We start from the raw sequence: 131273 nt of genomic DNA, 5'->3' as shown, positions 1-131273 counted from the left end.
GCAAAACTCGTTTCAAGACCTGGAGAGTCTGAAGAGGGAAAGTAAAGCAAGTAAAATACTTTTCTAGGGGCTACATCAGCCTTTTAACTACCACACACCCCAGCTTGTAGACTTGGAGGAAGGTGATACTGGCAGACAAACACTTTATCCTGGGCTGGGGCATGGAAAAAATTGAAGTGACCGTGCATTTATGCATATACAGTTGCCCTTCCTAACTTGTAGATCAGGGATCCACGACCTTGAAAATCTGCAGAGGGGCTACCTCTGCTAGCGCACACAGGCACACACCCCATTCTTGGGGCATTAACATGCACAAACCTCTGTTTTGGGGGGGGGGCAGAACAGATCTCAGTGAAAACCGATGGCCAACTGTATTTCTAATGATACATGGCCTTAGAAGGGGTTCAGTGCTCCTATTACCGATATCTCCACATACATCCCATGAATTTTGTGAAGAAAATAAAGATTGTCCTAAGGAGAAAAGCTGGATAGGCCTCTTCAAGAAGTAATTGTCCCCTCTATTAGACTGTTCTATTTCAGGGATTCTATTGTTCCCATAGCTTTTGGGTTTCTTGGGAAGACTACTTTGTAACAGTCCACATGTGTCTTCATTGCTTGAGAATAGATTTTCCTAGGGGCAGAGTTTACCTGTCTCATTACAAAGACATCTGGCTGCATTCCTGATGGAACTGAGAGGGAGTATAGTTGGGTTGTTGTTGCAGCCAGGTTCAAATCCATGATATTTAAGGAATGAAAATACTAGAGGCTGAGGCACCAGAGCTAAATTAAGAGTGGCTAGGATTCCCATCCCCCTTGCTAATAAGGAAAGTTCTGCAATGTTCTAGTATTAAATAAATAATATTCAGTATTATGAAGAGGAGATTGTGAAGGAAGTGGAACAGCTGCTTGTCATCGCTGAGGTAGGATCTAGGAAGATGTGAGAAGCCTGATTCTCAGCTACTCCAGCAGGTTAAAGTGGAGCACCAGATCCTACTGAAGAAAGGCACAAATTGCAAGTTTTCTTCAGACCACCATATGAGCACACAGCACATCTCCAAATTTGGTATGTTAGTATTACTAAATAAGATATTTTGGCTTTTACTTGAAATGAAAAAATAAACTTCAGCTGTATTTCTGAGGTCTGCTTGCACTTCACCAGAACCTGAACATAAAAGCCATGCTGGGTGAAGCTGAAAGCCATATAACTGAATACTCTGTTCATAAAATGGGCCATTGGTTGCCTATGGGAAGCCCACAAACAGGACACATGCAATGGCACCCTCCATCTCATATTTCCCAGCAACTCATAGATGCATGCTACTTCTGGTCTAGAGACTATATACATACAAAATGTTTCCTAAAATCATCCAGCCCTCTTAGATCCATTAAAGTTAGCAACTATTACCACTGCAGTAGGACACAGTTTAATTTTTCTTTAATCCTCCACGTGTGGTGTCTGGCTTGGCAAGTTAGCTGAAGCTTCTGTCCAGATTCAACATAGGTCTCATACATCTTTTTGCCTACGTTATCCAGTACATACTGTATGATTATCAGGAAAAGAACTGCCATTTCCTTCCATGGTCTACACCTATTTGTCATTTGAAAGTTAGTTAATTATGTCTGACATTATTCCTCCCCCAACCCTTTCTTGGGTTCATAAATGGCTTGCTTCCATCTTCAAATATAAATAAACTGCATTAACATTTCTCTATATTTTTGCCTTAGAGGCTGATGGCCTGTAAAATACTGCAAACTTGGATACTGTCTGTAGGACGAAACCTTGCAGCTTCTTTTAGTGACTTGTAGGATTTTTCAACCTGGCATGTGTAAATTGTTTCAATTATAACATAAAAGCATTGTCGTAGCTTTAACAGGTTTAATTTTCATATTATTTGCTTTACAGAATACTGATGCTAAACTATGTGGTTAGTCCCAGCTATAGCAGATCTAGTAAATCATATTTTCAAGTCTTAATCCACCATTAACAATTGGTCTACTATAATTAGGGCCACCAACGGGGGAACCAAAGTGGTGTACTGGTTTGAATATGGGACAAGGACTCCAGAAGAACAGAGTTCAAATTCCCACTCTGCCATGGAACACACTGGATGGCCTTGGGCCACTCACACAGACTTGTTCTATGCCCGTGATAGGTGAACCTATGGGATACTATTTCACTACACCATTGTATTTAATGGAACTCCAACAGTCACAGATTATGGTATTCATGGGGGAGTCCTGGAAACAAGCTCCAGTGGATAACAAATCCCTACTATACTGCACTGAGCCTGCTGATATTCCATTTGCAGACATGTATAGTGGGCCCTTGGTATCCATTGGGATTGGGTTCCAAGACCCCCTATGGATACCAAAATCCATGGATCCTCAAGTCCCATATACAATGGCACAGTAAAATGGTTTTACTCAAACCCAATTAAGATGTGGTGCTGGAGAAGAGTGCTGAGAAATCCTGGAAACCAGAATAACTAAACATGTTGCACTTTGGCCACATCGTGAGAAGGCATAAATTGCTAGAAAAGACAATGAAGCTAGGACAGGTAGAAAGAGAGGAAGACGACATGACAAATGGTTGGATTCAGTCAGGCCAAGGGCCTGAACCTACAGGACCTGAGCAGCACACTGGTGGGCAAGGGATCTGTGAGATGTCTCATCCATGGGTTTGCTATGAATTGAGGTCAGCTTGAGAGCAGTTAACAACAACAAAATGGTTCCCTTTCATAAAATGGCAAAATCAACTTCTGCTTTTTGAATTTTTATTTACTTGTTTATTTTTAATATTTTCAAGCCATGGATAAGGCTGTGGATAAGGAAGACTGCTGTAATAACAAGAATGTAGGACAGCATGCACACTACAGAAATAATCCAGACTGACACTGTTTTAACTGCCATGGCTCAGTGTGCTATGGGATCCTGGGATATGTAGTTTGTTATGGCACCAGAGTTCCCTGACAGCAAAGGCTGTATGTCTCACAAAACTACAGTTCCCAGAATTTTACAGCATTGAGTCATGGCAGTTAATCAGTGTCAAACTGGATTCTTTCTGCTGTGTGGATGCAGCCTAAGTACATGCTCACTGATTGGAATTAGGTGGCCTGCAGAAATATGCACGATATGAAATAACACTTGTTTTGATGTTTGAGATCCAATGGGCATACTGGCAGGGTGCAAATTCCCGCCATCACAAATGCCACCATTGTTGGGAGTGACATAAAGGTTGCTCTCTCCTGCCTACCTTCTCTCATAGGCACACAACTGTAGGTAAGGGTGGCTGATAGGAGCAGCTTGCCTACCAGTCAACTGTGAGAATGTGCCTGATCACAGTCAGGTATAAAGAGGGCAGAAGGAGCAGCCTTCCAAGGGTAACTTTAATCTCCACAAATGCATATCTGGTCTGGAGCCAAGGGGGGGGGGGACAGAGCTGCACATGCAAGGCCCCCTGACACTACCGTTACATGCCTTGGGAGAGCATTTCACAAAGAGGTATATGGAATAACTCTTTCCAAAAATACCTATGCAGTTATAATCATGGGTGACCAAGATGATAGCACCAAAGCCTGTCTGTCCTGAATCTCCCATTGGAGAGCTTCAGTTTTAGATTCAGAGTTCTAATATCAGAAAAAGAAAGGGAGAAATGTCCCAGTCTACTTTCTCTTCACCATGTGTGGAGAAAATACCTCATATTATTTCCCCTGTTTTCTTTTCCCCAAAACATTTCCAGACTATTACCTTTCCCCAGGGTGATGTTAATACTGTACCTCTTTTCAGGTGCAGTGATGTAGACCAGAACTGAGTGGTATACAGTCTGCCATGTTGGTCGGATTATAGATTAGTATAAGGCAGTATGATGTTTATATTTTATTTTCAGTTCCCTTTCAGATTATGTCTGATAGGGAATTTACTTTTTGTTGCAGTAACCACGCACTTGGCTGATATTTAAATTCACCACCAGCTCAGATTCCATCAATGTGTATGTCAAGTCATTCTCCATTCCCAATATGTTACATGTTACAGTTGCTTATTAAAGATATAGCTGTGTTAGTCTATAAAATCAGTATATAAAGAGATCTTGTAGCACCTTTGAGACTACAAGGTCTCCTTACATACAGTTGCTTACAATGATTACTTTCTCTTGCTCCCCCCCCGAAATCTAGAACCAGTCACTACTGAGTATTTTCTCCATATGTTCTATATTTTCTGTACATATGCGCCTTTTCTCCCTACAAGTGCAGGCTCAGTACAATTGCACACTTGCATCTATGTATTTTTATAGCCCAATAAATTTGCTGACAGAGACAGGAAGATGGATGTTATTGTATTTGCTTCAAATAAAGCCTGATCTGTTGTCTCTGGTAGTTGTGATGATTATTCAGTAGATGGCACTCTTCATTAGAGTTAGGTTTAGAAGAATAACTAGGTCATTTAGGCCAATGCCACCACAGTTTCTTCAACTCTGCAAGGAAACATTCAATCAGTACATTGTGTATGAAGGCAAAGGCTCACTAGAGATCTTGTGATAGATGTTTTTTTACATTCTCTGGGCAGGTAGAACTCAGCTAAGCTGTTCTGAAATTCTTTTCTCCCAAGAACATTGTTTTCCTTGTTCCTTCAAAACACAAATGGATTTCGTAGTTGTTGTCCAGAAAGATTCTAAAACAAATCTGATGCTTTAGTTCTGAACCACTGAGGCAAGACATTAGATTCATTTGTTTATTCATGCAATTTATATGTCTTCATTTGGTCTCAAGATAGCACATGTACTTCTTTAACATGTGTTTTCTTTATGATACGTAGTGATAGCTTCTTTTGAGAGAGGAAGAGCCTTTCCTTAGGCCACCCAATGAGGTCTGAAACTTAAATTTCCCTGGTCCTAGCTCAAAGTTTTGTTTACTAGGCATTGCCAGGAAAGGACATACATGCACTCACAAACTGAAGAAGATAGTATTTGCTGTAAGTGTTAAATAATCTGTTCACACACAGTGAATATGTATATTTTGAAGGAACTAGACTTGACATGTAAAAATAGATAATTGAATACTAAAGTTAGGATTGTTCGTAAAGCAAATCAGGTTCTGTCCTGGGCCCAGTGCTATTCAACATCTTTATCAATGAATTGGATGAAAGAATTGGGGGCATACTTATCAAATTTGCAGATGACACCAAACTAGGAGGAGTAGCTAATACCCAAGAGGACAGGATCAAAATTCAAAATGACCTTAATAGATTAGAAAGCTGGGCCAAAGCTAACAAAATGAATTTCAACACGGACTGCACTTAGGGCAGAAAAATAAAATGCACAGATATAGGATGGGGGACACCTGGCTGAATGAGACTACGTGTGAAAGGGATCTTGGAGTCCAAATAGACTACAAGTTGAACATGAGTCAACAGTTTGATGCGGCAGCTAACAAGGCCAATGCGATTTTAGGCTGCATCAATAGTAGTATAGTGTCTAGATCAAGGGAAGTAATAGTGACACTCTATTCTGCTCTAGTCAGGCCCCACCTGGAATATTGTGTCCAGTTCTGGGCACCACAATTCAAAAAGGATGTTAAGAAACTGGAGCATGTCCAAAGGAGGGTGACTAAAATGGTGAAGGGTCTGGAAACCATGCCCTATGAAGAACTATGTTTAAATACTTGAAGGGTTGTCACATAGAGACTAGAACCCGGAGAAATGGATGCAAACTACAGGAAAAGAGATTCCACCTCAACATTATGAGGAACTTCCTGACAGTAAGGGCTCTTCTGGAGTGTAGTGGAGTCTCCCTACTTGGAGGTCTTTAAACAGAGGCTGGATGGCCATCTGTCGGGAATGCTTTGATTGAGATTTCCTGCTTGGCAGGGGGTTGGACTGGGTGGCCCTTGTGGTTTCTTCCAACTCTATGATTCTATGATTCTAGGCCCAAACTTCCCTAGAAGCAAAGATGACTAAACTAAGGTGGTTGTGTTTTGGCCATATTGTGAGATAAAAAGACTCACCAAAACAGACAATAATGCTGGGTAAAGTTGAGTACAATAGGAAAAGAGGAAGACTGCATACCAGATGGATAGATTCAATCAGAGAAGTCATGGCCACGAATCTGTAAGAGCTGAGCAGGGCAGCTGAGGATAGGTTGACTTAGAGGTCTCTCATTCCTAAGGTTGCCATACTTCAAAGTCAACTTGAAAGCAGTTAACACTTTTTCTTTTTTACACTCAAGGGCACTTGGGATGATCACTACATTTGGCAGACATGAAGATTTTTTATAAAGGCTGAGTGAGTCATCAGAGGAGCCAGCTTTCCAAGGGGAAAACTGTATCACTCTGATTCCCTTAAAATATCATCTGCTTATTTCTGACACACTTATTCTGCCTCTTGAGCCTTATAAAGTAGTTTGAATTCCAGGTCCCATATCTGAATTGTCATTCTTTCATTCTCTTTTATGAAGAAGAGGTAATGGTAGTGAGCAAGGGGAAGTTCTGTGGCCATCTTGATTTAGAGACAGAAGAGAAAATGTGAGGCACTGTACTCAACTGCTCAGCAAGCCATAAACATGCTGCTGGTGGCTTCCAGTGCTGTATCTATTTGGTTCAAAAGCACAGAGACGTTAGGCAAATTACTTGTTGTTGTTGTTGTTGTTGTTGTTGTTAGAACTCTAAGAAGCACCAACCAGTGCAAAAGACAAGCAAAGCCTTTCAAAAGTATCCCCCCACATTTTGTTGTGTTACAATCTGCAATTGGAATGGATCTGACATTATTACCCCTTGGTGTACACAAGATATACAGCCATGCTTAAGACAGGTTTCCCCGTAGAATTGTCTTGCATTTGGCCCAGACATCTTGCCTTCATTCCTGACCTGTTTCACAGTCCCTGCTGAGAAAAGCATCCTCACATCATGAGGCTGCCATAACTATGCTTTCCTTTGGGGATGGTGTTCTCAGGCCAGTGAACACTTGGCTTTGTGCCACACATTTTGTGGCAAGGCCAATAAGTCCAGTTTCAATCTCACTGTCCCCCCGCCCTCATAACCCACAAAACACCACCCCTTTTCACACTTGTTTGTTGTGCCTCTCACGTATGCTTTTGAAATCTTTGAACAGGCTTTGATGTAGGCTTGTTTCAGCAATGGCTTTCTTCTTGGCACTCTTAAAGCCTAACTTTGTGTAATATTTGGCTGACAGTTTTTCCATGGAAGGTTTTTTCCCATCCCATCTCAGCTACAAATCTCTCTAAACATACAGAGACACCATTAACCTCTGGGTTGCTTCTCTGACTAATGTCCCTCTTACCTAGTCAATGAGGTTTGGTGGAAAGCATTCTCTAAGCAGTTGGGGGGGGGCAAATTCTTTCCATTTAATGGAGCTCTGGGACATGTTAATAGTTTGGATTTTTTTAAAGAACCCGACCCTGACGTTTGTCTGTACAATTTTTCCGCTGGACTTGTTTTAATAACTCTTTGGTATTCATGAACTTATTTGTTTTAGATGTTCTCCCCAACAAACTCTGAGATCTTCCAGACACCCTCCCTCCAATATAAAATCTTAAAAGCTTTCTTCATTTCAGCCGTATTAGGATACAGATGGACTCATTTTGTTGTTACAATTGTTAAACAACTGATAGACAAATCCTTGTTGATCTACTATACATACTGTAGAGATTTTCTACTATACATACTGTAGAGATTTTATCAGCAGAACCAGATCTACCTTCTTCCCACCCCTGCCTGCAGGATAGCTGTTAATCTTTCCACTGTTTCTGACTACAAGACTTATAATTATTTCAATTAGGTTAGAAAAATTAGGTCTTAAACTATGAATATACTAGCTTTACTTCTGTTTCAGCAATGGGCAGAGGCAACATGATATAGTGGAGCATCCAGTTTGCATGTAGGTCTGATTCTCAATCCCTGGCATTTCCAGATAAATAGCTTGTGCCATAGACCCTGGAGAATAAATATAAGTGGACCAATAATGGACCAATGCTCACTATAAGATGACAGAAATCATATTTGTGTATAATAAAATACTGTACAGGAAAGTGCCAGTGAATTTGATAAAGAGATATTGATGTGATACAGTGTGTGGTTTAAGGCACTGAAAAATTATTATTATTATTATTATTATTATTATTATTATTATTATTATTATTCCAGCACAATAATGTGTAACACCCTCCCCTCCAAATAAAGGCACATTTAAATGTCTCAAATCCAAAAAAAATTAGATCAGACAAAATGCACAACATACATATGCAAGCTTTTGAAGCTCCACTGGTCTTTATCAGGCTTCATCAGAAGGCAGTTGAGCTTCAAAAACTTGCATATGTATTTTGTGCATTTTGGTTGGTCAAACCATTTTGTGGATTTGGGGCGTTATTATACTTTGCTATATGGCAAACACAGATACCCTGAAAATGTTTTCAGCATTTAAACATGCAGACCATCAGTGGTTCCCACTAATGGGGATATAGCACGCCTTTGGTATCCACTCGGGTTTGGTTCCAGGACCTATTGTCGATATCAAAATCTGTGAATTCTCATTAAATACAATGGCATAGTAAAACTGTGTCCCTTATATCACAGAATCATGAAGTTGGAAGATACCTCAAGGGCCATCATGCCCAACCACCTGCCATGCAGGAATACACAGTCAAAGCACCCCCGACAGATGGCCATTTAAAAGCCTCCAAAGAAGGGGACTCCACCACAGTCCAAGGCAATGTATTCCACTGTTGAACAACTCCATCAGAAAGTTCTTCTCAATGTTGAGGTGGAATCTCTTTTCCTATTGTCTGAATCCACTGTTCTGAGTCCTGTTCTCTGGAGCTGCAGAAAACAAACTTGCTCCTTCTTTACTATGATGTCCTTTCAAATATTTAAACAGTTATCATATCACTTCTTAATCTTCTCTTCTCCAGGCTAAACATGCCCAGCTGCCTAAGTCACTCCTCATAGGGCATAGTTTCCAGACCTTTCATCATTTTGGTCTGACCAAAGCAGAATAGAGTTGCACTATTACATTCCTTGATCTACACACTATATTTCTATTGATGCAGCCTAGAATACAATAATTTCAAAAGACAAAATAATTTTAAAAGACCAAAGTAAAACCATTAATTTACAAAAGTTAAAAATTATTAAACATTATTAATACAGTGGTCCCCCGGGTTACGAAAGTAATTCGTTCCGCCGCCGCTTTCGTAACCCGGAAACTTTCGCTAGCCGAAATGCCCATAGGCGCTAATAGCGAAAGCCGCTTTTTGGTGCGAAATCGCGCCGAAAAGCACCAAAAGTTTTTTCGTAACCCGAAAAAACTTTCGTAACGCGGAACAGTTTTTTTAAGTAAATTTATTTCGTAACCCGGAAATTTCGTATCCTGGCGCATTCGTATCCCGGGGTACCACTGTATTAAAACATAAGTTAAAACACAATTAAAACCAGCACAAGTAAAATTCAGCCACCAAACACCCGCCTAAATAAAAATGTCTTCAGCTGCTGCTGAAAGAAAAGCAGGGAGGGGGCTGACCTGACCTCCCATGGAAGGGAGTTCCATAGTCTGGGAGCAACCACAGAGAAGGATCTCTCCCGAGTCCTCACCAATCGCACCAGGAGACAGAAAAAACTCTTTCCTGCTGATCTTAGCGCTCAGGCTGGCTTGTATGGGGAGTTACAAACCTTCAGATAGTCTGGACCCAAGCCATTTCTAGAGTTTTTTTTTATGATTTTCTGAATTATATTTCCACATCAACTTTCCTTAATTGTAGAAAAACTGGGACAATTTTTTTATAGAAAGATCAATGCACAGATGTGAGATATGAGAGAGCGGAGTTGTAAATGGAACCGGAGCAGCTGTCATGAAGGAGGACTGAGTACAGTACAGGTCATGAATTATTTTTTTAAATTAAAACTTACCTGCACAACCGGTTATTTGCACAACATATGCCCATTTGTTTTTCATTTTTATGCTTTCTGCATATTTTGAGACCTTTACAGTTCTGATTGCAAGGATAACACATTTTCCCAGCTTGAAAACCACAGTATAGTTCTATTGTTCATACACTGCCGTTGCTCTGTGTAATTGCAATGCTCTCTGGAATGTGGTTACACAAGTACCTGAGGATCTTCCTGGAAATTATTTGAGACATGATTAATGTCTTTGACTCTGCTATCATGCATGCCCAAACTATTTTGTGAAATTTTACAAATAAATAAGTAGTAATAGTTACTGTTTTTGAGTTATCCTCTTCTTCCTGCTCCTCCTTCTCTTTCCAAGTTGTCACACTTCTCTGATCCTGGGATTTATAGTTTAGGGAGGAGCATTTAGAATTCTCAGCCACAGAGCTCTTGGCCCTCACTACACTACAAACCCTGGAATTCCACACAATGTTGCCATGGCAGATAAAGTGGAACATAGTGCTGTAGTGTATTTTCACTTTAAAAAAATTCTAGTTTCCAAAATCCCCCAAACAACGTAACTACTGGTCATGTTTATTGCAAAATTCTGGGAGCTTTATTCTAAAGGAGAAGGTTTTCTCAAGAATGATGATGATTTAGAGATAATGCACTCTCATACTATAAAACTTTAGCATGGTAATGGCCTGTCTGGCTACTGTTTTAAGGTAGCATGTACAAATGAAGGCATGTTTCTCTTTGCAGATAGGATGTTCCAATTGTTTTGTGACACTTTTCTTTAGTAATTTCCCAGAATATTCACAGAGGTTTGGATCCAGATTTAGTCATTCAGAGCAGTCAGGTACTTGTGGGGGACTTTTAATTGATCTGTGACAAAATTTCAGTCAGAACAGTCCATGTGGTATAGTGTTTAGAGTGTTAGGCTGGAATTTGGAGATACTGCCCACTGTGCTATGGATCTCACAGGGTGACCGAAGGCCAGGCTCTCACTCTTTTTCAGCCTGACTTATTTCACAGGGTTGCTGTAAAGAGAAAGTAGAAAGGAAGGGAGACATGAATGCTACTTTGAGCTCAATGGAACAGAGAATGGATATATATGTATATACTTAGGGCAGAAAAATGAAATGAACAGATATAGGATGGGTGACACCTGCCTGAATGAGACTACGTGTGAAAGGGATCTGGGAGTCCAAGTAGACTACAAGTTGAACATGAGTCAACTGTGCGATGCGGCAGATAACAAGACCAATGCGATTTTAGGCTGCATCAATAGAAGTATAGTGTCTAGATCAAGGGAAGTAATAGTGCCACTCTATTCTGCTCTGGTCAGGCCCCACCTGGAATACTGTGTCCAGTTCTGGGCACCACAATTTAAAAAGGATGCTGAGAAACTGGAGTGTGTCCAAAGGAGGGTGACTAAAATGGTGAAGGGTCTGGAAACCATGTCCTATGAGGAACGACTTAGGGAGCTGGGGATGTTTAGCCTAGAGAAAAGAAGGTTAAGAGGTGATATGATAGCCCTGTTTAAATATTTGAAGGGGTGTTATATTGAGGAGGGAGCAAGCTTGTTTTCTGCTGCTCCAGAAATTAGAACCCAAAACAATGGATGCAAGCTACAGGAAAAAAGATTCCACCTCAACATTAAGAGGAACTTCCTGATGGTAAGGGCTATTTGACAGCAGAACACACTCCCTCCTTCCTTAGAGGCCTTTAAACAGAGGCTGGATGGCCATCTGTTGAGTATGCTTTGATTGAGATCTCCTGCATGCCAGGGGGTTGGACTGGATGGCCCTTGCGGGCTCTTCCAACTCTATGATTCTATGATTCTATGTAATAATATGTTGTTTTAGGTTATTTGCTGACCACTGTACTATGCCAAGCACTTACTGCTAGAAGTACCATGTCCATCTTGTATGGTAAGACTAGACAGGGTGAGACAATTCATCCTTATTGCAGTAGATGACCTGTGGATCTGGTCGCTTCAGTACCTAGTAATTAGAAGCATTCTTCAGTGAAACTACACCACATGGGGCAGAAAGATTAACTCCTCTTACGTCAACAAATTATACCTGGATTAACTAGCTGGTGAAGAAGCCAAAGCAGATGACAACATTTTCTGAGTTTTGAGAGGGAGAACAAAATACTTTGAAACCATGCAAGAAGCTAATATGGCTTTTGTTCTCGTTTTACTCAGTGAGTGCTAGAGAACTAAAAGCAGACTTTATATTTCTCTAAAACTATCATTCCTTGGGCACATCTGCATCACACATATTTGCTATTTACTATAATCTGCACTGAATATAATCAATGAGCCAACCCAGTCTAGGATGTTCTGGCAGTGGTAGCTGGTGGCTTCAGGTTTAGTGGATTAGTGACTTCAGTCCAGTCTTTAGTCAAAACTTTAAAGAATCATATAGATTCATAGAGTTGGAAGAGACCACAGGGACCATCCAGTCCAACTTCCTGCCATGCATAAACACATAATCAAAGCACTCCTGACAGATGACTATCCAGCCTCTGTTTACAAACCTCCAAAGAAAGGGACTGCACAACTCCCCAGTTCTTCCTAATGTTTAGGTGGAATTTGTTCATGTCCTATTGCTGGACCAGCAGAAAATAAGCTTGCTCCATCTTCAATATGATATCTCTTAAAATGTATAAACATGGCTATAATGTCACCCCTTAACCTTCTCTTCTCTGCTTAGGTGGTATGAAGCGGTATATAAATGAAGCTTGTTTGTTTTTGTTTCTCCAGACTAAACATAACTAGCTCCCTAAGCTGCTCCTTTCACCATTTTGATCTTCCTCCTTTGGACACACTCCAGCTTGTTCACATCTTTCTTGAATTGTGGCAACCAGAACTGGACACAATATTCCAGGCGAGATCTGACCAAGGCAGAATAGAGTGGCACTATTATTTCCCTCCATCTAAATACTATACTCCATTTTTGCAGCCTAGAATTATATTGGCTTTCCTAGCTGCTGCATCACATTGCTAATGGTCACCCTATCCAAGCTGATGAACCTACTTTTATGTTACCATTCACACTAAGACATAGAGTCACTGTGCCACTGACATCAAAGCTGCCAGGGTTTTCTGAATTAAGAGAACTGAAAGTGTGATTCTATTTTTGTTTGATATGTTGCCTAGGGCCTAAATAGCCTAAAGGCACCACACCTTGTTTGATCTTGGAAGTCAAGAGGGATAAGCTCCCTTTAGTATTTACATGGGAGACCACCAATTAATACCAGGCGCTGTAGGCATATTTCAGAGGAAGGAATTGCCTGAGTATTCCTTGCCTAAGAAAACCCTATGAAATTCAGAGTCACCATAAGCCAAAAGATAACTTGCTCAGATCTTGCAGGCTTACAAACTGTGACTTTCTTGATTGAGTTTTGTTGTTGTTAACTCCTCCAACTTCAACTCATGGTGACTGTGGATGAAACATCTCCAAGACCTCCTGTCCTTGGCTGCCTTGCTCAGGACTTGCAGGCTCAGCCCCAGGCCTGTGATGTCCCTGACTGAGTCTAACCATCTATCATGTGGGCTTCCTCTCTTTCTACTGCCCTCTGCCTTTCCCAGGATCATTGTCTTTTCTAAGAAATCATGCCTTCACATTATATAGCCAAATATGAGAGTCTCAATTTAGTCACCCTGGCCTCCAGGGGGTATTCAGGGTTGATCTGTTCTAGAATCCATTTGTTTGTCTTCTTGGCCATTCATGGTATTCTCAGTATTTTTCTGCAGCACCACGTCTCAAATAAGTTTATTTTCTTCCTATTGCCTTTTTTAACTGCCCATCTCTCACATCCATACATGATGATGGGGAATATAATGGCTTGGATGATCCTCACTTTCGTGTTCAGAGTTATGCCTTTATACTTTATGATCATGTCCAGTTCTTTCATAGCTGCCCTTCCCAATCCTAGTCCTCTTCTGGCTTCTTGACTGCAGTCGCCATTCCAATTAATATTTCAACCAAGGTATGTGAACTCTTTGATCATTTAAATTCTCTCATTGTCTAGGATGAATGCTTGTAGATCTTCTGTGGTCATTTTTTTAAACCTTCTTCAGCAATTGTTCCTAGTCTTTGTTTGTTTCTGCTAGTAGTATTGTGTCATCTGCATTTCTTAGTTTGTTACTGTTCCTTCCTCCTATCTTCACTCCTTCTGCCTCTGAGTCTGCGTGACTCAGAGATAACTCTGACTGAGTTATCTACCTGTCATGCTGTCTTCCTCTTTTCCTACTGCCTTCTGGAAAATGGAAATACAATGGCATGGACCATCCTGACTTTGGTATTAAATGTTTTTGTAAGGCATTTCCCCTCTGGCCATCCTGCAGCTGCCACCAAATGTGAGAGTTTCTCCACTCTTTTGCTACCAACCTTGGGGTTTTCCTTTCAGGCAATCCCACCAGTGCCACCAGCTCTGAGGCTCCCTCAGAAATACCACCAATGTGGCCAAATATGGGGTTACTATCCTATCACCCACCAAAAGTGAACACTTTGATGGTGATCACTCAAGTTACCAAGAGCAAAGGCTTTCCCTGATCTACACTGCTATCACAATGTAAAGACTTCTTCCTGTCCCGCCTGTGTGATACCAACTGTGGCAGCTGTTCTTAAGGTATCTATGAGGATTTATGCAACGTCTGTCCTCAATGGACATCACCCCCCCGTATTCAGTGTTGCTACCACAGGCACCTTGTCTGAGTCCAGGCTCTGAGACAGATAGAATTTTCAGAGGCCAAAAGTGTATAAAAACAAAAACAATTCTTTATTTACAGAGGTTACCCTTAGAGGAAGGCAAAGGCAAACCCCCTCTGAACACATTTTGCCAAGAAAACACCGTGATAGTTTCACCTAAGGTTGCCATAAACTGGAAATGACTTGAAGGCACACAACAACAAACATAACACAGCAGATTAGTTACTCATTACATTTAAGAAACTACACACTCTCTCACACATTCCTCTCAAACTAATTTAGACCAGCCATACCAAACCAACAACCAAAAATTCTTTTCACTCACCCCAGCCCTAGCCTAACTCAAAACCCTTTGTCTAATTGCCATTCATGACAGCCAGCATGTGGTGTAGTGGTCTAAGGTTGGAGACCAGGGTTTGATTTCCACCTCAGTCATGAAACCCAGTGGGTAAGTCATGTGCTCTCTGTCTCATGGGAAGACAATGTCAACCCTCCTCTGAACAAATCTTGCTAAGAAAACTCCATTATAGATTCTCTTTAGGGTTGCCATAAATTGGAAAGGACCTTAAGGCACACAACAACTGTTATTCAACAATTGTCATTCATCAGCTTTGTGCAATTCTCCTCAAACATTCCACCAATTGTCATTCATTCCATCATTCCATTCTCTCTTTCTTCCCAACAGCTTCTTATTTTATGCTGTAATATATATATATATATATGTATGTATGTATGTATATAGGTGGTCAGTTCCTTCCTCTGAAATATAGCCAAGTCCCAGTCTTCTTCTGATTTCTTGGCTGCAGTCTGGAATCTGATTAATGACTGAGCCGTGGGAAATTCTGAACTATTTCATTGTTTCATTGTCTGTTTAAAGTTATTCATATCATCTGTGGTCGTTATTTTTGTTTTTCTTCATATTCAGCTGTAACCCTGCCTTTGGACTTTCTTCCTTGCCTTTCTTCAGTAGTTGTTCCAAGTCTTCAAGTAATTCCATACTACTAGCTATTTTCTGCTAGCAATATGGTCATCTCTATATCTTAAATTATTGATGTTCCTTCCTCTAATTTTCTTCCTGCCTTCCTCTGAGTTTAATTTAGCTTTATGTATGATACGTTAAGCATACAAGTTAAACAGATAGGATGATAAAATGCAGCCTTCTGTTATCATATTGTTACTTGGAAACCATTTTGTTTCTCCATATTCTGTCAGATGTTATGGTGCACCCATTTTTAATAGTTTTTCATGATCTACACAATGAGAGGCTTTGCCATAATTTATAAAGTACAGGCTGATTTTCTTTTTACTTTCTTTGGTGTGCTCCATTATCTAATGCATGTTTCCAGTACAGTCATCCCTCCATATCCATATATATATATTCAAAAAAGCAAGCCTTGATTTGACCATCCACATAAGGGACACCATTTTACTATGCCATTATATTTAATGGACCTTCCAATCCTATAATCCTTGATTTAAGATTTCAGTAAATAGACCTATCAGTGAAGATGCCTGGAGGCAACACTTCAAAGTCCTGACAAAAGACTTCTGCTGATGTGCTTTAGGAGGAATTTAGGATCAGGAGGACAGAGATGATGGGTGGAGATGATTCATAGTTTTCTTCCCCAGTTAGACAAAGAGTGGGGGCCTTAACAATTAGCCTGCAGTTGATGCTGAGACTGGATCTGAAAAGAAGGCAGGAAGCAGACTTTGTACTCTTGGAAAATAAAACAAAACCCAAAATCCACAAAAGAACGATACATTTATTGGCCAATAGAAATACATTACATAAATAAATGTATTTCAAAGTTCCACTGGCTTCTTTATCAGGCAAAAGATGTTAAAAATATACAGAAGAAGAAAAGTGACAATATTAGAGCCACAGGCCTACTTTTTGTATCAGATGTTTCTGCTGTAAGTTTGGTTTGGAGGGATCTCTATGTAGGCAAAGGCTACTCCCCTAGTCTTGGGTCATGTGAGGACCGAGACTGACAGTAAAATTTAAACTCCATTAGCAGCAGTAAAGTAAAGTAAAATAAAGTAAAGTAAACTAACTCCTCATGGGATCCAGGGTGTCTCTGTCCCCGGTGAAGCCAGAGGCTTCAAATTCCTGGGGAATCCTAGAACACTACAGATTGTTCTAGACAGTGTGGACAACTTTAGAAAGTACAGAAACCAATTTTACCCTCCCCTGGATCTAGTGTTGACCATATCATACCCATGAAATCATATAATTATGATAATGGTAATTTATATCCCACCTTCCCCCCCCCCCCAATAATGAGTTTCAAGACATCTTACATATTACATGGGTCTGTGATTACAACCCCCCCCCCCCTACTGTAGCTGTTTTTAATGGATTTTTGGGGGTACTGAATTTAAACAGAATAAAAATGTTGTTTTTACAAATTCAGTTTTTAAAATCAATTCAGTTGTTACTCACCTTTGCTTAAATGTGGATGCTGGTGTTCCAGTGCAATTTCTTTTAGTGCTTTTGAACAGATTTTTATGTTTCTTATCAGTGAATTAAAGTGTTTTGAAAGTGTATTAGAAGACATTAATCTCTTTCTTACTGCTTGAAGGATAATTCGTTGCAGGATCATTTCATTCAATCACATATTACAACATAGAAATGCCAAGGCAACTTGTAAAAAATGTGCATGATGGAGCAAATTTGAAGCCATTTTTAGATTTAGAATGCCAAATTCCTATAAAATTGGCCTACATTTTTAAAAAAGTTATTATGATCTTGGTTTTTGCTGGCCTGTTTCACTGAAATCAGTACAGTCTAAAAACCATTCAAAAATGTAAGTAAAACAGAAATATAAAAGTTATTTTAAAACAATTAAAAAAACTGTAGAGTTAAAACTGTCGTTATATTAAAAGACAGTATAAAAAAAATCAACAAAGCCATTTAAAACTGATCAAAATCTATTCATAAAAGCCTGACTGAATAGGATTTTTTTTACTTGCTGGCAGAAGGAGAGCAAGGAGAAAGCCATTGTAGCTTGACTCAAATGTTTCAAAGTCTGGGGGCAGCCACCAAGAAGTCCTTCTCTCTTATTTCTCTGAAATGATCACAGGAAGAAACAGAGAGAAGGGACTCTCCTGAAGATCTTAGAACAATAATATGCTCATATAAGAAGATACAGCCCTTCAAATAGCCTGGACTGCTGCTGTATAGGGCTTTATAGGTTCTCCCCAGGACTTTTAATTGTGTGCAGCAACTCTTTGGGCCAACTGAAATTTCTGAGCACTTTTTAAAGTCAGCCGCATGGATAATGCATTACAGTTAATCCAAACAGAATGTAACCAAGGCATGTGTTACCATGGCCAGAGCAGACTTCTCCCAGAATGGGTGCAGCTGGTGTACTAGCTTTAACAGTGCAAATGTCATCCTAGTCACTACCAAAACTCAGCCTCTGTATTCAGTCCTGAATCCAGGAGTATGGCCAAATTGTGAACCTGTGTCTTCAGGGAAAATATAACTCTAACTTATAGGGTGAATCCCTAGTCCCAAATCTGTATTTCTGCTGACCAGGAGAATTAGGTGGAAAGGAGTAATAGATGCAGTGATGTTGTTAACCACCCTCAAGTTGATCTCAACCCATGGTGACCCTGTGGGTGAGACATCTCTAAGACTCCCTGTCCCCCATTGTTCTGCTTGGTTCCTGTAAACTCATACCCATGACGACCTTAATAGAGTCCATCCATAGAGGCCTTCCTCCCTTTCTACTTCTTTCCACCTTTCCTAACATTATTGCTTATTCCAATGAGTCATGCCTTCTCGTGATGCGTCTGAAGTATGACAGCCTCAGTGATACTTGACCCCAAAACTATAGACAACCTCTCCCACAGTTTAATGTATATGTTAAATAGTACAGGGACAAAACAGAACCCCGAGGGACTTCAGAGGTCAAAGGCTCAAACAGGAATCCCCAGCACTATCTTCTGAAAGTACAGCCTGGTACAGACTGGCACTATGCTCTGGCTTGGGCCAAAATTGAGGCTCGGGAGAGCAGAGCGTCTGCACACTCCGAGCCCTACCGTGATGTCCAGGGGCCATCTTGGCACATGTGCATCCAAATGGCATGTGTGCCAATGACGTGCCTCGTGCATCATGTCCAAACGGCACAGCGCATGAGGGGAATTATCATGGCGCGTAAACTCACCAATGGCGCCTGTTCTGCTCCATGCGCAGGCTGCGCCATGTGGTTGTCATGGCCTGCTTCCAGGGCAGAAAGGAGCAGCATCTTACCACCCCTTTCTGTCCCTCTGTCAAGCCCCTACCTCTCCACGAAGGACTGGAGTTACTACAAAACTGTCCTCCAAGTCATGTCCAAGCAAGTTAACCCAGAAGGATATCATGGTGGGTGGTATCAAAAGTTACTCAGCAGTCTTACAGAACTGACAGTGACACACGTCCCCAGTCCAGTTCCTGCTGTAGGTCATCTAACAAGGTGACCAAAGCTGCTTCTGCCCTATAACCAATCCTGAAGCAGACAGAAATGAATCTAGATAATCTGCTGGAAATTCTGGAGCTCTATCTAGTAGCTTGCCAGGAAATAAAATATTGGAAACTGGTCAAAGGTTATCCAATACAGTAGGATACAGGGAAGTTTTTTACAATAGAGGTCTTGCTAAACAAATAAAAAAGTATTCAATATTACCAGATAAGTAGAGGCCAGAATTAAATCCACTGGACCTGTATCAACTACAACATCCAAGTCAGAGCAAATCCAAGGGATTTTATCTACAAAGAGCTTTGCAAATTCTCATGTGGTTCAGATTTTAACAAACCCATGACCACTGAATGTGGCTGGAAATAATTTTTCTGCAATTTTTCATTTTAAAAGTGTGTAAGACTAGCATGGTTTGATTTTAAAGTAAACTGCAGTTTATGAAGCTTCCAGCAGTGCCATTTTACATTTTTAATGTAAATTTGGCAGATCATATGCACTTGGCAGCTGGCTGTTGCCAACTCTGCCTTTAACATCTGATAAGGGAGTAGAAATCTCTTGAAGTGCTAATATTGTGAATCACCATCTATTATGTAAGAAAACTTTGTCTCACAGAAATAGCATAAGTCTTCAGTGGCATCCCTCTAAGGAAACAGAACTGTAGTTAGGCACTGCAACCACTAAAATATTGTGCCATACTCTATGATCCATTATCATAGGATCAAACCAGAGTCTGTTTGCTTATTGTAAGTAATATTGTAAGATTCTGTTTGCTTATTCTGTTTGCTTATTTCAATCATGCCTGACAGCAGACAATATTTCAAAATTGCTGCCGCACTGCAGAATTAATCCAGTTTGACGTCACCTTAACTGCCAAGGGTCCATCCTATAGAATCTTGAGCTTTGTAGTCTGTTGTGGCACCAGAGCTCTCTGGCAGAAAAGGCTAAACATCTTACAAAACTACAAATCCTAGTATTCCATAGCATTGAACCACAGCTGTTAAACTGATGCCAAACTGCCTTATTTCTGAAGTGCAGATGCAGTCTTAGTGGGGCAGTGCTTCACTTCTCTCTACTTCCCCCAGTCTACATTTTCCTTTCTATTAATGGCTATTGGTTCTGTCATATTTTCTCCTGCTTGTGTTTATTTTCCATATCTATTCAATTGCCCAATAATATCCTTTCCAAACATGGAATCAATGTAGGGAGAAATAGCTGGAAATTCCTGTATTGTTTTCCATACTGTGAACCATGCTATTGTAAATGAGGAAAAACTATTCATATCCAAATTACTCATATGCTTTTAACAGCATGTGTCTCCTCACGCAGAATAAGCTTGTTAACGGGTTTTTTAAATGATATTTCTGGTGACAAGTCTTTTAGGTCCTATGATCAGAAGCTGGAACAACTGCACTCCCTGACACATTGTGTCCATCTGTTGAAAAATACTGAAGTCTCTGCATTTGCAGAATATTTTACTGCAAAATCCTAGATTAAAATTGCATGGAGAGCTACCTCAGATAAAGGTGGCTCTCCCTTCAGAAAGCTGGAAACAGAGCAACATTCCTGCATTGACAGGCAATTGGATGAGATGGCCCTTGGAGTGCTTTCCAAATCTTCAGTTCTATGACACAGCAGAATGAGAGCCACTACAATTCATTTCCATGCATATTTGTTAACAATTAGGACACTTAAACAAGACTCTTGCTAGGTCACATAACAGGAATCCTACAGAAGGACAATAGATCTGGGTCCCATTAGAATCTGGATGAGAGAGTACAGGAAACCATAGCCTGGAAAAGTTATTTTTTTCCACTATAACCTTAACAGCCATCATGTGACCATGCTGCCTGGAGGATTCTGAGTGCTTTAATCCCAAAAAGTAACTTTTCCAAGCTCTGGAATCTACATATGCTGCATTGAGTTGTTCCATTATAGGAGACGGGTGTTGAAAATTAAAATATATGTATCAGGGAAGAGAACAAGCGATAAGGGCGTGCATTCAAAACAAATCCAAAATACAGTCGGCCCTTCTTATACACGGATTTTTTATACACGGATTCAAGCATACACAGTTTGAAAATGTTCCAAAAAAGTATAAATTTACCTTGATTTTCCATTTTTTATAAGGGACACCATTTTGCTATGCCATTATATTTAATGGGACTTGAGCATACACGGATTTTGTTATACACGGGGGATCTTGGAACCAAACCCCAGCGTATAACAAGGGTCCACTGTATCTGAAAAATCCCTATTAGAAAGGAAGTTCAGAACAGTTACCCTTTGTGGTTAAGGAAGAAGCAACATGCATAAGCATGGTTTGTATCTTTATTTGTGATGTTTGAAAGAGGGAGATAACCTACCCATCTTTCCCAATGAGTATATTAGCACTCTGATCCTCCAGAGGTATAGTAGGACCATCCAAATGCTGTCAACTTTTGGTTTGATCCAGCACAGTCATTCTCATGTTAAAGTCCCTCAGAGATTCACTTTAAATAACATTGGCCAAAGAGGTTACATTTTTAAGGGACGGGAGGAAAATCTATGCCCCACAGGCCTAATCCATCCCACAAAAGAACCAGATCCAGCCCATTAGACGTCTGTAGAAAGCATGCCGTCATTATGATTTATAGCATGGGAAAAACTTCCTATGTTATAAAAATAATTACTGCCCTTTCCACTGTGTACAATGACACACTACCTTTGCTCAGACGTAAGTCTCACTGTGTCCCATGGGATCTTATGGTCAGCTAAATAAGTGTACATTGGATTGCAATCTTGGACAATAAACATGGGACACAATGCGAACCTAACTAATCAAGATTTCAACACTGATGATTTGGAGAATGGGAGTTTGATTTTACTAACTGGTAAGAAAGTTAAAAGCATAGAGCAAGGGTAGGAAATTTTGGGGTTCCTATGTTTTAGCCTACAACTCTGTACACAGCTTGGTCAATAGTGGCCACTACTATGGTATGTTTGTGAAAGCTGGACAGTGAAGAAACCTGATAGGAAGAAAAGAAACTCATTTGAAATATGCTGCTGGACCAGAGTTCTATGTATACCATGGATTACTAACAAGCCAAATAAACGGGTCCTATTGAAAAACAAGCCTTAGTTCTCCCTAAAAGCCAAGATGACTAAACTGAAACTATTGTCCTTTGGCCTTATCATGAGAAGACATGACTCACTAGAAAAGACAGTAATGCTTAGTAAGGTAGAAGGCACTAGGAAAAGGGGAAGACTGCATTCCAGATGGGCAGAGCCAAATCAGGGAAGCTATAGTCCTGAGTCTCCAATATCTGAGCAGGGTTATTGAAGATAAGGTGACTTGGAGGTCTCTCATTCTTAAAGTCACCATAAAATGAAGTTGACTTGATGGCAGCTAAAAACAAAATCCACAGAACTTGTGCCAAATAATAAATTTTATTCTTTAAGATGCCACAATACTCTGTCGTTTACACGAAAACACTATTTATTCATAGTCACTGAAAAGGTGAGTATCACTGTACTTTCTGTCTTCCAACTGCCAGATATGCCCACTGGTTATAATTCTTTCCCCCCCATCCAGATATAATACTGTGTGTGTGCTTTCACAGCCATATATAGAAATTGGAAAGACAATGACATGGATAATGGTTATCTTCAGTATTCAATTATATATCTTTACACTTCAGAATCTTTTCTAGTACTTTCATAGCTGCCCTTCCAAGTCCTAGTCTTTTGATTTCTTAACTGCAGTCTCATTTCTGATTAATGACTGAGCGAAGGTATGGAAACTATTGAACTATTTCAGTGTCCTCATAGTCTAAAGTTATTTAAATTATATGTGGTCATTAATTTTGTTTTCTTAATGTTTAACTACAAACCTGCCTTTTATTTTTTTTTCTCTTCAATAATCTTCCCAAGTCTTTGCTATTTTCTACTAGTAATATAGTGTCATCTGTATATCTTAAATTGTTGCTGTTCCTTCCACCAATTTTCACACCTCTTTCCTCCAAGTCTAATCCTGCTTTACATATATCTTCTATGTACAAGTTTGTGGACTATTAGAGGCCATTGCGTCAAATGTAGCTCGTGAGGAGGGCTTAAATTCATTATAGTTTATGCCAATAGGCTATGGAAATTTACTCTTATCAGTTTTGATATATGTGCTGCCAAAAGAAGTACACTGTTCTCTTTGTAAGTGTATTTCAGATTTCATCCACAATTACAGTTTATATTGTTTCTTTTTGGCAGATATGTATTTATTTATTATTTACCTTTTAACTGATGGAATCCAATTGCTTACTTTCATAGAGTCCATGCACTTTTGGTTTTTTTTGTACTATGGAACCTACTCTTTAAATTACTTTTTTTCAAGAGTAATTTAAAGAGTAGGTTCGATAGTACAAAAAAAACACACCCTACAACTCTATTTGTGGCTGCCTTTGAAAAGTGTTCAGGAACTTCAGCTGGTCCAAAGAGCTGCAACGAGACTGTTAACTGGGGCAGGCTACAGAGACCATATAATCTCTCTGTTGAAACAGCTCCGTTGGCTGGCAGTTTGTTTCTAGGCACAATTCCAAGTGTTGGTTATGACCTAAAAAGCCCTATATGCCTCAGGTCCAAGTTATTTGGCAGACGGTATCTCCCTGTATAAACTGGCCTGAACTCTGAGATTCTCAAGAGAGGCCCTTCCCTCTGTATGGTTGGTGGGGACAATAGAGAGGACCTTTTTGGTGGCTGCTCCTAGATTCTGGCACTCGCTTCCCAGGAAGGGCAGAACGGCCTCCACTTTTTTGGTCTTCCAGCAGCAGGCTAAACCTTTTCACTTGGAGAGGGATTTAAAACAGAAAGTTTATAAAGAAAGGGCTAGGGGGTGCTGGAATGTTTTAACAACAGTTTCTAAGCGCTTTTATATTTTTAAATTGCATTTTATTTTTATTGTGTGATTTATTTTAATACTGCAGTAGCTTAATTCTGGAGCCCTGGTGGCGCAGTGGTTAAATGCCTGTATTGCAGCCATTCACTCAAAACCACAAGGTTGTGAGTTCAAGACCAGCAAAAGGGCCCAAGCTCGACTCAGGCTTCCATCCTTCCGAGGTCGCTAAAATGAGTACCCAGACTGTTGGGGGCAAATTAGCTTACTTGCTGTTCACCACTATGATCTTTGGAATAGCGGTATATAAATAATACAAATTATTATTATTATTATTATTATTATTATTAATTCTATTTTAATGCTTACTTTTTGTATATTTTTAATTGTATCATCCTTTTAAACTGTGAGCTGCTTTGAGTCTCAATTTTTCTTGAAAAGCGGGTTATAAATAAATATAATAATAACTCCCTGAATTTTACCAGCCAGACTGGGCACTGACCAGGCCTGCTGGGGAATATTCTGCTCCCAAAAGTCTCCAAGCAACACTTTTCTGCATTTCTGACTTATCTTTTGAGTGCCACACTGCTGTTCTGAATAAACCGGGGCCCTTTCACACTAGACTGTAGTGTTATGCCATTATAATTCTATTTTAACCGTTATGGTTCCATTTGATGGAATCCTAGCATTTGCATTTTAGGGAGGGGTATTTAGTATGCTCAGCCAGGGAGCTCTAGTGCTCAACAGACTAGTATTCCCCAGGGCATTGCTGTGCCGCTTAAAGTGGAGTCATACCACTATAACTGTGTATTGCAAAGCCCCCCCCCCCCCCCCCATATATTTTGATGGAATTGATAGTGCCAAATTACTAACTTAAAGCATGTAACTTGCAGGATCTAAGCAGAGCAGTGGAGGATGGGGGGGGGGAGAGTGGGGGTATGTCATCTATAGGGTCGCCGTGAGTCAACATTGTTGGAAGATTTTTGCATTCTCTTTCTCCCTCCTTAGGTAGATAGGGATTTCCTGCATGCAAACTCCTATCTCTCTCTCATTCAGACTAATCATGTGATTTAGGTCATTCCCCCTTGGGGACTAACAGACACTCTCTCAAAGATTTTCAATTAAACTGCATGTTTTTCATCCCCCCCCCCCCAGCTTTCTTTGGAAAGAGATAAAGATTTTTTTTTTACCTGAACTATTCACTAGCTAGCAAACAGAGATACCTAGGTTAGGATATATTATATAGCCTTTATGTAAATATAGATTAAAGCCATGAGTAAACTTTTGTTTTGAATCACATGCTATGTGTCTGTTGTTTTTTGGAGTAAGTCTCAGTTCTTAGGAGAGCATAGGAGGGGTACAGGCCGTCCATTTGGGGCAGCCTGCAGCCGTTCCATTTAGGCATAGATTGGGGCCAGGGCAGCCACAGCAGCAGCCCAAAGGCCCCAACCCGGTGCTTTTCGGGACCAGGGAGAAGTGGCAAAATGCTGCTTCTCCCTGGTCCCGAAAAGGGGTGTCCCTGGGGCTTCATGCCCCAGGACACTCCAGTAGCCTTTCCCCTTGGTGCCGTTCCTGCAGCCGTTTGGTGGCTGCAGGAACGAGGCTTCCAGCGCCGCTGTTAGGCTGCCACAAGTGGCCTGACGTGGCTCAAACATGTTTGAACGCGGCGTGGCCGTGACGTCAAAATGGCAGCGCCCATCTGTACAGGGCGCCGCCATTTTGACACATGGAATACGTGCTAGGGTTGCAGGGTGTCTGTAAGCGACACCCCAAGGCAACCGTAGCACGTATTCCTTACGTGCTAAAAGGCCCATCCGTACTGGGCCAGAGTTAGACAAAGGCACATTTCTTCCTTCTGCTGAATTAAAGCTGAACCCTAACAGGCTTGGCTTTGACGTTTTTGATATTTTAATATTTTTGTTTCTTTCCTAAAGGCTGTAGCCTTGGGAAACTTAAATTACCCTACAGAGAACAACAACAAAAAATGCACCAAACAGTGATATCTTTATTGGACCAGCCAAAATGCACAATATGCATGTTGCAAGTTTTCAAAGTTCCGCTGGCTTCTTCATCAGGCAAAGTGTTAGAAAGCAAACGGGAGGAAAAAAAATTGAAGATGCTGTTAATAGTCCTGAATTTTGCTATTTTTCTTCTTAGTTAAAATGGTATGAAAGCTTCTTGAGAAATCCAAAGTCCAATGTCCTCTACCTATAAAAGGGGCCTGTAGCCTCACAAAGGATGGAGACATATTGGATTCCAAAGTACATTCGTCCTTACAGATTTGCTGGGGTTAGGGGCACAGGACCTATGTGACTGTGGGAAAACTACAAATAACAAAAACACTATGATGTTACCTGAGAGAAAACCTCTCTAGGAATCTCTACGTCCTCCAGTGCAGCTCTGTGGTCTACATATGCTAGACACTGACCATAGAATTGCGCTGGAGAAGCTACAAATGCGTAGCGGAGTGTTCTCTCTAGGTTCATCAGTGTGACTTTTGGTTAAAGTTGACCATAGAGTTGCCCTGAAGGATCTAGATATGTCTAGAGAGAACATATTAATCAAATCCATGATTAATCAAATCTGCAAAAATCAAAGCCACAGATGTGGAGGGATGAGCCTATCTTTTTTGTGTTGCTAATGGATGTCAAATGTCCTGGACTATGAACATCTCCCAGTTGCCACATGGCCAGGAAGAGGAGGTATCAGCCTGCAGGATTTGTCCCTCTGTGCCATCTCAACTAAGAAAAGAAACAGCAAAATGCAAGCCTAGGAATAACATCTTCCCTCCCCTTCCTTGTAGAATTCAAAGATATAGTCCATAGAATCAGTACATGTTGAGATCTTATAGCACATTGGAGACTAACTAAAAGAAAGACTGGATCTGCCAGTTCATCTACGTGCACTAAGACCAGTTTCCTATGTCTTAGTACAATAACGACAATAATTAAAATTGGACCTATAACTTCATTTCCATACACATAGGATTTGTAATTTGAATTGACATCCTCACATACCAATATGTCTGTACCTGGCTTCCACTCCACCAAATGCATCTGATGAAGTAGACCAAAGTCTACAAAAGGCTGCCAATTCCTTTCTTTTAGTTAGTCTCAAAGGTGCGACAAGATCTCTCTATGTACTGATTCCACAGACAAACATATCTATATCTTTGAAAGAAAGAAGTTGGCAGCATGACTTCAGTCTACTTCCTTGCATCTGAGAAAGCAGACCAAAGTCTATGCAAGCTCATGCTACCAATTTCTTTCTTTCAGTTAGTCTCAAGGGTGCTACACAAGATCTTTCCACATACTCCCCCCCTCCTGTTTGGTTTGTAACACCTTGCCAGATGAAGAAGCCAGTGAAGCTTTGAAAGCTTGCTACATGTATATTGTGCATTTTGGTTGGCCCCATAGAAGTATCACTGTAGTTTTTTGTGGGTTTTTTGAGCTGTGTGGCCATGTTCTAGACAAGTTTATTCCTGACGTTTTGTCTGCATCTGTGGCTGGCATCTACAGATCTTTCAAATGACTAGCTTAGGGCCCGAACAGACAGGCCAAAATAAAGCTGCTTCGGGTCACTTTGGAGGTATGCTGTTTAAATGACACATGCATCTTAAGAGGCTGGAAGCCGTGCCAAAGCCAAGCGGCAGTCCTAAGGACTGGAGCACAGCTTTGGCGCAGCTTCTGGCCTTTGAAGAAGCATGTGTCATTTAAACAGCATACCTCCAAAGTGACCTGACACAGCCTTATTTTGGCCTGTCTGTATGGGCCCTTCGACAGCTTTTAAAAAGCTGTCAAGATGAATCTCCTCCCGCAGGCCTTTCCGGAACAGAACCACTCAGCCAAAAATGAATCCCCTCCCATTATGTATCATGTACCACTCATTTTATGATTAACAATTTATTTTCATTGACAAATTTTAATTGTAATGTGTTTAATTCTTTTTTGGGGGTGGGTGGGATGGAGATATTATATGTACAATGTATTGTATATTGGACTGATTTTTAGATGTAAGCTGCTTTGATTGTTTGGCAACAGAAAAGTGGGGTATAAATAAAGTTTATTATTATTATTATGTATCTTACAGAGGCCAACTAAAGGGCAGCCAACAACAAGCAGAACAACAATAACAGAGTCATTTCCCTGGAAGGCAAGGGCTGGCATCCTCCCAAGCTCCTCCTCCTCCTCCTCCTCTCTCTGTGGCCAAAGAGGAGCCCATAAGGATCCAGTCTTTTGCCAGGCAGGCTCCCCCTCTTGACCCCTCCGAGAAGCCCAGTGGCTCCTTCTGTCCTCCTCCCTCCCTCCCTCCCTGCCTCCTTTCTCGGCATCCCCTCATTGCAGCCAGGCTTCCTCGGTGAGTGTGACTGGTTGCAACGCAAACGTGACGGTGCTTCCTCGGCCTCTGGGGCTCCTCCTCTCGGCTCTTGGTCACGCGGATGCAGAGTCTGAGTCCATGCCCAGCGCTGCCCAGAGCCTGGGTTGAGTTCCCCATCGCCGGTGGTGGCTCCAGATCGTGGGTTGAGGCTGGTCCTCATCAGATCGGAAAAGCTGGGCAGAAGAGGGGCATCACCATCACCATCCTCATCAAGGTAAGTCTTTCCTTGGGTGGGCAGAGGAGGGCTGCTTATACACTGCATAAATAATCCGGTTTGGCACCGCTTCAAGTGCCCTGGCTCAAGGCTATAGAATTCTGGGGGTTGGAGTAGCCTTGAGCCAGGGCACTTCAAGTGGTGTCAAACCGGATTAATTATTCCATGCGCAGGGAGGACAAGAAGAAGCACCTGAATGAATTGATGGCTCACCCTTCTCTTCCCTTTTAGAGGGTTTTGTGTGAACCCCTCAAGAAACCCAACGAGTGAGTGTTGGACTCTGGAGATCAGGGTTCAAATCTCCTCTGGAGGATCAACAGCCCACTGGGTTCTCTCAGCCCCAGAGGATGGCAGTGGCAAATGTCACGCTCTCTCAGCCTCAGAAGATGGCAGTGGCAAATGTCACGCTCTCTCAGCCTCAGAGGATTTCAGTAGCAAATGTCACGCTCTCTCAGCCTCAGAGGATGTCAGTGGCAAATGTCACGCTCTCTCAGCCCCAGAGGATGGCAGTGGCAAATGTCACGCTCTCTCAGCCTCAGAGCATGGCAGTGGCAAATGTCACGCTCTCTCAGCCTCAGAGGATGGCAGTGGCTAATGTCATGCTCTCTCAGCTCCAGAGGATGGCAGTGGCTAATGTCATGCTCTCTCAGCTCCAGAGGATGGCAGTGGCAAATGTCACGCTCTCTCAGCCTCAGAGGATGGCAGTGGCAAATGTCATGCTCTCTCAGCCTCAGAGGATGGCAGTGGCAAATGTCATGCTCTCTCAGCCTCAGAGGATGGCAGTGGCAAATGTCACGCTCTCTCAGCCTCAGAGAGGATGGCAGTGGCAAATTTCACTCTTTCTCAGCCCCAGAGGTTGGCAGTGGCAAATGTCATGCTCTCTCAGCCCCATAGGATGGCAGTGGCAAATGTCACTCTTTCTCAGCCCCAGGGGTTGGCAGTGGCAAATGTCACGCTCTCTCAGCTCCAGAGGATGGCAGTGGCAAATGTCACACTCTCTCAGTCTCAGATGATGGCAATGGGAAATGTCACACACTCTCAGCCTCAGAGGATCGCCATGGCAAACTCCGACCCCCATCTGAAGAAAGTTGCCAAGAAAACCTCAGGATAGGTTTGCCTTGTTTGTCATCTTCTAGTGGTTTCTGACTTGGGGGGAGCTTAAGGCGACTGACCCCAATGAAACCCAGGAGGGTCTGAACAAAGAGGACTGTGTCTCACAAACTAAGGGGGGACCATGCAGGTACCAAATCTAATAGCAAAAAGTGAACTAAAGAAGACACAGAATAACAGAATGAACTGAATACAGTGGACCATTGTTATACGCTGGGGTTTGATTCCAAGATCCCCCATCGATAACAAAATCCATGTATGCTCAAGTCCCATTTAATATAATGACATAGCAAAATGGTGTCCCTTATAAAAAATGGAAAATCAAGGTTTGATATTTGAAATTTATAACTTTTTTTTGAACATTTTCAAACCGTGGATGCTTGAATCCGTGTATAAAAAATCCGTGTATAAGAAGGGCCAACTGTAATATGAATAATATACGAATAACAGAATGAGATGAAATTGCCCTAAGGTGACCCCCATGGTGTGGTTTTGTTGGCAAGATATATACAAAGGGGGTTTGCCACTGCCTTCCCCTGAGGCTAAGAGAGTGAGAGCGGTCACCCAGAGGGTTTCATGGCTGAGGTGGGAATTGAACCCTGGTGTCCAGAGTCGTAGTCCAACACTCAAACCATTACACCATACTGGATCTTCTAAGGTTTGCCTTAGGGTCACCATAAATCCAGAAATGACTTGGAGGCACACTACCACCACCACCACAATATGGGCCCCTGAAGAGAGCCAAGGTGGTGTTATGGTTTGAGCAGTGAAGAACACAGTTCAATTCCCAGCTTGGTCCTGATGACCTTGGGCGAGTGACACACTCTCAGCCTCAGCAAAAGCCCTTGCCTTAGGGTCGCCATAGGTAGAAAATTACTTGGAAACACCCAACAGTTACAGTGAGCCCCTAAGCTGGTGGTGGACAATTTCTGGGTGGTTTGGGTGCTCCTTTTCCTTCCTCACGGGTGCTGTATTATACTTTTTTACATATTAAATCCAGAATCAGACTGCCTTTTTCTTTTGGATTCATGCTTGCTCTCATTCGGACTGGCTTGTCCGCCATCGCCACCTAAGTCACTCAGAATAAGCCTTTGCTTGGCCTCAAAATCCCTTGAGAAGGAGCAGGCCTCTTTTTTAAAAAGGTTGATATATATTTTTGGCAGCCTGTTTTACTTATTTATTTATTGTATTTATACCCCATCTCAGAAACAAATGCTCTCAGAGCTGCTTACAAATGGCTAATTTGACAATTCCCTGCTCCTCAGTCTTAGAGTCTTAAAAAAGACATGACACAAAAAGGAGAAGGTAATGGAAATGGGCAGGGAATTGTCAAATTTAACAATTTATAAGCACCTCTGAGAGCACTTGTTTCTGAAGAGTGAGTATAAATACAATAAATAACTAAGTAAAACAAGCCTCCCCAAAAAAATATATCAAGCTTTGTAAAAAGGAGTTCTTCTCCTTCGACTGAGTGGGAGAAAAGGATAATAAAAGTGGATAAGAGAGGGTCACTCCCTTCTCCTCAGGGAATGTTTGGCTAAAAGGCCTCTATAAGTCATTCCCCTGGATTATGGCCTTTTTGTATAAGGAGGAAAAAATGAAATAAAATAAATAAGGCACTTGGCTAGCTTTTCTCACAGTCTTTATTGTGTGAGGGAAAGGATTGCATGAGAGTTGGTAATAATAATAATAATTATTATTATTATTATTATTATTATTATTATTTGTATTTCTTGCCCGCCTCTCCTCAAAGCTTGAGGTGCGTGAGGTAGAACATATTAGAATACAAAATACAATGAAAAACACATGGACTCACAGTTAAAACGCAACACTATAAAATCATTAAAATACACTCCTAAGAGTACACAAACAAATTAAAAAGACATGATTTAAAACTGGCTGGATTGGCCTGTCAGAGGAGATATGTCTTTAATGCTGCTTTAAAACAGCATGTAGAACAATTGTTGAGGGCCTGGCTCAACAATTTTAGCTACCCGAGATGGAAAAACTAATGGCACCCTCCCAGCATAGTCAGGGTTTGTTGCTGTTGCTGTTGTGTGCCTTCAAGTTGTTTCTGATTTATGGGGAACTTAAGGCAACCTTATTGCGTTTTTTTCCCCCTGGGGCTGAGAGTGTGTGACTTGATCAAGGTCACCCAGTGGGTTTCCATGGCTGAGTGGTCTCCAATCCAATGCTCAAACCACTACACCATTCTGCCTCTTACGATCAGGGTACCCGAGACCTAAAGCCAGCAAAGCTATTTTGGCAGAAAAGCTCACAAATATCCCTCTCCTCCTTGGCAGTAAAAACAGAATGAGGAAAAAAGTCAACAAGTAACAGTTTGCTGCCCTTATATAGCTCCCCAAATCTAATTCATAACCTCCATTTTTCCAATACTGGGACTCAAGTGAATTTCTAAATTATTAAAACCACTACAGATTAAAAATATACAAAAGCACCAGTAAATGTGTGTGTGTGTGTGTGTGTGTGTGTGTTATTTAAAAACAGTTAATCTATAGGATTGTTCCAGGGGGCCCTGTGGGTAGGAAAAAATTCAAATGATTACACCCCATATTATTAATTGGCAGCACTTTCATGTTGCCACCATTTAAAAATATGGGGTGTGATAATCCACAGTTGCTCAAAATTGCAGATCTGGATACACAGCCTACTGTACTAAAGTTGTGTATTGGGATATAAGGAATTATCCTAAGATAAAAGATTAAAACAATACAACATTAGCATCTTGTGCCAATGGAGCAGCATTGTACGAGTGTATAAGCTTGTCTTTACTAATTTTTTGTTTGTTAACTGCCCTCGAGCCTTGCAAAAATCACATTGAAAAACAAAAAAGAAAAAAGAAAAATGAATTAATTTAAAAAATACGTCAAAAGATAATAAATAGAAATTACAGCATTAAAACCCACGTAAGCATATCCAAATATATGTTCCATGCAAAGTTGGTTCTATATGGCCTACAGTCAAATGCTGAAGAGTTATCAGGTACGTCATCCACTGATTAACAGAGTGGATGCTTATCTTACCAGTGTTAGTCTTTAAAGGCATGGATAATCCTTTTCTGTTTATTCATGAAAATAATTTAAAAGCACATGTAAATCTGAAAAATGCAAAGAGCAAAATCAATTTGACCAACAAGCTTTCTCCAAAAAGAAAGAACAACTGGGCATAACTAGATCATATGTTTAAAAGATATATGCTGAGATCGATTAGTTGAGCAAAACTGGGCTATCTAGCTCAGCATGGTGTTCCTAAAGCACAACATATCATATCTATTGATTGACAACATTTATAAACAGATATCTCTGGTTTTTCCTTTCCTTTCTTCCCTCTTGGGCTCAATGAGCTTTTCCAAAAATGGAGTAGACTTTGGGGCTGTACATATTGGCCAAAAGGCCTATTTTACCCCCAGCTTGGCATTTTCTTGTATGGACGACACAGATCAATAGCTTCAGTCTGGGATTGGCCCTGGACCAAAAGGCCCCTTAGCATGGTGTTTTTTAATCAGCTGTTTGTGGCAGAGCTTCCTGGAAACTCTGCTGCAAAAGCTGGCAGACCACACGGCCGCATGCCCCTTACCTGCTTCCGCTACCACATTCCATCTGAAGGCTCCAGTTGCAGCCATTGATATTGGAAGGGGGGTGCCTGTCCATGTGGGTGAGGCCAGGTGATCTGTTTCTGTCCTTATGGGTTGCAGCAGGGGCCTTCATAGGGAATGCAGTCACAGCAGCAGGTAAGGAGTGTGTGGCGGTGGCTGTTCCATGGTGTGGGAACAGATGGGCATGTGAATGTCCATCCATCACCGCACTGGCCTGGGATAGGGGAATGGCCTGGAACCATGGGTAGGATACCACAGGGTTGGCCTGTGGTATCCTGCCCATGCATATAGGCCCTTTGAGGCACTAAAATCTTAAGGGCTTTACCTAGATACCAATTTGCATTGTAATTTAAGATATTGCCAGTCTGCAAAAGCTGGCACATCATATCCAAGTACTGTGTATGGGAGAAATTCATCATCAGAAGCAGTCCGTTGATTCAGACTAAGAATTGCCTTATTAGTCCAATCCTTGCGCGTAAGTTTTTCTTCCCAGGTTTCAAATCTGGGTTACCCCATATGGTAGATTTCGTGTAAAAAGAGTCACCAGACTTGAACACCACAAATTCAGCCTGAGCTTTTTCCAGTATGAATGAAAAATCCCAGTTATTAGTACATTTCAGCAAATACTGTATATACTTGACAATAAGTCGATCTCATGTATAAGTTGAGGGCAGGTTTTGGGGGTAAAACTTTGGATTTTGATATAACCCATGGGTAAGTCGAGCGTAAAACTTAGGGGCATATAACAAAGGATCTAAAGGATGAAGGAACGGAAAACAATGCCAAGTAACTGTGCTCTTACTAAAGACTGATGTATGAGAGAATGGAGTGGGTATCAGTGCTTCCATGATAGGTTACGCTCTTGCCTTTCACCAGGGGATGGTTCCTTTTTATAAATAAGAGTTGAAGTACAGTACTTACATTGACCCATGGATAAGTCGACTCAAATTTTTTTGGGTCAGTCTTTTGACCAAAATTTCTAGACTTATACATGAGTATATACAGTAGCCCCAATGATACAGACTGAACTCTGGAAAACCAAAATTGCCTTCATTAGGTAGAAGCTGCTTCCTCCTCAAGGAAATCTGACGTTGTAAGGAGCCTTGCATAAATGTCTGAATTTATATTCAATACAAACTAATACAGGCACTCACAAACACAACAAACAAAAAATAAACAAAAGAATGGTACAGTAGTTGAACTTAATTGTTACAGATAGCACCAAATGAGTTTTCATTGTAAGTGAGGCAAATCAAATAAGATCAGTATTCAAGATGAAACCTGTAACAATTCACAGAATTGGGCAGTCTTTAGGTAATGTCTCTCCATCTGATTATATCTCAGATGGAACCCCCATCATCAATATTTTGTAGTGTGTGTTTGTGTGTGTGTATGTGTATGTGTGAAACCAGAAACAGGTTTTTCAGTTTTCAGAAGAGTTGACTCTGTGAATAAACATGCATAACGGGAATGGAATGTGCATGGATTTTTGTATATTGACTGGAATTGGGTGCTGCTTCCTTGTTGTGGTCTACAAAAGTAAGACTTCATTTTCTATATCTTCATCTTGTAGGCTTTATTCTCTTGACTGTTTTAATTAGTCAAGAGAATAAAGCAGGTGTTGCTTCTTTTCTGTGGTTGGTATCACAGTCATATATACCATGTACAGCCTCTGCCAGGTCAATGCCTGTCTGCATTATTGGTTAGAATTAATAGGAGATATGGAAAATCTGAAGGACACTGGGAACAGTGGAGCAGTTTGTGACAGGGAGATGACTTGTTCCCATGCCTCTACAGTGGTTTAAAATAGCTATGACTTCCTCTTTCTCTTAAAGCTCATTCCAGCCTTCACCAACCTGATGCTCTTCAGATGGGTGAGACCACAAGTCTCATCATTCCCGGCTGCCACATAATCCAACACCTCTAGAGAGCCATATTTCAGGAGATTGGCTCATTTGCAGGAAATGCTTTTCAAACAGCAGTGCAGCAGCAGGCATTGATTTTTGCCTTCTGTATTTTATCTAAGAGGCAAGAGAGGAAGCAATCTGATCCAGGGTGTATCCACAATGCAGAATTAAAGCAGTTTGGCATCACTTTATCCTACAGAATTCTGCGACTTTTTGTTTGGTGAGGCAGATAAACTGGTTTGATAGAACAGACTGAATTTCTCACCAAACCATAAATCCCAGGATCCCACAGGGTGGATCCCTGACAGCTAAAGTGGTGTTGAACAGTTTTAATGCTGCGGTGTGGATGCATCTCCAGGAAAACCTAGGTCTCATGCTTAGGAAGCCCAGTCTAGAGTTTGGAAAGCTTCCTTTTCTCGACTACATCTTCCGTCATCCCCATCCAACAAGACCTGCAATTATGGTCTCTAGGGGATTCTGGAAGCTATAGTCCAAGAAGGACTTTTCTGATCTGCTTTCCTCTGATCCTGGTCTGCAATCCTATATATGTTTCTGCTTCTTAAATCCTACTGATTGCTTAAATGCTCCTATTATGAGAAGAAATTGTGTGTGGAGGGGGACTTCCATCACAACCAACAACGCTAATTACTCCCAATTTTAGCTCTTTTGTTTCTAATGTAAGAGAACTGTCACAAAGACAAGAAAGGCAGATCTCTTCTGATACTCTGCTGGCCCTTCAAGCATTGAACATAGATTTGATTAGACAGCTGAGGTAAACAAGTAAGTGGCTAGACTGTCATTTCCAGCCAGGCAAAAAACATCAAAGTCCCGGTAGAGAAGCCAAGGCAGGTGAGTTATGAGGAGCTTTGAAGATGGAAGAAGTATTCATGGCCCAATCCTGTAGCCTTGTAAAACAATAGTGATGGTGCAGTGGTTTATATGTTGGACTAGGATTCTGGAGACCAGGGTTAAAATCCCTACTCGGCCATGGGAACCCACTGGATAACTTTGGGCAAATCAAATTCTCCCAGCCTCAGAGGAAGGTTGTGGCAAAGCCCCTCTGAACAACTTGAAGGTACACACATATTATTACAGTGGGTCTGTAGCATGGCTATACTTTGAATGGCACTATAGAATAATGTCATGGAAAATAACTCGGTGGTGCTAGGTGGCCCAAGGACAAGCATCTCCACAGTACCAGATCTCTGGATTCTTGGGCAGTAGGAAAAAAAGCTAAGTGGCTTTTAGCACTGTGTTGTGAGCTTTTGCTTTTTGCTTAGGAAAATGTTTGCTCCAGACTGATTTCTTAGTTGTCAGTAAATGTAACTGATAGTTTAGGGATCTTGCTCAAATGTAGATTTCCTGAGAGTTTTTCTGTGTACAGTGCACCCTTCCCTTATGCGGGGGATGTGTTCTGGAACCCCCTCCTCCCGCATAAGGGAAATACCATGTGTGGTGGAGCCCTATTGAAAACAATAGGGCTCGTGCATCTTCTGGTGCACAGCTTTCAGCATTTGCTAAAAGTCACATATGGTGCACCATGTATGATGCGGGTGCACTGTAATAATAATAATAATAATAATAATAATAATAATAACTTTATTACGGCCATTTGGCCAGCACAATTACAAAATTCCAGTTTAAAACACAACAGATTAGAGAATATAAACAAATTACAGTCTATAAAAAGTAAGGATAAAAAGCAATGATAGGACAGCATGATCAGGCAAACACACAACAATGAATAGGCTGCCATCACCTCGCAAACAACTATCATACTATGTAAAAGAGGACCACATTCATGACATATTGGTTCAAAATTCACAAACATATCCCCTATCCAAGCAAGAGTTAAACTACAAAGTGCCATTAATCAGATGCAATTGATTACTAATTTACAAATTTTACCGTTAAATCAAGCCCTCTGTACAGATTTTGAGATTATATTATAACATATTATATTATAACATATTACATCTGTTTAACAAACTGTTTACGATTTGCAATGGCAGCTGCAAAGAATTGTGCAACTGCTTGCGTTATATCTTCCTTCTGATCTGCAAGTAGAAAATTTGTATAAAATTTCTCTTGTCTGCCTGGAAACTGCAGCACAATTGGTGTTATATATAAAGCACGTATTTCTGTATACAAAGAACAGCCAAAGAGTACATGATTAATATTTTCGATTTCCTCTGAGCCACAAGGACAGTATCTGTGTTCGTAAGGGATCTTTTTAAATCTGCCCTCCAGGACTGCTGAGGGTAAGATGTTAAACCTTGCTGACATGAAAGCTCTTCTAAATTTCGGGACATTCAAATTCTCAAAATATTTCGCACATTTGCCAGGTCTACTGGATTCCCTAACAGGATGTAAAGTTAGTTGGCTTATATGAGTCTGGAAATCAATATCCTTGATGCGTTGAGAAATCACAGATTTTGCTTTATCATAACCTAGTACAGTTATTTCAGATAGTGAGAGTCCAAGAGATGAGAGTTTCAAGGTCAGTGTCTCCTTCCAGGGAGACAGAAAGGAGTCTGTTAGAATTAATGGCACTAAACCGGTCGGAACAAAAAACATTTTGAGCCATAAATTTAATTTGCGTATCCATACACGCGCCTCAATAGATAGCATCCCTGTTTCTAGACGGAGAATAGAATTCGAAACACAATTTGGGACACCTAAAATTGTCCTTAAAAATTTGGTTTGAACTACCTCAAAGGTTGTAAAGCTACTGAAAGTACAAATCTCAGAACCGTATAATAATTGTGCTAATATCTTAATAACAAAGACTTGGAGAGCTGCTGGAATATATTGGCCTCCCTTATTATAATAGAAAGAACATAAAGCTTTAATACTTCTTTGTGTATTCATTACAGCATTTTTCTGATGTAATTTGGTAGATCCCTTGTCATGAAATGTGATTCCCAGATATTTATAAGTGGACACCTGTTCTATGGGATGATCATCTAGGGTCCACTTATATCGGAGGCGGCTCCTTGAGAAGACCATTACTTTGGTCTTATTATAATTAATTTTTAGAGCATCATTTGTGCAGTAAGTTGCTAAAGCTCTCAGAAGTCTATTCAATCCTACTTTTGTGATGGACATTAGAACAACATCGTCTGCGTAAACAAGAATCGATAAAGGCTTATTTGAGAGAGTCGGGGCATGTGCTGATATTTCTGACAGGGTCGAGATCATGGAATTAATATAAAAGTTGAAAAGAGTAGGTGCTAGGATGCAACCCTGTCTTACTCCATTAAATGTGGGAATAGGCCTTGTTGCATTGCCCTGGCTATTACAACGTATAACTACTTGAGAATTCTCGTGTAGTTTATGAATTAATATTAACAGTCGTTTATCAATGTTGGTGGTCTCAAGCTTTTTCCATAATATATCTCTTGATATAAGATCGAATGCTGATTTAAAATCGACAAATGCAGTAAACAGTGTGCCCCTAGCCGAAGCAATATACTTTTCAGAAAGATGTTTAAGGACTAGGGCATGGTCAATTGCCGAACGGTTTTTCCTAAAGCCAGCTTGCTCTTCCCTGATGATATCTTCCTCCTCAAGCCATTCTTGGAGCTTATCCAATAGGTGTAAAGCATACATTTTGCTTATGATATTGAGAAGGCTAATAGGCCTGTAGTTTCCAGGATCATTTTTATCACCCTTTTTGTATATTGGTACAATAATAGCAAGGCCCCAGTCCTCAGGGATGTATGTAGTATGATCTATGGCAGTGAAAAAGGATGCAAGAACAGGGGTCCACCATTCAATGTTAGATTTAAACACTTCTGAGGGTATATTATCATTACCCGGGGCCTTACCTGGGGTGGTTCTTGTTATCAGGCTTCTTATTTCTTGGTCGGAAACTGGTAGCCATTTTGGAAGCTCTTTGATATCGATGGGGGAATGATTTTGTTTGCATCGGGATTGATCATATAGCTTGCTATAAAATTGTTCCCAACAATTAACAGAGATTGAGTAAGTCATACTTACTGCCCTTGGCCAGCCACTAGTTACAATTTTCCAAAAAGTAGATGTATCTTTATTATTTGCTGCTGTTATTAAAGTACACCAAGAATTTTTGAGGGCTGTTGCTTTTTTTATTTTTATCAGTTTCTTATATTTTTTCTTTAATTCAAACCATTCAGAAGGGATTGTTTGTAAATTTTTTTGTCTATAAATTTTATAGTTTTCCACCAGGATCTGTTTCATGTTAATGCAGTCCTGATCGAACCAAGATTTATTTTTTGTATTCTGATTAAGGGCCTTGGGGCATATTGGTCGAGTTAGCAAATTTTTAATGGTTAAACTTAGTTGTTGAAAGGGTTCAAATATATCATTTGGGGATTCTATTTCCAGCATTAAATTTCATAAGAAAAGACATTTTTCAGAATTTAAGATAGTTTTTTTAGTTTGTGCACTGTAATAGTAAAACTTAATTTCAATTTATTTTGCATTATACATAATTGTACATGGATGTGATGGCTTAGATGTTAAGACACCAATTTTGATGACCGGAAGATCAGAAGGTTGGCAGTTGGAGGCCTGAGTGCTGCACGATGGGGTGAGCTCCTATCACTAGTCCCAGCTTCTGCCATCCTAGCAGTTCAAAAGCATGCAAATGCAAGTAGATAAATAGGCACCACTTCTCAGATTTTACATTATGTTATCTTGGTCCTTTGGTCCTTAATGCCTTTACTTCTATTTTGTGAACAGCCCCAAGAACTACAGGAACTGGGCAATATGGAAATGGGGTAAATCAACCAAACCACTATTATGCAGATGTTTGAATTCACATGTTAACTTTTTCTTAGACATGTGTGTGTGTTTGTGCACGAGCATACCTTCCGGTCACCTGTTGACTTCTGGATTGAATTTCATAGAATTTTCTTAGGCAAGAAATACTCAAAGGAGGTGTCACCACTTCCTTCCTCTGAAATATAACCTTTAGTACCCAGTATTCATACTCCTTAAAAATATAATATATGAAGGGGCTCTTACTGTCAGGAAGTTTTTCCCAATGTTGAAGTGGAATCTCTTTTCCTATAGGTTGAATCCATTGCTCCAGGTCCTGTTTTCTGGAGCTGCAGAAAACAAACTTGCTCCATCTTCAGTAATACATCCCTTCAAATATTTAAACAGGGCTATCGTATCAACCTCTTAACCTCCTTTACTCAAAGCCAGATATACCCAGCTCCCTAAGATGCTCCTCATAAGGCATGGTTTCCAGGCTTTTCATCATTTGGGTCACCCTCCTCTGGACACGCTCCAAAATGGTGAACAGTATGGAAACCATGCCCTATGAGGAAAGACTTAGGGAGCCAGGTATGTGTAGCCTGGCGTTAATTATGTTGCAGTGCTATCTTGATCTGGAAAAGTTATATTTGTGTTCTTGTTGTGCCACAGAGCAATACTTAAGAGGCTATTAGGGTAAGAGGCTCTGAACAACTGGGGATTACAGATTGCCAGTGTCAGAGATCTGTTTACAGGGGAAGCCTTTGGGGGATTTTTCTCCTTTACAATTCGCCTTTGCTCACCTAACACTCTCAGGACTACTGTGCAGTGTTGGACTACTGTTTCCATCCTCTCCAACCAGCATGGCTTATGATTTGAGATGGTCAGGACAGTTCCGCAGCCTTTTTACTTGAAGAACTGTAAATCAATTCTTACAGTCCACTTGGGCTGATCTGTGCTACAAAAATTATTGCTCAATGACATGGTGTACTTGGATGTGCAGTGAAACATGGGAATCACAAAATAACAATTCACCTTACATGAAATTTCCCTTGGTTTTGCTACAGGAAGGTAAGTATTTAGATATCAGTATAATGTTACTCTCTGTTCCAATAGGAAATTCAGTTTTCTTTCTTCATTGACTTTAATCCAACTTCCTGGGTGACTAACATAGAATAAGATGAGTCACCAGGTTGTCTTCATAGCCCAGAAGAACACACCACTGTTGTAAACTGACGTACTGGCTTGGGTAATGGTGGTGGAGCATTCCTAGTCCAAAAAAAGTAACTTTTCCATACTCTGATTTAAAATGAATGTGTGTGCATGTCTCTGTGTGGACCTTAGTGCCCAACTCTGGTTTTCCTGAGATCTCATAGCCTGTGACAATTAATGGAAATATTTTTCTTATTGTTTCATGATTGTAGAACAGAATTTCCCTTTCTTCTATATTTTCTACATTAGGAAGGAGGAAAACAAAATACTGTATTGTTTAAGAAAGCATCCCTTTCACTTAGAAGGCTAAGTAACTTTGAAGAAAAGTAACAACCAAATTCCCTTCTGTATGGTCATGTTAGCAAATACCCTATCTTCTTTTTTAAAATTTCTTTTAGCTTGAGATTCTAACTTCCTAGTCAGTTATTTTGTGTAGGCCCAGTGACAATGATTACGTTTTGCATTGGTAACTACTATAGGAATGTTTAAATGCTAATTGCTTGTGTCACATGAATTTATGATATTGAATTAGGTCATCCTTTTGTACTTCTGCCATGAGATGAGTGTAATACATTGCGAAATAGAAGTATAATTCATCCAAAAATATTTTATTATGACAGAGGTTCCAAAACAATATGGATTAAATATAGTGACACTTTTGCTTTTTGATAATTCAGTTTACACAAACTTCTTCATGCACAAAATTATTAAAATATTGTATAGAATTACCATCAGGCTATGTGAATACAGTGGATCCTTGTTATACGCTGGTGTTTGGTTCCAAGATCCCCCGTGTATAACAAAATCCGTGTATGCTCAAGTCCCATTAAGTATAATGACATAGCAAAATGGTGTCCCTAATAAAAAATGGAACATCAAGGTAAATTTATACTTTTTTGGAACATTTTCAAACCGTGTATGCTTAAATCCGTGTATAAAAAATCCGTGTATAAGAAGGGCCGACTGTAATGTATATATGAAACACAAATGAATTTTATATTCATTTATGTTTTATATTTAGACTTCTCTCATTATTCCAAATTGGAAAAAATAATAATAACCCAAAATCCAAAACACTTCTGTTCTCGAGAATTTCAGATAAGGGATACTCAACCCTTGTCTGAATATGTTGAAAGGTTTGTCTTCATAGTATTTTACGTAACAGTATTTGTTTGTAGGTTTAGATATTTGTATCTTTGGATATTGCAATTTGTGTTTTAAATTTGTGATTTTAGGTATTTGTTAGCAGGGAATTTTTAGTGTTTAATTTTCAGGCAGATTGTTAGCTGCCCTGAGCACTTTTGAGGTATAAATAGAATGAAGCTACAATGAATATAAGTAGATATCGTATCTTTAAATCTTTGGCAAGAAAGAAGAACAGAAAGCATCCATGATGCACCTGCTTGCTTGGATCACATGCTCAGTCATTATCTTCCTGGATAACATAGTTCTTGGAGGAGAAAATGCAAGTTTTCAGGAAATTTAAACGAATTATACTGGAACAGCAAGAAGCATACCAAAGAAAATCAATTATTATTTTAAATGAAATGTTATTAAAATTAACAAATTATTACCAATTTAATCTATTACTTCCAGAGTTTGAAAAAGTTACTTTTTGGATGATGGTTCCCAAGTGTGCATATTCCAAAATTATATTTCGTACTTTGGCCATGCTGGCTAGGGATGTTCTGGAAATTTGTACATAGAAGTTAATGGGTATAAAATTGCTGCCACATCATCTCTGTTTTTGTCATCACGCTTCTGTTTTGTGTCTCATTTTCCATTTCACCATGCCTAAATGTTCTGGTAAACAAAGAGATAGATCCTGTACTGACTGGATGAGCTGTAAATATAAAAGCTAGTTAGCTGAGAGCACTGGACTATTGGACCACTCACACGTTGCTCTACTTCCTAATATAATCAGTTCATCTGCTTGCTACTCATTAATTGACAATACCAGGAGCTCTGAGAACTTCTTTGCCTGCTCCAGCACCTGGCTTACCTGTCAAGCGTCTATTGTCTTTTTTTCCAGAAGCATCCCTGTCTTGCATCTAGGGTTACTAGATCTCAGGGCCTGGCCCTGAGTCTCCAGTTTTTGTGGGTCAGTTCAAGGTGGGTAATGAAAGTGTGAATTCTCCAGTTTTGTGGGTTCCTGTTTGGGTGAAAAGAAAGGGTTGGGTGTAGATTTCTAGCTTGACTATTAGAGCAGCAGCTTCTAACAATTAGCAACACTTGATTGATTTGTTGCAACTTGCAAACATTTTCCAGGGGATATATGTATTTACACAGTTAGCTTCCTCCTTTTATCTCAGTTATTGTGGCAACAGATCTCACTCTCTGCTCTGCACCCATCTTTTGTATAGAAGCAAGTAGGCTAGATTAAGTGTTCCTTATTCTGTCTAGCAAGGTAACTGAGACGAAATGATCTTCTCATTTCACCTTGATCTGGAAACAACCCTATATAAATTTCCAAGCATGGTCTCTCTCTGTGTTTGTGTTTGTATGTGTGTGTGTGTGTGTTAGTTACATACAGTCGCTCCTCTGTTTTCGTGGGGATCTGTTCCGAACCCACCCCCATGGAAAATCACCAATATTCAAGCCCCATTGGGTTGAATGGAGGCATGTGCTCCCGGGCACCCACTGGCATGTGCTGCGGGAGTGGGGCCCATTTTGTCCCCCTCCGTTTTCCGCCTGCAAATGGGCAAGGGATGCAGATACCAAGTCTGCAAAAATGGAGAGGCGACTATATATATGGAGTGGGGAGGAGGAAAGAATGAGAGCTGTCCCTAGATCTCAGTTCTGGCTTAGAAATCTTAAGACCTTAGATGATCCTGAACTGGTAACCCTATTTGTCTTGGGAGGTATAAAGTTGCTATTTTTGTTGCACTGTCCAGGTCACTGAAATGGCTTTGCAATCCCCTCTCTTGAAACAGAACTGCCACATTGAACCTCATCCCTTGCATTGAACATAAGATGCATGCTGGATGAAATCAAACAATAGCTATTTAGATACCCATGGGTAGCCTGCTCAGTGGAGGCCTAACTGAGGTCTAGAAATGGCAAATATCATTTTTCTTTATTTTCCCTTACCTTTTTTCTGATTTGCTTCTGGCTTGGTGACTCTGCTTGAACATCAGGGTCTCAGTCTTTTACTTTCTTATGGATTCTCCCCAACCCCAATTGTACTCAGCCAGTGGATACATTGGCCCATGGACACTACACAATTATAAGAATATTATATTCTCCTTTAAATGTCATGGCTCCATCCTGTGGAATCCTGGGAGTTGTAGTTTTAGGAGGGGCATTTGGAATTCTCTGCCAGAGAGGACTAGTGCTTCATTGTTGTTTCTATGTGCCTTTCAAGTCATTTCTGAATTATGGCAACCATGTCACAGGGTTTTATTTGTTCATAGTGGATTTGCTTTGCCTTCTGAAGCTGAGAATGTGTGACTTGCCCAAGACCACCCTGGGTTTCCATGGCTGAGCGAGAATTCAAACCCTGGTCTCCAGAGTTGTAATCTAATGCCCAAACTACTGCACCACACTAGCACTTCACTAAACTACAACTCTCAGGATTTTGTAGGATGTTGTCATGGCAGTTAAAATGGAATATAGTGCTATAATTGTGTAGTGTGAATGGGTCCACTAAGGGCAACACAATTTACATTCTTTTGATTTAGCGCTATATGCCATTTCTTCTTGCCCAATACTTGTGTTTAATTTTTAAAAGCTGTTTGCTTAGGCTGTTACTTCAGTATTTGAGCTGTTCATGTTGACTCCTGCACCCAGCTCACATTGGCTCGAGTGTGCTTAATCCCCTAAGAGCTAGTTACTGAGCAAATAACTTAAGCCTGCTATTTGAAAAGAGCATGACAGAAGGCTCCAGCAGAGAGCTTATGCTTTGATCAATGTATATAGCTCAGTATTTGTAAATTGTCAGCATCTCCAGGTAGGGTTGGGAATGACTGCTGTCTGGAAAAATGACCTGTGGTCTGTGTCAGTAATGCTACGTGAAATGGACCGCTTCTCTGGTGTAATAGCAAGATAGCTTCCTATTTTCAGATTGCTGTGTACCTTCAGAAACAGCAGATCAATGTTTAAATTGTGTGTTCATAATAAAGCCTGTTTCTTGTAGAAAGGAACTCCTTGGTGGTTTATGCACTCAGCACCACAAAAATTGTAACATCTTGCTAACTTACTTCCTTTGAAGATGTTGTCACACTTTGCCTGGACATACTTTGAATTTGACGCTTCCTAATATTAAACTTGGGACACAATGAGTACTAAAGGAGGGAATGCACTCTCCCCTGTCTTCTTAAAAATGTGAGTTATGCAGCAAACAGTGTGCAAACAGTTATGCAGATGTTTCTTTAGTCATAAAATAATGTGTGGAAATTGAATGAATGGGTTGCACATGTATGTCTTGCCTGAATATCCTCTGAGGTGATGCTCCTTCATGGTTTATGGCCTTTGCTCCTTGCAGAGTTGCGCTGATGTGGGCAGAGCCATAGCCCTCTTCTTGCATTTACTTCTAATCGCATAAATGATTCTTCAGGAATTTGCAAGCCTAGCTCCATCCTCATGTTGCACGTGCCAGTAGTGTTCCCAAGCTGACACGTGATCAGCTGACTTTGAAGAGACAGAGTTGGGAACCAATGAATTATAAGTAACAGAGTTAATGGCAACAAGTTATTTTGGATGATGTTGAGCAGGGGTAGGCAACCTGCGGCCCGGCGAGGCCTTGGGACCGGCCCCAGCCCGGTCCTGCCGCCGATTGCCACCAGGGCCTTTGAGGGGCAATTGTCTATAGAAGCCTCAGAAACATGCATTTATATTAACATTTTTTTAAAAATCAGCAAATTTTTTCGCGTGTCCTCCATTTTTTTAAGAAAAGTGTCTTCCATTTGAAAATTTTGTCCTACATTTGTCCTGGTTTATTTATATATTTAATTTTTTAAAAAAAATAATTTAATTATTTACTTTTTGCCTTCGGCCCCCCAGTTGTCTGAGGGACAGCAACCTGGCCCCCGGCTCAAAAAGATTGCCTACCCCTGATGTTGAGGGTGTAATGAAGAGTCAAAACAGATGGTGGCTTGGGGCTGTGCTGTTTAGACCATACCGCAGGTAGCTTTGTGGCACTGCAGCAGCACAGTGTTTAGATGCTGCACACTGCAGGAGCTCCACAAAGCTGCAGTGGCAGTAGAAAAGCCGGCTTTTTACCGGCTAAAAATGGAGTGGCTTTCTGCCGCTTCTTTTTGCACTGGCAAACAGCTGGATTGAGGCCATGGCATGCGGTTGCTGCAGCCCTGATCCAGTGATCAAGGGGGCAGCATCAGGCCACCCCTTCAGGGCTGTCTGCTTTGACCCGAAATTACACTTCAAAACTAGTGCCTTGAATGGTACAGAAGTTATTTTAGTGTATTGAGCAGTGTTTTCTAGATATTTTAAACGTTAGCATTAAAAGGGATTGTTAGGCTTTTCAGAGTCAACTTAACAGGACTATTTCAAGTTTTGTGTAATTTAAGCCCTGTTAAGGCCGGCCATTGAGTCCAGCCTGGGGGAGGAGTAGGGGCATCCCATCCAGATGACACATAGCCTGATTCTGCTCCCCAGGGTACCATGACGCCATATGCAACTCCACACGGCATGCGGCATCATGGTGCTCCTCCGGTGCTGCGGCAACGCGGATATGCTGCCCTTTCCAGGGCGAAAAAAGGAAAGGCCAGATCAGGGTTGAGGCATGCGGTTGCCATGGCCCTGATCTGTCTGAAACAGAGTGCTGTGTGAACAGCTCCTTAGTTATGAATCTGTATGTATAATACTATTTTATACATACATATTATACACACACACACGCACACACACACCATGATATTAGCAGAGAACCTCTCAGACCAGGAGCAAGAAAGATCAAGGAAGAGAGTGCAAAGACAGGTCTATTGTTGAACATAAAGAAAATAAAAATAATGACAATGGAGAATCTTGACAAATTCAACCTAGATAATGAAGAAATAGAAGTAGTAAAAGAATTCTCATACCTGGGATCAAATATTGATAAGAGATGGAGTCTTCAGCCAGAAAATGAGAAGAAAATTAAGAATGGGGAGAGCAGCTATGAAAGAACTAGAAAAAAATTCTAAAATGCAAAGATAAGCAACTCAACATAAAAGTTAGAATAATAAAAGCCATCGTATCCCCAGTTACCATGTATGGATGTGTGAGCTGGACAGTGAAGAAAGTGGATAGGAAGAAAATAAATGCATTTGAGATGTGGTGCTGGAGAAGGTTGCTGGGGATTCTGTGGATGGCCAAGAAGACAAACAAACGGGTCCTAGAGCAGATCAAGCTAGAAATCTCCCTGGAAGCCAAGATGACAAAACTGAGGATGTAATACTTCAGGCACATCACAAGAAGGGGAGACTCACTAGAAAAAAACAATAATACTAGGAAAGGTGGGGGGAAGTAGAAAAAGAGGAAGGCCACATGTTAGATGGTTGGACTCTATCAAGGAGAACACAGGTATGAGTTTACAGGAGCTAAGCAGAGCTGTAGAGGAAAGGAAGCCTTGGAAATGTCTCATCCACAGGGTCGCCATGAGTCAAGATCGACTCGAGGACAGTTAACAACGACAGCAGCAATGTGTGTTGTTGTTATGTGCCTCCAAGTCCTTTTTAACTTATGGGGATGCTATGATGGCGTTTTCTTGGCAAGATTTGTTCAGAGGAGGTTTGCCACTGCCTTCCTCTGAGGCTGAGAGAATGTGACTTGCCCAAGGTTACCTTCAGGTTGCTGTGGAGTTATTGTAACCCCATGAATTTCTTAGGGTTTTCTTAGGCAAAAAATACTCAGAGGTGGTTTTGCTAGCTCCTTCCTCTGAAATATTGCCCACAGCACCTGGTATTCATTGGCAGCCTCCCATCTAAGTACTAACCAGGGCTGTGCCTGCTTTACTTCCAGGAATAGACAGCATTTGGTGCCTTTAGAGTATTTAGGCCATATGAATCCTTAGTTTACCCCAAACATAATGGAAAAGTAACAAGCAGTGTAATCCCAATGAGGCAATACTGTAATGGGAAAGTTTGCCCTTAACAATTAAGATGAATTGATTTCCTCTTATAAATACTGTAACTTTCCTATCTCTGAAAGGGAGTGTCTTTATCTTTGCGCTAGATTTCTGGCATGGAGATACAAATCTTGTTAAATTTCTGAAGTTGACTAGAAAAATAGCTAAAGATTAGAGTTATGTTTGATGTGTGGAATATCATGTTTACCATAAAGGGGAATATACACCTAAGAACTTCAGTTGGAATGAACTGATTTTCTTGCTTTTGATCTGAAATATTACAACTCTTGTTTCAGCAGTGAGTTAGTCAATCCTCAGTTTTCCTGGCTGATTATGAGTTGTACAATGTGGGTTGTATACCGGTGTTATTATGGATCTGTGGATGTGAATTGGGGAACTCATAATTCTTTTTCATGGTCTCTGTGCAACAGGGGTGATTAACTGTGGAGGCTCCAGAGGCCAATTTTCTGTTTCTGAAACCATCAAGGGGCCACTATTGTTATTGTCATTGTTGTGTGTTAGATTCTTGTCAACTTCAAATTATTGTGACTCTACCACAAGGTTCTTGCCTTTATTCCGATGATGTATTCCAATTTGCCATTACCTTCCTCTGAGGCTGAGAGAATGCAGCCTGCCCAAGGATACCCAGTAGGTTTCCATGGCTGATCAAGGATTTGAATCCTGGCTTTCTGGAGTACTAGCCCGACATTCACATCATTACACCAAACTGGTTCAAAAAGCAAAAGCAAAACAAACCCAGAAATGTCCAGTAGTGCAGATCTGGTTTTGAAAAACAGCCCCCCCGCTCTGTTTAGCAGTGTGTGGAGAGTTGCAACCTATTTAAAAGGTAACTTCTGAGAGAGGGAACTGACTCTTTTTTTGACAGAGGAGGAGGGCATCAAGGGTTATACAAAAGAGCTGTAGAGATGTACACATAGGATCTGACCTTGTGATACATGTCAGGAATTTTCTGGTTCTCAAAGCAAGAACTGCTATTCATGACACAAGATTTCTTTTTGGTTTCTTGAAAGGTGGTGGGAGAAATTGCCTTGCTTTCCCCTTTTTTGTCAGTTCTTCATACTTTTTCGGGGGCAAGGGGCATTTTCTGCTCAGTGAACTCTTAAATTATGTTTTCTTGCTTTCTAACTAGAGAGCCTTTTTGAGGTCATTGCCTAGAAACAATGATACAGTGGTACCCCGGGATACGAATTGACCGCGTTACGAAATTTCCGGGGTACGAAAACTGTTCCGGGTAACGAAAGATTTTTCGGGTTACGAAATTAATTTCGGCGCGTTTCGGCGCGAAATTCAAATCGGAAGCGCGGCTAGCGGCTTTCCAGCGGCTTTCCAGCGCCTTTTCGGGTTGCGAAATGTATCGGGTTACGAACGGCGCCGTGGAACGAATTAATTTCGTAACCCGAGGTAGCACTGTATTCGGGTTTGTTTCATTTTGGTACTTTCCCCCTTTTCTCTGCCCACTTGTGGAAAAAAAAGTCTCAATCCCAGATGGTGCATCTCCATTCACTTATTTGCCTAAGACAAGAGGGCAAAGTTCTTTCTAGTGTTCACTCATAGATAATTGGTTGTGTAAGTTTAAAGAACCGACTCTAATCACTTCCAAATGCATCTTTGGGGATGAGCTTTACAGGCTGCTGATATGGGAATAATCAGTAAGATGAATCACATTGATTCCTGCTTATTGAATCAGTTCTACTCAGAGTTTGGAAAATTACTTTAAAAAGGAATTTTAGTTTTACTTTAAAATGGGTTATAGCTCTGAAGGCCCCTTGAAAATTAATGTTATGGTTACAGGTTTTAAAAGTTAGCTGTTTCCTATTTCTCAGAAGTAGCAAAAATAGATACTTCCTAGTTGTTTCTAAAGAATCAGAATGTTTTTTGTTCAGCGGCATAAGGCTTAGTGTGAACCAATATTGAAGTAATGTGATATTCTTCCGCCACCACCTAGTGTGCATCTACATTATAGAAATAATGCAGTTTGACACCACTTTAAATACTGTAGTTCCATCTTAAGGAATCCTGGGATTTGTAGTTTTTCAAGGTCTTTAGCTTTCTTTGCCAAAGAGTGCTAGTGCCTCACCAAACTACAAGTGCCAGGATTCTGTAGTATGGAGCCATGGCAGTTAAAGTGGTGTCAAACTCATAATTTCTACAGTGCTGATGCAGCCTTAATTGGTCCACAGCCTGAAACTGTAAAAGTAGCTTAAAAGTAACAGTTACACTACAAAAAATGTGAAGTTATCCCTTGTTAAGTTAATGAAGCCATAATTATTATTGGTGAAATAAATAATTACTACAGGCTGAGTCTCCCTTATCCAAAATGCTTCAGACCAGAAGTGTTTTGGATTTTGGTTTTTTCTTTAATTTTGGAATGCCTGTATTTGTATATATGTACATAATGAGATATCTTGGAGATGGGACCTAAGTTTAAACACATAATAAATTTATATTTCAATATACCTAATACACATAGTTTGGAGATAATTTTATACAATTTTTAAAAACAATTTTGCGCATGAAACAAATTTTGTGTAGACCGAACCCTCAGAAAGCAAAGGTCACTATCTCAGCCACCCAAGAATAAAAGTGTTACTTTTTGGAGTATTTTGGATTTCAGAATTCCAGTCTAGATGTTGTTGGATTAGACTGATGTTCTGGGCTGTGTTCCTCTTGGCCATTGTGGGACAAATTTAGGTTTTTATTACAGAATTCAAGAATGGGCTTGGAAATTTCCAGATTTCCACATATGAGGTTGCAATAGCAAAGATGTTTCTTAACAGCATGTTAACATAATGAAACCTGAGCAGGGGTTCATTCATAGAAATACTAAAAATATCTGAGGTTTTTTTCCTGTTGTTTGATAGATGCCTGTTATTATTTGATGTCAGGGTGTATTACTGTCCTTTTGCAATGGCAGGATGATATAGTACAGGCCTTTGCCCTGCCCAGCTACTACTCCAATAAATATATCTCTGCTGCTTAATGTTACATGTGACCTCCACAATGAGTTGCTCATGCCATCTGTAGCTAAGGGAACAAGTCATTTTTCATGGCATGACTTGTCATTTCAGAACTATATGTCAAGGAAGCAGAGACCCACAGTAGGTTTGATGAACTGCATTTATCTGTATCTAGGTTGCCATGAAAGTCCTCTTGATTCCTTCAATTCAAGGCTCAGTCAAGTGTTTAATGGGAAATTCCCAGGTTTCTTTATTCTGCAAGGCATATGACTGTGCATTGTGTGTTTAAGCTGACAGAAATTCCCTTTTCAAAAAATTGTAGTAATCATACTCCTGAAGATCATATGTACACCATCTTTCAACAATATGTATTGTACCCCCCCACCTCTGAATTAATTTTAAATCTTCATCAGTCAGAAGGATCTATTGATTGATGCAACAATAATTTTCTAATTCTCAATACAGAGACTTCCTAAACCAGGGGCTGGAATTATGTGGGCCTCCAGAACTTGTTGAACTGGCGCCTCAGGCTCTGCTCACCTTTAGATAAAATCCACATCCTTTCAATTATATTTATTTGGTTTTAACTGCTTTTATGTTTTTAGATTGGCTTCACATACAGTTTGAAAGATGGCACCAAAGCAAGAAGAACAGGTAAGATTAAAATATATCTCTTCAAAATTTGGAAATGCTATGTTTTTGTAACAAATCAGGAAGAAGGTTTCACATTATGGAAAGCAAACGTTTTTAATAAACATTGTTTTGTTTTGTATTGAGTCAGCTGCTCCTCTGTTGTCAGATTGCATAGAACTATATATAACTAATGGGCTAGGTCAGAGGTAGGCAACGTGCGGCCCGTGGGCTGGATGTGGCCCGGCGAGGCCTTGGAACCGGCCCCAGCCCAGTCCTGCCACCGATTGTCGCCGGGGCCTTTGGCCTCTCGCGTGCAGGGGCAATTGTCTATAGAAACCTCAGAAACATGCATTTATATTAACATTTTTTAAAAATCAGCAATTTTTTTCGCGTGTCCTCCACTTTTAAAAAAAAGTGTCCACCATTTGAAATTTTTGTCCTACATTTGTCCCGGTTTATTTATTTATTTATTTATTTTTAAAAATTATTTAATTATTTATTTTTTGGCTTCGGCCCCCCAGTTGTCTGAGGGACAGCAACCCGGCCCCCAGCTCAAAAAGGTTGCCTACCCCTGGGCTAGGTGATCTGTGCAGCTTAAAGGCTCTGTACTGATACACCTAGTAGCATTTTAGAACTTGAAAAAGACTGCATAACTCTTGCAAGGATGAAGTGACAAAAATAAGTTTCCCTAACATTTATGTTGTAATGCTGAGTGTTTGTGGAAGAGGTGGAAAATGAAGTGTTTTTGCAATTGGGGTTATCACATAAGGGAATTCCCCCAATATGTACTGATGGGCAAAGTGTAACCTTCCAGTCTAGATATTGTTGGATTAGAACTCAGCATTCTAGATCCTTACTTATGCTGTTTAGAGAAGCTGAGAGCTGTGGTTGAACAATATATGGAACAGGGACGTAGCCAGGATTTTGGGAAGGGGGGGGGGGTCCAGACTAAGTGCCACCATTATAATGGGTCTTGGGTGCGGCGGTGCGCCAGCACACACCATTCATTTTATCTAACGGAAGGGGGGGGGTCCGGACCCCAAGAACCTCCCCCCCCTTGGCTACGTCCCTGTATGGAAGGCCATACATTGCCTGCTTTAGTAGCTGAAAGCAAGAATATTCTGTCCACTTCTTTTAAACATTAAAATGTCTTAAAGTGATTTAAGTTAAATTGTTAGCACACTTTCATGTAGGGCTGATGCCAGGACTGAAGAGTCTTGAGCAAAATAGCCTCTGATGGTTACCCTCTTTTCTTTTTTTGTGGGCCCTAGTGGCAGGAAATGAAGCTGTGTTGGCCTTTGGCTCTCATGTTGTTGGGGTATTGAACCCATCCCAGGCTTTAAAGGAGCTTTTCCAAGGTTTAGGAATTGGGTTCTTTTAAAATCTAGTTCAAAGCCTGGAGTGGATATACCAATGCACTGACATGGAAGCCACCAGATGCCACTGGTATGTGACAGTGCCTGATAGCTTTGTCTAACCACCATTTTAATTTCTCGCATTGCCCCTGCACCAGCATCACTCCAGGACTTTACAGAAAATTAAGATGGTTTATAAGCCTGATACATGATACAGCTTGGAGTGTGAGGATGATTTAAATTTAAGGCCTTGATGGGTATCAACAGTGGTCCTGCTGCTGTCCTAGTAGTTGTCTCACAATGCTGGGTATGGAGGCCAGTGATAGTTCCATGTGATTCTTTTAAATATTGGACCATGCATGAGAGAAACAATTAGTACACATTTGTTCTGTATGAACTGTGGCCCCATACAGACAGGCCAAAATAAAGCTGCTTTGGGTCACTTTGGAAGTATGCTGTTTAAATGATGCATGCGTCCTAAGAGTCCCGAAGCAGCTTTATTTTGGCCTGTCTGTATGGGCCCTGTGATTCTAGTCCTTCAATTGTCTCTTTTCATGTTGCCATGCTAGCTAGGAAATACTGGGATTTGTTATCCCTCAAAGTAACCTCTCCACACTTTGCTTTGAATGATCTGCACCTTCCAACCTGATGCTTCACATTTTTGACTTCTAAGTAAGGGAATACTAAATTGAGCTGTGCTTGCCTCTCCACCCTGTTTAACAAAGCACTTGGTTAAAAGTGTCTGCAAAGAATTTGCTGTACATATGCGACTGTAAGTCAAGACATTTATGCCCCAAAAGTGACCCCAAACACCTGAGTCAACTTACATACAGAGCAATACAGTAATAGGCTTGCCCCTCAAGGCCTGGCTGTCTCCCAAAGGCACTGTTGGGCTGACGAAAGACTTAAGAGGCAAACATTTGCTTCCTCCTCCTTCCTCAGCCCGGCTGCCCTCCGGGTGTCCTCTGAAGAAACAACTGGGCAGAGGAAAGGCTTGAGAGGCAAACGTTTGCTTCCTACTCCTTTCTTCCAGCCTGCTTCAGCCCGGTTGCGCAAGGGGACAGCCGTGCTGTGGAGTGGGAAGAAGGGATACCCTTTCCCCAAGAAGGTTTAACAAGTTAATTTGTTAGTTAATGGCACTCACTCTCAGACCTTGGAAACAACTGGTTAAATTTGATTAGCTACATGCTAATGCAGTTCCACGTTTCACCAACAAAGGTTAGCAAATACAGCTGGTTAACAATATTCATTATTCGTGTGGTGCGATGAATGAAAATTTTTAATTCGTTGTTCATTGTAGAGGGTTGTCTCAAAAAGAAGAGGAGGACCGGGGGGGGGAGCATTTGGGTTAGAAACTGGAAATGGGAAGGATTAGACTGGGGACCTCTGAAAACATGTGCTATAGCACTGACCTTTGCAGATCAAACCTTTACAATTAAGTGAATGGGAGGTAAAAGATGCAGTTATACTGTAATGCAGAACATTGTTCTGCATATTGCTGAGAGGCACTCCAAAGATTTCTAATGGAGAATATACCACCCTTGATTCACTAACTGGTCTCTGTACTCACTTAGAGCTGCACAGTTGCACTGGATCACTTTCTTCTAATTGGTATTAGCACATCATTCAACTGTAATTCAGAAAAGAAAATTCACAATATTTGAACGGTGAATGAACAGCATACATGATATGTGTATGAAAACATTCTAAGCTCTACTTCCTTCCTGAAGGAAATTGTGCACTATAAAAAAAATAAAAGATGGAGAAAAATATGGCTACTCTCTAAATGTATTGAGAAAGAAAAAAAATCAAGTCACATAGATATATCCTGTAGGTTGCTAACTCTGTTTCTAGCTTTTAAGCCCTGTAATAAGAAGATAATGCTTGCCAGTTTTGAAATACTGTTCTAATGTATGTAAGGGGTTTTGACCAATTGAACTATGGCACGGTACAGACCACCCCAAAAGGGTGACCTCCTGGCATCTGTTTTTCCGCCAGAGGGAAGCCTCAGCCGCCAAACCATGCGACTTGCTGCCGGCAGGAAACCCCCCAGCAAAAAGCGGGTTCTTCTCAAGCTGTAGTGGCAGCATAATAAGTGCGCCATTGGTGCACTCGTTATGTTAGTGCCGTGCGGACACCATGCAATGCTTATGTAACAATGGCAGTGTCATGTATACAGGGCGCCACCATTGTTACGCCCTCGTCACATGTGAGGGTTGCGGGGCATGTGGGCGCTTCCCCCCCGGCAACCCTAGCACGTAATGAGGGCATTGGAAAGGCCTATGAATGCCAAATATTAGTAGTAAAGAAAAAAACCTCTTTATTCCAACTGGGGAAATATGTAGTTGAAGAGACCATTTAATATATACTATTACTGTTCATATACATTTCCATCTGACAGATATACTGTCTTTGTTTAAAACAACATCTCCTTCATTTTGGGGGCAAATTTTCACCCCAAAGGGCCACCTCACACAAGTCACTTCTGATTGTGACTTGCAGGATTGTTAGTTGGAAGGTTTTTGGAGGAAGCATCCAGTAAATTTTCTGCTTCTTCAGGAGTGGAGTAAATTTCCAATCCTTTTTCCCTTGTATTTTTTGGGGTACAAAATGTGTTGGGGCCATATGATGCCCAAGGGCCACACTTGCCTACACTTTTGTACCCCAGATAAAGAGAGGATGTTTTGTGCTTTGTGAACCTCATGAACCAGAAGGAAACATTTGAATGTGCATCAGAATTGAGATAGGAAGTAGGCTCGAGTCTACAAAAACCCATGCTACCAGCTTCTCTCTTTCAGTCTCAAAGGTGCTATAAGATCCCTTTGCATACTGAATTTCCAGACTAACATGGCTATGTCTTTGAATTTTACCCAAAAGGGATTACTTTCAGTTGGAGGTACAGCTGATACTGGGTTGTTAGTCCGAACTAGAGCAGACACATTGAATCAGAGGAATTTACATAAAAATTAGTTTTTCAAGTTCCCATGGATTTAATGGATCATCCCTGGTTGGATTTAGGCCTACACTCCTATCTATGTGTTGTGCACATGTATTTATGCATAACTAGCTGCCTAAATACCCCCAAGAGCTTGTCTCAGCAGCTAAACAGGATCTCAGAAGGTCTGGTCAGTACTTGGATGGGAGCCCATCAACAAATACTAGGTGGTATAGGCTATAATTCAGAGGAGGGTAATGGCAAACCATTCTTGAGTATTTCTTACCTAAGAAAGCATTATGGAATTCATAGAGTTGCCATAAGTTGACAGGTGATTTGAAGGTATCCACTTACTCACCTGCACTATGTTTATTAACTTGAGTGTTTTCTGTGCTCTTTCATTTTTAATGACTCCGAGATTCTTTGAGTCAGATTCTGCACCAAACCCCATATTCTGCCCTTCTACACAATCATGGCTACACACAGCCTTCTTTCTCCTGTGTCAGTCCAGTACTCACTCTCGTCCAGCATTGTTTATTCTGATTAGCAACAGGTCTCTGGCTTCTTATGTAGAGGTCTTTCCTAGCCTGGTTGTTTGATATCATCTTAATTGGAGATGCCAGGGGCTGAATTGTGTAATGCTACTGAGCTCTGGTCCTTCTGTTTATTGCCAGATGTACAGTTTCTCTTGTTTAAATGGATTTATTATGCAAGCAAAATCACATGGAGAGAATATGAATTCTCTTTGTTAAAAATTCAGTATTTGGATATGCATATACGAGTTGATGGATCTTCCCAGTAAAAAGGTATTGGAAGCAAGTCATGTTGACATTAAAAAGAATTTGTAGCTCACTCATGCAAAATTTATGCAAAATGGCAAACTTACAAATAAAATATCTAAACATCTGTCTTTTAATGAGCCCAGATCAAATCAACATTTATATTCAGTGAGACAGAACCTAAATCACATAGTACAAATGGCAAATAATGTGGTTATAATTGTATGTGGAAAGATACCTTGAAGCTTTGCAGCACCTTGAGGGGATAACACAGGGAACATATATAGCGTATAGTAGAGCTGTGAGTGAATCACCTTTTAAAATAAAAATACAGTTGGGCTATGTTTTAACAGGGCCTGTTAAATAGGGCCATATATAATTGTGCTAGAATTTGAATTCTCCATAATTCTACACTAGGTTAGGTAAGTTAAAGAAGTAGGGAATGGGGGAAGAATCAGAAGACTCTAAAAATTAGGTGTGATCAGGAAGGCTGGAATTAAATTCAGTGCTACCTCTTAAGACAAGTATTCTTTTATTCCACGTCTGTAGGAAATAATTGGCATAGAATCAGTGTTGGAAAAATCTTCTGCAGCCATTGTGGTCTGGGGAAGAAGCCTGTTAAAATTCTTAAGTTACATATTTCAAAACTTTCCATGGCCAAAAGAAGTAGTTTTCTTCTATAACTTCATGATGTCCTTTGAGTGACTTGCTACCCAGATTTTTTTTCCATTCTTCAACCCTGCCCTAAAGAACTCTCTAATACCCCATAACCTGTAGGCTAAGGGTTCTACACAAACCTGTTGTGCTATTTAACAAGGAGCAACATCCCCTAGCTTGATTTGGAATTTGGCAAGAAAAATGAGTCTGTTTCCCAAAAGTAAATAAAATAAAATAACTCGGTTTATTTCAAGGCCAGATTGAGCCCACTGACTTCCCTGTACTGTCCCCTGGTCTGGCAGTAGCAATGTAGAAAAAGCCTTATTATGGGAGCACTCTATCACATCTTAAAGATCCTGGGAAATACAGGTTTCCTGGACTTTTATGCCTATATAATGGGTTCAGACACTTTGAGTAGATCATATTTTCCAGGGCGTCTGGTTCCAGAATTCTTTATTTGGCTTCAACAAGTTCTCCCTGACATTGCAGATGGCACTGACAGCACCTGATCAAGAGATATGGGAAAGTGAGATGCAGAAGTCCAGACAGGCAGGAGTTGATTTCTAACCTGCATTGTTGCTAAAGCCAGAAAATCATTTATTGGTCACTCACTCTTACCTCATATTGAAAGCAAAAAAGTCAGTGTGGTGTGGAGGCTGGAATTTCAGACTTAAGCCTGGGGAAACTCCAAATCTCTAGTCTGTGGTTTGGGCCAGTCACAATCACCACACCCAAACTACCATGCAGGCTTATTGTGAAGGTCAAGTGGAGTAGTAGTCTCATTTTTGGTGCCTTAGAGTAAATAAATAAGTGAAGTAAATCTGTATAACTAATAAATACAAGGTGCTAAGCTTGGTATTCTGGCCCAGAAAACCATACATTTCAGGAATAATAATTAGTCCCAATCTGTTGCTGGGTAAGAGGAGCCAGCATGGCATAATGGTTTGAGTGTTGGACTACGACTCTGGAGAGCAGGGTTCAATTCCCAGCTCAGCCATGAAACCCACTCTGAACAAAATCTTGCCAAGAAAACCCCATGATAACTCCACCCTGGGATTGCCATAAATTGGAAATGGCTTGAAGGCACACAACATCACAATAACAAGAGGACGATAGAGAATTGTGAGCACCAAGTTCCTTTACGTCTAAGCAAAAGTGATTAAATGTGTGAGAGGTAGAGGCCTTTTCTTTTCCCCTCTCCCACCATGGGTTGCATCCTGGATGCAATATTACTTCCAGAAGCCTTTTTAAACATTTGCATTTGATTCTGAACTTTTCCCCTATTTTGGGAGTGTTGGGGTACCTCTGGAGGGGTGGAGATAGAACCTACTGCATTTGCATGCTGTTTAGGGTTGCTTTGGGTCATTGCTAGCTGGGAGGATTGTACATGGGGACTCAGAGGTTAAAGAAACCTCTATTTTCTCCAACCTTGCTAGGCTTCCTCTGTACTGAATCCGTCTATCATGGCTGGGGAAGATGGGAACTCTGATCCAGGTTGAGGAAAGCTATTCAAAGCTAGTGGGGGTAGTGCTCAGTTATGCATGCTGCAATCCAGAAATCTTCCATTCTGCTCCTGCCTGTTTCATAACTTACAAGATGTTCTAAGCAAGCCATTATTCTTCAGCTGCCGTAGCAAGAGAATCACTGATCCAGGCTAACTAGTGGATTCCTAAGGCCAACAGAAATGGATTCAAGTACCAGATCCCATCTGAATTTGGAAACTAAGGAGTGTTATGCCCATTTTGTAGTTGGGTGGGGACTGCCAAGGAATACTAGGTAATATAGGCTATAATTTAGAGAAAGCCAATGCCAAATCTGAGTATGCCTTGCATTAGAAAACCCTATGAAATTCATGGGGTTACTATAAGTCAGTGGACAGCTTGAAGGCTTAAGTATGTGTAACCCCCTCCCCCTTTCTAGTAGTGCATCAGTTTGAAATGAAGACTGTTGAAATGAATGCTTCTTCTCTTTCGCTGTTGCTGATATCTTTCTTGAATTGCCCTTGGGATGTTTTGTGGCTCATGAACATGAGTCAGTTATCATCTGTTGTTTCGTTTGTTCTTCTGGTTTTCTAATGCTTAATCATTGCAGAGCCAATAATCTTCCTTGTATTATTTTTCCAGTTTCTTTAAAAAATATTTCCAATGGTCTGGATCCAGACTTAGTCATGCGTACATTGTTTTCAATGGGTCTTTAGTCATGATTAGGTGTTGTATTGAATTTATTTTCCAGATGTTGTTGAACTGCAGCTCCCAGAATTTCTCACCATTGACTGTGCTGACTAGGGCTGCTGGGAGTTGCAGCCAAAAAAATCTGGAGGGCTGCACAGTCCACTCCCTTGATTGAGATTCATTTACGCCCCTGTAATTTTCTAAGTACAGTACTCTTAAGTACACCAATATCTGGATCTGACCCATAGCATACTACCGTATTTCATTTAAATCATATGAATTGTTATTAACAGTTATTACTATATATAGCCATAGATGTATTGTTATCTAAAAATATTTATAGCAAAATCAGTGCACACAACTGGAGTTGTTGTCGTCAAACACTGTTTTACTAGAAGTGGAGAAAAGTTTTTAGTGATGATGAAGCTCCTTCATGCTTAGGCGACAACCACCATTTTTCTGTCTCTGCACAAATACCTCAGCATTGCTAAAACTCTAAAACCAACAGTGGGAATTTGCAGCATGTGGTGGGGGTTGGAGTGTATTCACAAGTCCCATTTTCTGGATGTGCTCCTCTGTGGAAAAGGAGTACAGTAATAACATTCTGGAAACACTGTAGGGGAAGATACAGAGTAACTGGCCTTCAAGAATACTTGTTCCAACTTGCAGAATAATCTTTTGCATGTTTACTTGCACATTTTTATTGGGAAAAGAAGGTAAACCACAATGATAGATGTGGGGCATATGGTTGTAGCATGGAATGCAAGGAACATACCAGCAAGTTCAAGGGAACAAAATAACAAGAAAAAGTGAAAGTGAAAGAGAGAGTAAATACTGGAAGCAAAAGAGTTGCTCAACCTAGTAGAAATGCAACCAGGTACAAGGGGGAAATACTCTCTTTGAAAATAAAATGGGGAAATTCCAAGGAGGGATTTAAAAAAAAAACCTTCTGTATTTTCCACATTTTATGTTCTCTGGCATAATAGATTTCCCACTTTTAACACATGATTGTGTCTGTAATATTGTCAGCTCATATCTGAGTGTAGTGCCTTTCACATCTGATGGGTATTCAAAACAGTGATGCAGGCAAGTAATTACAGAACTTGGAAAGTTATATTTAAACATTGTTTTAATTATACTGTTTTATTCATTCTTCCAAACTCTGATGCATTCTGGATTTATAAGAAGGAATAAACACAATAGCACTCACTGCCTGCCAACAACAAAAGTAAGAGATGATTAGCAGAACAGATGTATTTAATGCCACTAAAAAGCCTTGTGACTACCTCTTACAAAAAACAAACAAACAACCCCCCCCCCAACAATTGAAATTCAGTCTTTCATTTAAACCAATGGGGACTGATGAATTTAAACTGAAAGACCTTATTATTTCACATTTGTTTGTTTGCCTGGTACCATCCACGGTTCTGTTGTATTCTGAATGTATCCCATCCCTACCAGCATAACCAGTTACAAGAGCCGTCTTACTCATTCTGGTAAGTGGGGCTGTGATGCGTACCACTTCCCTAGAAATTAGGGTCTCCAAAAATAATAAATAACTGAATAGACCCAATAGCTGCTGTGGTAATGTCAGTGTTACCACTCCCTCTTTTCTATATTCCTCTGTCTGTGCCAAAATTATCCTTTACCATTATAAATCCAAATATTAGGCAGGATCGCAGACAAAGCATCTTATGGGTGAAATGTACAAGCAAGGTGTCCCTTACACCACACCACAGGATTTGCCAAATAACAATGGGGTTATATATTTATAGGCCAAAAGGTAGGATTTATGGATGGCAAACAAGGATAATCATAGAAAAGGTATGGTCATGAACAAAAGAAATTTAACTTGTTACAATCTTTGTTGTTGTTACATGCCTTCAACTTGATTTTAATTTATGGTGACCCTATCATAGCGTTTTCCTGGCAGGAATTATTTAGAGGATTGCTATTGCCTTCCTCTAAGGTTGAGAGACCATGACTTTGCCCAAGGTCAGTCAGTAGATTTCCATGGTTGAGTAGGGATTTGATACTTGGTTTCCCAGAGTATTAATCCAATACACCACAGTTGCTTCAACTACTACATTCTTTAGACATGCTAATTCTAACCTTGGGATTACAAAAAGAGGTGTGGAAAACATATATGACTCCTAAAACTTGTATTCAGGCTTAGTCAGTTTCAAAAGCACACCAGCTTGTGCATTCTCTAGCTTTCCATTGCTTAGGTCCCTGTGAGACACTGTTCTGCAGTCTGCTAGAGTTCTGTTGTTCAGGAGTGTATCCTGGCATCCTCTTTCATCCTACAGCTGCCAGCCAGTTTTAGCTGTAGCAGGAAAGGGAGTGTGTCCTGAAAGGTTTGCAGAAGGACCAGTACAGTTTCCCCTCACATCAGAAGGTTTCCCACCCTTTATTTAAATGGTACTAGAACTTAATTAGAGTGCCAGTTGGACTAGGATATAGGTTTCATTCCCTGCTTGGCCATGGAAATCTACTGGGCAAGTCACACTCTCTCAGTCTCAGAGGAAGGCAAGGGCAACCCCCCTCGGAACAAATTGTGAGAGTCAGAAATTACTTGAAAGCACAAAAGAAGGGCTTTATTTACATGTGACAGAAGCCCTATTCACCAATATGTGAGGGCTAGAGGGATGGGGCTTCACACTGCCCCTTCCCCTAATGTATGTCTCTCTGGCTTTACTTCGCAAAGATTCAGGAACATACATTTGAACCAGGCCCTGTCTCCTCAGTTCCTGATCTCCCTATTTTGAGCAAGAAGGTCTGAATCAGGAACTGAAGTCTGCTGAACATGTGTAGAGCTCTTCTGCTCAGTTGGAAAAGCTGCTTCATGAGGGTGGCCAATTGTAGGGAGAGATCTAGTCATGTTGAAGCAAATGTAAGTAGGAACTCCCTTCAGTTCAGTTCTCAGTGTGGCAAGATAAGGAGACTTCTGTATTAGAACTGATTATACCCAAAGGCTGTGGTAATGTCACTGCCATCTCTTTTTGCCATGTTCCCCGGGCTGGGCAAGTAAATGTACAAACTGATCACGCCCTTACAGTTTTGGAAGAAAGTGTGACTGACAGTTTAGGAAACTTTGAGATTGAATCCCACACCTTCCTTTAGCTAAAACAGCTTATTCCCAAATTCACAAGTTCAGACGGTCAGTGAGAGACACTGCTGTTTGCCTTTCCTCCTGGACAAGGGGCCTTTCTTTTGTCAAGCCCATCTATCAAGCCTGGCAGATCATTTTGTTTTGAGTCCCTGGACTGCTGCCCCAAAGTCCTGTCCTAATGGCACCAATGGCTGTCCACATTCCAATTCCTTAGGAGAGAAAATGCACAGAAGAAAAAGCTCACTCTATATGGGTAAAGTGGCTCTGTTTCTCCTGTTCTGTGGCACATTCCTTTATCTCTGGTGACAAGCAAGATGAGGAGACTTATTGGAAAGAGTGCTGTGTCCTTGCTCTGGGTGGAAACAAGGTGTGTTCTGCACTCTGCCCATGGAGGACACATTGCTTTCCCATGTCTTGGTAATAATGGAATTTACCATGCAAGCTGAGTTTGCAAGAAGCTTTTTTAGTAGATTTTAGGGTAAATAGCCAATGAAATGTTACTTGAAAGGCAAAATATATATATTCCTTTTTTTTTAAGTTTCATTGTGTTAAAGGGCACAGAGAAGTGTTGATTTTTAAAATGGTTTTTGTCATGCCAGTGTCTCTAGTTATGTTAACCCTATCAACAACCATGAACTGAAACTTCTTCACCTCAGCTGTACTTCCTCTTTAGACAGAAGGAAACTGTTTCATGCAAATTAAAGCAGTGAGACTGCAATGATTAACTTAAGGTCTCTGCCAAATTTCTATCTTTCTCCTTTTGTTTTCTATCTCAAAGTAATTTATGGGTGAAGGATTACCTTAGGTGAGTGGATTTGAGAACTGCACACAAAGAATATACTCAGATCCTGATGTGCAATTTAGGATGATATTGTCATGGGCTGAAAGGCACTCTTGATCACTCAGTAGTTCTGGAGGGGTAGTCTAAAGTTTCAGGGTGATATAGCTTTCCTACTTTTCTTCTGTCAGCCAAGACATTGTGCACTGCCCTTTGGCAGAAGACCTTTGAGTACCCACACCAGATATTGGGAGATATGCTCTATCCTTTGCTGCAGTACTTCCTCATCTCAGTATGATTTTCTGTGAAAAAAGTTGAGAATGAACTGCTGCTTTGCTGTCGTGATGTTTCCCAGCTTTATGATTGAGGTGTAGGTATTAGGAAAGGTTCTGTTACTCTGCATCAAGATTAAGTCTCCTCCTATTATACTCTCATATGTGTTATACACCATACATAAATAAATACCTGGATAACTGGACTTCGCTCATAGGATACATACTTGTTTTGTAGGTTTCGCCCAGAATTTAGCCATATAGATTCTGAAAATCATAGTCCCAAAAGTAATTCTGCTAAGCTCTGGTCCTATTTCATGCACAGTCCATGTATTATTCATGTCCAGTCATGTATTAGGAGACCCATCAAAATACTTAGATCTTTTTCATTTAAGCAAATGTGGATTCTTTTTAGCTACACTGAAAGTAGTGCTTTGCACTATCAGCAATAGCACTTGTTTCCTGTAAAAGGTCATTCTTCTTAACTTACTTGGAAAGCAAAAGTGATATAGCTTTTTAAAAATGAGATTGGCCATCTATTTGGTACTGGCATCTGTTTCTTGTGTGAAGTGACTGATTGACAATAATTCAGACTTTTCTCAATTGACAATACTTGCAACTTTTCCTGATTGACATAGCTGAGAACTTTTCTTACAAGCATGTATTTCCTAATTTGAAATACACAGTATTATCTAATTTGGAACTTCCCCTTTGGCTAATTCCCAAATATGTGCTATAGAAAAAAATAGTCATTGCTTTTCTTTTTGGTTGGGCAGCGTTTTGTTCGATTCCTCTTTCCACAACTTCTGTGTACTTTTTAAGGCAAGTCTGTTTGGATAACAAGAATATAAATAATTTGAGGCCAGCCAAGCTTGTATGAGTCCTCTTTTCAACAAGAGTTCCACATCAATATCTTCATTATGCTCTTGCAGGAATTTGTAACTGTCTTGGTTCGAGATCCCCAGCTGCAAAGGGAAGACTTTTGGCATTCGTATATAGACTATGAAATCTTCATTCATGTAAGTATGCTTGGTAGAGTGTGAAAAAGCTTTTCTATGGTAGTCATTTCCATTATTCCAATCAATTGGTGCTCTTATTTATTAATTAAAGTATTTGGATCCTACCCTGTAACATAAAATCTTAGAATATGACAAGCTAAAGCTTACAGGATATGTGAAAAGTATTCATGATCTTTCCCCCCTGCTTTCTCAGGTCTAAGCTATACAACAGAAATAATGCTGTTTGAGACTGCTTTAACTGCCATGGCTCCATTTTATGAAATCCTGGGATTTGTAGTTTGTTGTGGCACCAGAGCACTCTGACAGAGAAGGCTAAATATATTACAAAGCTACAAATCCCAGAATTCCATAGTATTGAGACATGGCAGTTAAAGCAGTGCCAAACTGCATTATTTCTGCAGTGCAGTTTAGACTGCAGAGAAGTGATACAAGCAGAACCTGATTGCATTTTTCCCCTCAGCTTTCCCTAACATGGCACCCTGCAGATGTCTTTGATTACAAACTTCATTCCTAGCCAGCATGACAATAGGGCATGCTGGCTGGAGATGATGGGGAATGTAGTCTATTTCTGAAGTGTACCAGGTCATGAAAAACTGTTTTCAGTAGACCATGGACCTGGAACTCTTAGGTATAAGATGTAAAACAGATCTAGTTAATGTAAAGTATAATCTTCAGATTTGATCTCTGTATCTACAACAACAATTGGGGTCTTCCTCCTATCTTCCCACTTCAGTCAAAATCCTGAGATGAACCAGCCTCTAATTAAGCCAGAGTATTCTGAAATACTAGTTTGTCTTAAGCACTGAAAGAATTGGGAAGGTATCCCAGAGCTACATTTTAGATGACAAATTATTTTAACTATATGATCATTTTGGAAGATTTTATTGCAGTCTAATCCTTTTTGATCAGTTTTTGTTAGCTGTGTACAGAGACTGATGTTTCTGGCCTACAAACAAATTACTGTTTGAGATCAAGGGGTTTACTCGACATTTGCAAGAGCATGCTGAGATTCCTTTCCTCCCAATTTCCTATTCTGATTGAAGCCCCTCATACTGTGCAGGGGGATGGCTCTCCATGCAGGCCTTTTTAGATTTTGGATATTGGTAGCGGGCAAATGGTATGCGAGCTAATGTGGCATTTTGATTTGAGTGTTGGACTTTGGCTCAGGAGACCAGGGTTCAAATCCCAGCTTGGCCACGGAAACATACTGTGTGACCTTGAGCAAGCCACATACTCTCTGTCCCAGAAAACCTCATGATAAGTTGGCCTTAGGGTAGCTATAAGTTGGAAACAACTTGAAGACACACACCAACAAAGTGGTACACAGTATTTTTAAGCTGCATTAGTTCACAGAGCAAGTAAATACAATTTCTTCACAGACAAACAGCATGTGTTTTACAAGGAAAACATCTTGTGTCCGGCGGCGCTTTAGAGAATTTGTGTGGCTTCGGCAGAGACTTCAGAGCAATGCAGTGTTAATGTGAGTAATTTCCAAATAGTAACAGGACAAGGACACTGAAAGAATGGCTTACAGTTTTGTACGTGACACAAGGGAATAATAGCACTAAGTAGGTAGGAGTGGGAAAAAGCCCTGTGCTGTGGCATGCATGTGGTAGAGTAATAGTGAGCCCATGCTGAGTTCAAGGCTAACCCACTCCAAGGCTACAGGGGCCATTTTTTACTATCCGGGAAGACCATGTCACGCCACTGTAGCTGCCATTTGGGATTTTGTCACTCTTTGTTGCTTTAATTGTGTCTCTAGCTGTTTGAGGGTGAGCCAAATAGGTACTTTAAAATGTTTTTAGTGTGTTTTGACCAGTTGTGGGGTTGGGTAGGGTTCAAAGAGTTGCAGAGAATCCTGCCAAGATCTATTTGCCACCCCTCCTCTATGAATCATGATACATACAGTCCCTTTCAATCCAGAAAGGGGTAGTTGCATATTTCCATATTGTCAGTTATAGAATACTTGCCTCTTTGTATTTCTTTCCTCTACAATTTGTTGGAGCAGCTATTTCCTCACTGCACACTATCCAGAGCTTAAAAATGTTTATTTTTTGGACTATAACTCCCAGTATTTTCCAGATTTACTGGCAGGGGGATTGTGAGAGTTGAAGTCCAATACAATAACTTTCCCATGGAAATTTAAATCATTTAAAATACGAATTTAAATGTCATATCAAACAGTGATTGGTGCAAATTACTGTGTGGAACCATAACTATGACTTTAGTTCCCCAGTGAACAGGCGACATGTGATTTAGAGGTGCTTTCATTTCTCATTTGCTTATTGCCCTCATCATTAGGTAAACTTGTCTCTAAAGAAGCAAAGGGCTCGTTTTTATTATGGCAAACCATCACAGCAAACTATATACTTAAGGGTACCTAGACATGATTTTCTGTGTTCACTTAACTGACACATTGTACTTCATTCAAATACCCTTCTAATGCTGTCGGACTGCCACTCCCATTCCCCCTTTCCATTGACTATACCAGTGATGGTGAACCTTTTGAGGTCTGCCTGCCGGGGGTGGGGCATCTGCTTCCCAGGGAGGGGGCTGAATGCCTGCGGTGGGGCCTCTGGAGGCAGGACATCCATCCTTGAGAGGCAGGGCTTCCGGGGCGGGACTTCTCCCCCCCACCCTTTCCTGGCCTCCAGCTGTCGCTGAGAGACAACTAGAAGCCGGGGAAAAGGGGAGAGGGCGACCTGTCCTTCCCGGACCTTCCCTCTCCCCCAAAGAGCTCTCTGGAGCTCTTTGGGAGAAAGGGAAGTCAAGCAGGGAGCAAGAGGACTGGGCATGTGGCCCGTCTCTCTTCCCCAGAGACCTTTTCCTACCCCAGTGTCTCCAGCTCTCTCCCCAGAGAAGCCAGGGGCTGGAAAAGGTCTCTGCAGAGGAGCCACTGGCACACGCCAGTCACTCCTCCTTCCCCCACCTTTTCCTGGCTTCCAACTACCTGAGAGAGGCCGGGAGAGGGCTGGGAGGAGGAGCCAGAGGCACACGCCTCTGGCTTCTTCTCCTAAGCACCATTTTCTGGCTTCCTGCTGTCTCCAAGAGACAGTGGGAGGCCCAAAAATGGCAGGGAGGAGGAATGGACACACATGTGCCTCTTCTGCCTTCTTCCGCATCCTATGCCTGGTGAAATCGCGTCATGTGCCACCTGTGGCACGCATACCATAGGTTCTCCCATCACAGGACTATACTGTTTTAAGGCTGGTGAGGTTGCAGATTGTTGGGGCAATTAACTTACAGTTGTAAACCGCTTAGAGACTGCTTAGGCGGTATGAAGCGGTATGTAAATGAAGCTGCTATTGCTATTGCTATTCCTGTCCAACAACATCTGGAAGGCCACAAGTTGCCCACCACAGGTCAAGATAACTGGCATATTACACAAGTTCTTCATACAGAGAATGCTATAGTTTTCTTGTGACTTTATTCAGGACTCACCATATCACTATCCTTCCCCACTGCCCATGGCTATTCTGTTGCTGGTTGAGAGCTGGGAGGATTGAGGAACCATCTCGCTATGTTCCCATAGCCAAATCTGCTGGGCTCCTCTGGAAGTGTCAGAGGATGATGTCATCTGCCTGTGTCTTACCATGGGAACATAGCAAAATGCTTCTCCAGTCTCTTCTCTTCTTTACCAGCAATGGAATGCCCATGGGGGTGGCTATCATACCAAATGTTGTGGAATGAGGATGAGAAGACCAGCCTCCATAATAAGCAAAAATTTGCATATGCAAGCATAAGGTAGCCTTATGCTTGTATATGCTACTAATAAGATGTCAGCCTATATCTATCTATGTTACTCCAAGGCTCCTTGTTTTTGCTGCAATGAACTTTTATGACTACAACACTGAAATCTGCCATCTAAGGCATGTTACATGGCAATCTCCAGTCATTTTTTAAAATTATTCCATCCTTTTCATAGCTCAGCATCCTTTTCTAAAAAATCACTTTTCTTTTCATTTGGAGCCACTAACAACTCCTGTTCCTTTTCTTTTATTAGACAATTGCCAGAACTTCCATCCAAAACTCCTTTTTTTAACACAAATAATCCCCAACATGTAGATCAACGTCGTCAAGGTTTACAAGAGTTTCTTCAAAAGTGAGTGTATTGCTTTCCCCCATTTGGTTGTATTGTTTTAATGAGGATAATTAATTTCTGATTGCTTCATCATGTCTCTTCTCTTGTACACGACAGCCACCTTGTGGCCACAGATATGCATTTACACATCCTCTTTTGCTAATGTGCTTTAGAGCAATTCAGCAGAAATGCTTGAGAGACTATTGTAGTTTTATTACCATGACAGTTCATTGGCTCAAGGATTTATAGGGTTTCTTCCCCCACCCCCTTTTGAATAAAATACTGTATTAGACAGTGTACCTATTTTTGTGGAAATGTGATACGAACCTTCTTTAAAAAGGCAAGAGACAAATTCCCCAATTAAGGCAGTGCTTAAAAATGGGTGCAGGGAGAGTTAATACAAGACAGTGTGTCATTCTAGTGTTAGGTCACCTGAGGCACAAACAAGAATTTCTGGTGGTACAAATCATAATTATATTAGTTAAAAATCACAGTGATATTAAACACAGGTTTCTGCAATTGTGTCTGTGAGATATGCTAGTGCTGTTGTAACACTGTTTTTCAGTGGTGAGATTAATGGTTTTAAACACATTCACCAGGCCATTCACCAGTCTAGTAGACTGCAGTCTATTATTACAGTGTGCCCACATCATACACGGGCGCGTCTTACGCATATGCTGGAAGCCGCGCCGGAAGAAGTGGCGCTGTGCACCAGGAAAAATAATGGCCCGTGTGCCACCACAGGCACAAGCCCCATTATCTTTAATGGGACTTGAGCATCTGTGGAATTTCCCTTACATTGGGGGGGGGGGGGGTCCAGAATGGATCCTCCGCGTAAAGAAAGGGACTACTGTAATGGCAGTTCAGCACTTCAAACAGTATATTCAGGTCTATAGGAACCAAGACTGCTTTTAGCTATGAAAACAGACCTACAGTAATATGGTACCTTGGATCAAACATCGATCAGAAATGGGTCTGCAGTCAAGAAATAAAAAGAAGACTAGGAATGGGAAGGGCAGCAATGAAAGAATACACCATGTATGGCTGTGCGAGCTGGACACTGACAGAGAGGAAGAAATCAACTAATTTGAGATGTGATGCTAGAGAAGTGTGCTGGGAATACCATGGATGGCCAAAAAGATAACTCTCTGGAAGCCAAGATGATTAAATTGAGGCTGTTGTACTTTGGCTACATCACGAGAAGGCACAATTCACTAGAAAAGACAATGCAAGGAAAGGTAGAAGGCAGTAGAAAGAGTGGAAGACAGTATACCAGATGCATAGACTCAATCAGGGAGGTCACAGGGCTGAATCTGCAGGACCTAAGCAAAGCAGTGGAGGATAGGGGGCTTGGAGGTGTTTCATCCATAAAGTTTTTTTAAAAAAAATGTTAGGGTTGGGGTCACCATGAGTTGGGGCAGACTTGAAGGAAGTTAACACCAACAACTTTACCAACCTACCTGTACAATCAAGCATGTATTTGGAATTGATGGAACCAAGTTACAGCATTTAACTTTGAGGATCTAAGCAGAGCAGTGGAGGGCAGGGGAGGGGTTGGAGAGGTCTCATCCACAGAGTCATCATGAATCGGGTCAGATTCAGAGGCAGTTAACAACACCGATAACTTCCTACCTATACAGTCAAGCTGTGTTGGACTACAACTCTACAGACCAGTATTCGATTCTTACCTTGGCCTCATGCATAGGGTCACCATGTGTTGAGGTGATTTGAGGGCAGCTAACAACAACAGTATTGTGTTATTTGTATTAAATACTCTTATTCCAGAGGTAGGCAGCCAAAGGCCCTGGAGATGCCTTGGATTACCATTCCCATGACACTGCCGACTGGTTGTGCTTTTTGGGTCTGGTGTGAGTTTTAATCCAAAACACTTGTGGCAACACCAACCTTTGCATTATCACTTGAGCTATTTAGTGATCGTCACAATTGGAGGTTAGGATATGATGTAATAAATATTGGCTCATTACAGACCGCCCAGAAGGGGCAGTCTCGCGCTGCTGCCGGTTGCTCCGTGAGGGAGCCGCAGCAGCCAAACCACACGGCTCCCTCGCGGAGCAAGAAGAAGCGCCAAAATGGCACTTCTTCCTGGGCCCCAGAAGAGGCGCCACAAGGCATGAGGCGCGCACTCGCGGTGCCACTTCCGGTGTGTGCCGTCCGGATGCTATGCATCCGCAACGTCAAAATGGTGGCGCCCATCTGTATAGGGCACCGCCATTTTGACGCACTCATTACGTGCGAGGGACAAGGCGCATCAGGAAGCGTCGCCCCTCACGCGTAATGACGGCGCCTCAAGGGGCCCGTCTGTAACACACCATAGTTCCTTAAGAAACTCCAGCAAAACACAAATCTTTAATCTCTGGCCCATTGCTTAGAGCTTTCCATAATTGTCTTCACTGCAGGCAGATTACCTTGAAAGATCCAGTGAAATAAGTGCTGCTGTACTTACATGGCCTGTAGCTGCCAATTTTTACTGGCACAGAGGACTTGCATTCATAAGTGGGATTTATAACATCTGGGGAGAAATTGCTTGGATTATAGCTTCTGTTACAGTGTTTATATGACCATGCACTTTTATTCCATGGTCATATAAACATCACCAGGCTGACTGGTGGATAGGAATGGGGTTTTCCTTGCTAACTTTAGATGTTGCAAGGCAGGAGATTCCCATCTGTATGCCCTGTTCATTATAGAAATCAAAGCATCTTAACTTTGAGTTCCCTTGCATTCAAGGGAACTAAAGAGGAAAATGGAGATTAATGTTGTATTGCATTGCTAAATATGATGCATAAACAAATTGCCCCTCATGAAAATTTCCTTAATTCCCCACATTTCAAACATTGCAAAAAGTGAGACATAATAAATGGTTCTCAGTTTGTATTTCCTGTTTATAATCCCTTGGTAAATTTACCTGTCCCTTTTCTTTGGATGCCTAAATTGTATTTCTATATACTCAATTGAAGTTTTAAGTTACCATTATACTAGAAATTTGGGGACTAAATAAAGGTTCCAGCGGTGGAGATGGAATTTTTATTGGGGGTGGGCAATGTTTGCATTTTGGCCACTGTCTTACATATACCCCTGACTCTAAATGTGCTGACATTCCCTCTCCTTAGCATCAAGTTCAGCATGGTATACTTCAAACAGCAGACATTTCTACACTTAGATGTTGTTTGGTAAAAGTCAGTCTAGACGTGGGTTGTGAAAATTTCCTTAAAATGCTGTTGGGGGCAAAACAAGGCACAGAGGGCTAGTCCTTGTTTTAGAAGACAATCGGTGTTTTTAGTGGAAGCAGTCCAGGAGCTACAAAAATGGGTGGCATTGCCCACCCCTAATGTACACAGTCCTGAGCTAGATGGGACTAATGATCTGAGTCAGCACAAGACATGTTCCTACATTTAAGAGCTGCAAAACGTTTTCAGAAACCAGTAATTTTCTTAGCCAGTAGACACTTAGATTGCTGTGCCGAGAATTGCCAGTCAGGGAAAGAATGTGCCCCATTACATTGAACACACTACTTCCTTTGTGCTTTTAGTTTGAACATTGAATCTAGGGACTGAAGGGTTGCTTTCTTTTATTAAAGTGAATTAGGGCCCGGGTTAGTTGACACTCCCATTTAATTATTTTAAGCACAGTATTTTTACCTTACTTCATCCCCCAGTGCATTAAGTTTTGTAAATACCTGATGCTGCTGTTTTAGTGTTGGAAGGTTTATTATCAATCTGTTTCTTCCAAACTGAATGTGAGGGAGTGGGAGAAAAAGAGCTTACTTTTTATGCTGTGGTCCTTTATTTGATTGGGAGGAAGGGTGGGAAGCAAGTAGCCAGGCTGCATGCCAAAGCAAATGTCAGCAGATACTGTATAACCATCATCATTGCTGTTGTCATTGTTGCTAACCTTTTTTCTTTAAAAAACATACTAACAAGCAAACAAAAATGATTCCAGGCATTTTACATATAAAATATGCAGACATTTAAAAATGACAAAAAGCAATATGTAATTTAAAGCAGTAGCTGCCTATGAACAAAATTCACTTATTTATATTGTTAGCAGCATGGCTATAGTCACATATGTAGCATTCCTAATCTGATTCTGTTTATACATCCCATGGCTAGTCTGCAACCTGAATGTAGGCCTCTTAGGAAAGTGGGGGTGTCAATCTCTTGCCCACCCAATGTTTTGGATTTCAACTCCCATAAGAGCAAAATAGAGCAAGTTTGTTTTCTGATGCTCCAAAGGGCACCATTCAAACCAGTGGATTCAAATTACAAGAAAGGACATTCTGACTAGCTATTTGGGAAAATTTTCTGATGGTAAGAACTGATGAAAGTGACATGTGTCCAAAATGCACTGCAGAAATAATCCAGTTTGAGAGCACTTTAACTGCCCTGGCTCAGTGCTAGGAAATCCTGGGAATTGTAGTTTATTGTGACACCAGAACTTTCTGAGAGAGAAGACTGAATGTCTCACAAAACTACAATTTTGGGGGGGACAATTGGATGTATAAATGGTGATTAACCTGTGATAATCCCACAATTGGGCTATTGGTTTTCATATGATGTCATGTTCAAAGTGATATCCCGTGAATAATCTATTATTATCGTGCAGTTGTGCTAATGGTTTTCACACATCGGCATAGTGAAACGTGATTAAAGTTCCTTTAATCTGTGAATAACCAGGCAAGAAACAGCAGCAAATAATTCATGGGATTTTCCTGTGAATAACCTTTTTGCTGTTTATTGCCTGATTATTCACAAGATAATGACTCTTGTGTTAATCTTATTTTAATTGCGTTTTAATGTCAGTTGCATGATTTTCTCAGGTTAATCACTGTTTAAAGTCACAATTTCCCCCTGTGTGATAAACTCCATTGAGCCAGGGCATTTAATGTGGTCTCAAATTGGATTACTTCTGCAGTGTGTTTTGGACCATGGAACCTTGGAAGTGGTGGATTCTCTTTCATGGAAGTTTTTACATAGGTTGAATGCCCATCCATCAAGAATTCTTTAGTTATGGATTCCAGGGCTGATGGGGGACTGAGATCTCTTCCAGCTCTGCAGTTCTTATGATGATTTAGGTCTTGCAAGCAGGGGCTTCTTGGAGTTATTATCCAAGATATGTGGAAGACACAAGCCTGCTTGTCCCTATTTCAAGAACATGTCTAGTCATTAGAACAAATCAAGAGAGAGAGAAAAGGCACCTCCTGAGATGACTTTGCTCAGCATGAAGGGAAAGAAGGAAAAAGGTTCCTCATATGGTGAGCAAACATGCAACTGCGGACAAGTCTACATAGGGACCACCAAACACAGTGTGCAAACAAGAATCAAGGAACACGAGACACTGCAGACTGGATCAGCCAGAAAAATCAGCAGTAGCAGAACATGGCACAAACCATCCTGGGCATAAAATACTGTTTGAAAACACTGAAATTCTGGACCATGCCAACCACTACCATGTCATTATGCACAGGGAAGCCATTGAAATCCACAAACACCTGGACAATTTCAACAGGAAAGAGGAAACCCTTAAAGTAAACAAGGTTTGGCTACCAGTCCTGAAAGATAGCAAGACTCAACAAATGCAAATGAGAACTCGCCCAGCAGACAGTGAGCACTATCAAGCAGACATTAATCCTCTGGTGCAGACCCTCACACCCTGAGGCCTGCCATTAGCAACAAACAATATACATACAAATCACTCCTGCCTTTCCAGGTCACACAGTATATATAGCCAAGTCCTTTCCAGGCAAACGTTCTCTGAAGATGCCAGCCACAGATGCTGGCAAACATCAGGAAGAAACTCTGCTAGAACATGGCCACATAGCCCTAAAAACCCACAAAAAAACTAAACAGAGGCTGCTTCGGTGCTTTCTCCCACCATGGTACTGCTATTTGAAGGGTGTGGGGAAAATTTCTCCTTTGGGCATTATTCTCTCTCTCTCTCTCTCTCTCTCTCTGTGTGTGTGTGTGTGAAAGAGGGAGTGAGGGAGGTGGTGATAGTAGTGGTTGCACCAGAGTGTTGTCTGCTGAACCATGCTTACTGATTTCATACAAATTTGGTTATGTTAACGTGTTAATGAGAGCCAGCTTGGTATAATAGTGGTTTCAGCATCAGACTACAACTCTGGAGATCAGGGTTCAAATTCAGCTTGGCCATGGAAGCCCACTGGGGATGACCTTGGGCGAGTCACTCATTCCCAGCCTCAGAAAATCCTGTGACAGGTTTGCCTTAGGGTGGCCACAAATTAGAAATTACTTGAAGTCATACAACAACAACTTGTCCACATGTCTGTCCACATGTCACATGGTACGGTCATGTCCAGTTCCTGGAGGTTTAGATAATTGCGGACGTTCTTGAGGATTTACCCCCCCCCCTTGGTCCAAATACAAGGCTGTATTTCAGGGAAGATGATGCTGTTAATTCATTGTGCCTGAATACAATGCAGGAAGAAGGGGGTGTGTGGTTCTCTCTGTCCTTTGCTCCCAATGCAATAATTTCTTGCAAACCCTTCTTGGGATATTAATATTTAATTCCAAAGAGGGCTGTTTTGAGCAGAATGTTTATGATTTGAAAGCAAGTTGTATAGCCACAAATTTTACTCCAAATAAGGTCTTTTAATAATTATCGTTCTTTACTGTGGGATTTTAAATAGCTATGAAAGTCTCTGTGGCATGCTTTCCAAATTAGTTTGTCCCAGCTTTCCTGTCTGTATGCTACATGTCTTTTAGGAAGCCCATTGCATGTTTAATTATTATTATTATTTTTAAAAACACCAATGGATTCATACTTAGATTTGCTTGGAGTAAAGCTACTGAAATCTATGGATCTTCACTGAGTCACAACTAATTATTATTTTTAGAAAAAGGAGGACACTGATCTTTGTTAAGGTAGCCCTGCATTTTTCAAGAATTCCTATTGAATCCACAATGTGTGTGCATTCAATAGAGGGCACCAAAACACAGGCTGTGTTTGCTTGTTTCTGTACATTTGATTCCTGCTTTGCTCCCACTCCCACCACCCATCATATGATGTAAATGGGCTGAGTAAATTTGTTGAAAACAAAATCAGAGTGTTAACCTTCTGCACACATGCAAGTATGCATCTGTCACTATATTACATTACAGAAGATACAGGAAATATTTAGTTAGGATTAAGTTGCGCTACTTAGCCATATGCTCTCCTCCAACAGAACAGTGTGTAATATACCTAATAAAATCATGTTGAAAAGAACCAGATTTTGGCCTCTGTCCAAACAAGACAAACCACATGGTTTTGCTTTTATTAAAAATGCTGCTTTAGTATGAGGAGGAGCAATGCATTCTGAATCTCACATCCTGAACCTCTGTGAATGGTCTAAAAGCAAACATCTTGCAAGACTGCCTTGATGTTCAAAATTGTTTTTTAGATCAATTAAAATATGGCTCTGTACTCTTGCATTCCAGCAGAGATTAGGATCTGGAGAAGCCTTCTGTATGCCAGTACTCCAGGCTTAACACAGGCCTAGTGATCTCTGTCCACAATTATATGAAGCAATAGCATGCCCTGAGCATGTGCAGACTTGCTTTCCCTTTTACTACAGTAAGGGGGGCTTTTAAATTGAATATATACTACATACAATATGCGGCAGCCAGACAGACCTAAGCATACTCTGTTTATGCTTACGTCTTAAAAACAATGCATTCTAAATAAGTGTGCATGCTGCATCTCAGTAGAGTTATAGCTAAAAGTAAAGCAAAAATCAAGTTCTTGAGAATTTTTCTTACTACCTCAAAAGTGGCTTATTGTTGATTATTTACTTCTTAATATCTTTTTAACTGACCACTGGTTCTCTTCAAGTGGATTCCTTTTCACACTTAGTTTATTCCTGTTATCACCTATCCCCCCCCCCCCGTGTGTGTGTGTGTGTGTGTGTGTGTGTCTTTCAGTCTCTATCTGGCTATGATTTTAATTAACTTTCTCCAAGCTGAGTCCTTCCAAATGTATTTAGAACCACTTTCCTTAGCCTGGGTCCCATCAGATGTTTTGGACTGGGACTGATGGGAGTTATAGTCTCTAAAACATGTGATGGTACCCAGGCTGAGGAAGATGATTCTAACACTGGAAAAGCCCATTAGAACTGACTCCCCAAGTTTGGGGCTCTTCCGATGTTTTGTAATAGGACTAACGGGTGTTATAGTGCAAAACATCTGGAGGGCCGCAAACAGGGGAAGTTGGTTTTAATAGGGTTTTTCCAGTGTTGCCTTAGACAGGAAAATGATGTATGTAGCACACCTGTGTGTGTACAAAATGTTTTTCCATTTGTAAGGGAGATCCTAATTCGTCAGGGATTCTCTCACATGAAGAACCCTATTTATGCATATAGACATGTATGTGAGGGCCTGTGCGGTACAATGGTTTGGGTACTGGACACTGGAAGACCAGAGTTTGAATCCTGACTTGGTCATGGAAATCCACTGGGTGACCTTGGGCTAGTCCCACCCTCTCAGACTCTGAGGATGGGAATGGCAACCCCCCTCTGAAGAAACTTGCAAAGAAAATCCTATGATAGGTGTGCCTTGGGGTCACCATGTTGGAAATGAAGACATGCAATAACAATAGGCATATATGTAGAGCCCATCTCTATGCATGTTAAATGTACGAGTGGGTTAGTATCAATTGTTGGGTTTCCCTATGCCTACAATGCTATGGTATTGGTGTGTGTGGCTGGACTCATCTGACCTTGTCTCAATCATAGTTCTACACACTTACTCTGCACTCTGTGTACTTTTGTTTCTCTTTACAAAAGATGCATTGTTTGCAATTTTCTGACATTGCTGAAAAAATGTAAATGTGAACATTCCAGGGTACTTGCAATAAACATGATAGTTGTTACTAAATTGGATAATTTATTTTTGTTACGCCCCCTCCTACATGCCCCTAGGTGTCTGGTTTGGAGTTACATCCACTGGAGTTGTTGCACTTTCATTTCTTTGCTTTGCTGCAGCCCCACACTCGCATCAGGGCATTTATATGCAGGCATGAAACTGCATTTTTCTGCCTTGTCAGATTACCCCAGGTTCTTTTTACTTTTTTTTTAGCCCTGGAGCATGGCTTTAGTCCAGTTTCTAGCTGTTTTCAAGGCATTCATCATCTAAGCGCCCTGGCCTCAAAGCGGCTGGAAGCCACTTTATTTTATCAGTCTGTTTCACCCCATAGACATGCCATTTAAATTGATGGATTTCAGCTTGCCTAACTCATTATATGATTAGTTGTTGTTGCTGTGTGCCTTAAGTCATTTTTGATTTATGGCGATCCTAAGGTGAACCTATCATGGGGTTTTCTGGGGCTGAGAGTGTGTGACTTGCCCAAGGTCACCCCGTGGGTTTCCATAGCTGAGCAGGGAACCAAACTCTGGCCTTCAGAGTCATAATCCTATGTTCAAATCACTACACCACATTGGTTCTCACAGGATTAGGTTGCAGGTTACATTCTGAACACCACAGCTGGCCATTGCAAACTTTGAAGGAAGATTGTCATGTCTTCTTGGCAGTCCACCTCGATTTCATGAACATATTTCATAACTGGTGACAGACTTGTAGATCAGAACAGATCAGAATGTAGATATTTGGGCTGGCAACCATTATTTGTCAAATAACAATGGCTGTGCACCTAGTGGCATTTCCATCCTGTTTCGATATATCAGTCACTTTCTCATGATGCCCAAACTGATTTAAACACTTCTTACAAGCCAGGATATGATACTAGGCAAAGCAAAGAAGGGTAAGATCATGAGTTCTCTATGACTGATTAAATCTTGGCTTATCAGCCCACTACTTTTGCCACAGAAATGAAGTCTAGGCTCCTCTCAATTGGGAGAAAAAGGATGTGTTAACAAAACTGTGTTTTAATGACACTTTTGAATCAATAGTCTGTTAATGCAAGAAGCAGTGTAAAAATTCATCTCTTTTAGGACGTGTATATGAACAATATCCATGTTTCTGTTATCATGTCAGCTCTTTTTTTTTTGACATGTTTGTATTTCTAGGTTATACCTGTTGTTTGAAGACAATCTTTCTGATTTATTATTTCTGTTCTCTCTGTGTGTGTGTTTTAGCCTCCAGATGGCACTATTAAGCAGAAAAGAGAATAACAGTAAAATAATGAAGCCAATGTAAAATAAAATTGGAAATTGAATTATAGCAAGGGGGGAGGATGGTAGCCTTGAGGTGCTGATCAACCTGTACTCTTATCACTTTTGTTTGCTGTTCCCATATGTTAGGTTACCAGCAAGTTAATAACACTGTTTCAGCAGTTCAAGGCTTAGCAAAATTGCACTGGACATGAAATAAAGCTAAAATGAATTTCTGTCCAATATCATTGACATTAGTGCTCATTACTTTTGTGGAGCAATGCCTCAAACCATCAAAAATCAATTTTAAAGATTACCTATTATTTTATAAAGAAAATAAAATACATTTCAAATAGCAACAATGCAGTAACTGTAGTGTAATCTTGTGAACTGTTACTTAGGTTTTACTTGGGTGGCAAAAAGAAACTATAAGCACAGTATTTTTTATTAAAAACATTAAAAAACACCAGGGAACAGAACTGTATGCATGATGTATTCAGTATTTAAGAGGGTTTTAAATAAGTTTCTGAAATATGGATATCAATAAACAAAATTGCCAGCTTTCTTACTGTTAATGTCTGTACATTTTGGGGAATCTTGTGTACCAGGAATCAGTCTGAATTATGACTGAATTATGGATTCTACTGCTACTTTCCAAAAAAGGTACTGAGTTCAGATTAGGGGGCCTGATCCAGCCAGATTTAAATGCTTTCAAAACCCATTTATTTTTGATGGAAGAGTTAAGCAAATGAATAGATTCCTCCATAGCTTGGCAATGCTGTTCATTACTTATGAACTGTATCTAGTATATTGCTTTGTACTATTATTATTGATGTCAGGAAAAGTAATCTTTCTATTTGCATATACTACATATTATATATAAAACTCAAAAAAGAGGGGCAATCTGTACTTTGTAAAAAACATCATAGCAGGGTGTTTTAGGTTGCTGTTGTTTTGAAAGTTGGAAGAATTAAACAGCCGTTTCTTGATTGAGAGAAATAGTACCAAACTGGATTCCAAACATATTCATTCCACTGCAGTTTGAAGTATATGTTGATATGTATGTCATACTTAATTGCAAAGGGGAGCAACCCAGCTAACTGGAGTCCATGGACATATGGTCCCACAAAATCCTTTTTACAGTAGAAACAGAGATTGGGGCTTTTTTGGTACAATTATACATATTTCTTGATTTTCCTTGGAAATATAATTTAGTCCACAACTTAATTTTGAGTACCCTTTGTTTACTTAAAAAGAAAAACTATTTTCACATCCCTCTTGGTTTTAGATAATAGTTCAGAATTGTGTAGGCAGTACAGTCTGCCCTCATTGGCGGACTTGCCATCTGTACATTTGATCATCCACGGATGGCAAGCCCGCATTTTAGTAGTGGTGGTGTTTACACATGACCATGTCAGTGGACGCATGCGCACCGCACCACCATTACTTTTCATGGGACTTGGGCATGCACGGATGTTCATATCTATGGGTGCGGGAGTCTGGAATGGATCCCACACGAATACGGAGGTCTGACTGTACATGGAATAAGTTAAATAGGATTTTTAGAAGAAAAACTTCTTAACACCTCTTCATTTTGGTTCCACTGAATTTCATTCTCCTTGAAACAGGATAAAATACAAATTTTCTGAACCTTCCTGAGTGCAAAATCAAAAGGTTGGTTCAGATTGTGGACAGAACAGTACTCAAAATGGATTTGAATACCCTCCCATTTTTCAGACAAATATAACTGAGCATGGTTTAAACATCTTTTCCTCTTAAACCATCCTGATTGCTGTCTTCTCCTACTTTAGTTGCTGCTTGCCTTCCAAGTGTTGCTCTACAACTACTATCATAACCAGCCTGCCCATGTTGGCTGGGGATGATAAAAACTGTAGTTCACTACATTGGAAAAATGCCAGGTTAGAGAACAGGTCTGTATGAGATATTTCTGAATTTATATATTGACCAGATTAGGTTTTGATGACTAAGGGTATATGACACTACATTGAGAGGTTATAGTATCACACTCTTATTTTTAATACCTCCAGGCAAAATGTGCTTATTATGAGGTAGAAGACGGAACTTATGTTTTTAAGTTATCCCTTGGGAACAGAGAGAGTAAGAGTAGGGAACAGCGTTAACTGTTCATCTTAAATTAATGACTTATCTTGCAAGAAATTATCAGTAACATTTTGCCAAGTATAAGCTATACTTCTGAAATTGTGTATTTTGGCAAATTCCTATTACGCAAATTCTGATTAAAAGAAATATAAAGATTAAATAGGTAACATGTACTTTTCCAAAACTAACACAGATCATAAAATATTAATTATAACAACTAGAGATCTACATTATGGGTATATAAAGTAGAATTTTTAGGGCCTGATTCTGCAGTTGCTAGAACAATACTCTTTCATAAGTTTTTAAAGTGCTTTACAAAAAAGATTGGAAAAAAAGGCTGTATAACTAGACTGTTTAGTAATGTTAAAATACTAAACATTACTGTACTATGTTTGAAGTTGCAAAAGAAAATCCTGTTGTTTAATGTACATTATGCTAAGTATGCATTATATGCTTAACTGAACATTTTTAATTCAAAATTACACTGTAATTAAAATTCTAAGAAAATGTCCCCTAGTACTCAAATTATTTTGTCAGCCTGTATAACATGTAAATACATAATTGCTTACAATATTCAGTTTATACATATGTATCTGTAGGAATAAATACACTTGTTCATTAAAGACTTTATATCTTACGTTTCAACAGTGCCCCTTACTTTGATGGAGCAATTTTTAAAACAGGTATAGAGATGCTGATTGTGAATCGGTTTACCTAATAGCATGTTATTCTCTCCCCCCCGCCCCACCTTTCACCCTAGCCAAAAAAGTAATTGATCCACATGGTAGTAGCAGATGGTTAAATGGAAAAAATGTCCTTGGAATTATTCTTATACCAGATGTTCATAACTATTAGCTTCATGTTTTTACTCACCTAAAATTCCAAATAATTTAATAAAGACAACACATGCTCAATCATTTTAATATTTATAACACATTCAAAACTGCAGTGAGTATAAGTTCAAAATATCTTAAAAGCAAAACAATATTGGATGGCAGCTAAATCTTTGGATTATTTTTTTTAAGGATCCTCCAGAATCCACTATTGCTTTCAGACAGCCGACTTCACCTCTTTGTACAAACCCAGCTGAGTCCAGAAGACATTGAGGCATGTGTATCAGGACATACAAAATATTCTGTTGCTGAAGCGATCCACGAGTTTGCCTGCTTGAAACGGAAGTTTCCTGTAGAACACAAAGAGATAAAAAAAGAAGAAAATTCTGCGGATTCAGATTCTGAAAGGTTACTTCCTTACACTTTCCTAAAAACCCACACATGATAATAAACACACTTCACTTTTGTTGTTGTTGATGCAGTGCTAAGATAATGAAAAAATTAATTGACTGAGATTTTATTGAGCTGTGACAGCTCATCATAGAAGTCTTCACATACACCTCCACACTGAATTAATGAATGCAGTAGAAATTCAATTATCTGCATTCTGATTATGTGAATTTCATTTAGTCAGACTTGAATTATTCGCGTTTAAATTATCTCGCTAAAAAAATATCCAACTGCACTCCAAATGGCTAATTAGAAGTCCAAATTTCCTGTCTCTCTTTTGTGACTGGGGATAATTAAAGTTCTCCTCTGTTACTCAGGCTTTGAGTGTGTTGTGAAAACCAATTTCCTCTCTCTCTTCCCCCGCCCCTTTCTCTGCAGTTCATCCTCCGGGCTTGGACACAGCAGTGATGATAGCAATTCACACGGATGTAAAGGAAGCACAGTTCCTGAGGAACCCTGAAATATCATTTGTACATTGCCATCACTATAATGACCAATGTAACTTCTATTATGGTTGAAGGTTGCCTGTGACACAGACGTACCATCTGCCCAGTTGCCAAGGCACGTATTTTCTCAGCTTTCAAAACAGCTTCTTCATTCATTCATTTTACAGCGGATGCATTATAATATCAAATGATACAAATATTGCCTGTAGCAAGACTCCATATATAAATGAGATCTCTAGTTGAGATTTTATGGACCTCACTGTAAGGTTGGGAGGCGGGGGGGGGGGGGGGACTTAGAATTCAGTGTTTTAAAATACATTTGAAAATCTAATATCTTGGAGTTCATAAGAGATTTTTTTCATCTGGCATTTTAAATGACAGTTCCACTGTCTTTCAAGTATGGTGTTAGTTAGCTACATAACTCAATTATATCGTTGAAACCAAACAGCTTTTAAGTCATAATCAGTCCACTCTGCACCTTGTGCATGTTTCCTCAGGAGTAAATCCTAATATACATATTTCTAGAAGGAAAGGACTGCAGCCAGAAAGGATTAAGTGACCAAATGAGGTGTTTGATTTAAGAAACATGCTGAAAGCCTTTGTCCCACATTGAGTATAATGTTGCAACCACTACGAGTCACTTATCAGTGTAGTTTGATATTCTGAAATCCAGTACAGTTTCATAGTCTTAAGTATATTTCACTATGGCCACAAGCCATTGTGTACATTTTGCCTTTTGTTGCGATTCAAAAAATAGTGCCTTTGATTAGGCCTGCCATTTACAGAATGTATGTGTGTATGTATGTATGTTATGTGTTATTTTATTCTTTTTACAGTGATGTAGCAATAAGGAATAATAGGGAAGGGAAGATTTTAGCCAGTCATAATCAGAAATAAACTTCCAGACATACAGCTGTTATTTTAGTAGTATTTCTTGCAGCTATGTTTAAAATAAAATATTCAGCAGAGTAACTCTGAAAATTTATTTCTGTATGTTTGTCAGTCCCATGATAATTTAATTGGCACTCCATCCAAAAATGTATTTACTAGAACAAGCTTTCTGTTCAAATAAAGCAAACTATTTTTTTTCTTTTTTGGAGTGAATAAGGAAGAGGGGACTAGAAACAAAAGCTACTTTGAGCCATTGATGTTGATGATGTCAATATTTGTATATTAAACATCAAAACATCTTGCAACTCATGTTTGGGTTGAGTTGCTAAAAATACTTACTCCAAATCAGTGAATGGGAGCCAGTAGCAAGGTATGAATTTAGGATACTGTTACAATATTAAAGTTAACACAGTAAATAGTGTGTCTGTCACTGTTACCATGAATGAGCAAAAGATATCAACAGAAAACCATCTAAAACAGCAACTTAAAAAACTTGAATAAGATATTGTCTACTTTATACTTATCTGTGCTAATTACTGTTAATTTGAATAAATTTGTGCACTTTAAATGTAGTAGTCTGCTAAAACAAATATAATATAAATACTGTAATATGCAAAGCCTGAACACCTCGTAATACCACTATGCTGCCACTTATGTGATGTCTGCTCCAGAGTAAGTGACTTCATTATTTCAGTTTGAGGATAGTGAACTACAGCAACTTTTCCAGTCAAGGTTTATCTTAGAGCAGCCCAATCCAGTTCCAAATTGTTGTAATATGTAATGATGTTATTAGCTTTATCACATTTTGCACAAATTGCATTTTGTATTGTTATAGTATTTCTTTCTGTACAGTGGACAACTGCCTTTCACACTGTCAGTGCACTCCTATGCATGTCTACTCAGGAGTAAGTGTTATTTGGTTTACAGGGGCTTACTTCTAAGTACATGTAGGATTCTATGTCTCCTTTTGAATGTGTTTTTGATCTACCAAACTGTTACTGAATGCCTAAATGTTTGCTATTCTGAGTGTTTTACTGTTTTTAATATGTCTACAAAATGTTTGTACTTCATCACATTTCAAAATAAAATATTCTATATGTAACACTGTTCTTTACTGTTCTTTAAATGTCAGATGCTGGTTGTATACTTTTATATTTGTCGTTCTTTGATAATGATTTTTTTTTCTCCAATTACTTGGAGGATGTTTCGTTGTAAACACTCAATGAGACACTTCTGAGGAGACACATCTAGGACTGCATTGTTGGTTTTTTAAAACACCACGGAGTCTTTCAACTTCACATTAATTGCTTGCATTTATTTTTGTCGATTCACCCCATTCTTTGTTCTTTAAAATGCATTCACTTTTTGCCTTTACACAAAACATAAAGAATTGCTATTCAACAAAAAGAAAGGAGAATGTATCCCAAGCCTATATTTTTCATTAATACATGCATTTTCCAATTACTGACTGCTCTAAAAGATCTTGTTGTTGTTAATATCTCATGGTTATGTTAAAAGGAGGGGAAAAAATACAAACCATGACATACATTTGGGGATCATTCACAGACTCACTTCACACACTGAAAGCATGAATGCAACAATCTGCTTCTTTGAACAGCCTTTAAAAAACCCGAAGCACTTCCCTGTTGTATTCATTTTTAATTATACAGCTCAATTTGTCAGCCATGCTACTTCATATAAATTTATGTATAAACATAACAGACACTGAACAAAGAGCGTAAAGAGCTTTGCTTTCAATAACACTAAGAAGAAGCAACAACAGTTTTTCTTCATAAGCTAGTGTTTTCACTTTTTCAAAACCATGCTTGTTTTATCAATGCTGCATTTGAATAACCTTCATTGTCAGTTGTAAAGTTTCCACATATATATATATATATATATATATATAGGCCTTTTCTTTAAAAAGAAGATCTCTTCTTTTTAAAGGAAAGGCCTAAAATAGCCAGACTGACAAGGAGGGGGGATCATTCCCCTCATTCTAACTATACATCCATGTCATAAAGATCTGGATGCTCTCTTTTGCTATGAAAATGCCAGCTCCTGGTAACACCTGCGTATGACATTTGCACACTTTCCTTTTGAGGGAAGAGTGAAATATCATGATAGCAGCAATTGCCTGACAAACTGCTTAGCTCCATTTCAACATTAAACAGCCAGTATCAAAAAACCAGGAAACTATCAAAGGCTGGGTGGTCAGTCCCTCTCTTCAGTCCTCAAATGTTGAGCTTCCCCCCTTTTCAAAGTAACCCCTTCCCTTCTGCACTCCTGCTGACTCTTGACACCAAACTTTCTTGGAATGGCTTCTTTCCACTACTTTCTTCACCCAGACTCTTACAACTGTGTATCTTGGAATGGCTTCACTTCACCAATTGCTTCCCTGAAAACTTATATCTTGGTTGAATCCGACACCAAATATCTTGGAATGACTGCCTTTCACCAACTTTAAGACTTTTTAAAACTTCCAACTGAGAATGGCCTCATTTCACCAGTGCCTCCCTCAGCAGTCTGAAAACTTTTCCTCCTCAGTACTTACTCCCTCTCCAAGCAGACATTTTAAAATGGCATGGGCTGAGTGGGTAGGCAGAAGGCTCCTTTAGCAACCCTTGCCCACCTCTCCCCAGTTTCCAACCTGGCTTTTTGAGCAAGCCTGTCTCCCACAACTTTTTCTTTCTTTGTTTTAAAAAAGTTTTACATTAAAAGGAGGAGGAAAAAACACACACAGAGAGAAAGACACACCACTCCCTCCCTCCCCACCATCTGGCTTCACCCTAGGAGCCACACAAGGAATGCCTAGTCATCAGCAAACCTCCCCTTTCCCCCCTCCCTCTCTCCCCCTTTTTCCCTCCCTCTTTTCCAAGCCTGGCTCAAGGCAGCCCCACCTGGAGGAGCAGGTTGCTGGTTGCTTACCTTCCTTGGTCCACTCTTTCTTCCACCCCACTCCTCCTCCTCCACCCCTTTTCCCATCCCACATGCTGGACTGGTTAGTTTGGTTTCTCCCCTTTCTATGCTTTTTGCCTCTCCACTGCAGCTGCAAAGGCTCCAGGCTGCTTGCAAGGATGCTGCATGCTCAGCACTCTCTCCAGCTCCCTCCTCCTTCTTCCTTCCTCCCCTCTTGGGGTGAATGGTGCCTTCCATGAGCGCAGAGGGAAGGGTAGGGAAAGTGGGTGGGCAGGTAAAAGGAACCATAGGAAAGGGGGGGGGGGAAGGCTGCAGGCTTTGATCTCGTTGCCCATGGCAACGGACCACATTAAAAAAAGATATACATGAGGACACTGTGTCCAGATGTCCCAACTGCAAAGGAGCACAAGGCACCACAAAATGCAGGGGCCTTCAAGAAAAAAGGGAGCTCACAATCCAATAAAAGCTTAAAACATATGAATATAAATCTATGCTTCTTAGGCATGCTCAAAATGTAGGGACTTTAGGAAACATGGAGGACATGACCACATGGTGGACATGACCAAATAAAAGCTAAAAAACATGCATTTGAATATAAATGCATGCTTCTTGGTCCTGCTCAAAATGGAAAACATTCAAGAAAAATGGAGGACATTACAAAACAAATGATAAAAAAACACTAGTATAAATGTTAATTCATGCTTCTTAGCCATGCTCAAAATGGAGGACATTTATGACAAGTGTAGGACATTACCAAATGAAAGCTAAAAGCACTCATATAAATATATTAATTCATGCTTCCTGGGTGTGCTCAGAATGAATGACATTTGAGACAAATGAAGGACATTACAAAACAAAAGCTTTAAAAAAAACTAATGTAAATGTCAATTCATGCTGCTTATGTGTGCTCAAAATTGTAGCTTTGTGAGACATTTGGCCTTCTCTGTCAGAGAGCTCTGGTACCACAACAAACTACAGTTCCCAGGATTCCATTGCATTCAAACAGAGCAGTTAAAAGTGGGCTCAAACTGGATCCTTTCTGCAATATGAATGCAGCCCATTGCTGTTATGTGTCTTGAAGTCATTTCTGACTTATGGCGACCTTGAGGTGGGTTTTTCTTGGCAAGTTTTGTTCAGAGGGGGTTTACCATTGTCATCCTCTGAGGCTGAGAGAGTGTGACTTGACCAAGGTCACCCAGTGGGTTTACATGACTGAGTCAGGACCGCTATTCCCAGCCTCCAAAATATAAAATAAAGAGATCATTCTGTCTCTTTCTAGCTCCCATTTATTACAGCATCATCCAAAAATCCACAAAATAGTGATACTTTTATGGGGCCAACCAAAATATACACTCTACATTTTGCAAACTTTCAAAGCCACATGTATAATAGTGCATTTTGGCTGGCCCGGTAAAAAGTATCACTGTTGTGTTTTGTGGATTTGGTATGATATGGGTTTTTTTTTGCTATATTGCCAACATAGCCTTGGATATATTTGGAGGGAGATCAGTTTGACTATGCCAAAGAAAAACAGCAAGTTGCAAAGAAGTACAGTACAGTGGGTCCTTGTTATATGCTGAGGTTTGGTTCCAGGATCCCCCATGGATAACAAAATCCATGGCTGCTCAAGTCCCATTAATCATAATGGCATATCAAAATGATATTCCTTATATAAAATAGAAAATCAAGATTTACTATTTGGAATTTATACACTTCAGGGAATATTTTCAAGCAGTGGATGCTTGAATCCGTGGATATGAAATCCGTGGATAAGGAGGGCCGACTATTGATATCTGCCCTGTTTATGTACAAATTGTGAAGGTTAAAGCTATTTGCTGCCAAAGCAATAACCATTTGGGGATGGGATTCACTGCAGGAAGGATCCAGTTTGACCCCACTTTTAACTGCTGTGATTGAATGCTGTGGAATCCTGGGAGTTGTAGTTTGTTGTGGCACCAGCGCTAAATGTCTCACAAAACTCCACTGCATTGAGCCAGGATCAGCCACAGTGATCAATGTCCTAACCACAAAGAAGGACAAGATGCCACAAAATGTAGGACATTCAAGAAGAATGTACCAAATAAAAGCTAAAAACTAATTTCAACATAAACTCATGCTTCTTTGTCATGCACAAAACTGAGGATATTTTGAAATTCCTCCTGGACAGAGAGTTGAAATATAGGACTTGTCCTGGAAAAGGAAGATGTCTGGTCACACTGATTAAAATGGTGTCAAACTGAATTATTTCTGCAATACGGATGCAGCCATAAGCATGTTAAGTCTGGGAAATGAACATGCAAAGCGATCTTAGTAGCCTCTTTGAGACTGACAACAGGAAGTGCGTAGCATGAGCTTTCCTAGACTGAGCCAACAAAGTCAGCTCAGGTCTAGGAAAGCTCATGCTACCTGCTTCTTTCTTTGATTCATTTAGTCTCAAAGGGGCTACTAGATCCCTTTGAATGCTCATTTGGGGACAGCTTTGGGGACAAGATTTAAGTGTCTTGATGGCCTACTTGTCAAACAACCATTTCAATTTTCCGCCCTTCTTTTCTCCCTCCTTGCCAGAGTGACCAAGCATCCTCCTTTTTCCAAGCCATGCCCTGTATTTCAGCCTTCTGTCTAGGAGGAATTCCAAAGCACCCTCCATTTTGAGCAGGACTAAGAAGCATGAATTTATCTTTATAGGAGTGTTTTTCGCTTTTATAGGTTTTAATGTCATAACATTTTTTTCTGGAATGTTCTCCATTTGGCGGTGCCTTGTCCTCCTTTGCGGTTCGGACATCTGGTCACCCTGCTTCTTGCAAATGGAGGCATGGAATAGGAGAGACACATAAGAGGAGGGGAAAATGTAAGGGAAAGAAGGGCTTTAGGCAGGAATGGCTGGGTGAGGAGAAAGAAAGGGCCTTCCCAGGCGCCAGCTTCATGGCCAGCCTTTTGTTATGTAGAAAAGGCCTGTCTTTCAGTCCCATCAGAGACATGTTGGCTGACTTTTTCGAAACAAGGGTCAGTGGCTATGAGGCGTTGTTATTGTTTTCCAGGGGCTGTGAGGCAGAAGGCTGTGGAAGAAAAGGAAGCCCTGTGAATGTTTTGACTAGTGCAGGCTGAGGTGGAAAGAGGAGTTGCCTCAGAGGAGAAAGGAAAAAGCCTCATTTGAGGTTGTGGTAGTTGTGTGCCTCCAAGTCATTTTTGACTTAAGGGGTTTTCTTGGCAAGCTTCTTCAGAGGAGGTTTTCTTTTGCCTGAGGCTGAGAGAATATGACTTGCCCAAGGTCACTCAGGGGGTTTCCATGGTCAAGCCAGTATTTGAACCCTTGTCTTCAAAGTCATAGTTAAATGGTCTAACCCCTACAGTCCAGTTGTTGCTGAACGTTGGTTCTCCAAATATTTTGGACTTCAGCTCCCAGAATTCCTGCCTGTTGGCCAAACTGGCTGGGGCTTCTAGGAGCTGAAATCCCAAATACCTGGAGGACTAAAGTTTGGGGATCCTTCACTACACAAAGGTTGCATCTCCACTGCAGAAATAAATCCACTTTGACACCAGTTTAACTGCCACGGCTCATTGCTGTGGAATTCTGAGATTTGTAGCTTTGTGAGACATCTTCTCTGTCAGAACACTCTGGTGCCACAGTGAACTACAGTTCCCAGAATTCCATAGCACTAAGTCAGGGCAGTTAAAGTGGTGTCCAACTGGATTATTTTTGTACCTCCTAACTCTCCAAGCAACTGATGCTACTGACAACAAGCTGGAGGCAGTGTGGATACAGCCTGTGCTGACTCTCTTAAGGTGGTGGTTGTTGTGTGCCTTCAATTAGTTTCTGACTTACGGTGATCTTAAGGCGAACCCTTTCATAAGGTTTTCTTAGCAACTTTCTTTAGAGGGGGTTTGCCATTGCCCATCCTTTGAGGCTGAGAGGGTGTGACTTGCCCAAGGGCATCCAGTGGGTTTTTATGCTCAAGCGGGGAATCCAACCCTGATCCCCAAAGTTGTAGTTCAGTGCTCAAACCACTACAGAAAGGCTGCATCCGTACTGCAGAAATAATCCAGTTTGATACCATGGCTATAACTGCCATGTCTCTGTGTTGTGGAATTCTGGGATTTGTAGTTTTGTGAGACATTTACCCTTCCCTGTCAGAGAGCTCTGGTGCCACAGTAAACTACAATTCCCAGAATTCTACCACATTGAGCTGTGGTGCAAATTGTGTCCAACTGGATTATCTCTGCAGTGCGGACACAGCTCATGCTGGCTTTCTTAAGATGCTTGTTGTGTGCCTTCAAGTTGTTTCTGAGTCATTGCGACCCAAAGGCGACCCTAACATGTGGGTTTTCTAGGCAAGATTTGTTCAGAGGATGTTTACCATTGCCTTTCTTAGAGGCTGAGAGCATGTGACTTGCCCAAGGTAATCCAGTGGGTTTCATGGCTGAGCTGGGAATCAAACCCTGTTCTCCAGAGTCATAGCCCAACACACAAACCACTTAAGTTTAGCTGGTCAAGAATGTTTGTGGCTGGGGAAAGCAACAATCCGAAACAGAGGAATGCTACTCTTGTCAACTGTTGCCAAAGTGGCTTCAACCTTATGAATCAGAGAATCTGAAGTCATCCTATTTCAACAGTCCCACTCAGGTTGGGTTGCCATAATTGTCCGCTATTACCAGGGACAAAATGTAGGACAAAACTCAGCCCAAAATGTAGGACATTTAAGGTCCTCCATTTTTCTTAAATGTCCTACATTTTGGGCTGAGTTTTGTCCCGCAGTTGTGCTACAGTTTGGTCTAGAATTTGTTCCACATTTTGTCCCTGGTAATAGTGGACAATTATGGCAACCCTACACTCAGGTCTTGCAGAGACCTGTAGCTTCCTGCAATGTTATCTTCCTCTTTTCCTACTCTCTCCAGTTTCCTCAGCATTAGTGTTTTTTCTGTGAGTCATCTCATCTCATGATATATCAAAAGAGAGACACCGCTATATGGTGAAAATGGCTACTGCTGAATAAGTACTCAAAGATGTTACTTTTGCCATTTGAGGCAACAAATCCCATTTTATTCTTCCTGGGAATAGAAATAAAATAATCCTTAATTAATTAACTAACATGTTCTTCTCTTCCAAGAAACTTTGAATTAGCTACCTGAGGTGATTGCCTTACTCTGTCTGCTGGTTATGATGGCCTATGCTGTTTTAACTTGTGTTGTTTATTTTATTGCTTCTAATTTAATATATGTATTAATCTCCATTGTTCTTTGTAGAATATATGCCACTGGCAGGTCTTTATTTTATTTTATGTTATTTTAATTAATTGTATGTACAGCACTGTGTAAATCCATAGTACTTTATAAATGAATCTTAATCATAATCATAATCATAATCATCATCATAATTTTTATGGGTTTTTTGGGCTATGTGGCCATGTTCTAGAAGAGTTTATTCCTGACATTTTCTGCTCCCCACACCCCACAAAGAGGTTGCACAAAGAGCTATTTATATGGCCCTTTGCTTTCCCATTTCTATTGCTCAGATTGAGTCAAAATGTACCCTGTAATGAGTTACAGACATAAACCTTGTTATGCTACACTGAAAATTTCCATGACTTACAATCTCAGCCATTGCATGTAAAAGGTGTAACACCATTCTAGTTTGTCACTGCAAAAAATAATCACTTAGTAAAGTAAGTCATTACTTTCGAGTTCTGGCATTGACCCAGATGATGCCATGAGGTAAGACTGACCTGTATATCACACAGAGCCACAGCAGCTGTGAGATAAATACATACATAAATAAATAAATCCTAACCCTACTCCTGGAACAGGAACAGAGGCACCTCAGCAGAATAATATGATGTTGCTTTGCACACCCTCGGAAAACTGAGGATCAGTATGTGTTAAAATGGGAAGTGAACCATAGTTTCAATATGGAAGACCACATTTTCCTTACCTACTACCCTGGACATCAAAATGTGCACTGACCTTTCAAACCCTGTTGCCCTGCAAATATGTTGGACTACAATTCCAAGAAGTCCCCAGGCATATAATATCTTTGCAGTAGGGTAGATAATGTATGCAATTGTGAAAGCCTTTGGTTCACATATCATTTTCAACCTCCAGCTGTGCAATACCATAGTTTGACAGAGGTAGAAGAATTCATCTCATGTTAAAAGGAGCATGTGCAAATTCAGAGCTGGAGGATGGATGCAGAGCCAGTTTGTTGCAGTGACCCAGATGATGCCATGAGGTAAGACTGACCTGTATATAAGCTTGCAGTGGTCCTCAACCTATTGCTGTGGCATGACTAGGGGATGCAGATCGCACCAGGGGCAGGTGATACTCTGCTCCTAAGACACCTATCTTTTGGCAGAAACGGGCTGTTGCATTCATCTGATTCCTTTTAAAATGTTTTAGGAGATGGTTGAAGTGTGATGAAGTTCAGTAGGAGGAGAAAGGAGAGGCCTCCTTTTAATTTTTTTTAAAATTAAAATTTCAAATTTCAAAATTTTATTTTTAAAAAATATTTATAATTATTTTTATAATTTTCATTAAATCATATTTTTACAAAATATTCACTATGCATATGCAAATACATTAGGTTGTGCATATGATGTTGTAATTTGAAGGTACTGTATAATTTTAATTTTGCTAGTTGTTTATATCACAACTCTATTAGCATTACATTCAGTGGTATATGGGAATTACGATTTACAAGTAACATTAGTGCAAAAAGACATTACTAAGGATTCTGTATGGTGTGGTATGGGAGGAGGTCAATGGGGGTGACACCATGAGTTACTGCACCGGGTGACACCAGCCCTAGTGATGTCATTGACCTATCATATATTTATTGCCAAGTAATGGGAGAAGGAGAGATCCTCCCTCTTGTATATCAGAATAACTTTTCTGTCTTTCAGTGCTAGTCATCTTGATTTACAAGGATGGCTGTAATTTGCTGGAGGCTACCTTTCTTCTTACTTGATTGTGTAAAGCAGTTGTCATTTGTAAGTGATTGTCACTGAACATAACTAACAGTAACCATATGATTGCAATTCATAGGAACAATCCTTACATCTTTTGCATGCTCCAAAGCAATGCTACCAGAGCCAGTTGCACAATAAACTATAGCAACATGGTCTGTTGGGTCCCCCATAAGTTAAAATAAGCCATGGTTCATGTGTTATCTCACCCATGATATAACAGGCATGCTATGGTTGACAAAGAACTTGTATTATACAGAAGTGGTTTGGACAGAGTGTGCCAAGCATCTACTAATACAAACATGAAATAGTTGTATAGCAAAATTCTGGGCAACCACTTTCTCCAACACACTATACATTCTCTGAGAGTCTGTAGAACAGAATTATTCTAAAGTTAAAGTTTCATTTTGTTTGTTTTACACATGAAATGTTCAGTGGTTACTTTCCCAGGAATTGTGGCTAGTTCTCTTCTGGCTTGGGGAGATCAGTCGCAGCCCAGGCACAAAAAGTGTCTCTAAGATGGTCAACTGTTTATTCAGTGTTTAAAAAGCCCAATGTGTTTTGGCCACAACAGGCCTTCTTCAGGGGCCTTTGAGAGAAATCAATGGAGTTATTACCACGGCCCAAATTACAGGACCATAGACATTACAGGACCCTTTATCTCCATGGTCCTGTAATTTGGACAATGGTAACAATTCCAGTGATTTCTCTCAAAGGCTCCTGAAGAAGGCCTGGTGTGGCCGAAATTCACTGAGCTTGTCGCCTTTCTGTATGCTGCTTGGCTATGTGCTTTCAGTTCCTTATTTATACAAAAAGTGTCATATCAATTTTCTTTTCATTCATTCCCATGACTAGTTCCTAAATTGCTTCTTATGCCAACTTTATAAAAATAAAACAATAATAAAATAAAACCTAGTATAGGGACATGACATGAGAACAGGTGAAAATAGGCAGGTAAAAAAGGTGAACTCTAGTATGTGCTCATTATTCTTAACACCGTACATGACCATCCGGATGGCAACTCATGTCTCTGCATTGGGTGACAGTCCTTTATACCCAAATATGTTTATACCCAATTTTCATGTTAATTTTTGCTGTGGCAAAACATTGCCAAGAGTTTTCTTCACCAGCTGTTATAACCAAGTTTCAGAAAAATGTAACATTTTAATTTCTAGTGATTTTTTGTCTCACCACAAGGGGGCATACATAAATGGGGAGAAAAATGCAAAAATGAATTTGTGCTGTTGAACAATCTCATTGTAATTTCCCAAGACAGGATCTAAGAATCAGGGTATTTCCCCCATTAGTCAAATGGAAAATCTAGAAACCTCACTGCTCATCTAATACCATAACTTAAAATAATTTTTTTGGAATCCCATGTTTTGAAAATTGGCCATTAACTTAATGCTGAGGCCATTGACTGTGTGTTTGTGTGTGAGTGTGTGTGTGTGTGGGGGGGGGGGGGACCCTATAGAAATCCTATTTGGATACCTTGGGCCAATCTTCCAATCCAGCTCTTTCTATATGCAAAGAGAAAGTTAGCCTTGCTTCAGATTGAAAAAGGGAGGAATAGATTTCTAGGGTCCAATCCACCTAACCTCTCCCTCCCCAAGCATATTGCTATGCTAAAGCTTTTAATTTAATTTTTTTAACAAAAGCAATTACAGAAAAGTGCAAATCCAATGCATGACATTTAACACTAGGCTGTGGCAGCCGGGCTGTGCTTAAATGGGGGCCTTTTCTGCGGAACAACAAGAGCCAAAAGGGCTTGTGTCATGGAGTAATGTAAGACACAATCTTGCCTGAAAATGCACAATGAATCGGGAAGGATTTATGTAATTAATTGACCAGTCTTAACCTGTTATCGTGATGTAAGGAATTTGGAACTCATTAATTTGGGCTCTGACAGATTTCATATTAGAGCTGGCAAATATGGATTGAGCTTCTTATTCATGTAGCAGCTGGAATTTCTATGACAGTGAGGATTAGTGAAGAAGACCTATTGCTGGAGTCAAACTGCCTCTTTTGTAATCAGCAGTCTTGCTCTGCATTAAAGGGATAATGGGAAAATAGAAGGGGGGGATGTGGCTCTGCTGGGAGAAGCAAGGGTGGTGGTTTTGCTCACTTTGCTAATATTTATATTGAACGCTAGCTTTTGCAGCTGAATGAAAACATTAATTGCAATCATAAAGTGAGGGGAAACTATTTTTTTAACAAAAAGGAAGAAAGAAAGGCAACCTTGGGGCTTTGATATCACTGCTCAACTTTTTGGGGAAGGGAGCTTTTTTAAGTGGCGAAGTTTTCATTGAAAACAGCTTTGGCAAAACAAAAAGGCCTTCATCTTTGGAGGACCAGACTGTAGTGACTGGTATAGCTGAATATATCTATATCTATATCTATATCTATATCTATATCTATATATATATATATAGAGAGAGAGAGGGGGGGCGGTATGCTGATATATATGGGAATGCAGGACTCATATTTTTGGTTAGGGGGTATTTACAGAGCAGACAGTGTCTATATGGTCTTCATAGAACCCTTTCCTTCAACAGCTGGGCCACAATCAAGACCAAACCACTTCTTTCCTTTACTGCTGGCTCATGTGTCTTTGCAATGTTCTGTGTTACTGTATTAGATGCTAACTTTCTAGTTGTGGTCTCTGTGTTTCCTTAGTATTCCATATATATGTGAGCATTTATTGTTGTGTGCCTTCAAGTTGTTTCCAACTTATGGTGCCCTTAACATGGGATATTCTTGGCAAGTTCCTTCAGAAGGGGTTTGCCATTGCCATCCTCTGAGGCTGAGAGTGTATGACTTGTCCAAGGTTACCCAGTGTGTTTTATGACCAAGTGGGATTCCAACCCTGGTCTCCCAGTGCCCTAGCTCAAACCACTATACTGGCCCTCAGTAATGCAACCATCACAGGAATAAGGCATGGTCATCTATGGATGCTGGCTTTAAAAAACAACCTGTGATTATATGCATACATAGAGCAAGGTTAAAAAAATATGGAATTGGACTGCAACTGAAGAAACAGTATTAACTGGAGGTAAAGCTAGTGTTAAGTCCTTGAGGACTAAAGTGCAAGGAGCTTCCTGGATACCAGTCAGAAAATTTAAATCAATATTAGAATCTGGAAACAGGTACTGTTAAAGCTAACATCTTAATGTTAATTCAAAAATTAATTTGTTAATGTTAATCAGATTTAATTAATATTATAAAATCAATTTGTTTCATTAATCATTAGTGATGCATTAATGATACATTATTTTAAATTAAAAAAACCCAAAATGACTAAAAATGCCCATTCCCCAACAAATTAACCCCTCAAGAAGTAAGGAATTAAATTTAGGCAAAATGTTGATAATTACTCAGACTGTTAAAATAATTAAAATAACTTTAAAAAACACTGTTTTAAAAATTGTTACAAGACTAGCTACCAGAATTTACTCTCATCCTTACTTTGGGGGGGAGGGAGAAAAAGATTAGTATGTGCCAACAGAGTGTGTGGAAATATGTGTCTTATGGTTGCTGTCATTCTAGAACTAATTGCTTTGGATAACGACCCAACAAAGTGTTGACATTTGGGGTCTGTAGAAATAAATATCTTAACCGGTCAGATTTTTATTTGTGTTTGGATTAGGAAGCAATGGCATCACAAAATGCCATCTTAATTATAGTGTTGAAGGAAATGAGACAGCTGAAGAGATCTGGATGGTAGAAGGGAGGGGAATGCAAATCTTTTTTAGATGGTACAGAAAGCAAATGTTAATGAACATATCTTAGACACAGGGATGGCCTTCAGCATCAGATTTTGAATATCCTATAAAGATACAGATTGTTATCTCCTTTCTTATTACTATATTTTTTATGCCCAGGGGTGTAGACAGGTGCTTACAGGATTTTCAGTCTCATGTACCAAATTAATTTGGCTGGCATTGGCTGTTTTAACATTGCACAGTGGTGGTGGGGGGGAGAGGGGGGAGGAATCTCTGCCTGGGACAGGTTGTCTTTCTCAACAGCAAGTACATTTCTATACTGCTTACCAATGTAGTAAGTAGTTTACAAAGTGTAAGCTAATTGCTCCCAACAAGCTGGGTACTCATTTTAGTGACCTACAGAAGGATGCCAGGCAAGAAGATGCCAGAGTTGACCTGGAGCCCCTGGCTGGTATTGAACTCACAACCTTGCGGTTTGTGAGTGTTCTCAAGTGCATTTCTGTACATTTGAGGAAGTAGACCAAGTCTATGAAAACTTATGCTACAATGTCTTTCACAAAGGTGCTGCAAGGTAACACTTGGTTCATCTTATCCTGTTCATATTTATGATTCTTAGAAGATCAGCTAACTAGAGAAAGTTGTCTTGGTATGAAATAATGGGAATTTAACAGATCTTTGAATCTGAAAATAAGCTCCTAAATGCACAAGGTTTGAACCCAGTTTCCATTCCCATGGAAATTAGTATGTCCACATCCTGCAGTCTTCTCATTCAGAAAAATATTGCATTCAAAAAGAAAAATCACATCCCCATAAAGGGGAGAGTTTATTTTTTAAATGTAATTTTGTCCCCTTGGTCACTTCAGGTTCCTTAAAAAAAGCTTTTTAAACCCGAGGAGGTTACAGTTAAGTGGTGAGTTGTGCACCCAAAGCCTTCTGCAGCACAATTTATCATTCAGAGTGTGACTTCATATGCCATTATGCCTGTGTTAATAGCTCACTGTGAGTCATATGTTGAATTTTGTCACCTATCCATTAATCCCCTTCCCCAAGAAGAGCTAGGGTAAACTATCTAGAGTATCCTAGATTATTATGAGAGGGAAATTATGCTATGACTTTGACTGTCTTGTTTAGCATGGGCACCCTATTCTATGGTTTTGTTTGAAAAACCTGACAGGTGGCCAAGGAGGTGACATAAGCACTTTAATTATCCTTAATGACCAAGTCATCTCTCTTGTCTGTTGTTGGAAGCTAACACCTATCAGCTAACAGGGCATGGGGGGGGCAGCGAGGGGAGGGGAAGAAGCAGGTGGAGTTTGTAGAAAGTGAGACTGAAATAAAGTAAGGCATGCAAGATCCTGGCTGTGCACCTAGTTAGCCTGGTTGCAGCTTGAGAAACTGGTGGAACTCAACTTGCTTGGGGAATCTAGTGGTAACAAAGCATCATTTGCTTTGCTGGCCAGCCCAGGAACTTCCAAATAGTTTTTCCAGCCTCAGTTTACAAAAATAAATCTAGATTGATTTTGATATTTGTGAATCAGCAGGACAACCTAGTTGATGGGACAATGAAAAGAAGTAGGGATGACACCAGATCAGCTGGTTATAGTGGTTATTTGCATAGCATTAAAATTATTTTGTTTTAAAAATTATTAGTATTAAAATTTATTTTGTTTGAATTATTGATTGATTGATTCACTGCATTTCCCCCCAAACAGGACTCAAGGCAACTCACAATAAGGTTGAATTTTAAAGAATAAGATTAAAACACAAAACAAACTTGAATATAAAATTGCAATGTATTGAAATACAATTAAATTGAAAACACAGGTAATACACAGGGAGACAGACTAAAATTTCTTGGAAGGGGTTACACAGCCTGAGAGCAGCCACCAAGAAAGCCCTCTCCACCAACATTATTTCTGCAGTGCAGATGCAGCCATTGTTAAGTAATATTGTTGGGACATTTATCAGAAAGAGCAGGATTGGTGTTGATTGGAACCAGCCTGGAAAAGCTGTTTCCTTGCATACCTTTCCTCAGTGAAGGGCAAACTAAATGTCCTGTTAAATGTATGCAAGCAATCAACATGAATTTTTAAAATTTAAATAGTGACTTTCTGTAGCAGGGAGCAGGATTTTCACATGGCACATGGGAAAGGATTTTTCATCCCCACTTCACTGGCTATATTATTATTGTTTTTGTCATTTTTTGTTTTTGTTATTATTGTTATTGTTGTTGTTGACCTTTAATTGTAAAGCCAGCTTCACCTCTTTCTTTTCTCTGTGAACCCCATCCTTCCCATGGCTCGCCACATTTCTCCTAACCTGATCCCCATCCGGCCTCTCCCTGTCTCCCTGCTTCCCTTCCTCTGTTCCCTCTGGAACTGCCGCTCTGCTGCCCCTAAAGCAACAGCAATTCATGACCTCTTTCTCTCTAAATCCTTTAACCTCCTTGCTCTCACAGAAACCTGGCTCCCAACCCATGATACTGCAACCTCCGCTGCCCTTTATTTTGGCGGTCTCTCCTTCATGCACACAAGCCGTCCTGAGGGTCGAGGAGGAGGGGTTGGTATCTTGCTATCTAACTCCTGCCAGTTTCAAGTTCTATCTTTTCCCCCCAGCTATCGTTTCTCTTCCTTTGAGTTTCATCCTATTAGACTCTTTTCTCCTCTACAGCTCCGGGTTGCAGTCATCTATCGCCCTCCTGGTTCTGCCACCCAGTTCCTATCTGACTTTGAATCATGGCTGACATTCTTCCTTTCAGATTCAGTCCCCACTTTGATCCTAGGTGACTTTAATATCCACGTTGACGATTCCAATAACCCTACAACATCTCACTTTAACTCTCTGCTAGCTTCTTTTGGCCTCCAACCACACTCCAACTCTTCAACTCATTCTCTTGGTCACTGTCTTGACCTAGTTCTTGCTGCAAACTGCGCCATTTCTGACTACCTGGCACTTGACTTTCCACTATCTGACCATCATTTAATCTCCTTTGCTCTCACTTATACTCTTCCTCCTCGCCATACTATTCAACGCCTTTTTCGTGATCTTCAATCTGTCGACTCTAACCATCTTGGTCTGACCCTGGATTCATCTCTCTCTTCCCTAAATCTCGGGGATTCTGCTGATTCAGCAATGTCTTTATTTAACTCCACTCTTTCCTCGACTCTTGACCATCTTGCCCCGTCTCTGTACGCACTTTTCCCTCCAAGACTAGACCTCAGCCCTGGCTTACCCCCAACATTAAGTTTCTCTGGTCCTGTTCTAGAGCGGCCCAACGTTTTTGGAGAAAGTCCAAAGAGTGGGCTGATTTTATCCATTTCAAATTTGTTCTTTCATCCTTCTCACGCGCCCTATCTATGGCAAAACAGAATTATTACAAATCATTGATCTCTGCCAATGAGAGGTGCCCGCAGCGTTTGTTCTCCACCTTCAACTCTTTGCTTAAACCTCCCTCTCCTCCTGTCTCTTCATCTTTCTCTCCTAATGACTTTGCTAACTATTTCATCTCTAAGATTACCACTATTCGCTTTGAGATAGTCCCTCCTGATTCTTCTTCTGCTCTTAATCTTCTATCGCTTTCGCCTAACAAATTTTCTGTCTTTCCTCCTGCCTCCTTGGATGAACTCTCTACACTTCTGAACTCTTCCAAACCTGCTACCTGTCCTCTTGATCCTATTCCTACTCGTCTTCTAATCTCTATAGCTCCCTCCTTTCTGCCCTCGCTTCTCCATATCTTCAATCTCTCTCTCTCTACAGGCTCCTTCCCTTCGGACTTCAAACATGCTCTCATTTCCCCAATTCTGAAAAAACCTTCTCTTGACCCCTCCTCTTTGTCTAGCTATCGTCCGATTTCTCTTCTCCCCTTTCTTTCTAAGGGTTTGGAACGGGTTGTTTATTCACACTGTCTTAAGTTTCTTGAAACCAACTCCATCCTTGATCCCTATCAGTCTGGTTTCCGCCCAAGGCATTCCACAGAGACAGCTCTCACAAAGATCTCAAATGACCTTTTACAGGCCAAGGCTAATGGCCTTTACTCTGTTCTCATTCTTCTCGATTTGTCTGCAGCCTTTGACACTGTTGATCACTGTCTCCTAATTGACATACTCTCTGACCTTGGGTTCTCAGACTCTGTTCTCGACTGGTTTAGATCTTACTTGTCTGGCAGATCTTTTGCAGTAGTTGCAGGGGGTCAGACTTCTTCTCCTGTTCCCTTATCTGTTGGAGTTCCCCAGGGCTCTGTTCTAGGTCCCCTTCTGTTTTCTCTCTACACACTGTCCTTAGGAAAACTCATCAGCTCTTTTGGTTTTTCCTACCATCTGTATGCCGATGACACCCCAGTTGTATCTTTCTGCCCCTGACCTTTCTCCAAGGCTTGAACAGCAAGTCTCGTCTTGCCTTACAGCTGTCTCACAGTGGATGCGCCATCGGCGTTTGAAGCTCAACATGTCCAAGATGCAGCTTCTTGTCTTTCCTCCTAAGCCCAACCTTCAACACTCCTTTTCTGTCTCTGTGGACAACATTTCCATTCAACCAGTCCAGCAAGCCCGCAGTCTTGGCTTTATCTTTGACTCTTCTCTGTCGTGTATCCCTCAGATCCAGACCACAGCCAAGGCTTGTAGATTCTTTTTGTACAATATTGCCAAAATCCGACCATATCTCTCCGCCTCTACTGCCAAGATCCTGGTCCATGCCCTAGTGATCTCACGACTTGATTACTGTAATGTCCTCCTGGCTGGGCTTCCTCTTTCTCACCTCCGTCCTTTAATCTCTGTCCAGCATTCAGCTGCACGCATTATCACTTCCACCCACCGCTCTGACCACATCTCTCCTGTGTTGGCATCCCTTCACTGGCTCCCTCTCCCTTTCTGCATTCAGTATAAGCTCCTGCTGTCGACATTCAAAGCCCTCCATGGACTGGTCCCTCCTTACTTATCAGACCTTCTTTCTCCTCACCTTCCCACCAGGGCCCTCCGTTCTGGTAGTCAAGGGTTCCTGTCCCAGCCCAGGATTTCCTCTGCCCCATCCCGGATTCGCCCCTTTTCACTTGCTGCCCCTCACTCCTGGAACCTTCTTCCTCCACAAGCAAGAGTCATCACTTCTTTAACCAGCTTCAAAACGGAGTTGAAAACCATCCTGTTCAAAGAAGCCTTCCCAGGCATTGCATAATTGTCGCTTACTATCTGATGTTCTGTTGTTGACTGTTTATCGATCCATTTCCTGTATTGCTATGTACTGTATATGTATTATCCTACTTGTGAGTATGTATTTTCCCTGGATAATGATTAACCTTCCATTTTGAAGCCAAGTCCTCCCTCCAGTCCATCTGCCTTGGTCCAGGCCTCGGAGGTTGAGTGGAACTGCTGGACCTCTTACCCTTTCCCGTCACCACTCCCTTCTCCTTCTGTGTCATGTCTTTTTAGATTGTAAGCTTGAGGGCAGGGAACCGTCTAACTAAAAAGACTGCATGTACAGCGCTGTGTAAATTTACAGCGCTTCATAAATAAAGGTTAATAATAATAATAATAATAATAATAATAATAATAATAATAATCACCCTCTTTCAAAGTTGGTATTAGCTCTGGGAGAAAAAAATTCCCATTGGCAACAATATTTTTTTTATTTGTCGTAAATAAATACACTGTGCATCAGTTAATAATGCTGGAACATCATACTTTTAACTGCTTGGGGACATTGAGCATTAAGAGGACTATTTGGTAGAAATGGTTGGCAAGGATCTTTCCAGTTTTGCAGTTCAAGGGCTGTTGTCTCTAATGCTTTCATAACTGAAAAAGAGGCAAGAATATCTTCAGCAGGGGTAGGCCACTTGTGGCCCTGCGGATGGTTTTACAGCTCCTGTCAATGTTCCCTATTGGTTATGCTTGCTAAGGCTGTTGGGAATTAAAGTTTAGATGCTTTCAGATGAATGGGCAGAATTATTAATATATGGCATAAGTACTTGGAGATACAGCAGGCACTTCTGCTTTAAGGTCCTATATAAGCCATTCTGAGAGCCAGTGTGGTGTAGTGTTCTGAGTGTTGGACTAGGACTCTGAGAGACCAGAGGTTACTTTATGCAAGTGACGTTCTCTCAGTGCCAGAGAAAGACAATGGCAAATCCACTCTGAACAAATCCTGCCAAAAGCCCTCTGTGGCTGCTTGCCCTAGGGTCATCATAAGTCAGAAACAACTGGAAGGCACACAAGAAAAACAATGATAACCCATAGTAAGCCCTCCTTCACTCATAAAGTTCTTTGCCACAACTTTGCTCTGTCTAAACCATTTTTTTCTGGAATTCTGCCCGAGAAAAGACCATCACCCTACCCACCAAATATCTTGAGAAGTAATGAAATAATCACCCAACAGATGAATTGGGTTCCATAATGTCTTGCAAGATCTACAAGATTTTCAACAAAGAAACAAAACTTGATGTGGTACAGGATTAGGAAGAGACAAAATTATAACTTTCTAAAGGAAGTATCATTTTTCTTGGATTTGGATCAAGAAAAATTTCACCTCAGTCATCATTAGGACTGCAGACTTTTACTCAGGTGAGCACAGTTAAGACCCATCAAAGTCATCTTGTCTTGAGCTCACATAACCAGGTGCAGGGCTACAGCCTTTCTCTGTAAATCTAGTTCACAGCTGTGTGCTGTAAATAATACATATGAGCTCCCCAGGACTGCTGGCCATGGGATTATGAGCTGATTCTCCCTCCTGATTAATTTCTTGTTCCAAGATGCCAACTGTGCAGTTTTACCAGGAGATGTCAGCTGCCGAATTGCTTTGCCTCAGTTGCTTCCATTTCTACACTGTAAAGAATTAACTGTTGGGGTGCTGTCAACTGCCTTGTACAACATATATTACAGCATGAAGGAAGAATTTTAATAAGACCTCAAAGGGGCTTCCTGCCACATTTAGCAGAAAGGTTTCCTACAAAAGGAAGCACACACAGCCTCCCAGGAGACAGCTGGAGAAAACCCTCCTACAGAGAAGGGCCTGTGCCAGCCCATTTTATTGTCTATATGTCACTACAGCACTCACAGGAGTCTGACAGGCTGTTCTTTTCTGCCACAGCTAGTGTGGCTAAGTGTTATTTTCTTGGTTGAACATCTTTATTGCAGACTCGTTACAAGTCCTTAACTAGTTTGTAGGGTTCCAAGTGTTGGCTATTTGTTGGCCTCAAAGGTTATGCTTCATCTTTCTCCTTGGGCTTTAAGAGAAGCTATGCATCTAACAGTGTCCACAGTGTCTCAGAGGTCTCCCCTACTGACTGAGGCAACATTTTAAATTGCATAGATGACATTTGACTGATAAACATTAATTCAAATTCAAATTAAAGGTTGAAAAAGATAAGTTAGATTTGTCAAGATTAATATGTATTCTGTATGAAGGATGTTGCTTAATGGTTGTTGAACCCTTAGGAACTAACCTGCATATGTGCAAAGGTGCAGATATTTGCATACATGTGGGTCCAGAGCAGTGGCACCCCTAGGGTTGGTGTCACCTGGTGCGGTCACTCATGGTGTCACCCCCCTCATTGACCTCCATACAGAATCCTTAGTAATGCTTTTCGCCACTAATGTTACTCGTAAATTGTAATTCCCATACGTCACTGAATGGTAGGTTAATAGTTGTGACAACTAGCACAATTAAAATTATACCCTCAAATTACAATATTGTATGCACAAGCTAAATGCATTTACATATACACAGTGAAGATTTGGTTAAAATGAGATTTTTTTAAAAAAGAAAATCTAAAAATTTCATAAAATGTTAAAATCTGAAATTCCTTTCTCCTCCTACTGAGCTTCACCCACTCCCACCATCTCTTAAAGCATTTTAAAGGGAAACAGATGAATGCCACAGCCTGTGTCTGCCAAAATACAGATGGTTGAGGAGCACTGGTGTGTTACCCTCCCCTTAGGGTGTCACCTGGTGCAGTCTCCACCCCTGCACCTCCCTAATGACACCACTGATTCAGAATTTGGGGAGAGCTGTCACTTATAGTACTTTCTGTTTTTCCTGTTTGTTCAGTTAGCTTGATGTCACCCTACTTCACAGGAAACTGAGCATTTCTGTAACATCTCATAAAATTCCTTCTTACTGATAGCCACAGCTAATAGATAGAGCTATTGAACCAGTTGTTGAATGACAAGTTAATTTCTATAAATTCATCTGATTCAGAAGGTCTTCTCTAGCCTGTATTTACTAATAAAATTCATGCTAAAGTATCTAATAAACATTTATCTCAATAACAGTATGGTGGGGTACAGACTGCCCAAAAAGGGCGGTCTGCCCATGCCTTGTTTTGCTGCACAAGGAAGCTGCAGCAGACAAACCGTGCGGCTCCCTCACGCATCAAAAAGAACCTGCAAAAAGCGGGTTCTTTCTGCAGCGCCATAATGATGCTGCAGTGCGCCATTGTCGCACTCGTGACGTCATTATGGGGGCATGACGTGCGGACGCTAAGCGTCCATTGCATCAACATGGTGGCACCCATGTTTACAGGGCGCTGCCATTTTGACACTCTTGTCACGTGCTAGGGGTGAGGCACGTATGGGCGGTGCGCCCTTAGCCAACCCCTAGCACGTGACGACGATGCCCTTTAGGCCCGTCTGGACAGGGCCTATGATCCTATATATGCCTACTCAGTAGGAAGTCCCAATGAGTTCAGTGTTATTTACTTGCAAGTTAATAGGTCAGGTCCTGTAGGCTGTATTTCAAGCAATGGCACACCACCTCGTAGTGTCCCTTGCCTAAGAAAACTCCATGAAATTAATGGGATCATCATAAGTTAACAGGTGGCTTGAAGGCCTCTTCAAGGTCTACGACTGCAGTGTAGAACTTTGAGCTGGCAAGCTGAAAGTGGCCCCAACATGATTTTTTACCCCCCATCCCCAAAAGTTATGCCAGTGAAAGCTGGTGGTTAACCACCAAGAGTTCTTCAGAATAAGCATTTCTACTTGTTTTAAAGAGTTTTGTAGTTTATTGCCAACATTCAACAGAAAACTGGGGGAAACCCTTTTAAAAAGTTTCCTTGCTTTTTCTATTTTTCCTGCTAAAATTTGGCAGTTTAGCAGCAGGGGACAGGATGGTGGTGTGGTTACTACTAGAGCCAGGAAGTGAAAAAATGGTCCCTGAAGCTATTGAAGTTTCCCACCCCAACACTAGATCAATAATCTAATCTAATGTTGTCCCTTCTGAGAGATAATCTCACTGTATAGGGAAAATATGTAAACTGTTTATCCTGAAGTCTGGAATAAACAATTTGTTTGCAAGTACATCATTCTGGATGTTACTACCTGCAAAGAAACTATGCAGAGATTCACATTTAGAGACAGCATTTTCTGCAAGGGGAGTAGGGGTGTATAATGGTTGGTATAACAGTCCGTCTGGCAGTAGCTTCCTGGAAGTAGCCAACCATAGAACCTAGTTTATAGCCTGCCCTAGTGGATGATATCATGAACCCAACCAGAAATCCATACATCAGTTCAGAAAGGTGATATATACAAGAATCCAGGAAATGACCCAACCACAAATCTGCAGAACAGGGAGTCATGCTGGCTCTCATAAAATATGAAATCTGATTTAGGATGACTCTGTGATTAATTCCAGCATGATGGAGAGCCTTTCTGGACCCTAGTCTGGCATCAGCCGCCAACACCCTTAGAAAACTTGCAGGGCCACAGTACCTTAGCAGAGGCCACCAAATATAACACCTGTCTGTCTATTTATTTATTTAACAAATATCCTGCATTCCTCCCAGTATGAAACCCATGAGGCTCACAATATAAGTTAAAGCTAAGTGAGCCAGTGATAACAATTTTTTTTAAGAAAATACAAAAGGTAAAAAGCAGCTAAATAAAGAACTATATAGCAATAGCAGCTTCATTTATATACCGATTCATACTGCACTAAGCAGTTTAGTACTGTAAACTAATTGCTCCCAACAAGCTGGGTACTCATTTTAGTGACCTCAGAAGGATGCTGTGGTTTGTGAGTGAGTAGCTGCAGTACTGGCATTTAACCACTGCGCCATCAAGGCTCCGTATTAAATGCTAACTTAAAATAGTAAGAAGGCCATTGCAACGTACTAATGGTAATAAAAATACCATATAGCCCAAATTAAAATACCTTCTACCGTGGCTAGTTAATAATAAAGACCTTTAAAAAGCTCTCAAATCTGCCTGAAATAAGGAAGAAACAAAGCAAAGGAGGGAATCAACCTAGGTCCAAAACAATTTCTGATGATATCCCAGAGCAGTGGTCCCCAAACTGCTCTTTAAGGGATTTTGGACTTCAGCTTCCAGAATCCCAAACTATTGGCCAACATGGCTGAGGCTTCTGGGGGCTGAAGTCCAAAATTTCTTAAAGGGTACAGTTTGGGAACCACTGTCCCAGAGCAATGCTGCATCAGGGACTCTAGGACTCTGTTGCAAATTTAAAAGGGGGCTTCCAAAACTAAATTTAAAGCTAGGTACATACTCGGCATTTCCCCCACCCATCATTCGTACAGTAGCCATGGTTATTTTTCTTTGGTGCTGTAGGCTATATTTCAGAGGAGGGAACTGGCAAAACTACCTCTAAGTGTTCTTTGCATAAGAAAACCCTATGAAATTCATGGGGCCACCATAAGTAGACAGATGAGTTGAAGGAATACACACACACACAATTTTCTGAGTATTCCTAATCAGCAAAAGTGAAATAGCATGTGTTACTATTCTCCTTATACAGAAGACTGTCCATCTAGCAACCCAACCTATATCCAAGTTCAACTGAAATCTAATAAAACAAACATCTTTCCCCAGTGTAATATTTTTTAAAAGGTCCTATTGTGACTGTGTTTGTATTTAAACAAGAAGTCTCTTAAGTGCAGTATAAGAGGTTTGTGTGTGTGTGAAAGGGAGAGTAATTTTGTTTTGTTTTCCAAATGGAAGCTAAGATGTGGCGGTACACAAGTTGGCCTGTTCAGCATCTTTGTCATCTTAGACAGCAGCACTGCTTATTGCAAGCTGATTCCACAGAGATCTCTTTTGAATTGATTCATGAATTATTAATAGTGCACATGTAGGTCAGGGAGACATGAACCCTGACAATCACACCCTAATATTCTCTCTTTAGCATCAAAAATAAGAAAGCATATGGGAATAATCAATATTCAACATCCTGGTCTCATCTTACAGATATGCATTTGTGAGAAAGGACTGTGGGTGAAAGCTGGTTGTTGGGACTTGCAGTGGAGGGGACAGGCGAAAAGATTTTTTTCTTTTTTTACAAAACCTGTCAAGCTGGCATTAATCTTCCATGATGAATAATGTGGCAGCTTATGAATTTTTAACATCTTTTGAAATGATGAAATTGTGGGATGTTGTAGGCAAAAGTAAATTTGATCAAATAGGAGAATACTTCCCATCAAATGGAAATATTGAATAACAGGAAAAACAATGTTTAAATATCCATTTAGATAATATAGTAAGCAATAACAGATAGCAACAGATAATACACCCATGTTCATTGCTGTTTGTTCCTGGGGAGAGAAATTTCAAGCTCAAGAAAAATGGAATCGGTAATTTTGAGATGGCTGCAATGAATGAATGAAGAAACTTTGCTTGTCATTACTCTGGAGATTGTCAATGGCTTCTCTGAATTGTACTGAAAACCCTGAAAGATGCTCAATGTCTTCTTTAAGGTGGTGGCTATTTTAATATTTATTTTTTGTGTAGGGGGGAGACCAAGAATAATCTACCAATGGATCAGTATTCTTAATAATTTGTAAGATGCCTTGAGTTTCAGTGTTGGAAAAAAAGAAGATATAGATGAATAAAATAATGAGGATGACAAGAATGCTGATGTTTTGTCAGTTCAATTTGGAATTGCTCCCAGAGCACTTGTCACTGTTGGAACCACAGTTGTTTTCTTTTCCCAGAGGCAGTGGGAAGAGAAAACAACTATAGCTGACACTGTCTGGAATGTGACATATTATCCAATGTTACCTCATTGATTCCTAGCTTCTTGGATAGAATCTGAATCACTGATGGACTGAAACTCCAGGAGGTAACACAATTATACCATAGTATAATTGCTGATCTCTATTACTGTATTACCATTATCATCATCATGCACATTTGTAGGAGGTTGTGTGGTTATGCAAAGTTATGCAGGAACACAATAAATTCAGGATTTGTATTAGGTTTTACAGATACTTTAAGGTTTTGTGTTACAAATACTTGGAGGCTGCAAAAGAATCACTGGGTGATACTTTTCTAGTTGTGAACATTATAGTAAAAACCCCTGTGATACATTTAATGGCCAAATCCTAGACAAGTGCAGAGCATGGGCCCTGTAATGCTTAATTTTTATAAGAAGTTTTGTTTTAAAAATAAAATATGCTGATTTTTGAAGATAATAAGATGGTCTTAAAGAAAGGCACCAGATCCAGTCTGATCTTTGAAGCTAAGCAGGGTCAGTCCTGGTAAGGACTGAAATGGGAGACCACTAAGGAATACCAGTTACTGTAGGCTATATTTCAGTGAAAGGAACCGGCAAAACTACTTCTGAGTCTTCCTTGCCTAAGAAAACCCTATGTAATTCATGGGATTTCCATAATTCAACAAGTGACTCGAAAGGATACAACAATAATTTGAGCCCTAAAGATTAAATTCTGAAGTATTAGTTCTTTGAGTATTGCAGAAAAAGAATTTGTTGCTAATTAAATATAGCATTGGAAAGAGGAGCAAAAAAGTAAACCATGGTTAGCAGATACTTAACCATACCAGACCATCATATTCTTTAGAGCATTATTATTTATTTATATTGAATTCTGAACATAATGTGTTAAGCATCAACATTAGCAATTAGGTGAAAATATTGTTCACTGATGGCATCTGAGCTGGCAACGATTGTCTAGGGGGTTGTTCCCACTTAAGATTTGAAACGATTTAAAATACAACGTTTTTAATAAAATCGATTCAAAATAACACTGTTCTTATCACGCTATCCGAATCGCTTTGTTCATCGTTCCCATCTGGTTATTTAAATCGAAGTTTTTACCTGCAAGCGTTCCTACTTGGCATGAAATCGGTGTTTAAATAAAGCGATTCTTCTCCTCCATACCTTATTTGGAGCTGTCAATCAATAGTACGTCAGAATGACGTAACGTTAATCCGGAATATTTGGAAGCGATTTATCTTTTGGCATCGTTTCCATTTCATTGACTGTTTGTGAATTTAGCGAATTTAGGAAACCCAAGTTCTTTCCAGAGGAACTATGGGATAGGTTTTGCATGACAGCATCCCCTCTTCATGTCTCCCAAAAGACAGCCAGGGAGAATCCCTTCAGAGAGCCCAGAGATCAATGGGGGTGGCTTCTGGCAAAGCGAATTTAAGAAACCCAAGCTCTTTCCAGAGGAACTATGGGATAGGTTTTCCATGACAGCATCCCCTCTTCATGTCTCCCAAAAGACAGCCAGGGAGAATCCCTTCAGAGAGCCCAGAGATCAATGGGGGAGGCTTCTGGCAAAGCGAATTTAAGAAACCCAAGCTCTTTCCAGAGGAACTATGGGATAGGTTTTCCATGACAGCATCCCCTCTTCATGTCTCCCAAAAGACAGCCAGGGAGAATCCCTTCAGAGAGCACAGAGATCAATGGGGGAGGCTGCTGAAAAAGCAGGGAGGGAGCACTCTTCCCAAAGATTCTCTTTCCAGGGTTGGAGGAGAAGGCAGATTCCATTTGAGAAAGGGAGGGAGAAAGGCTCTATCCCCCCCCCCCCCATTGATCAGAGCCCTTCCTTGCCTGGGCGAGATCAGATGCCTCCTCGCGAGGAGCCTTCCCTTCCCTGTCTGGGCGAGATCAGAGCCCAAGCGGGCAGGGAATGCCTCTTGGAGAGGAGCCTTCCCTTCCTGCCTCTCCTCCGTTAGAAATGGGCTCTCCCCACACAGAGGGGAGGTTGCAATCCACCTCTTATTGAAAGACCACAGCGGACAAAGGGGTGAGGGAAGCAAAAATGGCCACAGCCACGACGGATGGGGACAGAAAGGGCAACTCCCCCAAGGCCAGCCCCATCGCAGTCCGCTCCTCCCATCCATCTAACACGATTCAAAGGCTGTCGTTCCTATTTAAATACTCCGGTTCCTAACTCGAATCAAGGGAAAAACGTAGGTCGGACCCTAGTGTTTTTTTAACACGCGTTAAATGAGGAAAATTCGATTTAAATTTTTATCCCGCTCTACGATTCGATTTGTAGTGGGGACGATTGCGGGTTGCTCTAGAACCGTTCTAGGTTTAAATCGGATCCTAATAGGAACGCCACTCCTTGGATTCGATTCAGAACGCGGGGTTTCACCTAGTGGGAACAACCCCTAGGAGAGATACCTTGAGACAGCAAAATACAAATGTCAGCTCAGTGTGGCTCCTGGGGAAAGAGAACTCTGCATTCATTGAAAGTGAATGGTGGAAGCAAAGAAATATTCATTTTACACAGAGCACATAGGATAGCTTTAGAAGAGGATTGGACAAATTCATGAAAGATAAACATATCAAAAACAACTAGTTATGAAAGCTATATTCTAAACCAAGCACCAGAGGCAGAATGCCTCTGAAAACCAGTTGCTGGGAACTTGAGCGGAAGGGTGATATTGCACTTATTCCCTGCTTATGGGCTTCCAATAGACGCCCAGTTAAGAGCTTTGGGAAGCAGAATGCTAGACTGCCTTTGGTTGGATCCAACTTAGTTATTTTTTCATTTCATATGCTACAGCAGCATACTTTTTCCATAATAAATAAGCAGAGTAAATCTTTTGGGACCAATCCAGTCATAAAAGACCTCACACATCAAGTCAGCATTGGCTTGAAGAATGTAGTTGCAAGCTGACATACATTGAACAGGTGTTGCAACACAGATGTTATTCTAACAGTGTGTTTAATGTCTCTCAGGAGTGTTTCTCTAACTAGATGCCAGTAGTGGAATTGAAGAAGTAGGTAAGTCCCCACAGATTATTACAAGAACATGCTATCAAACTACCACAATCCAGATTAGTATGATGTTCCACAAGCACAAAACAAGAACCAGGAATGATAAAATGAGAACATGATTTCATCCACAGGCTGCCTTTCATCAAATCAGAAATATATTGAAGTATGCATCTATATGCATGTTATCAAAAAGTTAATCTTTTAAAAATGAAAAACTTGTAAAAAGCAGATGGAGAGAGTAGTGAAATTCATTTCCCAATTGTTTTGTTAACCTAAATAAAATGTTGAATGCTGAGGCTAAATTCCTTTGTTTGTCCCACCAAGAAAAGCTCAATTGAACCAACAGAAGTCACCTAAGACTGGCAAATCTCCATGCAGTTGCTTGTACTGTAGTTGAGACAAAAACTAGATTTTGGCCATAGTCCCCAAGATAATACCAAGTGGCTGAGACTACCCCTTTAATATTGTTAACTGACATGAGCACACATTCTTTCCATCTTCACTTCCACCCTGCGGGAGAACAATTTTTATGAACAAAAACAATACAGTTCTGGGGATGAAAGAATAGCACTGCTGAGACATTGGCTGGTACCCACAATTAAATTTTAGATATCAGAGATGTTACTCCATCTGTGACATTTATACATTTGTACCTTTGTAAATAATAATTATTACAAGGAAACAAGAACTTTCTGCTCTGTATCTCAGTTAACAGGCTATAACAATGAACATACCTTATGGTAAGAAGTATGGCATTCTCTTATAACCTCTCTGTTAGATGTGTATATGGACCCCTACAGTGCATATGTACACTATTGTCTGGGGAAGTTAATAGAAGTCTTTCATTTTACTAAAGGCTCCATCTAAGGTCACGAAAAGTTTGTCACTGACTTAGTGAGGCCAAGAACGGACCTTATATTGGAAATTGCCAAGAAACACCAGAACAAATTGTTTCATTTATAAAATGTCAGGAAGAAATTACTAACCCTCTTACACTTATTAAAAATACTGATATATTTTTCAGTAAAGGGGGTGGAGGACAATTAATGTACATATCATTTTCATTACAAATAAAATAAAGTTAAAAATGGAGAATTGTGATATACAAAACAACAGTTGGAAAGAATCCACGTATTTTTTCCTGTCCTTGTTCTACAGAAAAATAAAATGTGTTTGTTTCTCTGGATCTGAGGAGAATTAACATGTATCTAATTGTTAATATTTGATCCTTCTTTAATTATGCATGATTTCAAGGAATGAATCTGTCAAGTAAATAATGAAATGCGTACATGCAGCATATGTAATTAGGTTAGGTGCATAAATCCAAAGTGTTCACTTAATAGTTGTCAGGGTAAAATTTATTAATAATGAGAAATGCTAAGTGAAGAAATTCCCTAACCATCTACTCATTAGTAAGGAGTTTGCTAGTTGCAAAAGAGAAAAAAGAAACTTCTTACCCATTTTGTCAGTGTTTAAAGTCACTGGGAAACTACTGAACAATTTCATTTTCCATCCATTATGTACAAAGGAGGAGTGTTCTTTGTGGGATTGGATGCCCGTGGAACTTTCTAGGTAGACATAAGCAGATAAGACTGTGGAAGTGTAGACACATAAGTTTATTGCATGCCATTTCCAGACCATTCTGGGCATGGGATGGGATTGGCATGGAACGGGTGAGAACAGGTGTTACTACATGGGAGAATGCTGCCATTGCAGAACAGTTCAAAATCATTCTTCAAAACTGGCTGCCATAGCACAGATGGGGACTGCTTGGGGACTCCTGGCGGCATCGGTGTTCTCCCATGCAGTAACACTCGTTCTCACCAGTTCTGTGCCGATCCCATCCTGTGCCCAGAATCGTCTGGAAATGGTGTGTGATAAACATAAGAGAAAGTTTCTGTAACTGTTCAGCAGTTACATAATGCATTTCTATCAGCTTTATGACCATATACAATATGTGTCTATTATGACAGTAGGAGGCACAAAATTGATTTTTAAGGGACTAATACATGTTCTGTTCAGAAACAAACCACCCATTTGAGTACTAAAAGTGTGGAGGAAGGAGTTATTCATGCCAGCTGACCCTTCTTGAAATGTCCATCCAAAAGTTCAATAAAATGTCAACAAGAATAGCCTAGGTAGGATAGCCTAGGTAAAGTAGCTGCATGCCTGTAGACCTTCCTTGTCCATGGTTCATTAAAAACTATGGATGTCAGGGCTTGATCAGCAAGCCTTGTGATACTTTACTCTCCATGTGTGCACTATATGTATGGATGGCTTACCAGCTCATCTATGAAAGGGTTGTGCTTTGGTACTTTGTGGTTTAAGAACATGTTTGTTGCTGTTGTCACATGCTTTCAGGTTGACCCTGAGTTATAGCAACCCTATCCTAGGATTTTCCATGCAATATATATTCAGAGGAAGTTTGCCATTGCCTTCCTCTTAGGCTGACAGAGTGACTTGCTGAAGGTCAGCCATGACTGGAAAACCCTGGGCTGCTTGAATCCAATACTCATGCTACTACACATATTGACTATAAAACAAAAACAAATACAACCCACACACCATTGAAAAAATTATAGAAATATATAGTATATACATATGATATATATTTTATTGTATATTCCAGTGGGGACTAATAATAGAATTTAGGCCATAGTAACCTATTGTCTCTCACTCAGAGAGTGAGCCTAAATTTTATTGTTAGTCTCAACTGGAGTATATCAACTGAATCAGTCAGATTTATGTATGTGTTGAAATGTCATTCCACAACTGATTAAATTGGGTGGGTCTACTCTAGTCACGATTAACCAACCGACTAGGTGCCCAAATGTGAGAATAAAAGCAAAGCTCAGAAAAAGTATTTCTTTGGTTTACAGCTCCCAGAATCCTCCAGCTAGCATGGTCAGTGTGAGTTCTGGGAGTTGTAATCAAACAGGTAATTTTACTATACTCTCAGTAAAGGCATGGTTGACTTCCCTCTCTTGTGCACAATTCTGACATTTGTGCAGGATAGAAAGAAAGCAAAAACAGGCTTTTAATTTTTCATTTTCTGTTTGTTTTTTATGCATTCTTTATTTTGCCGTGTTACTGGTATGTTTTTAATCTTGTTCAAATTTTAATTATGTTTTGATTTTATCTGAATGTTATTGTTGTTAGCGGCCTTGAATGCAATTTTATTTTCTGGGAGAAGAGTAAGAAATAAACACAACAGATAATGAAATGAGTAAATCAACCAATCAGTCCTGAAGGCATCAAAAAATTCCTTCTTTCTTTATGTAACATGTATATCTTACATATAGATATACTGCTGCCAATGTGTTTTTTAAGGATTTAAATAACTAACTGAATAATGACTCCATATGCCTTTCAGCACAAAGGACTAGTTTTCATTCCTGTTATGGCCATCAAGCCACCAATCCACAGATTCAGTTCACCTCATCTTGCTGGAGGTTCATGGAACTTTTTGTTGTTTCTGGTGATCAGGTGAGTTTTTAAATGCAGTGAATGCTTTACTGACATTCTTTAGCTAGGTACTAAGAGATTTATTTCATATGTTAGTGACAGTGTGGGCCTTAGACATTTATTTTTACCTGAAGCAAAATGTCAATATGGCACTAATTCACCTGGACCCCATGCAACTTAGACTGGAACTCTTTTCAAGGGTCCATAAATTGGTTCTAGACTATCTGAAATATCTGAAATGGAATGATCCATTTATTTCATAGCAAAGCTGGCCCTAGTTTGCACAGTGTATTAGTTTTGGGTCTATATCAAGAAGTTAGTCTTGAGAGGACTTTGAGAAGAGAACAGAAATGGCTAAATAAACTGTTTAAGCCAGCAGGGATCTTCAGTTAGATATTCTGGGGGCAGAAAATAAGTGTAGGTTTATGTGCCTTCAGGTTGCCAGCCAATTTATGGTGATTCCATGAATGTCATAGGGTTTTCTTAAGCAAGGAATACTCAGAGGAGGTTTTACCAGTTCCTTTCTCTGAAATACAGCCTATTTATTTGCTTCACTCTAATTGATTTGACAGATTTATATATATCTTTAAAAAATAAAAAGTGTACAATAAAGCACAGTCACAAATATATAAAAATTAAATACAATATAAAAATGGCAAAAAGTGTTGTATCATCACATACATATCTAGAAGATGATCAGTAGTACATTCCATCAAACTGATATTCATGTAGAAAAGCCTGAGTGAAAAGAAATGTTTTTGACATGTGTAAAATTCACATTAGTCAATTTCAGAGTTTGAAAAACTTATTCTAGTGGCTCTCATGTCAGTGGGAGTTGTGAGCCTTTTCCAGAATTTAGTCCAGACTTTGAAGATTCAAGTGGTTGTCCAAGGTGCAGAATGTGTTGGGGGCAGGGTAGTATTCAGAACCATGGTTCATGCCTTTAAAATCTGAAATTCACCACATTGAAAGCCACCAACTGCGACTGATTTTTCAGTCACAGCTTCCAGATTTACCCAGCCAAAATGTAGTCAGGTCCTGGTCTGCTTTCTTATGCATCTCAGTGCTGTGCCTCTAAAATAGAGGATAGTACTATAGCTGTTAGTTCTTCCAGTACCAGATGAACTATGAAGACTGATGACTGTGAAGATCAGGTGAGATCAAAGAAAGCAATAGGATTACATGGAGTCCAGGCTGTGGCAAACAGCAGACAGTGCTTGGGCAAGGAATAGCCAGGCAGATGGGGAAAGTGTGAGGTGAAAAGGGATAAGGTTATTCTATAGCTTTTGTCAAGAATGAATTGCTCAAACTGAAAAACAAGGCTGGCACCTGTAGTTGTTTTCTCAAATCACCTGGTCCTGTTGGAGTAATGAACACATAGGACTCAACCTGGCCATTGCATACAATACACAAGACACTAAACCTAATGCCAATGGCTTCTTCAGTCAGAAAGCTGTCTGACAGCCCAGGGATTAAAGTATGTGGACTCTGTTGCCAAAGTCCTGAGTTCAAATCCCTGGTGGCTTGTGGCTGGTTTCAGTTCCACCTTGTCCTATCAGCTGCCTCTCTGATATCATGTTGCTACACTGTGCAACACTATATCAGATTGAGCTGTTCAGTCTGACCTTTCTCATTTTCTTGGTGTGTGTATTTCCCAGCTCCATTAGTTGTCTAGGTGGTTGTTCTTCTTTGGGTTCACTTTCTTATAACATAGTACTGGCAACAGCCTGGATGTATAGTGAATAATTTGTTAATAACTCCAATTGTACTCAAAGGACCACAGGTATTTTCAGAGACATACACAATAGTATAAAGTGGTAGCAAGGCAGTAGAAGTCCTACTAGATGTTTTTACCCATCTAGTATGAATAGTAATGACATGACATGGAAAATAAAAATTGTACTTAAAGCATTAGAATAGAATCACATTGACCACTTACATTGCATCCAAGTCATTGTTGCCCCAAATGTTCACAGTAGGCTTTTGCAAGACCAGTATGGGTTTTCGTTCTATATCTTTCTTTGAGTTTGGAATTAACTTCTCAAAAGTATCAGTGTTATCTATAGTACTGTGTATGGACATGTTTTTTCACAGTTAGAACTAACATGTTATGGATGCAGAGATGTAAATATATAGCATTTACATGTTACTTTCCAAATCTAATTTTTAAACAGCCATGGCAGCAAGGGAGATGTATCTTTTTGATTTCTATTTTTTTAAGTACTGTAAAATAAAAATAAACAATCTGTTCATGAGTTAATACATGAGTGTGTGTGTGTGTGTGAATAAGTAGCAATTACTGATTACTTTCCAAGTTTTTTTTTAAAAGGACAGTATTTTGAAGGGACAAATCAACAACAACAACAACAAAAATTAAAAGTCATGAGTTAGTTATAAAGTAACATCAACTAAAAGTAACACTTTATATTTGCTGGGGTTTGGTTCCAGGACCCCCAGTAGATACAAAAATCCATGTATTCTTAAGTCCCATGAAATACAACAGGCTAGTAAAATGGCATCCCTTATATAAAATGGCAAAATCAAGGTTTACTTTTGGATTTTTTTTTTTTGGGGGGGGGTATTTTCAAGCCATGAATGGTTGAATCTGAGAATGCAGAATCCATAGATATGGAAGGCTAGCTAAAATATGTCAAAATAATTACTGATGCTAATGGGTTAGCTATTTTAGGTAGCATTTCTAGGTCCTGATCAAAGCCATGAGATCTATATAGCTGTTCCTTTGATTTTTGTTGTTAACTAGGAAGACCAAATGTGGAGTTCAGATATTTCTTTACAGCCCCTTTCTTGGATTAAGTGAAGAGTGAGAGCACAAAATTTCTAGACTTCAATAAAGATCATATTGGTGCTCATGTCTAATTTAATCAGCATCTGAGGCAGGCAAGCAGGCAGGCGATGGGGTGCCCATTCCTTTACCATCAGTTATGTAGCAGTTCAACATGATCAGTCCTATCTACCAAATGATATTCTGTTGACATTTTCTATAATATTAATCAGATCACCTTGTCAGCTTTGTAGGAAATTTGCTTAACATTCATGAGATTTTTTTAAAAAGAAAAGAAATATAGAGATAGATAGGCAACTCCCGCTGCTTCTTTCCACTTTTATTTTTAGCTTTGACTGACAGTGAGGTCAAGCCAGAGACAGCCATCCCCACAGTCATGTGCAAACAGTCATACACCCTCCCCTCTCCCCCACACACTTGGGTCACTAGACTTGATAAAGCAAGGGGAGTGGGAGGGGAGGATTATGCCTTGAAGAGAGATCTTATTAAATTGGACAAAAGCTTGTCTGCCTCCAGGCTGTGTCTCAGGGCCTCCTCTTCTTCCTCTGCTGCAGCCTGTATGCAGAATGCAGAAGAGTGTGACGCAAAAAGCCATTTGCATTACCCTGCAGTCATTTTTATATGTGGAGGTAATGAAGTTGTCAGCAGAGCCTGGTGTGTGTGTGTGTAGCTGTGCCTGATATTCAAATAGACCTGGCACTTCTCCTCCCCCACTTTTCCTCCTCTCTGTTCTTTTATTTCTTTCCATCCCCACAAGCTGGTTAGAAAATGGCTGGCAGGGCAAATGCTTCACTTGAGCTCCCCCAGAGTGACCGGAGCCCCTTGCTTGCTTCCACTGCACTGGAGGGGAAAGGAGCACATATGTCTGTGTTTGTGAATCTATGGGTGGCCACTGGGTTGGCTCAGACTGGTTGTAGATAGGAGATGTCATGGTTTGACTGCTAATGACAGAGAAGAGATCAGCTGCAGTGCTCACGCCACAGAATAGATTGGAAGGAGACTCTCGGTTAAGGTGGTGTTCTGTTAAGGTGGAGTACTCTCCTCCATTGATATTTATATCAGTGTTTCTCATTCAAGTTAGGAACATATCATATATATATATATATATATATATATATATATATTGTAAATACCTATTGCTTTCTAAGTAAGCAACATGTTGACTCATCCTGTGCCATTATCTACATGCTAAACCTATAAAGGCTTTGATTGGGTTTTACCCATTGTATTTAAAATTGCTTAGCAATTGTGTTGAAATGTAAAGATCTCCATAATCTAACATTAGATGGTTAGCGTTTCTGCCTTTGGAATTTGGCAATTATAAAAATAATTGATTACTCAAATAAATAAGTAAAAATAAAGTCATTGATGGATATTCATGCAACTGATAATTTTTATCTGGCTGCCATTTATTGGTTTTGGTAACAGGAGTGCAGAAGCTGACTATCCATTCCAAGACTCACATTAACTTGTGAAATTGTATATTCTCTCACCTGGTCTAACATGGATTCCTCCTCCTCCTCCTCTTCTTCTTCTTTTTGGCACTTATTCATTGTTGTTCTTACTGTGTCTTGTTTGCAGATTTATTCTGTTCTTTATTTTTGCTCCTCTTTCACTGATAATTTTGAAAAATTGTAAATAAAAATTGGGAAAATTTGTGAAAAAAATTGGGGCAGGGAGCTCACCAGGGAGTTGTGAGGTTTTTTTTATAAATATATACCAGGAGGAAAGCATGGATTAATATGTTAATTTATATGGCGCTTTCCCTGACATTCCCACTTTAAAGACACATGGACCCCATTATTTGGACTATTTAACAAAAGGGGTTTGCAATACCTTTAAGAGTAATAGCTATGTTAGCATGGATTTTCATAGAATATGATCCACTCCCTCATATGTGTGAATTCTAATAATCTCATCCTAAAATAAAGCTTTAGGTCTTAAATATGCCACAATGATCTTTCTGCACTGGAAATGTAATATGGATACTCCTTTGAATTTTTTTTTTTTGGGGGGGAGGAGTATGTCCAGACTGGGAGATGCTGGGAGCTGTGGTTAAAAAGTGTATGCACACAGCATATAGTTATTAAATCCAGGCCAGGTTTTGGCTGGTTTATAAAGACAAATACAACAGGGAACTATACTTCAAGCTCAAATGGGCTTTCAGAGAATATATACTATGTGGCAACCACTGCCATGAGAACTCTGGTAGCTTTTATTTTGTAAAATGTATTTTACAATGTATTCCCAAATTCAGCCAAAACCTCTAGCTGCATATCTAGGCCATTGTCATTTTTCATATTCTCCATACATTTCCTTACAGTAGGAAATGTAAAAGAGAGAAAATTTAGACTTTTCTGTTTTAAATAAAGAAGTTAGCAGCACACACTTTCATAGACTTCAGTCTACTTCCTCAGATGTATATAGTCACTATATGCATCTGAGGACATAGGCTGAAGTCTACGAAAGCTCATGCTGCCAACTTCTTTATTTCAGTTAGTCACAAAGGTGCTACAAGATCTCTCTACATACAGTTTATTCATACTATAAAAGATCCAGTGAAGATGAATTAATGATCAAGTGGTGAAGACAAGCATTTATTAAATTACTGTATTGTCACAAATACTTTCTTTCCCCCCAATGGCCCAGAACAGTGGTTCTTAACTTGTGGTCTGCAGATCCTTGGGGGCTCACAGTCTCCAAGCAGGAGGTCCACAAAGAGTTGAAGTCTTATGAGCTTTCACAGTTAAAAGCACTTAGTCTTAGAGCTTTTAACCATAAAAACACTTAACATTTCCTAGAGTTCATAGAGCTCATAGAGTCCCTTCATAGAGTTGAAGATAAAAGGAGGGAAAGTGAGATAAATATAATGCTCAAGAGCCTTTCTTTTCCCCTTTCCTCTCTTGTCATTGCTCGTTCCTCTCTCATTACATGGGTACCATGAGCTCTGCCAATGGCTTTCTCTTCTGTTGGTCAGTTGCAAATCTGTGATTGGCTGTGGAGATGCAGAATGGTGAGGGGGAACATTTGACGCATGCCAACATACATGCAACATTCCCCTGATTTTATTTTTTCTTTTTAGTTGTGTGTGAGACTTTGGGGAATGAGAATGGAGAAACCAGTCAAACACCTAGCTTAGGCTCTCGCTCACTGGCAGAGCTTCACACCTTCCTTTTCAGTCTTGTTAGGCATTCCACCAGCACCAGCACTGGAGCCTGTCAGAGCCCTGAGGGGCACAAAAAAAGAGCCCTGAGGGGCACATGAGCTCCTCCACTCTTCTCCCACCCCTCCAGCCATTCTGGGCCAGAGTTGTATAAGCTCATAGAGGGGGTGAGAGGATCATGGAGAGGCCTGCCTGAATAAAAACAAAATGCAAGAATGTGCAAGAAAAGAGGTATAAGGTGCACCTTGCAAGTAGCATGACCTCCTTTCCTCCTCTGCAGCCTTTCAAGCTGGAGTTGTACAAAGTTTGTACTACACTATACTAGTCACAACCTGTGCTCCCTTTCTATGCAGGTAGGCCATGTTTGATGGACTTTAGTGTTTTAAATCTTAAGTCTTGGTGAACCACAGCAATGAAATATATTTAAAGGGGGTCCATGGTGGATGAAAGTTTAAGAACCACTGGCCTGGAACATTAGCTTTGTCTTTTCAGTTTTTTATTGTAAGAGAATTTATTTCAAACATAGAACTTGTTCACTAATGATATAGGACCAAGAATGGCTTACACAATGTGCTTCACGTTGCTGAGGTGTACCTTTTGTTTTAAAGTATTTAGAATGGACAGAGTTTCTTGGATATTGACAGAAATGACAGGGGGGGCTGCAATATAACTACCTCATATTCGCATATAAGGAAGCTCCTATATTTTGTACTTAGCACTTGCAACATGTAGCACACACAACCAGAATCTGGGGCCATTAAAATCATTGATCTTCCTGGTATTTATCTGTGCCAATATTCTCGTTCTCAATTTTAACCCATTGATTTGTTAATTATTTGCAGTAAAGCATACTTTCAGTGCACTTATGAAAATGATCAATGACTCTTAGCCCTGAAATCTCAGGAGAATAAAAAAATGTGTAAGCAGTATTTCAGAAGCAGTGGGTCAAGCGCTGAAAACATTCACAGAGGGTTCAAAATATTGATTTTGTTTATTGCTGAACTGTCTGTGGCCCAGAAGAATGGATCCTTTCTCCCTCCCATCCCGTTTAGTTAATTGGCTGTTTTGTGTTCCTGGACTTATATACTCCTGTCTTATATTACCATTGATATAGAACGCTTCTCCTGCAAATACTGTATAGTTTGCTATAGTTACAGTTACTGTGACAAAGGAAATGGTGGTAAAGTATGGGTGATCAGGGACTGTAAATAGGTTTTTGTTTTTTTGTTTTGGATTTGTTGTTGTGTTGTAAGTAGTTTCTGACTTATGATGACCCTAAAGCAAACCTATCACGGGGTTCTCTTGGCAAAATTTATTGTGCTTTTGCCTTTCTCTGAGCATGAGAGAGAGTGACTTGGTCAAAGCCATCAGTGAGTTTCCATTGTGGAGCAGAGACTCGAACTCTGGTCTCCAGAGTCATAGTCTAATACTCAAACCATACACCACACTGGCTTTTTAATATTACAGTCCTCAGAATCTTCCAATCAGCTCACCACTAGGGAATTTTGGGAGCTGCAGTCCATAAAAGTAACTTTCCTGGACTGAGACCATGACTGAGTCTGTATCCAATCTTGTGTTTACATAGCATGAATGCTGGTGTATGTTTCAAAGCTTTTCAACCCTTGACATGGGCAGAATTCAGTACTGATCTGGTTCCAAAGGAAATCTGGGTATGCCAAAGGTCTTCTTGCCTTCCAGGGATATATTTTGTGGCCATTTTGTGTCTAATTAGGATAACTTTCAGTAGCACACCTTGGCTGTGCATGTATGTGACATACAATGGCACAGATGGCATGTAACTTTCAAAGTTACAGACACAAGTCTTTCAATATTAAATATATGTGCTAAATATTACTATGACATGAGAGTTTTCTTGCATTACATAGTGGTTGCTTGGGACTGCAACAACTATGTTTAAAGTCTCCCCAAGTATACATCGACACAATGCACTTTAAATGACCCACAAAAAGAGATGTCCCTAAGTGTGCATTGAGTGGTGGCAACATTACAGCACAGCGCTAGCAATGATCCATATATTAAGAGCTCCCTAAGTACACATTGCATTGACATGACACACTGGAGTTTGAGTCTGTGTAAATGATCTGGGGATAATGAAAGTGTCATGTGAATATGCATTGAGGTGGGAGCTCTTATGAGCCAAATAGAAGAACTGGGAATGTTTTGCATGCATGAGTCACATTCCCCTCCCTGCTCCCACAGGCAGTAAGACTGAACACCAGGAAACCTGCTGGTGAGCTATCATGAGTAAAGCTGTTATTTGGGAGGCCTTCCTGTAGGCCTTTACCAGTAGCATCTATTTCTGTATACTTGGAAGCAAGTCTAATATTGACTGATCCACAAGGCAGCTTTACCAAGTTTTGTACCTTGCACTGTAGCAGTCCCAACACATCTGGAGCCTAGTGATCCAAATATAAAACAACACATGTGAAGCACAGCAAGTTAGAGGAGGCTGCACTAGTGTGTGTGCTTGCCACTGTTTATGAGAAATGGAGAATGTGCGCTGCTCCAGGCATTGGACTGCAATGCCCATCATCCATATCATAGGCTATGGGTTAATGGGATTTACAGTCTGAGAGCATCTGGAGGGCTGCAGGTTGTCTATCCCCACTGCATACTTTCTCTTTCCTTCACCTTCCCAAAATGCAGAAAAACTGAATTCAGATTTATTTTATGAACCTGGAGGTTGAACTATTCAATTATTTAGTGATGATAAATTGTAAGTCTGTTATAAACAAACAAGAAGCAACAACAGATAGATGATAGTACTTTAAAGGCTAATAGATTTGTTGTTGCATAAACTTTTGAAGACTAGAATCCAGCTCATCAGAGATTATTTTAATAATAATAATAATAATAATAATAATAATAATTGTATATATACCCCATGTTTTACTCCAAACTCAGACTCAAGGCAGCTTACAAAAGTAAACAAATACAATATAATTAAAACAACAAAAAGGTCAGCACTGAAAAAGAATTAAATTATTAATTACATTAAAATGATTTAAAATATGCAGTTTAAAACAACAAAAGGAGTTTAAAAAACTTGAAATGGTACATATAGAAAAATAATTTTATCATTTGTATACAAATCTTTCTTTGACCTATCTCTGCATACTGTATGACAAAGTTGTCAACTGATGAAAAAGTTCAAGTATCTGATGAGATTCACTATACTACAGAGCTTGTGTCAAATTAGCATTTAAGGTGCACTAACAACTCTTTTTGTATTTTTAAATACGTTTGACATTTTGAGCTCAAGACCTGGTCACAGTTTAGTTTAAAGCCATTAATCCAGGGATTAGCTATCATGCAGCCTTTGGGCCACATAGAGCCCTATTCCATTTTGTGATCCCTGGTTGCCCTCAAATAGAATCAAATTTCCCACTGTGATAAGGTGTGAAAGCAAACTATTTCAAACATCCTTTGAAAACATGTGTGCATAAGCTAAACATCTTGTTTTAAAATTCAGAGATATAGCTGAATTATATAGCTGTGTTAGTCTGGAAATCAGTATGCAAAGGGTTCTTGTAGAACCTTTGAGACTGAAAAAAAAGTTAGTACCATGAGCTTTCATAGACCTGAGCCTGTTTCTTCAGATTCATTTTCTATGCATCTGAGGAAGTAGGCTCAAGTCTATAATAGCTCATGCTATCAATTTCTTTCTTTTCAGTTAGTCTCAAAGGTGCTGCAAGGTCCCTTTGCACTTTGTTTTAAAATATTATTGTGCTATCAGAAGCACATTTCTCTTTTAAAATACGGTTCATTCTCTGTATGTGATGTAAAGCACAATTCTCCTTTAAAATAAGTTGCATTCTCTCCGTATGTGATATTATCAAAGAAATTCTAAAATAAGTTGTTGCTGCCTCAGTACTGAAATTCAACAGTGAGATAGTAACAGGGTGAGAGGTACTAGCAGACTGGTGGGTAGAAAGGATGTGTCCAGTGCAGCTGCATCCCTGGAGGTTGTTCATCCCCGATCTAGTTCATTTCAGAAATTCAGCCCCAGCTCTGCTTGCCCAAAGAACATGTGCAAAGGTGAAAAAACAGCAGCAGATTCCCTCTCTATACATTCTATTTCATATCTGTAAATGACCTATGTGCTTACATGTGTATAAGTGTATATTTCTTTCCCTGAATGCCTTTGTGGGGTTCCCCATCATGGCAAGAGTGAAATGTTGTTGTGTGCCTTCAAGTTGTTTCTGACTTACAGTGACCCTAAGGCAAACCTATAATGAGGCTTTCTAGGACTTAGAGTATGTAACTTGCCTAAGATCACCCACTGAGTTTCCATGGCTGAGCAGAGAATCAATCCCTGATCTCCAAAGTTGTAGTCCAAATCTCAAACCACTACACCATGCTGACTCTCAAGAGCTATCATACACTTATATGTTGGTTAAGACAGACCCTACCACTGTAAAACCATCTACCACCAACCCACTGCCCTAAACACATTCAACCAGCAGATCACTGTTCCTCCCAACCTCTGAGGTGGAGGCCTCTCTTTGCCATCTTAGGCAAGTAGTAGAATTAGGAAAAAGGGAAGACGACAGAATAAAATTGGACTGGTTGACTAAGGGCCAAAGCACATGGCCAGTAAAGAGCAGCCAGAGGCCAATCTGGCTGTGATTGGGCTGGCACACTGGCAACTGCATGCCCTGCTACCAAAGTGGGCCACCACCATGGTCCCAAACCGGTGCTTCCAGAAGCCGGATTATATTCACTCCTTTTTGATCTGGTCCAAAGGACTGAATTGTACCCCTTGAGCAGCCTTTGGTCACTTTGGGAGCATGCGTCATCTGAACACCACACCCCCCAAAGCAGCCAGAAGCTGCCTTATTTGGCCAATGTGTTTCAGGCCTAGGTTTCTTTATGCAGGATTTTCTTAATTGTGGGATTGTGTGGAAGGACATTTGATTGCAGTTTTCAAGATGTTTTGAAATACATCTTTCATCTTTTAGGATGGAATGGTGTATGGCATTGATGTTCAGCTGGCAAAGTAATGCAGCCTGCAGAACAGCTTTATTTCGGATTTATATCCGAAAGCCCTATAAGATTTTCATCAAATACAGTCCAAAGCATTTCTACACTGCCACTGGAAAATAGTAGAGTTTTCCAAAGTTGTAAGATAGATATTTTGTATATTCTTTGCCTCAAGCATGTGCACTCCATAACTCTGAAGAGTCACAACTATCCTTGATACTTTATGTACTCCCTTTACAAATTATGCTATAAACATAATTTAAGAGTGAAGGCATCTTTGTTTCTTTTTTTTTAAAGGAATCAGGGCCCCAGTCTTGAGGAAAAAGTGGGTTATACATGAAGTGATTGATGATGTTTTCCTCTAAGTACTTCACCTGTTCATGTACAGTAGAAGCTAGTACTGTGCCTTCCATGTCAGTGGGGCAATGAATTTGCTCTGGGTTTTAGCCTGCACTTTACATGTTCTGAAATCTATCCCCAAAATAAGCTCTGTAACACAAAATCTTGCCAAGAAAACCCTGTGATTCACCATTAGTTGGAAATAACTTGAAGGTACTCAACCAGCACCACCACCAGCACCACCTTTTGCTGCACTCACCTCTGGGATGTGGCTCCTAAGAATTTCACTGGAATTGATTATGTCTCTTGGGTTGAAAGAGGTTCCCCATCTTTGCCTTAGGCCCATTCCCAGCCCCCATCCTGGCTCCACTGAGATTTCATTGCAGATGTGAACCGAAAGTATATATCTGCAGAAGGAATGGAAAGTATATTGGCAATATAATTTTTGATTATTTGACTGTTGAACTAATTATCTTCCAACACTCTCTTCTGCATTTCTTCACAAGCAATCAGACCTTTGTGGCCATGTATTACAGACCAAATAAATTTTACAGAAAGTGAATATTATTACATTAATGGATTTCTTTATATTTCCTCTGTATTTTGCAATGAAATAAGCATATAGCATTTTTAAGGATATGCCTGAGGATTTATGCACTCTTAATGGATAGAGATTATTTCTGTGGATAATATAAATATCCTAAAGATTTAATGAAGCCATAAAGACATTAATTAGATGATTGTAATTAGAATTATAGGCTCAGATGCTCCAGAGTTATAAAGGTACTGGTCATATTTCAGTGTTTCAGGTTTTTAGTAAACAGAGTTTTCTGTGATTTGATACATGCTAGTGGGGAAAAAATATTTTCCACCATTGTGGCCAGCCTGGGGCCATCGCACCCTCTCACCACACTTGCTAACATAATCCCTCATCTTTGAAACTTTCAGCAGATTTCCCCCAATCTGGCTCCTTCCAGATAAATTGGATTACAACTGCCATGATACAGAGACAGCATCCATCATGCTATTAAGGGTGATGGGTGCTGAAATGCAGCCTATTTGCAAAGTGACTTCCAGACTGAAGGAAGTCTGACACAGGAAAATCCTGTCTTCTCCATAAATTAGGCTGTATCGCCTGGTCACTGTACTGAACACTGTGGCTTAGCTCCATTATACCTACAGTGTGTCCCTTCCTATGAACTCTGCATATATGCTGTAAAAATTCCTTTATATCAAAGATGGGGAACCTTTTTAAGCCTAGTGCCAAAGTCAGTTTCAGTGAAGTTCTTGGGGCCCATATTCTAATGGCAAAAAGGCAGGATCAAAAATTAATAACCACTTTTCTTATGAGAGACATTCTAACCTATTAGAATGGAGAAAAAAACTGTTTTAAAAAAGGTAGACAAATACCCCATAATGTTCAAAGACATAGCTGTGTTAGTTTGGAAAGTCAGTATGCAAAGGGGTCTTGTGGCATCTTTGAGACTAACTGAAAGAAAGGTTGGTTGCATGAGCTTTCATAGACTTGAACCTACTTCTGAGATGCATAATGATGTAAAAGAGAAGATGGTATGGCCATCTGGGGAATTCCAGAGGGCTGGATTGAGACCCCAGGATTGTTGGTAGGATCTGGATCTGATGTGTTTCCCATTCTGGTTTATATACTGAGAATCCTAAGCAGTGGTATAGAGAACCCAGGGGCCAAAGATTTGAAATTGCCTGTGCACCTATTTCATAGTGTTTGTCCATATATGACTTAGTTGTGACTGCAACTTGATGCACGCAGGGAGCAGGGATGAATGTGGTTATTTGCAAATTGCCAAAAAGAGATAAAGAGGAGTAAAGAATATGGATTTGCACAGAAACATGAAGAGCATAGAAAATGTATCCTCCTTTCACTGAGGTCACTCTAGAGCAGTTTCTTGCACATCATCAACAACAAAACAAACAAACAAAATCATCATAAAATTGAGGTCCAAAGAGGACAAACATTAATCTACTTTTCAAAGAAGTAGCAGTGTTAGTCTTTTGCAGCATAAAAAAGCGGGAGGGACAGAGGGAGGGGGATGGAAAAAAAGAAGGATGGTAGAACTGCCTTTAAGAAGAACTGGTTTTCATTTTAGCATGAGTTTTAGTGGCTATAAACCTGTTTCTTCAGATGCAGTACCGAATGATATTCAGGCCTCAGGATATAAAGCACATTCACACTGGTGTGTGAGTGAGATTGAATGTAATAGGATCCAAAAAGGTGCAAATCATGATCCTCGCTCTAAATTTTCAAAGAGCTGCATAAGGTGATACAGGTCTTTCAAATCTTTACAGTGGTCAGTTAGTGCTAATGTTTGAAAGCAATAAATCTGCTTGCCAAAAGTCAGTTTCCTTAGGTCAAAACCTTCCCTGAGAAGATTCCTTTTATTACATGTGCAGTAGCAATCCATGTGGTTTTATTAATACATGGAGCCATTGTTTTTGTTCATACATCTGCTAATGGATTGGAATTTGTGAATATAATTCAATTCAGCTGTTTTTCTTTCCAGTACTTATATAAAATACATATGCCAATATATAGGTTTAATGCAAATATAAACAATAATTGTTATAATTGTATGGGATTAAACAGACTGGCATTTAACACCGGTCTTGGGGCAGAGTGGGGGTGTGGTGTAAGTAAGTCGCACACTCTGATGCCATCCCGATGCCAGTGTCATGCCGATCGCCTGACCGCATGGCAGGCGGCAAAAGGATGTGTCTTTGGCTCAGTGTTTAGATGCGCTGCACCAAAGAAAGTCCTAAAAGCTGCCACTGCAGCAGCAAGGGCGGCTTTTCACCACTTTAACTAGGAGCAGCATTTTGCTGGCCCTTTTTGGGCCAGCAAAGTGCCGGATTGGGTACGTGACATGTAGTTGCTGTGGGCGCAATCTGGCACTCCCAGAGGCAGCACAGAGTCCTTCTATCAGGGCAGTATGTTTTGCCCCTATGTTCCTTCAAGTTGACTCTAGCTTATGGTGACTTTATCCTAGGATTTTCTTGGCAAGATTTATTCTGAGGTGGTTTGTTATTGCCTTACTTTGAGGGCGAGAATGTGTGACTTGCTCCAGATCACCCATTGGGTTCCCATGGTTGAATTGGGATTGAAATGCTGGTATTCTGGAGTCCCAGTCCAAATACAATACATCTCAGCATAGTGGGAAAGACATTGACTAGGTGACTTGTAGACTTGTACAGTCTGTTGTCCAGGGGTAAATATTGATGGGCCACCTGCTCTTCCTTCTGCTGATTCTTTATCCTTAAATCGGATTTGGACTGGGCAGCTTTTCAAGGAGAGGATTGTTTTTTGACATCACTTCAAACAGAGCTGTTCCATTGTAGAGATGGGTTTAGTAACTGTGAATAAGTAGCTGTGAATAAGTCAGTAGTCACAAATAAGTACGTACACATAATAAGTGCTGTATGTGTATTTAGACACATATTTCTATAGTGGTTCAAACTGTTGTCTCTAAATGTATGGATATGCTCAGATGAATAATATTCCATACTTGGGTTGACAGACTGCACAGAATGCTAAAAAAAGGGCGAAGGGAGGGATGGTTGTTAAAGTAATATAGGTGGTTACACGTGGTAGCAGTTTAAAGATGTAACGTGACAGGTGGTGCACTTAAAGTTATGAAAGTAAAATGAATGCTTTTCACCATCATTTCTTTAAGAATAGAAATTCAGAAATGCATCAAAGTGTTTGAAATATTTGGGATCAGATAGATATCCCAGATTATTTTTAGGAGACTGCCTTCCCCCAATTCTTGAAGTGATGAGTATGATGTAAATAACATGTGTTGAGCAATTGCCACCCTTCTTTTGGTTCTGTACTATTCTTTCAGTTACTTTTGACATTTTGCTCATATGCAAATGCCTGGTCAGCTCTCTATGTGAAGAACAACAATGACAAAAAAATCCAATGTGGATGGCCCAGAATTCAATCAGAAACACTGCATAAAGATAAAAGGTGTTGCCAATGAGAAGTGAACTTGCTAAACTACACCTTTCAATGAATTTGGACAAAACTGAAAAATGTTGTTGATATCAGATCCTTAGGCTGATTACTGAAGTGTTCGATTTTT

General features: G+C 40.3%; 1 protein-coding gene across 2 annotated transcripts; it reads left to right on the top strand.

Moving 5' to 3' along the window:
- Nucleotides 1-28391: 28391 nt before the first annotated feature.
- SNX10 (sorting nexin 10) lies at nucleotides 28392-84970 on the top strand. Of its 2 annotated transcripts, none has more exons than XM_089533048.1 (7): nucleotides 28392-28532; nucleotides 51767-51815; nucleotides 64786-64872; nucleotides 66252-66352; nucleotides 68876-68974; nucleotides 82223-82438; nucleotides 82859-84970. In XM_089533048.1, the coding sequence occupies exons 2-7, from the start codon at nucleotides 51792-51794 to the stop codon at nucleotides 82938-82940; spliced, it is 609 nt and encodes a 202-aa protein (XP_089389174.1). In that variant the 5' UTR covers nucleotides 28392-28532; nucleotides 51767-51791; the 3' UTR covers nucleotides 82941-84970. The 2 variants fall into 2 exon arrangements, with proteins under 2 accessions (XP_089389174.1, XP_089389175.1); XM_089533049.1 differs by lacking the exon at nucleotides 28392-28532 and adding an exon at nucleotides 40823-40979.
- Nucleotides 84971-131273: the final 46303 nt, after the last annotated feature.

This window comes from Sceloporus occidentalis, unplaced genomic scaffold (genome assembly GCF_023333645.1).
Source record: "Sceloporus occidentalis isolate IW3139 unplaced genomic scaffold, rSceOcc1.0.p SCAF_7, whole genome shotgun sequence".
Taxonomy (NCBI): domain Eukaryota; kingdom Metazoa; phylum Chordata; class Lepidosauria; order Squamata; family Phrynosomatidae; genus Sceloporus; species Sceloporus occidentalis.
The sequence above is the reverse complement of the archived record's forward strand: the minus strand, read 5'-3'. Positions and strand labels throughout refer to the sequence as shown.

Coding starts and splice junctions, on each gene's coding strand:
- SNX10 (XM_089533048.1), top strand. CDS start 51,792: ATGGCACCAAAGCAAGAAGAACAG. Junction 66,353..68,875: donor CAGAGCAATGCAGTGTTAAT/GTGAGTAATTTC, acceptor TTCTTTTATTAG/ACAATTGCCAGAACTTCCAT. Junction 82,439..82,858: donor GCGGATTCAGATTCTGAAAG/GTTACTTCCTTA, acceptor CTTTCTCTGCAG/TTCATCCTCCGGGCTTGGAC.